At 44.5% G+C, this 120,547-nt stretch overlaps 1 protein-coding gene across 5 annotated transcripts; it reads left to right on the forward strand.

Annotated features, from left to right (window-relative positions):
- The first annotated feature begins 27,812 nt into the window (after positions 1–27,812).
- On the forward strand, positions 27,813–73,667 carry UACA (uveal autoantigen with coiled-coil domains and ankyrin repeats). 5 transcript variants are annotated; one of them, XM_081964911.1, is made up of 19 exons: positions 27,813–27,967; positions 40,678–40,811; positions 42,899–42,987; positions 43,419–43,483; positions 44,612–44,669; positions 44,998–45,068; positions 46,457–46,563; positions 47,851–48,032; positions 49,474–49,514; positions 49,799–49,888; positions 54,108–54,215; positions 55,195–55,227; positions 55,546–55,644; positions 56,716–56,752; positions 64,658–64,707; positions 65,821–68,511; positions 69,475–69,621; positions 71,187–71,252; positions 71,452–73,667. In XM_081964911.1, the coding sequence occupies exons 1-19, from the start codon at positions 27,902–27,904 to the stop codon at positions 71,521–71,523; spliced, it is 4,206 nt and encodes a 1,401-aa protein (XP_081821037.1). In that variant the 5' UTR covers positions 27,813–27,901; the 3' UTR covers positions 71,524–73,667. The 5 variants fall into 5 exon arrangements, with proteins under 5 accessions (XP_081821037.1, XP_081821039.1, XP_081821041.1 ...); XM_081964913.1 differs by having other exon boundaries at positions 69,475–69,594; XM_081964915.1 differs by having other exon boundaries at positions 65,854–68,511.
- Positions 73,668–120,547: the final 46,880 nt, after the last annotated feature.

The following is a 120,547-nucleotide window of genomic DNA, read 5'->3' on the forward strand; positions in this document are numbered from 1 at the left end:
CAATGACTCTATAAAAACTGCAATGTAAGGACATTCCTTACGCCCACTAATGTAATACCTAGTATCACCAACAATAAATGCTTCATACAGGCACTCAGAATCTTTCCTTATCGGTAGTACACCTATTCCAGCAACGCGGGTTTCCCAGTGAGTTCATGAAAAGGCTAACTGTGGTTGTATCACAACCCTTCTATATTCATATTTGTGATATTTTAATCACATACAGCATAAAATATACTGGAGTAACCAAGGATTTAAGTAACCCCTCTCTTCTCCAACTACAGTCTAGAACTAGCCACACAAATTGGAGTGGAATCATAGGAATACAAGGGCCTCCAACTCCTGATCCTTCTACTTCATCCAGCAGGATACCATACGGTAGTTGATGGTATCAAAACTGCCACTAGATCTAAGAGAGATCAGGAGGGCCGTCTTGTATCCTGCAAAAAACATCAATCATTTTTGTCCTTTGGCCATGAACCCTGACAGAAAGAACTCTGGGTCTTCTGTGTCTTCTGGGGTTTTCTGTAGCTTAAGTCCCTACCAACAGTTCAACATCCTTCCCTAAATGGTATCAAGGAGGAGGAAACGGCAAGAGACGTTAATGAGAGTAGAAAATTTGGAATAAGCTATAAGGGCAAATGGCTGATTTATTTTAGGATCAAGAAGAAAGTCCGGATGATTTCTGAGAGTATCTGAAAATACTGGAGGTTTTTGGGGGAAGGAGGGGGAATGTTATTGTGACGTTTGCCTCCTACTTGAGTTAAAGGGTGTGTGTGTTTGGATCTTCAGTCTGGTGGGCATTCAGAGTTTTCCTCTGGCAACTCTGAGCAGTTTGAAGGCTAAGAGGCTTTAGGTCTGCCACTTGCACATGACATAATGGGGTAGAGGATGGCAGGATGGAAAAGTTGAAGGATGGGGGTTTAAGTCTCCCCTTCCCTGCTTAGAGGAAGATGAGCAGGCTGGAAATGTAACCCAGATGTCTGTGGCCTGGGTTATATTAGCTGGAGACAGGCTTCCTCTGCCCTCAAGTATTTGGAAAAGTGATCCGGCAGCTGCTGCCTGAATGGCCAGGAGCTCTGGAAGCTCAAAGCAGGCTCTGGTTTCAGTCCTCCTGACTTTCTCTGGATGAGGAATTGTCAGGAACACGAGAGGTTCCACTGGTCTGACACTGGTCTAAGTCGGATACAAAAAAGATGCTTTTTATTCTGGAGTGTTTTATTCCCAGTTCAAATCTTTCTGTATTGCCACACTACCTGACTGCATGTCATTGAAACAAAAATAATGCTTCTTGTCCATGTGTTCAGTTGTGCCTGAAATAGCCTCCGCTTGTGACCCAGAGCCGCCTGTCTGGCGGGCTAAGTGATGTACGTGCTGCCCAGTAGCAAGGTTTTCTGGATAATCTGCAATAAAAATGTAAACCACAGTTGAAATCTAAAAACTGCAAAAAGAAATGTTTAACACTAAATATTAGTGGATGATCCTTGACACAGGACTAAGAGGAAGGTCTTCCGGTGATGGCTGCAAAGGAGCACATGGCTGGGCACGCCTCTGTAGTCCTTCACTGGAGGTTCTTACGGAGAGAATCATTGGACAGTCATTTGTCCTGAAGGGAATGGGGCAGTGTGGGCAAAGCTTTTCGGCACCGAGTGCAGAAATGGGAGTGTGCGAGCATATGCCGGAAACCAGAAGAGCAGCCCCCCCCCCCCGGCATGCATATGCGCGCTGGGAAGACTATCTTCTGGTTTCTGGCATGCATATGTGCATCGGCCACCTGGTCTTCTGGTTTCAGGCACGCATGCATTGGTGAAGACTAGCTGGCCAGTGTGCATGCACGCTCTGGAGACTGGAAGATCATCTTCCTGGTGTGCACATGCGCACCGTGTGGCTGCTCTTCCAGTTTCCGGTGTTCCTGCACGCATGAAGACCAGCTGGTCAGCACACTGGAATCTGGAAGAGCAATGGGAGATGACTTGCGTGTCACTTCTGGCATGTGTGCCATAGGTTCGCCATCACAGGTCTAGGAGGTCTCCTGCTGGGGCAGGGGGTGGAACTAGAACAGTGGTGGCTTACCTTTTTCTAAAGGTGCGCCAAAAATGTGGAACCTCCCATTCTGCGGGGACTTGGTGGGCTAAAGAAGCCTCCAGGTAGGACACTGTCAAGATATTCTGGAGATGTTGTGTCTAATATGCTGCCTTTGCTGGAAAAATTGGGACACATTCCTCTGCTTTGAAAATAATTCCATGTGATTCAGATTCATTTTGGAAAATATTATTGATTATCAAATGTATATCCTTCAGTTAAACCCTCTCCCCAGCTATCCCCTCCTGGCTGCTGCCCCCAGTTCAAGGCTATTTGAGTCATTGCCCAGCATCCTGTGACTTTTTGGAAGTGTGGTGGTAAAGGGTACCCTCCCCCAGACACACACACACACACACACACACACACCTGCCCTGCTTAAAATCCTGTAAGAAAACATTCACAACAAGCTGGTTTGACTCTGAATGGCAGCCAGGAGAGCAGGCTCTTTGCTCTCAGCTAAGGGTGCTGTGGTTGAGCTGAGCTTTGCTGGAGCCCAGTAGGTGTATCCTGTTTATTGATTGCATGTACCTTGGGATTTGGCTGCTTTAAGTGAGCCAAGTTTTGGTCACACCAGAAGATTTCCGTTAGAATCCCTGAGACCACCACTTTCAGAGGTGCAGAATTTTGAAAGTCCATGTTGATTTGAATAGTCCTCTAAATTCAAATTTGCTAGTTCTGTTCTGAACTAAGGAATAAATTGGATTTAGATTGTTTAAGAAGATGAATACTGAAATCTGATGGTAAAATTTGTTTGCCTTCTGTTTTACTGTTACAGGTAGTCCTCATTTAGGGTTTCAGGTGCCTCCCTTTTCTAAAAAAATCTCTAAATTCAATTTATTCCTTAGTTCAGAACAGAACTAGCAAATTTGAATTGAGACTGCCCATGTTAAACATGTTAAAAATGATTATAGGAAGCTGGAGGGTAAAACATATGAATAATGGTTACAGGAATTGGGTTAGTTTAGTCTGGTGAAAAGGGCACAAAAAGAAATACAAATCATTTTAGGAAATTTGGATTATGTCACATAGTACTTTATGGTAATTTTTATGCCATAAAATGTTTTATAAAATTTTCTATCCTTCCCACTCCCCCCTTGGGAGTGAAAGCAAACTAAGAAACTTAAGAAATTGTTAAAATATTCAGAGGAAGAAAGGGCACAAAAAGAAATACAAATCAGCTTAGGAAATTGATAAATTTAGTAATTAATTTTTTTTTAACTGGCTTCATGATTCAGTAAATTAAACTGGACATGCTATCACCAAATGCTGCGCCAAGGCTTGTACTCATTGAACCAAATACACTAACAGGTTTTTCTATTGCTTGCTTTTATTGAAAAATCCAGAACCCATCCCTCCAGCCAGACTGCAAGAATTATAAGCTAGGTAGCCAAAGGTAAATTATATAGCAGGAACCAAGTACGAACTTACTTAATATCTGTAATATTAGTAATACATTAGTAAATACTTTCCCCTGCTAAGATAAAATCCATATTATGCTGGCATCTATGGAGAGTGATGAAATGGAGTAAGGAAATGGATTCCCAGAGGGAGAGTGGAGTCCAGAGGAGGAAGAATAAGATGTGCAAGAGAAAGAGAGTGAAGAGAAGACAGCCCTCATGAATGCTCCTCAGAATACAGCAGTGGTGGGATTCACTTTTTTTTACTACCGGTTCTCAGCTGGGACTCGGGAGGCAGAGAATAGATGGGGACAGGGCCAGTCAGAGGTGGTATTTACCGGTTGTCCAAACTACTCAAAATTTCCGCTCCTGGTTCTCCAGAACTGGTCAGAACCTGCTGAACCTGCCTCTAGTACAGGGTGCTGTACGGTAGAGTCCTCCATCCGGCAAGATTTTGTCTATGGATTTGAAACTTTAAATAAAGCTTGGAATAATCACATGTTCTTGGTTTGGGGCTCAACAGGAGTAACCTGATTGTATGTCTGCCTATTTGAAAGGTGTTAACTCAAGAATTACACCTGAGTCTCCAAACAAATAAATTACTTCTTTTTACAACTCTTGTCAATGTCTTGCCTTGTGTTGTTATGAGTGATCCCTACTGGGCAAGAAAAGGGACTTGGTTCTTTCTTTGATCGTCCTCCATTGCTGAGGGTGTGATGTGAAAGCTCTCGGGCATTCCCTTCAACATTTGATGAATAATGCCATAAATTGAGGCAGCCCAAGCCAATTTCATTGCAACTTATGGGTTATAATTGGGACCTCTGGTCTGAAATCACCATTTTCTTAGCTTCTGTGAAAGCTGCTTCATCCTGATTTTCTGCAGCCATTGTGTCGCCCTTGCAGGCTATACAAACATACCACTGTAATAGAGCCTGTCCATTATGTTCATGAGTTGTGATCATTGTTAAGCAAGGCATTCACATGATTGCCTCACTTAATGACTTCCATCTGTGCTGCCCCCAGTGCAGTTGTTAAGTAGCCACATGGGTTGTTAAGCAGAGCATGAGGTACCTTGGGCATGGAAGCCTAACACAGGCCAAGGCCTGCCAGCTCTGGACCCCAGGACCTCTGGTTGCCACAGGCCTTGCACCTACTTTCCTGGGTCCCAACAAACCGTCGGCCTGCTCCCCACCTTGCTGGACCCCACAAGCTCCTCCTCAACTGGCCACTTAGCTTACTGTGCATCTTCTGGAAGCAGCCACTGACCTGTGCAGCTTCCCCTCCCAGTGGAGGCTTGTTTTATCATTTGCAAGTTGCCTAGAGTCACCTTGTAGGGGAAATGGACAGAATAAAAATTTAATAAATAAAAAATAGAGTAGTTTGTTGGAACATAGCTGGGACATCCTGAATATGCATTCTGGTAATAATGATATAATTATCGGCCAAAAAGAGGCACATGTTAGCTATGGAGATACTTACCGTGGTATCATGTTACCATATGGTTGCTCTGAATATAGATGGTTTCCCCAAAGTGAAATATTTGTGGAGGAGAAATCAGGAGAGACCGGTGCGCAAATCAGCTTCAGCATCCTGGCGATGATATTGTCAGTGAATTAAAATCCATTGTTATAGGAAGTTGTTATAGAGAATGTCAACATCCATGGCAATATGAAATTGCTGATGGATTGCAATTTCTTCAGAAGAAATCATGTATAATACCTGGACTATTGGTTACATTAAGTGTGTCAATGAGCCCATATAAACCACCAGGCAACCCAATTATGATGATATGGATTTCAGGAACAAAAGACCATCTAGGGCCATCTGGTCTCTCTATCTCTCTTTTGAGTGGTAAAGATTGATGATGAAGAGGATCCCAAGCTCTCTATAGCTGGGTGTGGAGGTTTCCCTCTTGGCTTCCTGTATGTTGTCCAACTTGTTCAGAATGACAATAATTCCTCTTTTGTGTGCTGCTTTAATTATGGTATCAGTGTCATTTTTCAGACTCTGGATGGAGTTACATTTACTATGGGTGTGGCTGGGGGAGGGGAAATCAGACACTGCTGCTTATCTGCACCTGGGTGTGGCAACAGCAGCAAGGTGCAGCTGGTAGGTAGACCTGCTGTGGGAGAGCGTCCTTTGACATTGCAAGGAGCACTTGTCTCTGGGTGTCAGAGTGGTTTTCCAAAGGAGGTGTGCACACCTGGCACTCTGATAATGTGCCAGGTGTGCACAACTCCTTTGGAAAACCACTTTAATTGCTCTAAAGGCTGAACTCCTTTAGAGCAATTAAAGCCTCCCTTACATAAAGATGCCTGAGGTCAGCAAAGCCCTTGGACTAGATCTAGGCTAAGGCCTTGCTTTTGCTTCCTGTCAAATGGGTGTTTTAAGTAGGACCACAGCAGCTGCTTCCATTCTGATTCAAGGACTCCCATCCTCCCAAGAATAGAGTCAATCATGGGAGAAATTCATAAAAAATAAATGCTTATGATAGCAGGCTTTAAGATGAGCTGGGCTAAATTAAAAGCAAAATACTTAATTGTGTGTTAGTATTTTCTCTCCCACCCCATTTTATCTGTTGATCATGAATATACACTATATTCTGGGACTCTTTCTGACCTGTGGACTCCACAAGCTGTGTTCCAAATTCTGTTATTCTTTTGGGAACTGGGCCCTGTTCTGTGGGCCCAGTTAGGTTAAGCACTATTAAGTGATAAAAATATGTTTTGAAAAACAAAGGAGGGTTATTTCAGGAAATCCTAAATGAATTTTGTTTATATGAGCAAGTTTCAAATAAATATGTTTTTATCTCTGATAACCCTTAATGGTGTTTTGTCTGAAGGACTAAACTGATGAGGCTGCATGGATTTGTTTCAGTATACTGTAGGTAAGAGATGATTATATGGGAAGGTGGCATCATTACTTTATTTTAAGAAAAGATGATAAGTTACTAAAATATTTATTACAGAATTGGAGAATGACAGAGTTGGAAACAACCTTGGAGGTCTTCTACTCCAACCTATTTCTACCGATATAATTCCAGATAAAAAGGCTATCCAGTCTCTCTTCTTAAAAACCTTCAATGTTAAAGCACTCACGACCTCTGGAGGGAAGCTGTTCCACTGATTCATTGTTCTAACTATCAGGAAATGTCTCCTTATTTCTAGGTTGGATCCAACCCTTCATATTTATTATTTATTTTATTTATATTTGATGCTTCTAGACCGCCCCCTCTCCCAAAAGGGACTCGGGGCGGTGTACAGTCCATACAGAATATTAAGGTGACCAACCGTCCTCCTTTAGGGGGGACAGTCCTTCTTTTGTAAGTTCTGTCCTCCCTCGAAAAGTGTCCTCCTACATGTCCTCCTTTTCGATATTTGAAGACTAATCTGTTGCGCGTTATGTGACGTATTTGTATTTGACATGACAATTTGTCAAGACTCGGTATAGTGCGGTATAAGACGTGATTATGAGATGCATGCACTCCGCACGGGAGACCTTGAGAGAGAGCGCCGCATGCAAGTGGCTTTGTTTTCTTCTTACCGAAACACAACATGGCACATACGCACGCAGTAGACTCATGGCACGTCGGCAATTGAATGACTCACGGTAATTATTTCTTTCTCAGTGAATATTCAATTATACAGAGGTAAGTACAATTCACATTTTATTAAACAGTTTTTAATGGTGTTTTTTTTACTTCATCGCAAGTATATTGAACAGATATTGAATCTTGTGTTGAATTTTTATCTAAAGAAATGCTAGACATTAAAATAGACGACAATTGTCTCTTTGAAGAAATTAGAAGACTGAATGTATATTTAAATTCTGAAAAATTAATACAATGGGAAAATCAACATGTTGAAATTGATAAAAGATGGGTGGATATTTTCAGCCATTTCAAAAATGAACATATTCCATGTGAACATTTATTTATACTTGTTCAATTTACGTTGTGCTGCCCTGGAACTAATGCAGCAGTTGAAAGAGTTTTTTTCAATTGCCAATGATTTTTCGACAAGTGAGAAATCGAGATTGAATGTTGATACTCTAGCTGCAGCACTTGCTGTAAAATTCAATATGAAGGATATTTCTTGTTCAGATATTTCCAATATATTGTTAGAAGATGATACATTGAGAAAAAATATTAATTCAATGGAAAAGTACTCATTTAAATAATAATTAACAGGCATGTAAGCATAATTACAATATAAAATGTTGCAAATGTTTTTATTATGCATATATCATATTTTAGTTTATTATTGTTGCAATGAATAAAATATTTCTTTTATTTACGATATCTTTTTTCCAATTTATTTGTCCTCCTTTTCATTGTAAAAAAGTTGGTCACCTTAAGAATATAACAAAATACAATAAAAAAGTTAAATAGTTAAATATGTACAGTTGGCATGGAGGAGGTTAAAATGCAATTAAAAGAACTGTACAAAGCTAATATAAATATAAGTTTTTGAACCCCTAAAATAGACACAATAAATTAAAAAAACCCTAAAATAACCAGTTGATAATACATTTGTCAGGAGGGACAGTTATAATTATGCCAGGCCTGCTAATCGGAACAGGTGGGTCTTCAATTTTTGCCGGAAGGAGCGGAGGTCAGAAGTGGTTCTAATGTCGGGGGGGAGGTCATTCCAGAGGGTTGGGCCCATCACAGAGAAGGCCCTACTCCTTGGTGTCGCCCGTTGGCATTGCCTAGTGGACGGCACCAGGAGAAGCCCCTCCCTGTGTGAGCGAATTGGCCGCAGGAATGTATGTGGGAGGATGCGATCCCGCAAGTAACTAGGTCCCGTGCCATGGAGCACTTTAAAGATGGTAATCAGCACCTTGAAACGCACCCGAAAAACCACAGGCAGCCAGTGCAGCTCGCGCAGGAGAGGTGTTACGTGGGAGTACCTCGTACTCCCCATCACAGCCCGCGCGGCTGCGTTCTGAACTAACTGCAGTCTCCGGGCGTGTCCCAAGGGCAGGCCCATGTAGAGAGCGTTGCAGTAATCCAGGCGGGACGTCACCAGCGCATGAGTGACCGTGCGTAGGGCATCCCGGTCCAGTAGGGGGCGCAATTGGCGCACCAGGCGAACCTGGTGGAACACCCCCCTCGCCACGGCTGCCACATGGTCATCCATTGACAGCCGGGCATCAAGGAGGACGCCCAAATTGCGCGCCCGTTCCACAGGGGGCAATTGTTCGCCCCCTATGGCCAGCGATGGAATCAGCTGGCTGAACCGAGGTGCCGGTAGCCACAGCCACTCAGTCTTGGAGGGGGTGAGTTTAAGTCTGTTGTCCCCCATCCAGACCCCGACGGCTTCCAAACACCGGGACATCACTTCGACAGCCTCACTGGGGTGGTTTGGGGTTGAAATATACAGCTGAGTATCATCTGTATATCATCTGTATATCAGGTGATACTCAACGCCAAAACCACGGATGATCTCACCCAGCGGCTTCACATATGTGTTGAACAGGAGAGGCGAGAGGACCGACCCCTGTGGCACTCCACAAGTGAGTGGCCTCGGGGTCGACCTCTGTCCCCCTGTCAACACACATTGCTTCCGGTCGGAGAGGTAGGAGCTGAACCACCGCAAAACGGTGCCTCCGACTCCCATCCCCTCCAACCGGCGCAATAGGATACCATGGTCGATGGTATCAAAAGCCGCCGAGAGGTCTAATAGGATCAGGATAGAGGAACAACCTCTTATCTTATCTTATATCACTCCCTGGTTCCGTGATGGAGAACCTAGGACACGCGTGCCACAGGTGGCATGTGGAGCCATGTTTGCTGAAGTTCATTCCTGAACTTCTGGTTGGCCCGTTGGGGGCGTTTTTCACCCTCCCCAGGTTTCAGGAAAGCCTCCAGAGCCTGGGGGATGGCACATGCATGCGCAGGTGGGCGGGGAGGATTGAATTGGTGGGAGCACATGTGCGCGCGCAATAGCACACAATTTTGGCACTCCATAAGAAAAAGGTTCACCATCACTGCCCTAGTTGTTCTTTTCGTTAGACCAGACCCATCAGGGCTGGAGCACGGAGAGGGCCGTCTGCCTGCCAACAGCCTTGGTGTGAGGAGCCAGTCTCGGCTTCCAAGCTGCTGAGGCTAATTCTTCTGGGAGATGGGAAGAGACCAGCGAGTGCACAGAGCTGCCTCTTTTCCCAGCCCAAGCTGTAGGGGCAGAGGAGGAGGAGGAGGAGGAGGAGGAGGAGGAGGGTCTCCTCTTCCAACCCTTCCTGACTTTTCCCCTTAGGCAGAGGCCGGCTGGGTGGCCCTCCAGTTGAAAGAAAGCCTGGAGAAGTAGTGCAGAAGCTTTGACCCCAAAGAAGGATGCCTGGGATGGTTGTGGCTGTGTGTCACCGGCAGGTTAGGTTGCAGCATTTCACAGACTGCCTTATTTGTATTCTCCCCATCCTGGATCAGCATATCAGGAGAGGAGAAACAAACAACCCGAGAGACTGCAGGAGGCTGTCTGGTATGCCCCATTCTGGCTACCCCACTACAAATAGCCCACAAGGCATATCAGCTACCAGCATAGGATGCTACTTTTAAAACGATAAATATCACGTCTGTAACCTGCTATAATTTTAGGCCATTCACAAGCATAGCCGGAATGCCTCGCCTGAAGACATCACTGCAGGTATAAAATTAGAGGCATTTTTTTCCAAGTCCTTTGGGGCTGTAGAATATGGTTTTGCTCTTAATGGATACTGCTCAACTGGCAAAATTCTTAAGAATCTATTTGCAACCAAGACATTTTCTGAGAGAGAGAAGGAGGGAGGGAGGGAGGGAGGGAGGGAGGGAGAGTAGTACACAGTAGTTTGCAGGAAGGGGGATGGAAATCTGGGCCTCCCAGGCCAAAGCCTTCTTTCCGCAAGCGAACACTGCAAATCATAGAGATATAAGGACGTTAAGAGGTTACACCAGTCTAGCCTCTTGCTCATTCTGGAAGATGACTGTGGCTTGGGGACAGAGCAGGCAGAGGCATGATGATGATGGTGGTGGTGATATCAGTGGTGGGATTCAAAAATATTTTACTACCAGTTCTGTGGGCATGGTTTGGTGGGCATGGCCATATGGCCATGTGACTGGGTGGACGTAGCCAGGTTGTCATGTGACTGCGTGGGTGTGGCCAATTTAGCAGTCCATTTTACCAGGGAGTAGCGGGTGGACTAGATGACCTCAGAGGTCCCTTCCGGCCCTGGATTGCTGTGCTGTTTCAAAGCATCCTCTGAAGTTGCATCTAGTGCCAGCCAGGTTTGTGGTCCTTTCTTCCTCTCCCACCCTCCCTCCCTCTCTCTTTCTTTCTCCCTTCCCTCTGTGGGAAGCAACCCCCCCAAATAAAATATTACTCATAAGAAAATCAAGGAAAATCAAGCTGCTAACAAAGAAACCTTCCTTAGGCTCATTCCACGTTCCTGCCAGATAGAGATAATGAGCCTATAGAAAGTGGAAGCCTGATGTTTGGCTCCATTCACACAAGCAGGCAAACATCCGTAGAAAACCCATTCAAGACAGGATATTTTGAAATTTCCCCATGGCAAGATTTGGCAGCTAACAAAATAGAGTAGTAGAATCAGAATAAGCAGCCCCACAATCAAGACCCAATATAGGACGAAAGCCATTTAGCCACAATGGGAATCACCCAACCCCTTTTAGAAACACAAAGCCCATATTGCATAACCGCCAAACTTAAAAAACAGAACCATATAAGAATTGTTCAGTTCACCCACAAACTAACTGCTGAATGTCACTTCTGCAATTAAAAACCTCCTTTAGAAGGCTTTTCAATTTAAAGCAGGAGTCTCCAAAGTTTGCAACATTAAGACTTGTGGACTTCAACTCCCAGAATTCCCCAGCCAGCTATGCTGCTAAGTTTGGAGACTCCTGATTTAAAGTGAGGGCATTTCTTCTTCTTTGCCAAATGATCTCCCAGCTGAAAAGTGAGCCCTGATTTTTTCCTTCTAACGCCTCCCTCTTTATTTATTTCTTTCCTTCTTTCTTTCTTTCACCCTTCCCTTCCTTCCTTCCTTCCTTCCTTCCCCCCTCCCTCCTTCCCTTTTCTCTTTCTTTCTTTCTCCCTTTAAGGCTTACTTTCTCCCTTGAAGCCTCCCTTGATACATTATCTACTACACACACAGACACACACTCTTCTAAAACTATACACATTCAACCTCACTTACTGCAAGTGGAAAACACACACCCACAGTCCACTGTCTGCCACACATTTAACTATAACTTCTGTATATTAGAACATTACACATGCCTTCAAATGTTCTTCCCTAGCTTGCACATGACTGTTAGAGCCAGGAGATGTCATGGATTGAGTAAAATGTGGTGAAACTCACTTAACAACGCTCTTGCTTAGCAACCAAAATTATGGGCTCAATTGTGGTCATACGTCAAGGACTACCTCTGCCTTCCTCTGCATGGCAGCCTTGTCCTATTAAATTCCTTCTCCTTTCTGGCAATTTTCTTCTGTGTTAGAGGCACCAAAATAATTCAGACGATATAAGGTTTCCTGCTGGAGCAGGGAGTGGGACTAGATGACCTCCAAGGTCCTTTCTAACCCTGCTATCCTATGATTCTGTAAGGATCTCGGGGCAAGGAGCATTGATCCTCTTTTCCCGCCTCACCATCTCCCCTCTCCCCAACAACCACCATGCGTGCATGTCAGTCACTCATCCCCCTAATGGATTCCCACACTTGCTCTTCCCTTCTATCATGCGCACTCTCCCACTGCCCCACGCAACCGTCTTCCAGGCAAGCTCCGGCCAACGTCAACTCAGGTGGCAACTCTATCGACGTGGCAACTCTGGGAGGACAGTGCGAGGCTTCTTCTTTGGTAGTGAAATCTCCATCATTGCACACTGTCTCACTTTGTACCCTCACGAGATGCGGAAATGATAGATGCCTGTCCACCCGGGGTCACACATGTCTGGAATTGTTTTTGGTTTTTTTACATTTGGCACATTGCTTCCCTGTCGGTTTGTTTTCTCCCATTTATGAAGATGAATTTTCTAAATCTCCCCCCCCTCCCCATCCCATGCAGCATAGCAAAATTTACTTTAGCAACCGGGAGTTGCCACTTTGAGGCCTCCTGTTAAGTCCTAGTCCAGAAAACGCTGCGGGTGGCAAAGAGAAACAGCGAAATTTAGCTTTGGGTTTGACTTCACTCCCATCGAAAAAGTGCTGCGAGTGGCAGAGAAAAGCAGCTAGGTTGAATGCGCTTTCTCTCTGCCACCCAGAGCATTTTCTGGATGGGAGTGGGACTTACAGGACCCAAAGTGGCAACTCCCAGTTGCTAAGGTAAGTTTACTGTAAATTTCATTTTGCTGCACAAGACACCACAGCAAGAGCAGCAGGGAAGAGAACTGCAAACGGGTCACTGGAGAATACATGGAGCGGCTCGATGTGCTCTCTGGGTCAGCAGCTGCTTTTCTCTGCTGCAGCGCTTTACAGATGGGACAGTAAGGTAAGACCCTTCCCCAAACTGCTTCAGCCACCTGTGCTCGTGCCGCCCCCACCTGCGCTGACCCCACCTGCAACCCTTTGGCCAGGTGCGGCAGACCACGGGCCGGGTAAATTATTTTGGCTTGGTGGGGGCGGGGGGAGGGTGTAGTTTGAGGACTGCCTGGGTTCCCTAGGCAAGCGTGGGCAATGGGCCTGGCCACAGGGACCGCTGGAAAGGCAGGGAAGCATGGTGAGGCCATGGGCCAGGTGGAAAAAGGCAGGAGAAGGCAGGCGTTAATGGTGGGGGAAGGAAGCTAGCTAAGCCACAGCCAGTGCCACCACCTGAGATGGGGCTCTGCCGGTGGCTTAGCCAGCCAAGTGAGCCCGGGGACAGTGGAGGGGGGGCAGCAAGCTCTGGGGACAGTGGGGTGATAGCGCAACTCACAGACCTACCTGTAAGCAGGCAGATCAGGGCAGCTGATACAGATATCATGGTGCAAGCACCGTGTGGTAAGGCAGCTTAGAAAGGCAAACCGCAGAGCAAAGACACTGCGCATGCACAAGCGAGGACCCAGTGTGCCCCATAGGAGATGAGGAGTGACTGGGTGGGGCAAGCAGGTGAGGAGAGCAAGTGGTGAGCAGGTGGGTAGAGAGAGGGGGTGACCGGTGACTGGGCTGGCAGGGGCCAGGTCAGATTTCTGCTTCTGGTTCGCCTGAACTGGTCCAAACCGGCTGAATACTACCTCCACCTAAAACAAGATGGATCGAGGACACCAACAAGTATTGCGGGCCCAATTGCAAAAGAAAGCTCGGGACTGTATTGGTTGGAAACAGTGGAAGAGGCCTTCATCCTGCAATGGATAGACAATGGCTAAGATGATGATGATGAAAGGCATTCATGAAACTGTTCCATAATCAGTTGGGATTACTGCTGCACTCTCTCTGCGGCACACTGGCCTCCCTGCCTGTGGGGCTCTTTGACATGGAGTTTCCCTGGCTTATCATTCCGGCACACTTCAACCTGTGGCTCCAGAGCAGAGGTGGTTTGGGAGCTCATGATCACCATGGACCTGCTTGGCAATGCTGCTCCCCACCCCCCACCCCCATGGGGCGCATGTTTGGCAGGCTCTAGATGTAGCTTTTGTTTTGGTCACCAGAGCTATTTCCTTAAGGTCAATTATTTTCTAATTTTCTAAATAAATAAATGGACTAAAACCTATATTCACTCAAGGAAGTTTTCTATCAAGTGTGTATTGTCCCTCTCTATTTGAATTCAATTCTTCCTCCTGTTAACATTGCATCCTGTTTTTGTGTCAAATTCTCTTAAAGATGTAAAGATGGTCTGGAATCTCACCTGGCCTAAAAGAAAGCAATTGGTGACTAACGGGAGCTTGTTTGTCTAGTCCAGTGATGGCGAACCTTTTTCGCCTCGGGTGCCAAAAGCACATACGTGCACGCTATCACACGAACTCGAGTGCCGACCCACATAACGTAATGTCCCCGCTCACCTGTGTGGACCGTGCATTTTTGCACAAGGCTTCCTCGCCACTCCCTGCTCTGGCTGCTTCCCCTTGGCTAACACCCAGTGAGGGGAGAAGTTGCTCTGCCACTAACGGGCAGACATTGGGGTGGGGGTGGGGGGATGCTCAAGTGTGCTCCTGTGTCAAAAAACCTTCCCTTATCATTCTCCTGTGTAAAGATTGGGCCCTTTTTACAATGGCAGGTGTGAGTCCAGTTGCTAAATTCTCCCCTTCTATTAAAGAGGATCCTGGGCACTACAGTCAATAGACAAATGAGGAAGGGAGCTGCTGGCACAGGGAAAAGAAAAGCAGCAAGAAAAGAAGAAAAAGCAGCTTTTCCCCCTCAAGGTGGCTGCTCTGTTCCCCCCCTCCCCCGTGCTAGCACAGAGGATCCTGCCTGGTCCCTGCAATCCAAAGGGAAATGAGGAAGAGACCAATCTGCATGAGGGAAAGACAAGTAGCAAGGAAATAAGGAAAAGCAGCTTTTCCCCCCTCAAGGTGGCTCCTCTGTTGCCCTTTTCTCCATTTCAGCACCACTCCATGGAGCCTGCCCCACCCCCCATCGCCCAGGTCCTCGCTTCTCCCAAGCATTTCTTTGCCTATTTAATTTCCCCTCCGTAGCATTTTTCCATCGTGTTTCTTGCCGTTTTGGACAGGAAAACAAAGTTTGTGGGACTAAAAAAAACTCCTTTCAATCAATCAATTCCAACTTTGCGAGATCTCTTCCCTCTCCCCAAGTTGTAATTGATTGAAGTTTTTTTTAGTCCCACAAACTTTGTTTCTCTGCACACGATGGCAAGAAACGCGATGGAGCTGGAAATCAGGTAGGCAAAGAAATGTTTGGGAGAAGCGAGGACCTGGGCGATGGTGGGTGGGGCAACCTCGATGCCCTAGCACTGAAATGGAGAAAAGGGCAACAGCAGCCACGTTGAATGAAAGAAGCCTCTTTTCTTCTTTCCTTACTAGCAGGGGGGGAGGGGGGAACACAGCAGGCAGCACGGGGGAAAGAAGCCTCTTTCCTTGCCGCTTGTCTCCCCCGTGCTGGCAGCTCTCTCAGCGATCGGACAGGATCCTTTTTAGTAGCAGGGGGGAGGGGGAAACAGAACAGCCAGCAGGAGTGAAAGAAGCCTCTTTCCTTGCCGCTTGTCTTTCCCCGTTCCGGCAGCTCTCTTTGCATTGGGCTGTTTTTCGCCCTTTGGAGGCTTCAGGGAATCCTCCGGAGATTAAAAAAAACTATCGAAAATCAGCTGGCCAGCGGGTGCATGCGCACTGGAGCTGACAGGGCAATGCCTTGCGTGCCCTCAGAAATGGCTCCGCGTGCCGCCTGTGGCACGCGTGCCATAGGTTCGCCATCACGGGCTCTAGTCTGTTGCCCAGCTTTAAAGACATTAATAGTTGGATGCAAAAAGATTTATACCTGAGCAGATCCTTAGATCATATTGGAGTCTATCTAGAAGTCCAGACTGAGATTAAGAGATGGTCCTTTTCCCAGAGCCCTTGCTTCTCTCAGTACCTGTCGTCCCGTCCTTTAGAACAGCCGGCCTCAACATGAAAGCATCAGGCTTGTCAGACTGCAACACCCATCATTTCAGTCAATATAGCCTTAGAGACACCAGCTGGAGGACAGCTGTCTTATGAGACCATTTCTCAACCTCTGCAAAAGTCTTTGCTTTAAAAGCACCTGGCTCAGATATCACACAGGTGAAGACAGACGGGCTCCATAAATGAGCCAAGTTAATGACTCCAAGTGCATTTTAACAGCTCCTAGCCAATTAATTATTTGTCAGCTGCTGCAACTTCTGGAATATTTGAGAAAGAAGAAGGGCAGGTAGATAAAACACTCTCGACCAAGCAAGTTCTTCTTTCTGCTAGAGGCTCCACCCTTTTCCTGCTGGTTGTTCTGCAGCTTGGAGAAGGTTAACTTGCTTTCCTCAGGAAATTGTCTTAATGTGAAAGAAAAAAGATTCTGCACTGTGAATATTTGCTTGATCTGGGATAGGTCCCTGGTTGCCCCACTCCCCAGCTGAAGAAAGTGCTCCTATCTAGAGAAAGTTACTAGCATGCCTCTCTCAGGGAGATAAAGGCTATATTCATACAACACCATAAATCAGATAATCATATTTTAACCCATGGTGTTGTACAAATCCAGTGCATGTGTTTAAGTGTATGGTTAAATCAGGCATCAATTTAATTATGCATGGAGGATTAGTTCAATGTATACAACACAGAGAGTATGTGGAGATAAATTTTGCAAAAATCCTATTGGGCTCATATACCACACCAAGAAACAATATGTTCTGTCTTTGGCTCTTTTCTCTCACCTACCACTATCCAGAATGGGACCTCTGCCTGATGAAGGCCACATTTCTTTGAATTATAGGATTGGAGGAGACCTTGGAGGTCTTCAGGTCCAAGCCCCTGCTCACAGCAGGAATTCTTCTACCATTCTGGGCTAATGGTATTCTGTTTTTTTTTCTTGGAAAGCTCCTGTGATTAGAGATAAGCTGCTCCATTGCTTCATAACTCTCTCTCTCAGCAATTTTCTGCTTATTTCAAGTTTAAATCACTCTCTTTAAAGTTGCTAATCATTTGTTCTTAGACAATCCACATCCTCTTATACTTAATCTATGGCCATTGGGGACAAGATCTATCTAACAATCTATCCAATGATGCAGTCCAATAGTGAGTAAAGTCAGGTTCTGCACTTAGGCAGAAAAAACCAAATGCACAGATACAGAATGGGAGGCATCTGGCTCAATAGCAGTAACTGTGAGTGGGACATAGTATCCATAGTGGACAATCATTTAAATATGAGCCAGAATTGTGCTGCAGCTGCCAAAAAAAACCCAATGCAACCTTAGGCTGCATCAACAGAGGGACAGCATCAAGTTCACAAGAAGTGATAGTACCATTTAATACAGCTCTAGTGAGACCACCCTTGGAATGACCATTGGTTTACCTGAAGGGTCCCTTTCTGTATGCTGTGAGGAGAGTTCAAGCATGGGTTAAATTCTGCCTGACTGCCCTGGACTGAATTGAAAGATCTTTAGCCACGCCTCCTCTTCCGGCTCCTCAGATTTTTTCAATGGAGGCATGGACCTGTAACACTGTTCGAAGGTAGTTCCATTGAGTCTGTCATTAGTTCAAGTCAAATAGATTGCATAAGTCAAATTCAGAAACGAAAATCACAAATCCACATCAAGACCTGTCGGGGTCTGGATGGGGGACAACAGACTCAAACTCAACCCCCCAAGACTGAGTGGCTGTGGCTACCGGCACCTCGGTTCAGCCAGCTGATTCCATCGCTGGCCATAGGGGGCGAACAATTGCCCCCTGTGGAACGGGCGCGCAATTTGGGCGTCCTCCTTGATGCCCGGCTGTCAATGGATGACCATGTGGCAGCCGTGGCAAGGGGGGCGTTCCACCAGGTTCGCCTGGTGCGCCAATTGCGCCCCCTACTGGACCGGGATGCCCTACGCACGGTCACTCATGCACTGGTGACGTCCCGCCTGGACTACTGCAACGCTCTCTACATGGGGCTGCCCTTGGGACGCGCCCGGAGACTGCAGTTAGTTCAGAACGCAGCCGCGCGGGCTGTGATGGGGAGTACAAGGTACTCCCACGTAACACCTCTCCTGCGCGAGCTGCACTGGCTACCTGTGGTTTTTCGGGTGCATTTCAAGGTGCTGATTACCATCTTTAAAGCGTTCCATGGCACAGGACCTAGTTACTTGCGGGATCGCATCCTCCCACACACATTCCTGCGGCCAATTCGCTCACACAGGGAGGGGCTTCTTCTGGTGCCGTCCACTAGGCAATGCCAGCGGGCGACACCAAGGAGTAGGGCCTTCTCTGTGATGGGCCCAACCCTCTGGAATGACCTCCCCCCCGACATCAGAACCACTAATGACCTCCGCTCCTTCCGGCAAAAATTGAAGACTCACCTGTTCCGATTAGCGGGCCTGGCATAATTACAACTGTTATCTCCTGGTAGACGTACTATTAACTGGTTATTTTAGGGGTATTGTTTTTAATTTAATTTGTGTGTTTCTTAGGGGTTTTAAAATTATATTTATATATATTGGCTAACTGTACAGTTCCTTTTAACTCTATTTTAACCTCCTCCATATTTAACTGTACATATTTAATTTTTCTATTTATTGTATTATGATGTGTTCTTTGCATGGACTGTACACTGCCCCGAGTCCCTTTTGGGAGAGGGGGCGGTCTAGAAGCACAAATAATAAATAAATAAATAATAATAAGTAAGTCCAAATCAGATACAAATGAAAGTTGTGAGAGAGAGACCCTAGGGTGGGGTTGGACTCTCCTCGCAGCGTACAGAAAAGGACCCTTCAGATAAGCCAATGGTCATTTTCCTGTATGCTGCTTGGAGAGTCCAAGCATGGGACATACCCAAACTAAATGTCACTAGGGCGGGAAGAACATGATTCGGTGGTCTCTCCAGAGGCATGGATACCTTGAAGGACCCATCTCAAACGCTGCTTCCGCTGATGCAAACCTGTCCAATTTGTAAGCTTCAACAAATTGGGATGGTGAAGCCCACGTAGCCGCTCTGCAGATCTCTTCTATGGGCGCTTCAGTGGTCCAGGCTGCTGTGGACACGGTGCTTCTTGTAGAGTAGGCCGTGATGCGGTGTGGTACTTGTTTAGACTGGAGTGGATAGGCAAGGGCGATGCAAGCACGCAACCATCGGGCGATGGTAGCGGAGGTGACTTTGCGCCCCATGGTAGCAGGTTGAAAGGAAATGAAAAGCGATTCCGATCGTTTGAATGCCGCAGTGCGCTTGATGTATTTGCGAATGGTTCAACGCACATCCAGTTTGTGCCATCTGTGTTCCGTAGGATGTCTTGGGTGAGGATGAATGTCCGGAAGGATGACTTCCTGGCTCCGATGAAACCAAGAGTTGACCTTCGGGAGGAATGAAGAATCTAATCGGAGAACAACCCTGTCTAGATGTATGACACACAAGTCCTCCCTAACTGACAAGGCTGCTATCTCCGAAATTCTACGTGCAGAGGTGATCGTGGTCAGGAATACTGTCTTGAAGGTTAGGTGCTTCAGGGCACAAGTTTGAATGGGCTCAAACAGAGCCTTGACTAGAGCCCGGAGTACCACATTCAACTCCCAGGTCGGGTATTGATGAACAACCGGGGGCCGCACGTTGGAGGCTCCCTTCAGGAAGCTGCGAACCTTGGAATGACGTGCTAGGGATAGGTGGTCGCTGGGAGTGAGGACGGTGGACAGCGCTGCTATTTGGCGATGGAGCGTGTTTGCTGCCAAGCCCTGGTCCATTCCATCTTGTCAAAAGTCCAAAATTTGCAGTATAGTAGTCGATGGTCGACATGCTGCCTGGATGGTTTGGATGACCTTGGAGGAGAGCCTGTCCCCCTCTAGGAGGTCCCTATCAAGTGCCAGATGGCCAACTGCAACCATTGGGGCTCCGGATGTGATAGAGCCCCCTGGCTGAGAGAGACCTCCCCTGGAGGAATCCTCCACGGCTTGTTGATGGAGAGGCTCACGAGGTCGGCAAACCAGGCCCGTCTGGGCCAGAATGGTGCTATGAGAATTACCTCCGCTTGTTCTGTGAGAATCTTGCGGATGACGCTGGGAAGGAGAGGCAATGGTGGGAACGCGTAGAGCAGAGACCTGTACCTGGAGAAGAAGTGAGGGAGGTGAGTGTTCTCTGGGGAGGGAAAAGGGAAAAGGGGGGAATGGGACTGCGCGAGCCACGATCCCCTTCATGTTGACTCAGGAAGGCGGGGAATGGGACCACGTGTGCAAGACAGAGGGAGGTGCAGGAGGCTTCTCTAGCCTCAGCCTCCCTCCTGCACACGTGGTCCCATTCCCCGCCTTCCTGAGTCAATATGAAGGGGACCGTGAGCCGTGGTCCCATTCATGTTGATTCAGGAAGGCGGGGAATGGGACCACGTGTGCAGGACAGAGGGAGGTGCAGGAGGCTCCTCTAGCCTCAACTTCCCTCCTGCACACGTGGTCCCATTCCCCACCTTCTCTCGGGTTCTGACGCCGGAGCTCATGTTCCAGGGCGAATGCGCATGCGCGAGCGGCTCCCTTCCTCGCACTGAGCAACGGCAGGTTTACGGAAAGTTGCTCGCGAAAGCAGAAAGTGTGACGGACTTTTCGGACCGTCGGCTACCATTTCCCTGCCAGCTCGCTCGCAAAAGGACCCTGGAAACCGAGTCGTGACCAGCGCCTTGTTAAGAATTCCCCCTTCCTGATGACGTCACCAGCCTCACCAGCCATAAACCTCACCTCACGTCACTGCATCTTTATATTCTATTCTATATAGAATTATTTATCTTTTATTAAAAAGGTTTTTCTTTTTTTTCCCATTTGTTAATTATTATTTTTTATAATAATTTTTTATTGTTTTTGTCTTTTCATCACATATTACAATCTTTATATCAACAGTTTGTACAATGTTACATCGTCGTATCTGTATATGTTTTCCTCTCTTTACCATTTATTACATCGTTATGTCATCTTATCTATACATTTTTATGATCTTTTACATATACATAAACATAGAACTGTATATAAAAGTAGGTAACTACTTTTATATACAGTTCTATGTTTATTTATGTATATTGTTTTCGGCTTAATTATTTTTCTTATTTTCCAACCATTCATACCATTTATTCCAAATTTCGTAGTATTCTGATTCTTCTTTGTCCTTTAATTTTAGGGTTAGTTTGTCCATCTCTGCACAATCCAAGGTTTTTTTTATCACTAATTCGTCCAGCGGTATATTATTTTGCTTCCAGCATTGGGCAAAAGCTATTCTAGCTGTGGTTAATATATGTGTTAGTAGATATTTAAATTTTTTTTGTGTAGTTCCCTTTAATTATTCCTAGTAAGAAGGTTTCGGGTTTATACTTTATTTGTTCCCCCGTAATTTCTTGTGCCCACTTCCAGATTCTTTTCCAGTATTTTTGCGATTCCAGGCAGGTCCACGACATGTGGTAGTAGGTCCCTTGTTCTTTTTTACATTTCCAACAGGTCGGTTTCAGTGTTGGGTACATTTTTGCCAATCTTGTTGGTGGTAGGTGCCAATGATAAAAGATTTTGTATATATTTTCTTTCAGTGTTGCTGATCTCGTTAATTTATAATTTATATTCCAAATTTTTTCCCAATCCGCTAGATCTATATTATAACCAAAATTTTTGGCCCATACTATCATACAGCCTTTAACTATTTCTTCTTCTAAGTTTATTTCTAGCAAATATTTATACATTTTCGTTATAAATTTGTTTTCTGGGCCAATTAAGATTTTGTCTATTTGTTGCAGTTCTGTATATATTCCATATTCTTTTATATCTTTTTTGTATCTTGATTGTAATTGGAGGTATGGCCACCAATCTATATTGATATTGTTCTCTTTTAGTTCTTGGTTCGTTTTCAGATTCCCCTGGTTATCTAAAATATCACTATACCTGACCATTTTTGATAGATCTAGCGTATTGGGGTGTGTCATGGCTTCCATGGTGGAAAGCCATGCCGGTATTTTCATATAGTGTTTTGCTTTAATTTTGTTCCAGGCCTGAATCAATGCTTCTCTAATATAATGTGTATGGAAATATTTTTGCTTCTTTTTACTCTCTTCCCATAAGAAAAAGTGCCATCCTGTTTGCAGGTCATGGCCTTCTATTGCTAATATTCTTTTGTTTTTTAAATTTATCCAATCTTTAATCCAAATTAGTGCTGCTGCACTATAGTAGAGTTCCCAGTCAGGTAGCCCCATGCCACCTCTGCTTCTATCGTCCTGTAATGCTTTCAGATCGATGAACTCGCATTGGATCGTAGTGGTCCTCAGGGACTGGAGGAACTGGCTGACCGATTCCGCCTCCTTCTGGACGCATTGTCGGAATGCGTAGCGTTGGGCGATTCGTGAGGGTTTTTGGCGCATAGTGATTTTTAAGTTTGGATATCAGGGTGTCCCAGTCTAGCGCGTGGACCGGCAAGGATGCAGCAAGAGCCCTGGCGGAATTGAACATGGGCGGACCACAGCAGCTCAGGAAGAAACTGCACTTTTGGTCAGCAGGCAGGTTGTGGTTCCCGTTGGCAATCAAAAAACACCCTAACCGCTCCAGGAACCCGGCCCACGATTCACCGGTGGTTCCGAAGGGAGCGAAGGGAGGCATGGACGCCATGGCAGCGTTGTGTGAGGGAAAGAAAAAAAAAGTTTTTTTCTGTTTTTGAGGAAATTGTCCTCATCGTTGTCTTGCTCCTAGGTGATTTTCCACGGCCTCAGAATCCCATCTTCGTCGCCAGTTTAGTGTATTGGTCAAAGGAATGAGGCGTGGCACCGCTGAGGCGATTCAAACGAGGTTTATTAACGACAGCTGTCAGAACTATTTACAGCAACTTCAGCACCTTCCCTGCTTGACAGCTATTTATACAGAGCTGTCAAGCAGGGCAGCCAATAAGAATGACCCGAACAGCCCGCGCTCAGCCAAGCCGCGTCTTAGCCAATCAGGCGCGTCTTGGCTGTTGCCGGCTGTCAGGTCGTATGTCGAGGACATAACAACCACAATACAAAAAAGACCCTACAAGGTGCAGAGAAGAGCAACAAAGATGGTAAAGGGTCTGGGGTTAAATCGTAGGATGAGTGGTTGAGGGAACTAGTATGACCAGTGTACCAAAGAGGAGGATTAGGACTGATGTGATAGTCGTCTTCCAGTTCTTGAGGGGCTTAGAGAAGAAGGGTTGACTGCACCAGAGGGCAGGAGAAGAAGCAATGGGTGGAATGATCCAACCTAGAAGTAAAGAGAAAATGAGCACAATTAATCAGTGGAATAGTTTACTTCCTAGAATTGTGAGTGCTCCTTCACCATAGGTTTTCAAAAATAGACTGGACAACCATTTGATTAAGATTACGTGAGGCTCCTGCTATGAACAGGGAGTTGGACTAGAACAACATCATGGGCCCTTCCAGCCCTATGATAGTGTCTTCTGTGACACCCCTTCCTTTTCACAAGGACTTTGTGAGATTGGTGTAATCAAATGGTGTATCCCTCGTGTTGATTTCACTCCTAAGCTACAAAGCATATTGCAATGCTGCAAAGGGACTGTTGTGACTTAATTTCATGGGTATTCATTCTACCAAAGGGAAAAAAAGGCTTCCAAAGAGGTCAGTTGTAAACTGTCCAATTGGCAAATCCAGGAAAAGGAACTCATGGAACATTATTTTACCAAGAGTATAAAACTTTACTGAATAAACCACCTTGGCACAGAAGAAATGAAACCACCTCTGGGTTTCCCACGCAAAAGCAAGGATAGTTAATTCCCTCTTTTCCCGATGGGCCACCCACAGTCCAAAACATCCACTCTGTTCATTTTTTTTAATAGGATTTTTTAAATAGGAAACAGTCAGCCATGCCAGGACATCTGCTCAGTGCGAGAAAAAGAAGAATGTAGGTGAAAGTGCGGATCAGTCTTGGCATGCCAACTCCCCCCCCCCCCCCCCCGGAAGAAGGGTAGACATGAAACAATAATAAACATATATATATATATATATATATATATATATACACACATTATTACTTACAACACCTAATTCCTATTGGGGCCGATGAGGGTACATACGTAGTATGAAACTTCATAACTAACCTTGCTACTCTAACATCTGGAACAGCCACCCACCTGCTAAATGATAGCCCCTCCACCATACTAGATATCGTAACTTTCCCTTGGGATACCTGGAATCAAGAATCTTTTTGACCTCATAGTGCTCCTCTCCCTTGACTAGGATGGGTGGAGGAAGTAGTTCTCGGACTGATCTCAACCTAGGCTCCTGAAAAGGTTTGAATGAAATACTGGATGATCCCGACTGAGGCTTGTTGGCAACTTCAGCTCCACTGTCACTGGATTTACAATCCAGATGCTTAGGAAGGGCCCTATGTATTTGGGACCTAACTTATTGCAGGGTTGCCTCAGGTTTAAATATTTTGTGGACAAATACACCTTATCCCCCACTCTAAAAACTCTCCCTGGGGAGGGCTCTGCTACGTTTGCTCTTTTGATTCTCCCTAGCCTTATTCAGCACCTCACACCGGGTACCCAATGTGGCTTTCAAAGTATCCATCCACTCAGCTAACAACACCGAGGATGGGGCTTCCTGTGGGAGCTCTGGCATGGGTATGAGCTCAGTCTCCGTGGCCACCTGTGCTGCTGTGCACCAAGTTGTTAGATATCATCTCTGTGAAAGGCAGGAGCTTGGCCCAATTAGTTTGCTGATAATTTACGTAACAGCACAGGTGTTGCTCTACCAATGAATTATCTCGTTCAGCAGCTCTATTGGTACAAGGATGATAGGAGTTAAGCAAAGGCCCTGGGAAGAGCCTATCTTCTTCTAAAATCCCTGCCAAAACTTTGCTGTGAACTGCACCCCTGTCCGAGTTAATGTGCTTTGGAACCCCATGTAGTCTGTAGATGTGCTGCAGAAACATCTTGGTTTGGACATGGGCTGAGGGAATTTTTGGACATGCCACAAAGTATGCTTGCTCCAAGAACAGGTCAATCACAGTCCAGATTACTGTATTCCCAGCACTCTCAGGCAACTCCACAATAAAGTCCATGGATATCTTCTCTCATGGGTTAGCAGAGTTGGCTACTGACTGTAGCAAACCTGTTAACTTCCCAGGAAGGTACTTCATGGAGGCACACACGTGGCAACTGGCCACATAGGCTTCTATGTCCTTTTTCATTTTTGGCCACCAAAGCTGTCTCTTTACCAAAAGGTCTTCACAGAGGCAAAATGCCCTGCAATTTTCGTGCCATGGCTCCCCTGCAGGACTATGGTTGGCTGGGGTGTACAACTTACTCCCCTTCCATGCCAAGCCATTCTTTACCATCAAGTCACACTTATGTCTTTGGAACCACTTGTTCCCTCTCCCTCAAGGCATCTTTTAGCAGCTGCATCGAGTCTCTACCTGACTGCATTCTCTGCTGTCTCATAAGCACTGGTGCTGTGAGCTGCCCGAATGGGATGACGACTTTTACTACTTCCTCTTGGGTATTTCTGTACTGGGGCATACAACAGAGGGCATCTGCTAAGAAATACCCCCCCCCCGGGGGGAAATTGAAGCTGTTAAAATACTGAGCCCATCAGACCTGCTTAGCGGATAGCTTCCTTGGGGTGTTTAACGTCTCTAGGTTCTGGTGATCTGTCCACACCTCAAATGGGAACTGTTCTGATCCAGCCTTAGCAGAAGCAACAAACAGACTCCTTGTCACGAAAAAACCCTTTATTTACCTCTTGTGAATTAATTGCATTCACCCACCAAAAAATCCAGGCAATAGTCCTTCAAGGAATTAATTGCAGTAACATACCTTATCAGTTACTTGGGATAATTGCTGTGAGCTCCCAGCCGAAAGGCTGTAAATTAAGTTCTGGCAAGGAGTCACTATGGCACAAAACACAATGAGCAAAATCTTCAGAAATACAAACTGTTGCCTTCTACGATAACCATTCCCCTTTCCTTCTAGGAGCCATTCAGCATCCACATGTGCTTTGCTTCCCGAGTTGACTCCTTATCCTCTGTTCACCTCCTAAGTGCTCTGCGCATACATACATCTGGAACATGCCCCAGTTGTTCTCCCTCATATAAGCCTCCAAAGGCAGCCCCCTCCCCGGTGGCTGGGAAATGTCAGACGGCCCTGGCACTATCTCTGTGTCTGACACAGAGCATCCATCAGAGCCTTCCCCAGGCTCCAGAACTCACCCCTGTTCCTCCCCAACCTCCTCATTGTCTGAGTCTGCTGCAAGCTCTGCTGGCAGCTGGTGGGCCACAACAGAAACTTACTAACTTTTAAAAACTGTCCCCCATCTGTTATTGTCAAGCTACAAGTGAAGAAAAATGTAGGTAAAAGTGAGAATCAGTCTTGGCACAGATCTGGTGATTTTTAGATTAGATTATCTGAACTCACTATAAAACAACTTATCTCTATGGATCAAAAATGACTCCAGCAGATGTTAGTAAGTTTTAATCAAAGGCATCATAAAACCAGAACTCTGGTACGTTGTCCAGCACAGCCACAGGTAAAAATGGAATGGGTTCCCATGGCACCTCATGGGCAATGAAGGTTTTTATGCAGGCTTCAGTTGAAACACGCAGAGATGCCATCCACTGATCCAAATGATGTTCACGCAGAGGCGGATGTCCCCATTGGTTAAGTAGGTGGTGATTTACTCCTTCTGCAAGAAGACACGATTGGACCCACCACATTAGAGAATGTCTGTCCTGTCTCCAGTTTTTCCTTTTTGGGAAGGATGTTGAAAAGGTGGTTGCCATTTAGAGAACCCTGGAGGAAGCAGATTATTCAGAACCCTTTGGTCGGGGGTCAGGTCTGCATATGGGCCTCAAGCAGCATTGATCTCACATGTATTGACTGGCAGGAGTTGGGTCTGGCCTCTCTATCCTGGCCCTCCTTGATCTGGCAATGACCCTTATATCCTTAACCATGACATCTTCCTGGGCCAGTTTGGGAGTTAAGAATGGAGACTGGTGCTGTGCTGTTCTCTTCTTTCCTTTGGAGTCAGTTCCAAGTTGTGCTGTTCGCAGAGAAGACTTTAGGTTTTAGGATTCCCTGGATCCAATGACTTTCCACCCATAGTTTGGATTGGCGTTATCGCTAACAGAACCAGTCCCCCTGAACTCCTGTTCCATTAACACATGGGAGCTGCGGCCAAGAGGACTTCTGCAGACGCACCTGGTGTGCCCATTGCGCCTTTCGATAGGAAGCGTTCATGGGCAAGCACGCCTTGGCCAGCTTCACCGAGGATGACCGCAAGGCTGGTAGACGGGCTGCCCTGAAGCTGCAATTGGACGAGGGGACCAAGGCGTTGCGCACGTGAGGCTGCTCTGTGAGCTCCAATAAGTTCCCCGTGGAATTTAGGATCTCGGTTGCCACAAGCCCTTCCGCGCGTGCAGCTGCAAGGCCACCACTCGCAGGCTGATTCTCCCCGTCTCACCAGGCGTGAGAGGAGCGAGGAGCTCCGGGTCTCCCCTATTAGTGTCAGCAGGTGGGACTCGGCAAGCAGGCTCTTCCGGTCGCGCTCCGGACTCCCCGGTGACCCCCGCTTGGTCGGTCCTCATCCTGCCGGCTTCCGGTTTAGGAGCTGGGAGAGTCCCTGGGCTCTTTGCCGCTGCACGAGGCCTAGGAGGCGCTTCCCAGCCCCGCTTTCCCCAAGGGCCGCCCGCGAGGAGGGGAGGAGAGGGAGGGAGGAGGGAGGGAGCGGCCCTTCGAAGGCTCCGCCCAGAGGCCAGGCAAGGAAGTCCCGCCCCCCTCGCGGCCCGATTGGCCAGGGCTGTCTGACACGGCGCCTGCGCTCCTCCCGCGCGGCTGAGGGAAGTGGTGGCGCTCCGTCCCGCCGGGCGGCGGCGGCTCCGGTACCGGCACCATGAAGAGCCTCAAATCGCGTCTGAGGAAGCCGGAGACCTCGCCCGCCAGGAGCGGCCTCGGAGGGGTGAGCGGGAAAGCGCGGGCGGGGTCATTCTCGGCGGCGTTCCCGGTGCGGCTCGGCCGCCGGAGCTTCCTGGACAGGCGGCGGGGGGTCTCCGTGGCTGCCCAGAAGCGGCTCGCTCGCTTAGCCCTCTGCGCCGGAGGCCAGGCCTCCCCTCCCCCCGAAAGTCCGGGCGGGCTGGCGCCAAGGGGTCCGGGCGGCTCCTGCGGGTCGGGCAAAGCCTCCGGGATCGCGGCGGGGGCCGAGGGGAGGCGAGAAAACCCGGCTCTCCTGGCAGCGGCGAAACCTCTTCAGCCCGCCCCAGCGGAGGTTCCCGGAGGCCGCGGCCGAAGAGAGCTGGGCGGCGGGAAGGCCGGGTCGGGAGAGGCGCCTTCTTTCCCCGGACTTTCCCACCTCCTGGAGCCCACTCGGTCTGCAGCCCGCAGCAGGTCCCGCCTTTCACGGAAGGGAGGCCGAGAAAGCGCCCTGCGGGGCGGCAGGGAAGCCGCTTCTTCGTCCGGAGAAACGGTTCCTGTGAGAGTGATGCAGGCGCCTCTTCTTCTCGGCGGGGAGGTTTTGCTGCCGCCTGAAGTGGCGATTCTGTAGTTTCTGAACTTTGGACCGACCGCTCAGCAGCTTTTATTTCTTCACTCTTGTCCGGTCAAGGCTGGGTTTTAAAGTATGGATTCTGCCTGCTGAAAAATGGAGTTTGTGGCTGTTTCTGTACCTTTTTCCTTAGAGAGGGTCTCTCTTGGTGCTTCTGCTGTTACTGATCAAAGTAGCTCTGGGGGTGTTGCCTTTGCCCTGATATTATCCGTTATCCTGCATGCCAACTGAAAGGAATCCAAAATCAAACTTGCAGCTTTTACAACGGGCTTCTTTGGAATGCCTGTTTGTCATCCTACATTCCCTGTGCTTTACTAGATTAGGGCTACATCTCAAGATGCCCCCTTGACAGATGTGGACTAGAATGTTGCATGTGGATGTGGAGTCTTCTCTAAGCAATACCAAACAACTGTTGTAAGCTGCCCATGGGATACAGCAGAATATGAACTCTGATCACATCTGTTTCTTCCATGTAGAACTCTGGCCCATGAAGTCGAATTAGGCTGCAAGGTCCTCAGCACAATGAAGGCAGTACTTTTTGTTTTGTGTTCAGTAACCACCTGAATATTGCTGATGCTTGACATACTGAATGAACAGAACAGGTACACCTTGGGTGCATACTCAAAAGCGGATGTAAGAGGGCAAAGACAAGATTAACTGTCCTGCAAAATACTTGGCCAAGTATTGCAACTTGTCCTGTTCTACATTTGGTTAGCAGATGGCTGTACTTCCAGTGTGTGGTTTTAATATTCTCGGAAGGTAGGAGTGCTGAGGTGTGTTTGTTGATGAGTTTTAGCTCTTGTGCAGTAGATTCATCACTATACTCAGTAATCTTTGTCACAACTGATAGTGGGGTTTTTTCCCCCATGACATTTAGGTTAGTAATGTTGGAGTGGAAGAGAGGTTTGTAAAATTTGTTAAATAACACTAATGTAGGGAAATTGGCTAATGCCTTAAAGGACAAAATCACAATTCAAATTACTTTATAAATGTTTGAACATTATGGCCAGTCCACTTTCACCTGTGTAAAGTGTGGGGGCTTGCATCTGAATAGGAAAAACCAAATACATAGAGACCTGGGAAAAGTGGTTTGGTAACACATGTGAGGCGGATCAAAGAGTCCTTGCAAACTAGTGGATGAACTTTTTTTCCAATTGATACATTCCATGCCTTCTGTAAAAAGAGTACACCAGCAAAGACATTGAACTTTTTGTTTTCGATGTTGATATAAAATTGCTTATTTGATTGGAATAACTATCTGAAAGATGTCATCTTGCAAGGAGATTCTACTATACTTGTAGAGTAATATTTGCACCCGGGTTTATTCTTTTAGTCTCTACTGTGCACGTGTAATAGATTGTCTTGTATTGTTTGATATGGTGCATGAAGTCATATTTTAAGTTATGCTGCTTTTTGTGCATAAAACATGCTTCTTGTATGCTTTTAAACTATCTGGAATCTAGTTACTGGCCTGTAAATTACTGTAGATTTTCTGGAATTAAAAAATGCCAACAAAAACAATATAGGAAAAATGAACTATAGGTGGCCCTGTTTTTAATGACCAACAGTTATTCAGCAATTGAAGGAAAGGTAATTGTGACTCCTTATATCCTTATGGAGTATCCTTCACATGTGATCTCAATTTGCCATAAATGGAGTGGGGAAGCCATCAGGAGGTTGCAACTGGTGATCACATAATGCCCCAATTGCCATTATTGTGTGAGGATTACATGTAATTATGATTAATGATTACATTACATTTCCTTTGAAATGTTTCTGTTCAGTTTGGGGACATAGTACTTCTGTATTATGTGTTTATATGCTACTCTTTTTGATCAGTTATGCCACAATTTGAGTCTGGTTCTGAGTGTGTCCAAACTGACTCTAATTCCAAATTCTGTAATATTCTGGTATATTTGGGGGGGCAATGAATTTAGCAATTCATGAGAAAGATTAGAATTTTAGTTTGCTTGTAAGATGAACCAAAGGTGTGTCCATTTAATCAGCACAACAATATCTTGGTTGAGGATTATTTGTTGGGGAGTGCAATTGAATGCATAACAAGCTCATTTTTTCAAGGGATTTTTGGCTATAGGTGTTACAGCTTTGAAATAGCTTCAAAGACTCTTCTTTGAATAATTAGTTTGTTTTTAGGAGGCAGTCTTACTGGGTTGTTTACTTTTTTTTAAATACAAAGAGTACATGTTTATCCACTAATTAATCCACTAATAATACTTCATAGTAGGTGTTCAGCTTTCCAACACAGAGTTGCATAATTAGTGGATAAATGAGTTAAGACTTGTCTGTATTAATTACAGGGTGTAAAGGAAGCTCATTCTAAAACCTGCTGTTCTAGAGTTTTGTTCAAGAATTCAAAATGTTGTCCCTCCCCAGAAGAAGCGCTGTACCCCATGAGGAGAAACCCTTTGCATCAGAAAGGCTTAACCCTTAAAAGGCTGTATGTAATGGGCGGCCCATTATTTCAGTCTGGGGTTTAGCAAGGGAGTGAAGCCATTTGTTGGGGGTGGGGGGAGGCTTTAAGCCTATACCTCTCAACAGTCTCAGGGAAGCAAGATGGGGACAGTTGTTTTCTTGATTCCAAAAGGCAGGAAAAGAAACAATGGCTTATTCGTCATGATTCTTTTAGCCATTGTCTATCCATTGCAGGATGAAGGCCTCTTCCATTGTTTCAACCAATACAGTCCTGAGCTTTCTTTTGCAATTGGGCCAGCAATACTTGTTGGTGTCCTGGATCCATCTTGTTTTAGGTCTCTCTTGTGGATGCTTTTTTTTTATCAAATGGGATCCATTCTGTGGCTGCCTTGGTCCACCTGCCCTCAGACCTTCTTGCTATGTGACCAGGCCATTTCCATTACAGTTCTTTGACTCTCTTGATGGCCTCGTATGCTTTGCATTTGTTCTCTTTCTGTCTTACCTTGTAAGAAAGGAGATTTCACTTGGACTTCAGGAAAGATGTTTTACCACTAAGTGCTATTCAGTAATGGACAAGGAGGTAGTACACTGTCCTTTGCAAAGAGGTTTAAAGAGAGGTCGTCTTGACTGGCTATTGTAGTCAATTCCTATCCTGCGCAGGGGCTCAGGACAATTCTCTGTGGCCAGCTTGTCACCACCAACTCACCTCTGCCAAGTCACCGCAGGTGGAGAGAGAGAGAGGTGGGTGAGCAAGCAGGTGGACAGAGCACAGGGCGGGGTGGACGATGGGGAGGTGCCCGGGGGCTTCCCATTTTTACACCCATCACCACTGCTGTCACACTAGGCTGCAAGGGGAAGAGGCCAGGATGGTGGCGATGGCAGTCGTGGTGGGCAGCAGGGAGGCAGTGGAGACTGGGGGCTTCCCATTTGCACACCCACTGTCACTGCTGCGGAGCCGCTGCTTCACTAAACTCACAGAGGGCATTGGTGGCAGCTTTGAGCCTGGCACGGTGCCTGGTGCGGCATTACCAGCAGCTCTGAGCCTGGCACGGCTGTAGTATCAGCAGTGGTTCTGAGCCTTCAGCTGCCCATGGTGAGTTGTCCCTGCGGCAAGTTGGCTGCATGGAGTTGTCCTGTGGTAACCTAGCGGTAGTGACTTGGTGGCAATGGTGGTGTCTGCGGTGAGTTATCCCATTCTGTTGGGTAATGGGTTGGACTACCATAGCTGATACCCAAAATCTCTTCTAACCTTCAGAATCAATAGAGAATAATCAGGAATTAAGATAATTAGAAGAGGGTATAAAGCTCCCCCCCACCCCATTTTTAATGAAAGTTATACGGGAAAAATTAGGTTACAAGGAAACCTTTGATTTTGATTGCTTGCATAGAAGGTTCAGTTCTATCAAGTGAGACCGGGAAGCAGGATTAATTGCCTTTGACTAGCAGAAAACTTCCTCACTTGGGCAAAACACACACTTCCAAGTCCATCTGCCAATAATCATCTTCTTAAAGGAGTGTCTCCATTCGTATTTTGACTTATAACGAAAAGGGAAGTTTTCCTATAATCACAAGTGATGGTGCATAGCTATCAACTGGATGTAGTTTTTCTTGTTCCTCAGAGTCAATGGGTGTGTTATCTGGTATGTGTTTGGAGGGAGTGTTGTTGCTTTTGGAAATAGATTGTAACTTTTCCGGTATACAGAATTGCCTAACTTCTAACTCCCTTTTCCTGAAAAAGTACGTAAAGCTATTTAGGCTCATGGGAATGCATTCCACTCTCAAGCCATCTCTAATTGGCTTCAATTTTTTTTTTTGTATAAAATAACTATACTTTCCTTGTTCATAAACTTTTTTCTAAGTGGCAAAGTTATGAAATTGGCAAAGCACATGCTTAAAAGAGTCAAATAATAAATGGAAAAAGCTATCAACAGGCTAGTAGGTATTGATTGCTCTTGATCCCTTCTTTTCCTTACATGAGAGAGAATGACATTTATGTGTTAGTGATGCTTCTAGCATTGGAAAGTAGGTTCACTGAAAAAATGACACAATGCCAGGCATGACAAGTCAAAGCGTTCACTTAAGTGGAGCAAACTTTGCCACCCTTCCATCCTTCCAGAATATTCTCTCCCATCTCTACTCAATTTTGATTTTTTTTCTGGATATCCCGTTACATCCCTAAATCTGATTATCTAGATATATTTCAATCGGGTTCATCTGGAAAATGATCCTGAGACTGTTTTGTTCACTTGGTGGATGATCTACATTGGAAAGTCGATGATGGGAGTGAGTGCATTTCAAGGCCCAGCCCAAGAATGCCAGCAACACAATCAAGCTTCCGTTTTTATTTGCTCACACCCAATAGAAGACTAAATCTTTCCTACTCTCAGCCTAATGGATAAGCTCTTTCAGATTCTTAGGGAGTGGCTATCCTAACACACTTCCTCTCCAGCTCCAGACTGTGTTGTGTCTTGTCTGTGCCCTGCCTTGGAATGTGCTCCGTCTTTCCTAGGAAATGGCTGCTTCACTGCACTCCATCACAGGGCAGCTCTGTCAGTTCTGGACCTATTCACTGCTTTTCCTCTCATCAGCTGTGGCCGTGATGGCAAACCTATGGCACATGTGCCACAAGTGGCACACGGAGCCATTTGTCAGGGCACGCGAGGCGCTGCCCTGTCAGCTGGCCAGCGCGCATGCATGCGCTGGCCACCTGAGTTCACCTTTTTAAAAGCTATTTTTCACCTTCCCCAGGCTCCAGAGGCTTTATAGGAGCCTGGGGAGGGCGAAAAGAGCCTCCCCCCCCCCGGAGGCTTCAGGGACCGTCCGGAGGCTTCCCTGAAGCCTTTGGAACGCTTAAAACCACACTCCGAGCAAACCGGAAACTTCAGGGAAGCCTCTGGAGGGCCTCGGGGGGGTCGGGGGAGGCTCTTTTCGCCCTCCCCAGGCTCCTATAAAGCCCCTGGAGCCTGGGGAGGGCAAAAAAAGCATGTAAAAATGGGGGGGGTCGTGCATTGTGCGCGCATGCGCACTGGGGGGGTCGCGCGTTGCATTATGGGTGCAGCACGCCCGCACACGACCCCCCCCCCGCGCTCCCCCCACTTGTGGCACCTCTGTCGGGTCCCCGGGCTGACATCTGTCCAAAACAATCCCAACAACTGCAATAGGGCTTCCTTTGTAAAGTGGCCAAAATTGCATTTGGTGCAAAAGGCAGTGACCAGATTGGTGCAAGAAGCAGGGATCATATAGCACCTACGCTGAGAGATTGGCAGAGGTTGCTGGCTGCTAAGCAGGCATGATTTAAGATGCTGTGTGGCCCCATGGCTTCCCATGAAGCTCTCCCTTTACTTGGATCAGCAGGAGAGATCCTTCTGCCTCTTGACGACCCCATTGCCAGAAGCTCTTCTCTGGCCAATGAGGAGAAGATCCCCTCCTGTGTGGCTCCCAGACTGTGGAATCATTCCCCAAAGAAGTATGTTTGGAAGCTCTCTTTGAATATTCAGGATGGAGACTGCAAAATCAAGTCTTAACTGATAACTGAACAATATAATGAGACTGATTTTAATGGCATTTTTGGATTCTTGTAAGGCCCCTTTGAGAACTAGCATGGTGCAATTGTTAAGACATCAGGCTAGAAGCTGGGAGACTGGGAGGTCTAGTCCCACTAGAGACACAAAACCAGCTGGTGATTCTGCACCAGTCCTGTTTTCTACAATCTCTTCTATCCTCTCTGTCTTTTCGTTATCTGCAAATGGTGATTGGGTTCTCCCATTGTGTAAGGCTGTTGTGTGCTTAATTCAGCCATTGACTCTGGCTCAGTCGTTTCTTCAGTTCATCATTCTTAAAGTGTATTTTACTTTAACTGGAGATTCTATACATGGAATTTTTTGACTCACAGTTACTGAAAAGAAAGGTAAAAAGGTGAGAGGAAGTAGGATAGGATGCTCTTAAACTTCTGAAGAAAAGCAAACAGCACAGAACCGTTCCAAATACAGAAAGCGAGAAGCAGAAATAGGATAAAGTCTGGAGTTTTCTCATTCTCAAGCTCTTCATTGAGTCCATTTTTTCATTCTGCAGATCTCAGAATCTATGCATTAAATTTTGACCACAAATAGCTATTTTCATTCCAAGAAAAGTAATAGTACACCCTATTTCTGTGATGGCGAACCTACGGCAGGCGTGCCGAAAGTGGCACGTGAAGCCATGTTGCCCGGCACATGCAGCCTTGCCTGTTTGTCTTTCGCGTTTCTCTGCCACATGCACCTGTGATCAGCTGTCCTTCGCGTGACGGACAGTGCCGAAAATCAATGTGCACATGCGCACTGGCCAGCTGATTGTTGGGTGCACATGCATGCCAGAACCCAGAAGTTCAGCTTTTCCGGAACGCGATCCCTTCACGCACGTGGCAGTGCCAAAAACCAGTATGCGCATGCGTGCTGGCTAGGTGATTGTCGGGCGCCCATGCACGCTAGAACCCAGAAGCTCGGCTTTTCCAGAGCGCGGACCCGATGGGTGCATGCAACATTTCTATGCGACCTTTTCGGCAGTCAATGCTGAAAAGGTTCGCCATCAATGCCCTATTTTGTAAGATGAAGCCCTCTTCAGCTATCAATACAGCTGCCACTGCTCAGAGGACAATCAGATATCATCTATCTGCAGATCCCTGAAAAATCATAGAGAACAAGTGACAGCTGATCTGACAAGACAGAAAAGAGGAGAGACCAATCAGTCTGACATAAGCACCCAGGAAACCGAGAACAGATAATAAAGCAATTTGATCCTATAAATAATGCACTCATTCCAATAGTCAGTAAACATTTACCAGTAACAAATCTCAGATTAACCTTATTCATTGTTTGACTGCTAATTTCCTAAGTAAATTGTAGGGATTCTGTGGACATGATATGCTTCAATTTCAGCAAAGCACTTCTTGAAGGATTCCATGCTAATTGAGTTACAAGTCATTTAATATAGTTTACATGGCAGGTCTATTAGGTGGGTGTTCACCATTATGAGAGAGAGGAGAGAGAGAAGGCATATTTTTCATTGAGTATTTTCACAAGCCTTTTCAACAAGCCTGTAGAAAACAGCAACAAAGTTTTAGCTGAACCTTTCTTTCTGAATGGAAAATTCTTTTTATTTTTTAAAAGGCAAAAGCATTTTCTAAGTTAACTTCTGAGAAGTTTTTTCCAAAATAGATTTGTGGATTTCTTCTGTTAGATCAGAGGTGTCAAACGCAAGGCCCGCGGGGCCGATCTGGGAACAGCGAAGGACCAGCCCGCGGTGCTTCTGCCAGTGAAAAGATCGCTCTGGAGGGTTGCGGGCAGCCCTCCCAAGCTCCGTTTTCACTGGCAGAAGGTTGCAGGAGGCAGTTGCAGCCAAACATGAAGCTTGGGAGCCTGTTTTCGCAGGCAAAACACTCGGGCTGCCACAGGTGCCCCCAACATGAGTGATGTCAAGCTGGCTACACCCACCTGCTCACGCCCGGCCCGCCAAAGTCAGACATAACTCTGATGCAGCCCTCAATGAAATTGAATTGGACATCCCTCGGTTAGAGAGCCACCATTCCCTTTTTTCAGTGCTATTGCAATTTGAATGGTCACTAAACGAACGGTTGTAAGGGCTGCTTGTGCCTGAAGGCCGCGCTGTTGAGAGCCAGTGGCTTCCCTTGGAGCTGCTCCTGTTCAAAGCCGCTCAAAGGACTGACACAGCATCCCCTGTTTTGGGAGAATGTCGCCCACTTGTGGTGGTAGCAACATATGCATTCTTGCCTTACTAGTTGACACATTACTCACTGGTTGAGCATGCACTGAATGTATTATTAGCCCTTTTTTCCCTATCGCCCTGCTATCAAGTACCAAGAGAATCAGAAAATAGCTCTGGACCCATGTGAGACTGTCTGCATATTGTTTACAGGATATTTTGGACCTAGGTAATACTTACTATGTCAGAATTGCTGCAGTAATACTTGGTGCCACTGCCCAAAGGCTGCAAAACACAGCCAGAGCCTCCGCGTAGGTTCCTTCCCAGGGCAGGCAGAACATGCTGGGGAGACTGTTGGGCTTGGCAGGGTTCTGGAGCCCTTTCAGTCATGAGGTCTGAAGAAGGAGCCGGGGATGAAGAGAGCTAAAGGAAGCAGGGCCAGGATGCTCACAGCAGGGCAGCAGAGTCCCAGTCGCCTCGGGGGACTCAGGCGGGCTCTTTGGCTTCCGTAGCGGCTGCATCGTTTGCGCTTGGATTCAAGGATTTGGAATTCTAGGATGAGTTGCTGGTTTTCATGTGCTCTTAAAAACGTAGTAGGTACCACGTATTTGATAATAAACCAAGCAATTTTTGGCAGTGCAATCTTAAATTTGTTCCAATAAATATCATCCCTTTTTTAATTTTGGTTGACTTACACCGTTGTAAAGATTTGTTTATAATTTTCTTCAATTATTGCTTAATTTACAACTACTTTTGCATCAAAGATTCTGGATAAATTTTCATAAGCTATTTAGTGTAGAAAAAAATTGATTTTATAGATAGACATGTGCTTCCAAATATTTGTAGAATGTGTAATTTTTAAATGTGTTCTAACTATAAACAGCTGCTGTTACTGTGACAAGCCCACCAGAATATTTTTTTAATGTTACTTTTGACATAATTGCAATTTACAAAAAAACTTGGAACACTTATGAACTGTTGCAAAGTTAACTAAAGGAAGCTATTTATTGCCCTAGGATTGAAACTCCAAGACACGTTTTTGGAAGAAGCGAATATATGTGTTTCAGTCTGGAATATGTAGATAATACGAAGAGGAAAGTGGCTGAAATAACATCGTCCTAAGATTCAAAATGTCTGGGAATCCCCTATCTTGGAGGGATTGTGTTAGCGACTTCCCAGTCCAATTTAGCTGTGTATTTGCTGCAAGTGTTTAGTTCATGCTCAAAGCTAATGAGGCATTTTGGAATGAGCAGTGATTGGAGAGCATAATTCTTCCCGTAGATGCGTGTTTTATTTGAATGTTTGATTTCAGAATCTGGCGGCAGTTTGAAAGGAATGGAAGAGAACCTGCTGGACATTTTGGGAAGGCTCCTTAGTGCTGTGTCTCCCATCATTTTGTGGTGCTTTGAGGAATTGCACAAGACTTCCAGGCTCATGTTTGTGATGCTCTTCCAGTATCTGATTTGGTTTTGAAAGGGTTATTTCAGATAACAGATTAACAGAGTTGGAAGGGATCTTGTAGGTCATCTAGTCCAACCCCTCGCCAAAGGAGGACCATTTGATTTGATTTGATTTGGCTTGGAAAGGATACAAATGGATCTGAATGGTGTTATGAGGTCTGTTTGGCAAGCGGGAGACCCTTTGAAAAGTGCTAGAAGGAGAAGGCTTAGAGGGCAAGAGGGCCGGGAGATGGGGTGACCCCCAGGCCACCCATGTCCAATAAAGGCCACTAATAGTTGTGGGATCATGAACTAAAATGCCTGGATCAGTTTTGCTCATTGATTTTGAGCAAGGGAAATTGAGCGGGCTCTTGCCTGAGTCGAAAGGGACTTGGCACATAGACAGATGGTGGCCTCCTTCTATTTTGTTTAAGCCATTTAGACAACAAATGCAGGTGTTTGTTTTTAAAGTGGGTTGTGGAGATGGGAAAGAAACCAGAAGAATAGTTTGTAAATGGTGGTTGCAGTACAAATTGGACAGTACTTCTTCCTTGATGCATGGATGTGAATGCACTTGCTTCAAAAACCGTCACTTACTCTATTCCTCCTCTGGCAGCTCCTGTCCTCTTCAGCTTTTCTTTTTATGAGGTGCTTTCCACAGTATTGGCTGAAGAAAACAGACACATTGAATGGAGACTATGGTGCTTATGCCTTTTGTTTCTATCTCATCTACTAGATGAGACAGATTCTCTACTATTCAATGGTCATTTTTTCCTTGAGGTTTAATCTCTAAGGAGTCTGGAGAACAGGAGGAATCTCATGAACAATATTAGTTTGAATTGCAGTTCAGAGGCTGTTACTGTCATGTGAGAAGCTGTGGTTTCACACACAGATATTACTCTTTCAGCCTGTGGTAGTGATCAGAGCTGGGGAGGATGAGAATATTTTGAGGGGAAAAAAGACTAATTAAAAACCAAATAATACACTGTGTGCACAATTATTAGGCAAGTTGTATTTTGAAGGATTAATTTCATTATTGAACAACTGCAGTGCTCTTGCTCAATCCAAAATCTTAATAAACCACAAACCTGAATATTGAAGAAAGTAAAAGTGGGGTTTTGGCTTTCTTAGGAGAATATCTTATGTGTGTACAATTGGAAGGCAACTATTAGTGTGCAGAATTATTATGCAACTAAATGTATGAAAATTTGCCCATCTCACTTGTTTATTTGCAGCTGTTAAAGTGAATAATAAACAAACAACTCAAAATGTACAAATAAACATTTCTGACATTTCAAAATGTTGATCTGTTGACAATCAACTTTTTGTGCAGCAGCAACCACAGCCTCCCAGACACCATTCAGAGAGAGCTACTGTTTTCCTCCACCATAAATCTCCCATTTAAGAAGAGCCCTCACGTTCTCAGTAGGTTTCAGGTCAGGTGAGGAAGGGGGACATGTCATTATTCTGCCAACTTTAAGGCCTTTACTGGCTAGCCACACAGTGGAGTACGTTGATGCACGCAATGGAGCATTGTCCTGCATAAAAATCATGGTCTTCTTGAAAGATGCAGACTTTTCCTGTCTTCTAAAAACTGTCAGTAGGTTTGGAAGTTGATTTTGAGTCCATCTTCAACCCAAAAAGGTCCAGCTAGCTCACCTTCAATAATACCAGCCCATACCAGTACCCCACCTCCACCTTGCTAGCGCCTTGAGTAGAAGTGGAGCTCTGTGCCCATCACTGATCCAGCCACAGGCCCTTCCATCTGGTCCGTCAAGAGTCACTCTCATCTCATCAGTCCCTAAAACCTTTGGAACATATTCAGCTATGTCTTGGCCCAGTCTTGCCGTTTCAACCTATGTGTCTTGGTCAGTGGTGGTTGGGTTTCAGCCTTCCTTACCTTGGCCATGTCTCTGAGAGCACTGAACACCTTGTACTTCTGGGCACTCCAGGTGGGTTGCAGTTCTGGAAGATGACAGCACTGGAGGATAAAGGGTTCCTGGCAGTTTCACATTTGATTCTTCTCAAATCTTTGGCTGTTAATTTGCGTCTTTTTCTCAACCCATTTCTTGCGGCAACAAAACGTTTGATGGTTCTGTGATCCCACCCCAATATCTTAACAAGGGTGCTGCATCCCTCTGAAAGACCTTTTACAACTTTTGACTTATCAGAGTCAGTTAAATCTCTTTTTTCACACATTTTGCCCGAGGAAAAGAAGCTATAAATAATACTAAATAGTAGTAAAAGAAATAATACTAATAAACTAAAATAATAATCAGTTTAAGGTGGCTGCTAAAAATGTAATTGAGTACATTTATTTATTGTATTCTTAGACCGGAGTAACACCTCCTCCAGGGAGTTTGCCTGCAAAAGACCTTACAACCTGACTTTTCAAGTGGTTTCGCCTTTTAGAAATGTGCCGGATGAGCAACAATTCTTTTAGCTCATCCATTTTTATTGGAGACACTCACTACTTGCTTAGAACAAATATTTTCTAGAATTCTTGCTAGATTTTCCAATACTGATATTTATTATATTTTTTCTGCCTTTTTCAAACAGTTGTCTGCAGATTGGAACAAATATGATGATCGTTTGATGAAAGCAGCTGAAAGGGGTGATTTGGAGAAGATCTTGTCTGTCCTTGCTAAAAAAGGAGTGAACCCTACAAAACTGGATCTGGAAGGGAGATCTGCGTAAGTAGAAGGATAGGTTTGATAGCAACTATCCCCCCCAACCCTGTGCAATTTGGGGGGAAACTTGCATGGGCAGCTCTTCATCTAAACTAGATTTTCCAGAGGGATATTGTTCTTAATAGTCCTTAATATACCGTATTTTTCAGACTATAAGATGCTCCATGATTTTGAAGAGGTAATTTTTTTTAAAAAAAGTTTTTTCACTCTGCAGGTCTCCCAAACCCTCTTCACGCCTCGTTTTTTGCAAAAACAAAACAAAAGGGGCATGCAGAGCTTTGGGAGGCCTGTAGAGTGCTCCTGGGGGCTGGGAGGGGGGGCAAAAGCGAGCCAAAAACGGCCCGTTTTTTGCAAAAAAGCGCATGCAGAGCTTTGGGAGACTTGGAGAAATGCTCCTGGAGGTTGTAGGGGGGGCAAAATTGAGCAAAAATGGCCTGTTTTTTGCTCATTTTTGCCCTCTCTAGCCCCCAGGAGCACTTTGCGAGCCTCCCAAACCCTCTGCACGGCCATTTTCGCAAAGAGGGGGGGGGGGGGTTCGGTAGGCCAAAAATGCTATATTCAGTGTATAAGACGCATCCAGATTTTCACCCTCTTTTTTGAGGGGGAAAAAGATGTGTCATATATACATTTTTTGATGCAGTAGATTTGATTTAGTGTTTATTTCTTAGGAAAGCTCCTTAACCCTTACAAAAAGTGCAGTAAATTTTTTTTAAAAATAGACAGTTATTGGGGCTTTTATTCTGGGAAAAGAATCCCATATTTATAACTTGTGTTTTGGAATAACCAGCCTTATTTGAAATTCTGAAATTTAGAAATATTTAGACAAGCAATGGAGGAACCACTTTTGCAAACATTCTATTACATGCTGACAAAATTGATTAGCCTTAAACCTTTCTCTTTAAGCAGCATCTGGAAATTCAAATATTCTTTTATTTAAGCTAAACTCCTATTTCACAATATGAAAAGTTCTCTGAAAAAAACTCAGATGTATAGTTATGCAGTGAAGGATACCTGACATGATATTGTGCATGAAAAGAATTTCATGTTGTAATGAAGCAGAAAATGAGTGAAATGTAGTCCTCAGTTTGTGTTCATTTGTTCAACCATGGCAGACCTGAAAACAGGAATGTATGACCGGCTGTGAGATTCCAGCTGTTGCAGCACCCCCACAGATGCATGATCCTGATCTGGGTGCCCAGATCATGATTACAACGTCATAGGAGCCACAGTAACCTTTGCAACCTTCCCTGCTGACTCTCCACAGCCGAAGACAATGGGGAAGTCAGCAAGAAGTTTGCAAGTCCCTCCATATTTTTCTTCCTCCCCCGCCCTCCCCCAGGATTTCCAGCCCTGCAGGCCCTCCCCTGAGACACTCACTAAAAAGGAAAGATGTTGGTAATTTCCAAAGAATATCAGCTGTAAATGACTCCACAGAATGACTTTCTCTCTGAAGTTGAAAAGGGTGAGAATGATGATTGCTTGGAATATTCTGTATAAGGTTCCTCAAATCCTTTGTGGCAAGTGAGCCTAGGAAGCAGGATTGGTGGAATGGACTTTAGGGTAGCATCTCTTGGCAATATCAAGCCTTAGGTGGCTCAAGGGCCGTGGCAGCTATTCAAAACTAAACAAGGAAGGGAAGGAAGTAAAATGTGGCCACACTGCTCTGGGGAGACTCTCGGTCTGTGTGAGGAGTCTGGTGCACCTTTTGCCCCCTGGCAGCATCTCACAGGGCCACTTCCTGGTTGGGATTGCGCACTTCAGTGAGATTTCCCTCCTTAATCTGTTGGGGTCGATCATTCAATCCTATCAACACCATACGCTTTACAGGCAGGTTGTAAAAGTGCAGGATTTCATTCTACTTTAGCTGGAGCTCAGGAAGGTCATGTTCTAAAGTCTAGCAGCTACAGGAAGGTTATTTATTTGGATATTTTTCTTATATAATGTTTATTTCTTCCAACTCACATGTTGGAATAATTTCAGCTGCAGAACTGGGAGCAAATTATCTTGGACTCGGTGGGATTTACTTGTACAGAATGAAATTGTGCAGGTGATCAAGACATTAATTCCCCCCCCCCTTTTGTTTCAATCAGATTCCATGTTGTAGCTTCAAAGGGTAACCTCGATTGTCTGAATGCTCTTCTTGTTCATGGAGTTGACATTGTTGCCACTGATATAGCAGGTATGATTTCCTTGTTTAAAAAGAACAATTGCATGTTGTTACTTCAACAGCTTTGAAAGGCCAACTAATGTATTGTGTGTCTGGCCCTGTAAGCCTGTGGGTTCTATGGTGCTTGTTTTGTTGCTTTCCAATATAGTATCTTATTGACTCCCCCTCCCCCCAAAAAAGAGAGGCGTGGAAGTATTTATTCTGCACTACAAATCAATTTAAATTAATTTTAAAACCCCCAGTTTTCTTTCTTTTCCTTGAGGTATATAATGTAGTTAAAATACAGCAACCAATTTAACCTGCAATTGGAGCCACACAGGGTTATCTATATATGTATAAATCTCTGGGTGTTTGGGGAGGGGGAATAGGCATTTCTTTGCTTATGTATGTAACCTATATATTCTGGTTATGTTCAGAATTTACTTGTTAATTCTTCTCTTCAGGAAGGACTGCTCTACATTTAGCAGCAAAATATGGACATGCGCTTTGTCTGCAAAAACTGTTGCAGGTATTAAATAGTTGACAAATTGTTAAATGTTATGTCGAAAAGAAAGCATGATAGGGAATTTTGTTTCTTTGCATGGGGAAAATTTAGGACCTTGATTAGCTATATATAGTAGTTATCAAATGTCCAGTGGGATTTCAAAAAAATGTAAAAAAATTAAGCAGAAGCTGAATAACTTTGCCTGATAGAGGTGATTTCTCTCCATATGCAAGGTTCTTTTTCTTTGAGGAGGTCAGTGGAGGTCAATGTAGGTTTTGTGTGTAGCAAATCTCTCCATGGGGCAGGTGGGAAAACACCTGGAAAAGAAGCCTTGCAGATCCATGTGGAGCTCGTGGACTGATTTTGTAGAAAGCTGCATTATTAGAGTAAGTAGGACAGTGATGGCGAACCTATGGCACGCGTGCCACAGGTGGCACGTGGAGCCATTTGTCAGGGCACGCAAGGTGCTGCCCTGTCAGCTGGCCAGCGCGCATGTACGCACTGGCCAGCTGAGTTCACCCTTTTTTAAAGCCATTTTTCGCCCTCCCCAGGCTCCAGAGACCACCCAGAGACCCTCCGGAGGCTTCATGAGCTTCCCTGAAGCCTCCGGAGCGCAAAAACCAGCCCTACAGGTAAACCAGAAATTTGGGAACGTACTTCCGGTTTGTTCAGAGGTTCATTTTGACTGCTCCGGAGGCTTCATGGAAGCCTCCTCAAGCTTCCGGAGGGCTTCCGGGGGGGGGGGGCTGTTTCGCCCTCCCCAGGCTCCTTATAAAGCCTCTGGAGCCTGAGGAGGACGAAAAAAGCATGCAAAAAATGGGGGTTGCGCCTGTAGTGTGCGCATGCACACTGGGGGGGTCGCACATTGCATTATGGGTGTGGCACGCACACACATGACCCCCCTGCGCTCCCCCCACTTATGGCACGCGAGCCAAAAAAGTTTCGCCATCGCTGAGATAGGATGTTACATAATAACATCTTAAATGAGTGTTCTTGATCCATGCATGTAACATTTTTGAATGAAAATGTGTTTGAAATGCCGCTTGAAAAGTCGCCTGGGTTAGATTTTGTTATTATTAAACTGTAATGGTAAATATTGAAGGTATTGAATCTCAACACAATGGTACTAAGATACGCTTGGCTCTTCTACAGTACAACTGCTCAACAGAAAATGTGGACCTGCAAGGACGGACTGCTCTTCATGATGCGGGTAAGGGAGAGTCTGTATGTGCAACCAGGATTCCTAATTTAATGAGAAAACTAGCAGAGCTACTAACAACATGGAAAAGCCAATGATGAATGCAGATGCTGCTTGTGTTTCACCAAAAGATGGATGATAATTGTTAAGGAACTTTTTTAATTACCTCAGTACTTTGAAACAGATGCATTCTGATTGAGAAATTGACTATTATGTATTAGTAGGTATTATTAAAACAGTCAAGAGACTTTTTCCATGGATCCTGCAGCCAATAAATAACCTACCAGTAGTTAAATCTTGAATTTTCCACCAGTAATATATGTTGTTTTGCTTCCCAAAGCAATGTCGGATTGTACATCCAGTGTGCAGTTGCTATGTGACCATGGAGCCTTGGTGAATGCCAAAGATGCTGTAAGTTCTTTCAGAATCTTCTTTCAGGAATGGCCAAGTTCCTGTTGCTTTTTCTTTCTTATTAAATAAAATTTTATTAAACAGTACAATTGCAGTGGTACCTGATATCCATCATTATATGGTTCTTGGAAGGGCAATGAGTACCAAACATTTTTTTCCTATAAGGAATAATTTAGTGAGTCACAAGGCAGCCGACACTAACAAGTTTGTGCATTGAGTACCAAACGAACATTGAGTACTGGGACAAAATTTTCATGTCAACATGCATCAAGTACCAAATTTGATGAGTTTCATAGCAGTTGAGTACCAAGGTACCACTGTACATCAATAAAAACAAATACAAGCCAAAAGAAAAAGAAAAAAAAAGGAAAATATTAGGACATGTGGAAAAGAAAAAAAATAGAACACCAAGAAATAAGAATATAATAAAGGAATGAAGTAAATGAAAAAGAGACTCCTGCATTATCTTCAAATTTAGTAGCTTAAATACAACAAATGATCTTTTCTTCCTGTATTCCATCTTTTGTCTAAACAAATCCATAAAGCCTCATTTCAGTCCTGATGTCAGCAAGAGTCCATTAAGGATTACTGGAGATAACAACTTGCCTATTTAACTTTGATCAAATAAACCAAATTATATTTCTTCCATTTACTTCTAACAGTCTTAAGCTTTAGTGCCTTCAAATAATGTTGCTAAACTTGATTTCTTTTCATTTTTTCTTTGTCCCTGCTCACAAAATTCTTCAAAATGTTAACAAGCTTATTTTGTAAATCCAATATAAGAAAATTTAAATCACTTCCTTGATTTATTACTTGTATATCTCATTTTTAAAGAAATTCAAAACAAAAGCATTTTCCCATGGGAAGGATTCTTTTATAATGAATTTCAAAATCTTATTTCAAATTTATCTGGACCCTAAATCCATTTGCAACTTTCTAAAATTGAAGCTTGCTTTTGCTTTTTTTCCCCAAAAGTCTTTAAAAAAAAGTTCTCAAACTTGCGGGTAAAACTTTTTTCATTAAAGATTGAAGGAAAATCATCCTGCATAAACATGTCGATGCAAAGACTCCCAATAGCTGAAAAACAGTTAATAAACAATTTCTGAAGGAAGTGTTGTATGTGTACTTAGTGACGTTTCAAAGGCACCGATTGTGCTTCGAGCAAGATGGCTTTCGCTTTTCTCTTAGAGATGGCTGTCCTGCATTCTCTTTGTGAGCTTTCTGGAGTACTTGTGGGCGATCTCAAGTCCACCACTTGTCTGCAGAGGAATTCTCGAAGAACAGGTCTACTTACCAGTACTTCATTCTGCACAGGCATTAGCTCTCCTTTTCATGATGCTGCCTGCCATTTCTTCCCCAGAAGTTCAACTTTCTTGTTCTTTTGCCAGGATGGAAGAACACCACTGGTGCTGGCCACTCAGATGTGCCGTCCAACTATATGCCAGTTTCTACTGGATAGAGGTGCTGAACTTAATGCAAGAGATAAGCAAAATAGGTAAGATATCTTCCTGCAAGTCATCTGCAGATAATCTACCTATATGCTTCTGGAAGACGTTAGAGTTAGTTTCTCTGTAGTAAAACCCTACTGAGATCAAGAAATTGTGAGTTTTGGGCCCCATGGATTCTGTAACTGGAAATATTTCATACTTGACTCAGAAAGATCTTGACTTGTCTTCCTTGAATTTGGTGTCCAGTTTGGAGGTTCTCCTGGATTCACAGCTCCTACTAGAAGAGCAAGCTAGCAGCTTTGGCCAGAGCGGTCTTTGTGTACTCCATAATATGTGCCGCTTCTTTCTGCCTGTTTCTGGGATGTTCTTAGCCATTAATGTCTCATTCACTTCCTTGTGGGCTATTCAACACTATTTGTGGACTGCCCTTGAAGACTGTCTGGAAGCTACAATTGGTTCAAAATGCAATGAGGTGGATAGTTTTGGGTATCTTTTGTAATAGCCATGTGGCATCTGTATTCTATGACCTGCACTGGCTGTCAGTGGGCTTCTGAGAACAGTCCAAGGTGCTAGTTACACCACGAAAGCCCTGTATGTCATATGAGTAGGGCATTTGTGGGACCACATGCCCAGAAGCATATCTGAATGTCCCACACAATCCTTCCATGAATCAGGACCACCTTACAGGGCCAAGGAGGAGTGTCTTCTTGCTGGAAGCTTCTGCCTTGACCTATTAGCAGGCAGTCAAGATCTGGCTTGTTCCTTGGCCCCTGTGGGGCAGGAGAAACAGAATTTCTGTGTTTCTGTAAGCCCCTTCTGTAAGTCGCCTCGAGCAGCCACATTTTCTTAATAAATAAATCAACGATGCGCGCGCAGGGAGCCTTTGGATTTGGGTTGACCAGGCTGAGCTCCCAACTCCCACAGTTGCCGCCGGCTTCCCCTTTTTCCTTTCAGGCTCCTCCGGCTCCTGAAGTAGGGAAGGACCCCAGGTGGGGACTTGAGGACCCCAGGTGCCGGGCGCTCCTCCACCTCCCACCCCGCATACAGGGAACTGAGCCCAAAGGGTATCAGAGGGGCATCTGCCTCTGGAGCACTTCCCCCCTCCCCCCTATTACAATATTGAAATTTTCTTTCATAGTTTTTTCATAATTCTGTTTCTTCCAGTTCTGTTTGTTTAGCAACCACTCAAAGCTACAAGGGCACTGAAAAAAGTGACTTACGAGTGATCCTCACTCTTAGGACTATCATAGCAACCTCATGGTCACATGTTCAAAATTCAGGGACATGACAACCGGCTTGAACTGTATTCGCATGCTTTCTCCTTTCTCCTGCAGGACCGCTCTGATGTTGGGCTGTGAATACGGCTGTAAGGATGCCGTAGAGGTTTTGCTCAAAAATGGAGCCGATGTTTCTCTGGTTGATGCGCTAGGGCACGATGGTTTTTATTACGCACGGATTGGGGACAGTGCTGAGATCCTGTCTCTGATTAAGGCTGCCTTTGAAGAATCCAGCAAAGGTACATCAGCTTTCTTTATATCGTCAGGGGAAATTTCTTCTTCACTCACGATACTGCCATCTCCTCCTTGTTTCTGCCCATCTGATAAGATCTGGTGGAAGTGGTTACCATCTGGTCCTTTTCTTCATTCAGAGGCTTTTTTTTAGTTGTTCTCCTTCTTTGGAAATGCCTTTGCCCTAAGATCCCGAAAGCCACCAAAACTGGGTTTTTTTCCAGAAGTCTAGGTGACAAAAACTTGGTGACTCTTGTAATTTGGGGGTTAATTGATATGGAGCTTGTCAAGATTGAAAAACACTTAAGCTTCCTGTGACTAATATTGCTTTTCATTTTGCCAAAGAACTGGGGGGAGGGAAGGGTGAGATAGAATGCGGAGGCTGTGAGAGACAAGGTCACTTCTTCAGGTGTTGGCCAAGATGAGGAACAAAAGGCTGATTCCTAACTGGACAATGTGACCTGTTCCGTGGGAGGAGGGGATGAAACTCATTTTTAACTATGCAGGGTTGTGCAGGAAAATTTAGAGTTGGTTTTGCTTTCTTCAGTGCTGAAATGATGTACTCAATAAAGTTTTGCTTTGGGATTTTAAAGTTCCTGAAAATACCTGCTTTCATTGGGTTTGTTAATTGGACAGTTGACGGAGCTATTTTCTTTCTTTCTGCCATGAAACTTTGTAATTGTTTGCTTAATGATTTTGCGTTTTATGGTTCTATCATTTTATTGTTGTTCTGAGCCGCCGAGACTCTAAGATGGGCAGCTACACAAATATAATCAAGCAAGCAAGCAAGCAAGCAAGCAAGCAAGCTGGTGATTTATTTATGAAAACAGGGTTTGTAAGCTGCTCACAGGGCACCTTCAAGGAAGCAGGAATGAAATGATATGCTTTTAATGCAAGATTTAGAGCTTAGGGACGGAATCTTGAAAAATGTAATTGGAGATTCCAGTTGTCTTTGATTAGTGAGTTCTTCTTCTTAGACTCTTTGTAAGCCAGATTCTTCTGATACTTTTGAGATGAACTACTAATTAACTTCTTTTTCATTTGTACATTGTTTATGTCTAGTATTACTCCTGTTCCTCCTGAGCCTCAGAGGCATTGTTGATGTGAGAGGCACATAAGCTCTTTAAATAAACCAGCGATGTTCTTTTCTTGTTTGCCAGGTGTTGTTAGAGTTTTTATCAATTTCCCTTCAGGCTTTACCCTCAACAGATCGAGCTCATGTGATTAATGGGTGTGTAATCCATTGAATCCAAAAGGGTTTCACCTATTCTAAATCATCTTTGGAATTGATGTTCTGTATTGTTGGATATAAAACATTAATGGAGATGCATTAACATTAATGAACATTAATGGAGATGCAGACTAGTAGCTTCTAAAGAATAAGTTTGTTTTTCTTCACATTCTCCCTGAGCTTGGACGGAATATCTAAACAGGATCTTTGTTTTTAAGCAGGTTACGAAGTAATGAAGAAAGGGCAGCAACTATTGAAGGTAAGGTGAGGTCCAATGTACACCTCTAATTTCTGCCCCTTGGAGGTGGTTTGGAGGAAGGTCTGCCCTCTGGGGAAGATATTAGATTTTTGGCATCACCAGTGATTGTGGCCTTTCTCAGTGTGATCAGCTCTCTTTATCAGCATCTGTGGTCAAACCTGCCATCTCTGTCCAATCTGCAGTTGCCTAATGTGACTGTAAGGAGTGGGGGACTTGTGCAGATGAAGTAATTAGTATTTCTGAAATATTTCCTTACTGAAGATGAACTTCAACATTCTTTTCAGGTGCCCAGCATGCTACCCAAATGGACTCAACCTAATATCTTAGACGAAGTGAGCAATAAACCATTTCTGAAGGAGCACCAGAATGTACAGGTGAAGGAAGTGCCTTTGAGAAGAATATGACACTTAATCTATCACCTCTTGAAAACTCTCGCTTTGTTCTTAAACTACTACTCAGAATCCTGCAGTGTCTGGTGCAAACGTTAGTTGCTCACCTTGGCAGGATATTTGCGCAGCTCGGCAAAAGAAATGCATACAAACGAACCACCAAAAGAGAAAGATAATAATGGTCTTTGCCAACATGTCTAACTTGCACAAATGTCTCATTGATGGACATAAAAGAACAGGATAACATCCTTTGAATTCTTGGAGTGGCATGGTGCTTTCTGGGCCATGGCAGGCCAATTACATACAAGCAGGAACTCATTAGGTAGCCTGACATTTTTCCACATGGGGTGTGATGGTGGTGATATCAGAACACCATTTTAGGAATATCATTGGTACAATTTTTTTAAGGTGCCATCGTTGGTCCTTAGTCCAGCTGAAGGTCCTTGAGCAAACGAAGCTCTTTAGAGCAGGTTCACAATTACTTAAATGTATCACAAATGCTTCTTTTTCATTGATGGTTGGTCTTCAGAGAGTGAGAACAAGAGTTTGGTTAGCAATTGGCAACTGATGAGTGAAAATACATAATTTCCACTAGGTCAGGTCTTACATGTATTTTTATTAACTATTATTACAGTTAGTCTAGGTCAGGGTTTCGTGAAGTGTTTCATCCTAGGACTCCTCTAAGATCCTCTCAAGGGACCTTCAAATCAAAATTAAATATCTAATCAATATTAAAGTTTGATCAAACGATCATGAGAAAAAGTAATGGCAGCAAATGCATCAATTTTAATTTGGAGGGTTCCATTTTTTTGATTAGTTTATTAACATATAAAATACAAAGCCATATAAAAATAAATGGGAAACTGAGGGAAGGGAGAAGTGTGGGAAAAAGGGGGAAAAGAATTAAGCATCAAAATACAATTTGAAATAGTTAGACTCAACCCCTTCTCTCCTTAGCATCATACAAAGGTTTATATCTAATGCTTGGTGTTTTCCCTTGCTATGTGGAAATAGACTGCTGCCATTGTTTAAACAGATAGTTGCAAGTATTGATAACGTCTGAAACGAAAAAAGAATCTTCTGCATCTTTTCTTGGGATTTCTTCTTCTTCTCTAGGTTGATAGTATTGTATAAAATAACCCCTCATAACTGCTTTGCTGGCATCCCACACAGTTATTAAATTTGTCCCTTTGCCCAAATTATTATCAAACTATTCATTCAGCTTTTTACAGTCCTTTACAATCTCCTTTTAAAAAATTAAATGAGTATTTTTAAATATTCCATTTAGAGTTCAAATTCTTTTTTCTAAGTACCAGAAGAACTGGATTATGATCAGAAAAAGTTTTAGGTAAAATGTCAACTTTTAGGATTTTATTTGCAAGAATTTTAGAAACCTGCACCATATCAATCCTTGATAAATACTTGTATCATTCTGAAAAAAAAATACATGCTCCAGCAGAGCCATTTCTTTGCTTCTATTAATGCTAAATTAACCATCATCTCAAAAAATGTCTTTGGTAGTTTACCCTGGGAGGATGTAAACCTTTATAGATGTTCTATCCAAAACTGGGGAAATCATCCCATTCCGATCTCCCAGAATAAGTCAATTTTCACACATAAAAGGTAGTAGTTGATCCATAAGATATTCAGAAAAATAACTTTTATCACCATTTGATAAAATCCAACTTCTATTGCTTTTATTCCATTAAACTCAATTTCCATTTCTGCAAATTTACCATGTTCATCTGATAAAAGTAACAGTTTTAAATTGGGGTTTTATATCTAAAGCAATTCCATTAATCTTTTTTACACCAGCAGATATAAATTCCTCCCCATGTCTTTTATTTATTAAATACTTTTTGTTTTGTTTCTTAATATGTGCTTGAAGACAAATTATATCAACATTAAGTTTCCTTCAATAATGAAATATTTTTTAATGCTTAGATGGGGCATTTTCCCCATTAATATTCCCTGTTGTAAACCTAATCTCCATGCTTGGATAAAGTACCGTATATACTTGAGTATAAGCCGAATTTTTCAGCCCACTTTTTGGGCTGAAAAATCCACTTCGGCTTATACTCCAGTGACCCCCCCCCCCCCCAAAAAAATGTGGCTCTTTAAACATTTTAATGCAGCTCTTCTGTGTGCCGGGCGCCTGCTTCCCTCCCTCCTCTCGGGCTTCGGAGGGAAGCTTCTGCATAACCCCGGCGAGTGACAAGTCTCCCAGGCTGTAATTTGCCGAGCTGTACACGCGCGCCTGTTTTCCACGGCGTGGAGCAGCGGCGAGATTCTGGGCGGCGAGCGATGATTCCGGGGGCCATCAGTGGGGGGGGGCAGGGTCCCCCCTCGCGTTCCTCATCTTCCCGGATGGCCCCTGGAATCATCGCTCGCTGCGCAGAATCTTGCCACTGCTCCACGCCGTGGAAAACAGGCGCGTGCGCACAGCTCGGCAAATTAAAGCCTGGGAGACTTGTTGTCACTCGCCTTTGCAGAAGCTTCCCTCCGAAGCGTTCCGAGGGAGGGCTGTAAACTTTCCTCCAAAGTCTTGGGATGTTCTGAGGAGCCCCCCAAGGCAAAACGCCGCTGCCAGGTAGTTAAAAGTACGTCTCTGATTCGTCTCTGTCAGTCTCTCTCTGATTCCCTCCCTCACTCCCTCTCTCTGTTCCTCTGTCTGTCTGTCTCACTCAAACACACACACACACTTTTAGCAATTTTATTGTTATCTACCTGTATTTTTATTTTTGAAATTTACCGTGAGCTGCTGCATTTCCCAGCCTCGGCTTATACTCGAGTCAATAACTTTTTCCAGTTTTTTGGGGTAAAATTAGGGGTCTTGGCTTATACTCGAGTCGGCTTATACTCAAGTATATACGGTAGTAAGTTCCTGTATGGACATATCAGCCATATCTTCTTCGGTGTTGACTTTTTGAGGTCGATCTACTTCTAGTTGCTTGTCTGTATCCATTTCTCCAGCTGGGTCCAAAATTAGTTTATGATCAAGAAGTCTTTGGCTTTTTCTGTAGAATTCAATCTGAATCTTTGCTCTTGATAAGTAAATATCACTCCAAGTTTATCCCAGCAGAAGGGAATTTTTCTCTTCAGGATATTAATAAAGAAGGAATAAGCTTTCTTTTTTCTCAAGATTCTGACAGGAATTTCCTTCAAAAAATTATATCCAAATTTTCCATTCTTAATTTAGATTTGAAGTGGCAATCCAAAATATGATCCATTTTAGTTCTTAAAAAAGCCTCTTGATAATTTTCTTGTAGTAGCAAATCTGGAATTTACTCTATAAATTTTATCTATTTCAAAGTCGGGGTTCTTTTCTTCCCAATGTATTAACTGGGCCAAGGCTTTAATCATACTTACTCTAATATCCTTTCCAGACCGTTCAGGATCCACTCAAAATCTTAATTGGAGTTGTTTGCTGCTTCTGTCTATGGAAACTTTACTTTTCCTGCTCCATAGGCCAATTGAGGATGTATTGAAGTAACCAGAGCCAGCTCCCCAATGGGTTACGTGTTCCCGAGGAAAGCCCACCAACCCTATTTCCCCTTCTATTTCTCAAAGAGCATTCATTAAAGAAAAATGAGTGCAATGGGCTTCCTTTTGCAGTCATTCAGGATTGATTCCAAAACATCCCCTGTAAGAACCGCACCTCCTCTTCTGGATTGGGAATTGAAGGCAATGCCAGCCTTGTTTATTCCACTGGCCTCCTGTAGAGAGGCTCTGGGTTCATCACAGTCTTCTTGCTGCATTAGCCAAACCAACCAGAATAATTCTGTGTGTCTCTGCTGCTGTCTCAGAATAAAAAAATACATTACTTACAGTGCTACAAAGTTTTCTGCAATAGCATGTAGGTTTTTTTTTACTATAATTATTAAGAATTTTAATTGCAATAGTAAAAAATTAATACAAATGAAAGTTAAAGAAATGGAAAGAAAGAATAAAAAGTGCAGGAAAAATATATAAACATAAAGAAATGACTTCCAATATTTTTGGGGGGATGGGGATGAACCAGCCAGCAGACCGAAATCCCTGGCCGCTTTCTGTGTCCTGTTTCCCCTGCTCAGATGTAGCCTCCTCCCTGGAGAGTGGCCAATGGGGAAACAGGAAAGAGAAGGTCTCACTTGGGGAGGGAGCTAAGGCTGGCTGCAATGTCTGATGACATCCTCACTTTGAATAAGATTTTTTTTGCTCCCAGGAATTAGAAAGAGAAAATGAAGACTTGAAAGGAAGAATGAGGGAAATTCAACAGGAACAGCGAATCTTACTAGACAGAATAAGTGGATTGCAGTTGCAGCTAAATGAGGTAACAAGCCCCAGTTTGTCCCGCAAACATTTAATTGAGATTGCTGGTATAAAATGCCAAGCCTCAATCCCCAGATTTTCCTTTCTTTTTTTCTTTTTATCTACCATCCCTTTCGGAACAATGGTTAGGATGAAGGTGATGCCATTTTTTCTACTCGGAGGCATGTTTCTCTGACAGAAGAGTTCCCAATCTGCCTTTTGAAGTGGAGTGCCCCCCCCCCCCCAATTGCTGGAAACTGGCACCACTTTCAGCAGCAGGGCCAATAAAGCTGCAGCAGTGGCCAGTGTGCCCAAGGGGAAGAGGCCTTCTGGAGAGGGATGATGATTTAGCAGTTGAGGCCGGGAGACATTGCTGTGGTCTCACCCCGGCAGCCCCCTGCAGCAGGCTTCTCAGGATGATTAGATTGGGGGATGTGTTCATTTCCCCTGGTTTTTCACTTTAAACAGAGTGATCTAAAAGTTTAAATGCTAATCTGCATTTGGGGATCAAGCCATATTGTTGCTACCAAAAACTTGTCCTTCTGGCTTTGATTGATTGTTCTACCTCTTGTGTTAGAACAGTATTTTTAAAAAGAAGCTGTACTGGCATGGCTTCCAAGCTTTTCTTTATTATGTGGAAGGAAAGAAGGTAATTTCAAGAGAGGCTGATCTCTTTCTTGCTTTCTCTCTTCCCTTCTGCAACTTTGGTCTCAGAATTGTGGCTTCTTTAAACTGTCAGAAAATTTGCTAGGAGTTGGCATTGTAAAGGACAGGATTTGTCCTTTGTCCAAAATTCTAGTTCTTGTGGTTATTTTTGTGGGGGTATGAATGCAAGGCAGAATAAGTCTGTGTAGAGAATATTTTTTGCCAAATCTGAGACAATACATGAAATGCAGAAGAAAATTATCCTTTGCCAGGTGAATTATAGCACTAACCATTCATGAATGATAGAAGAAACAATAATTTCAAATATCTGAATATGTGTACTGTTTTGTTTTTAGGAGCAAATGGTTGCTGATGATCTTGAAACTGAGGTAAAAAAGGAAATTCTTTCTTTTGTTCATTCTCATTAACTTGACAGGAAAACATTTTTCCATCTCCTTGGATGGAGATGGAATTACCCAATAGATCTAAAATAATAAAATAATAGGAAGGGGTGCTTTAAAAACATTTTGGGTTAATTGTGCTAACACACCAGGATTTATGTAATGGCAGCATATGTTAAGTCTCAAATAACTTTAGCTATACACTGGGGGATATTTGTGTATATCAAATCTATAAAGGTATATTATCCCAGAAAGAGAATCAGATATTTCTGGCTCCTCATAGCAGTGACTGTTGCTGTCTTCTAGAAAGATGAGCTGAGGAGGCTTCTGGCCACCAAGGAAAAGCAACAAGAAGAGAGTCTGCGGATGCTTGAAGCTCTGAAGTCAAAACTCAGGTTCCATGAGGTAATGTCCCTTAGTTTGGAAAACAGTCTTCAGTTCTAGCTTTGCAGAACCACATGAACAGTGTCATCTGTTGATGAACAGGGACGTGGTGGCTCAGACTCTGAGCTTGTTGATCAGAAGGTCAGCAGTTCAAATCCCTAGTGTTGTGTAACAGAGTGAGCCCCCGGTACTTGTCCCAGCCTCTGCCAACCTAGCAGTTCAAAAGCACCAAAAAACCAATAAAACTTTGTTTTTGTTTTTTTTAAAAAAAGCATGTAAAAAATGCAAGTAGAAAAATAGGGACCCCTGGTGGGAAGGGAACAGTGTTCCTTGCGCCTTCGGCGTTGAGCCACATGACCACGGAGATGTCTTTGGAGAGTGCTGGCTCTTCAGCTTTGAAAGGGAAATGAGCACCGCCCCCTAGAGCCTGGAACGAGTAGCCCGCATGTGCAGGGAAACCTTTACCTTTACAACAGATGACTTTGGTTTCAGCACTTGCAGTGAAGACGAGTCCTCCCCACCTCCCGCCCCAACAAAGCATTCTGTTTCATGGCTGAATGGCTCTTGCCGTTACAGATTTTTCCCCTGATAAATCTACTTCTTGTATTTTAAACCATTGTTTCTTGCCTGTTTTCTGGATCAATTCTACCCACTTGCTTGTATGACAGCCCTTCAGAAAGAAGTTGGCCTTTTCTTTCTACAGTCTCCTGTGTCTAGGCTGAAAGCAGCCAATGCTTTCCACTGTTCCTCACCCTGAGCCTCTTGGCTGGTATCCTCTAGGTGTGTGCCAGTTTGTAAATATCCATCCCCAAATGCAGAGCCCGGAACTGGGCATACTAATCTGGCTTTAGTCTGATCAATGCAGAATAGGGTGAAATTGTAACTTCTCGAACGCTAGTTAAAGAGCTCGGTTGTGTGCTACTATCTTGTGCATCCATTTTGTTGATATGAATGAAACTTCTGTACATTTTACCTTGAATTTTATCATTGGTAATTCTGAAGGAATTTAAGGAAGGAAAGAAGACTCATTTAAAGTTCCTGTTTGGCAACCAATTAGCTATGTGAAACCATGTCTGTTTTTTGTGATTTCAGGGTGACCATGCAGGATCTGGAAGCAACCTTAATAACAGTAGGTAGCTTTTGAAATCTTCTTCAGCATGCCAGGCAGCCTTTCTGTACAGTTTTGTCGTTGCTTATTTCTGCAGCCTGTAATTGTGTTTGTCTTCCAGGAAGCAGATGAATTCCTAGCAGACTTCTTCCAAAACAATGTGTGGGTTTTTTTCAGTGGGCAGGCAGTGGGAGGCAAGTTGAGGAAATGTGTGTTTGGTAGGCTTCTCAGTAGAATTGAGTCCATGTGCTGAAGGAATAGGGATGTGCCCATTGCAGACAGATGCTGGTGAAGCCTCTCAAGGGATGGACAACAGGAGGATGCTAGATAGCCCAGGGTGGGACATTTTGTACCTTTCAGAGTTGAGAGAAGGCTGGTTCTTCTAACACCACATGACATTCTGCCCTCCTTGCCTCTCCTTTATCTTTTGCTCTCTGCCTCTTTTCTGGAGGAACGTTTCATCCTCAATGTTGATGTTCGTGAGTCTTCTGACATAGTTTTTAGATTTGTATATGTGGAGGTAAACAAGGCTTCCATTTCAGACAAGTGACTGTCCGGTCTCTTCTTAAAAACCTCCAGTGATGAAGCACCCAAAACGTCTGGTGGCAAGTTGTTAATTGTTCTAACTGTCAGGAAATGTTTCCTTAATTCCAGGTTGCCTCTCTTCTTGATTAGTTTCCATCCATTGTTTCTTGTCTTGCCTTCTGGTACTGTGGAAAATAACATGACCCCGTCTTCTTTGTGGCAGCCTCTCAAATACTGGAATACTGCTATCATGTCCCCTCTAGTCCTTCTTTTCTCTCGATTGGCCATAAACAAATCCTGCAACCGTTCTGTCAAGCCTGCCTCCATTCAAAACTCTAGAAAGAAAACCCCCAACTCCATTGATTTAGAGAAGAGGTACTTTTACTAAGTTTGAAAAGTTAGCAGCAAAAGCGAGGCAAGATCTAATTCAAAACACTCAAAGGTTACAGATTAAAAATCACCCAAATCCCTCCTCCCAGGGTCCAGCACTGGGAGTCCAATCAACATCCACTATATGATGTTGTGAAAAGGCCTGTCTTCAGGTGTTTCTCCCATCTGGAGTCTTAGGACAGTTGGCCTTGATGGAGTGTAAAGAATTCCACTCAGCAGTGCCGTAATGCATGAGTGCAAACCTTCCTTTCAGTTCTCACGGGACTACACCAGATCCATCACAAATACCTGAGGCCCCCGTCCCCATTATTATGGCAGCTGATAGCAAGCGCACTGAAGAAACCCATGCTGGAGATCCAGTTGACACATTCATCGTATATTTTAGTCTCCAGGGCCTTAATCAACTTAGTTGTTGTTCTTTGCACTTTTTCCAAGTCTCAACATCTTTTTCATAATGTGGTGACCAAAACTGGACGTAAGCCGTGGTCTTACTAAGGAGACAAAAACCTGGACGTCCTTGGCAGCTTTATGATAGGGATTCTGAGTAATGAAAAGATACAGATTCCAGCACAGGGAGAATGAATGGACACGCCTTTGTTATCATAGCAATATTCAGAATTTGAAAATCACATTTCATAGAACATAGTGTAACAAGGTTGGAAGCGACTTGGAAGTCTTCTTATCCAACCTCCTGCTCAAGACAGGGGACCTAATACCATACTAGACAAATGGCCAACCAGTCTCCTCTTGGAAAACCTCCAGTGAGGGAGCATCCACAATTTCTGGAGGCAAGCCATTTCACTTACTGTTCTCACTGTCAGAAAATTTCTCCTTAATTCTGGTTGGATCTTTCTTTAATGATGTTCCACCTGATCTCAAGTACTTTGGAGAATATGTTGACTCTCCTCTTCTCTGTGTTAGCTCCTCAGATATTGGAAGACTGCTATCATGTGGATAATCTTTCTCTTTGTTGGACTCGGTTTAACCTGCAGACCTCTTCTTGTCTTTATTACACTTTGTACTCTTTCTAGGGTCTCAACATCTTTTTTTATATCATGGGGACCAAACCTTTATGTAGAATGCCAAGTGTGATCTTATCAGTGCAGTATAAAGTGGCACTATCACTTCTCGTGATCTCGATACTGTTCCTCTGTTGATGTATCCTAGGATTGCATTGGCTTTCTTGGCAGTTGCAGCACATTGCTGGCTCATACTTAATAGATTGTTCCCCAGGATTTCTAGATCCCTCTCACAAATAGTGCTGTTAAGCCATGTACTACCTATTTGATACCTATGCATTTGATTTTTCTTGCCTAAGTGTAAAACCTTACATTTCTCACCACTTAATTGAATTTTGCTGTATAGGGCCCAGTCTTCAAGTCTGTCAAGATTCTTCTGGATCTCAAATCTACTTTTTTTTTTAATAAATAATTTTTATTAAATGTTTTGATCTTTAAAAACAATAGGGAAGACACAGCAAAGAAAAAAAACACAATAAGACAAAACAAAACACAGAACATACATAACAATATACAATAATTTTACAGCTTCCTCTATCGGCTTTCCTTCTTAGCTTTTATAATTGTCCTATGATTTAACAAACATAGTATTAACACTTATAATAGTATTCATTATTTATATCCATATATTTGTATTCTCTATTTTCTGTCTTGGCTTCTGTTTTCTAGCCACTTGTACATTTTATTCCATACTTTATAGAAGTCCGATTCTTCTCTTTCTTTTAGTTCTATTGTCATTTTATCCATTTCTGCGCATTCAAGTATTTTCCTGATTGTAGCTTCATCTGAGGGTGTGTTGATTTTTTTCCAGTTTTGTACGAAGGCAATCCTGGCTGCAGTGAGTATGTGTATGATTATGTATTGAGATTTTTTATCCATTTTTTGATCCAGCAGTCCTAATAAGAATGTTTCTGGTTTGAGTTCTATTTTTCGCTCAGTAATTTCTTCTAACCACTTCTGAATTTTGCACCAGTACTTCCTTGTGATGGGGCACGTCCACCACATGTGATAGAATGTGGTGGACGCACAAAACACCTGATGTATTGTTCCACCACCGCATTGGCTCCCTCTGCTGCGCCGTTCATGCTGGGATGAACCTCTGAGCTCAGTTCTTGTGTGGACCCAATAGATCTCAGGACCTCTCTCCAGAACTTGGCTGTGAACTGGACTCCGCGGTCTGAAATGATCCTCTTGGGTACTCCATGCAGGCGATAAATGTGTTTCACAAACATTTTCGCTAATTCGTTTGCGGATGGCAATCCTGAGCAAGCAATGAAGTGTGCCTGCTTAGAAAACAAATCAATAACAGTCCAAATTACATTATGCCCACTGCTGTCTGGGAGTTCCACGATGAAGTCCATTGCGACCTCTTCCCATGGCCGTTTAGGGCTCTCTGCTGCAGGTGCTGTAGGTTCTGGGCTCTTGGATCCAATCATCCACGGCTGGCCTTGTTCCTCCTCCGAGGCCTCCCCCTTGGTAGAACTCTTCGTCACCTGAAGTTGGGGGTCCTCTTCCAGAGGTCGGTTGGGCATTTCCCCCTCCGAGGCCTCCCCCTTAGTTGGACTCTTTGTCACCTTAAGTTGGGGATCCTCCTCCGGAGATTGTTTGCCCTTTTCCCCTTCCGAGGCCTCCCCCTTGGTAGGACACTTTGTCACTTTAAGTTGGAGATCCTCTTCCAGAGGCTGTTGGCCCAGATGACTTTTCTGTGCGGGTATCTGGGGCCCTCTCTTAACCACCGTGGCAATTGGTACACACGTTTGTTCTTCGGCAATTCCCTCCTCCGAGGCCTCCCCCTTGGTAGGACTCTTCGTCACCATAAGTTGGGGATCCTCTTCCAGAGGTCGTTTAGGCTTTTCCCCCTCCGAGGCCTCCCCCTTAGTTGGACTCTTTGTCACCTTAAGTTGGGGATCCTCCTCCGGAGAATGTCTGCCCTTTTCCTCTTCCGAGGCCTCCCCCTTGGTAGGACACTTCCTCACCTTAAGTTGGGGATCCTCTTCCAGAGGTTGTTGGCCCAGATGACTCTTCTGTGGTGGCATCTGGGACCCTCTCTTTACCGCCGTGGTGGTTGGTGCGCACGTTTGTGGCATTGGGGCTGGAGCCAAGCACTCTGACGCTCTGTGGCCAAGTTGACAACAATGGTGGCATTTAATTGGGCCCCACGAGGAATGGAACCTAGTTACATCTCTAAACTCAGGAACCGTTTCATCACACTGCCTTGCTCTCCAACTTGCAGCTGCCCCCTTGGTAAACCCTTCTTCCATGGTGGAGATTGCTTCTCTGTAGGAAGGGGGAGTAAGAACCTTTTGGGGCATTGCAGATGCACCTTGTTCCGCTTCCCATCTTGCAGGCCTGGCTTTGGTAATCCCTTCTTCCATGTTGGTGATTGCTACTCTGTAGGAAGGTGGGGTAAGAACCACTTGGGGCCTTGCAGGCGCACATTTTCCCGCCATCCACAATGCAGGCCTCTGTTTGGTAATCCCTTCTTCCATGGAGATTTCTTCTCTGTAGGAAGGTCTGGTAAGAACCTTTTTGGGCCTTGCAGAGGAGACTGGAACCGGTGGGGAGGTCAATCCCTCGGTTGGCCACTGCCCAGCTTTCTGCCATGGTGCCATCTGCTGAGGGAGGGCAGGTGCCCACTGGCATCCCTCCCATCCATGACCTGGGGTTAAGACCCATCCCGGGGTTGCCTGCTTCACAGGTTGCAGCTCAACCAATGATGGTTGGCTAGGGGGTTTTACGTGCCAAGGACCCTCCTGCTGGCTTGGAGGAGTTATGGGCCAAGTAGGTGCCCTCTGCTGGCTTGGAGCATTTCCCCATGCTGATGGCAAAGGAGTTGGTAAGTAGCATCTCTTCCATCCAAGTCCTGGGAGGAAAGCCCAATTTACTGCCCAATTTGCTTCATTTACTGGTTGCAGCCCCATTTGTGGTGGCTTGCAAGTGACAGATGCTGGAAAAATTCCTTCTTCCTGCCTCCTTTGAAATTCCCATTTTGAAAGGGAATCTTTCTCCCAGCTAATTGCAGGGTGACAAGCCATTTCAATTATTGCCGTCTGGAAGGAGCCCAAACCTCTGTTCTAGGTTTTTTTTTTTTTTCAAGCCTTGTTTCCAAGCTGGGGGGAAGGAGGGGGAGCATGCACTCACAATTTGCTGAAGAAATATTTCTGCGACCTTCATTCGTCTTGTCGTGTCTCCTCCTGCATTCCTCCTGATGCAATTAAACTGGAAGCAGCATTCCATTGCCTTTGAAGTTCCGCACTCAGCTTCTTATCACCAAAAGCTTCTCATTTATTCTTCGCTGATATTTACGCTGTCCCGGTCAGCGTTGGGAATGCCGAGACCCACATCACCAGCTCTTCCATCACCAGCCCTTCCCCCTTGATAGGGGGAGGGAGCTAGTGAATTATTTTAAAGTAGAGAGTTGAAATAATGTTAGGGTTCTAAATACCATGCAGAAATAAATCATTGTCCAAGGCAAAACATCCTTAATGGTGCAATTTATTCCGCAGGCATGTTAGCACGGCTATGGAAAATTTCAACTCTGAATTACATCCTGTAAGTTCATCCAGTTGAAAGTTCATGATCTCTCCCCACACCCACAAATCCATCACATGTTCCAATCATATTCTTCCATGCTGGCATGTACACCCATCTTCTTCCGGCCAGGTGTCGAGATGCGAAGACAAAAGATGACCTTGGCTTCTACAAAAGAATGTCAACAATCCATTCTACAATCCTACTCCTTTCTATTCCCCCCTCCCAACTACTACACTAATGAAACAGCATAGAAAATTATAAGAAAGTGTGGCAGGCCAAAGATCCTAAAAAGAATATAATTACAGGCCTGACACTCAGGGTGAAATTTTCCCTGACATTGGTCTAGTCCTTTTTCCTCCGTCAGTTGCTCCTTTCTGCTGTCTGATTCTCCCTCTATGTAGTGTTCATAGAATTCCCGGGCTTTCTCTACAGTGTCAATCCTTATTTTCTTATCTTGCCAAGATATTAACATGCCTTCTGATATCAACCAGCGAAACATTATTTTATATTTTATCAGTTGTGTAGAGAGGAATTGGTAGTTCCTTCTTTGCTCTCTGATTCTCTTTGGTATTTGTTTAAGGATTATGCCTTCTTTTCCTTTAGAAGATGTTCGTTCCTTATTCTTTTGTAAATTTCATCTCTGACAGCTTTTTTTGCAAATCTTATGTGTATTTCACGGGGAAACTTATATCTTCGTGCATAATTAGTATGCACTCTATAGATTTCATCAGTATTGTTCCTCAGTTGACTTTTGTCCATTTGCAGTTGGTCAGCTAGAAGATCACTCATGAGTTTTGGTAGATCCTCATCTTTTGTCTCTACTATGTTCTGAAATCTTAAATAGAAAGAGGATCGTTCTAATTCTAAATGGACTATTGCCTCCTGGAGCTCTCTGTTAACTGCTGTCAGTCTTTCTTCTGTTTCTTCCAATTTCTTCCAATTTCTTTTCAGTTTGTTCTGTCCTAGCTTCTATCATTTTTGTCTTCTGCTCATTTTTAGCTATTGTTTCCTGTATCTTTCCCATTCTGTCATCCAACTTCTTTATATCATCTTTCACTTCCCCTAGATCACCTTTCACTTCCACTAAATTGCCTTTCACTTCCCCTAGATTGCCTTTCATGTCATCATGTTTATTAGTTATTGATTCTTGTGTTTTTATCATAAATTCCTGAATCGTGTTTAATGAGGCTTGTAGGCTTTGTAAGGTTGGTACAGATCCTGGTTTTTCACTGCTCGACAAGTCTGTTGTTAATTTCTGCCCTGCTGGAGAGGCTACCATTGGCAGTGTTTTCTTTACAGCTTTGGTAGCTGTGGATGTATTTGCCATCTTTAGCTTTTGGAAAAAATTATTCCACAAATCTACTTTTAAAATGTTAGCTGTTCCTCCCCAGCTTGGTGTCATCTGCAAATTTGATGAGATCCCTTTCTATCCCCTTATTTACAGAATTTATGACGATGTTAAAGAGCGCTGGGCCCAAGACCTTGGGGTACCCCACTGCATGCTTCCCTCCATGTAGATGTAGTTCCATTTTGGACTGAGAGTGGTTGATCAGTCAACTTGAATCCATCTGGTTGTGATTCTGTCTAACAAATATTGCTCCCAAGAAATAGACTACGTTCTACTTTGTCAAATGCCTTGCTGAAGTAAACTATGTCCACGGCATTTCCTTGATCCACAAATTTAGTCACTTTGTTGAAGAAGGCAATAAGGTTTCTCTGGCATGATTTGTTTTTTAAAACCCATGTTGGCTTTTAGTAATTGCCTTGATAGTTTCTAGGATTTCACCCAGGTATCAGTGTCAAGTTGATTGGTCAGTAATTTCCTGGATACACACCTTTTCCCTTTTTGAAGATTGAAACCACATCAACACTTTTCCAGTCCTCTAATAGTTCCCCAATGCTCCAGTAGCATTGTTGGCCTATCGTTCCTCGGCCTTTGGGTTAAGATCAAGTGTAGTATCCAATGCTCCAGGAGCTCTGAAAGATATGGTTCAGTTGTTCTGAGAGCACAGCTCTTTCAAAACCCTGGGATGTAATCCATCTTGTTTCAGCTGCTAACTTTAAAGTAGCCATTAATACTTGGAGTCTCAGAGGAGATTCCACTCTGGAACTGCTAAACTATCTTGATTTTCAGATCACCTGTAGCTGAAATAAAATAATATTTCACATCTCACAATAGTCAGAGCTTACTATTGCCAGGATGTTTGTGGTAACAACTCTTCTGTATAAAGCCAGTGCTAGATTATTAATAGTGCTTTAATAAGCTTAATATAATTAGTACTGTGTTTTTCACCTCCCAAATGTATATGGAAATACTTTGTGCATCTGAAGAAATGGAATACATTTCAAAATTGTTGGTGCAACCAGTGTGTGCATTTGATTTTCTTTTCTTTTTGAAAATATAATATGTGGACATTTGTTTCAAATTAAAGAAGGAATGTGTTTTGTTTTTCCTAAGGAAAAGAAAATGTACTATTGATGGACCCAGGCTATTCTGCAGGATCCCAGGTACCTACCTGAACGTTCTTGGTTCCAAGGCAACTCCAGTTTCCTTTCCAAATGCGATCCATGTATTATTTGGCATCTAAGTCTGTTATTGGGCCAACCCCTGGAGATGCCGCATTCCTCAGCAGAGCTTGCTGTGAGGAGCCTGGGGCTTTGAGAAGTGAGAACATGCCCCCAAAATTGTCCTATCGCCCCTGCCTTTTTTTTGCTGTCAGTCCCCCCACCCCCCGCAACTGTGGCTGTCGGCAGTTGCCTTTTCTGCCCTTTTGAGGTGAGAAATTCATAAAAACTATAAATTAACCCCAAAAATAGCGCTGAAATGTTGGTTTAATGCTATTTAAAAACAAGGCCTTTTCAAAAAAAGGGGGGGGGAACATAATCTAGGCCAGGGGTGTCAAACGATTTCATTGACTACCACATCAGGACTGTGTTTGACCTCAGGGGGCTGGGGGGGAGGGGTGTGTGGCCAGGGGGCATGTCTAGGGTGGGCGTGGCCAGCTCGACATCAGTCATTGAGGCTCCGTTTTTGGCCGCAATGACTTTCTGCAGCCCTCTCTCAGCAAAAGGTTTTTACTGGTAGAGGCACCTTGGGGCCAGCCAGAGGTGGCATTTGCCGGTTTTCCAAACTACTCAAAATTTCTGCTACCGGTTCTCCAGAACCTGCTGGATTTCACCCCTGCTCCAAATCCTTCTCAAATGCTTTGCATGGCCATTGGCTACAAACATTGGCCTACTTGTGCTCTCTCTGAGCTGGGGAGTTGTTGAACTTCACACTCTTCCAGTGCTGACAATGTAAATCTGGAAATGAGAATGCTATTTTAATCTCCAAGTTAAGTAAAATTTAGAGGCAATACATTTGTTAGTGGAGGGATGTCCTTACACCTATTTACTACTTTTTATCCTAAGTTTGATTGGTGATCCAACAAGGCATCGTATTTTCCATCCTTTTAAGCAACATTAGCCTGCCTTTTAATCTGAAAAATGATGGAATGATCTTGGGAGTGTAGCATTCAAAACACCATATTTGAACTAGATGGAGGCTTTTCCTTTTACATAAAAAATGTTTTATAGAAACAATTGTATGAAACTTAACAAATGCCTTTGTTTTGTTTAAAGCAAACTCTTGCTTTGTCACCTGCTAATCTCCAGAGCCGGTCAATGGTGAGGCCTTTGGAGCTCTTGAGCCCAACGCAGTGTGGCACCTCAGAGACTGAGTCTCTCAAGCGAGAGCTCAGCAGCGTCAAGAGCTGTTATGAAGCGGCAAGAGGGGACCTGAGCAGGCTTCAGGCAGAGCTGTCCCACAAGGCTGCAGAATGCAAAGCCCTGGTCTCCGAGTGTGAAAGAATTAAGCAAGAGTCAGATCAGCAGATAAAACAACTGGAAGATGCTTTAAAAGATGTGCAGAAGAGAATGTTTGAGTCGGAAGGGAAAGTGAAGCAGATGCAGACCCACTTTCTTGCCTTGAAGGACCACCTGACAAATGAAGCTGCTGCAGGTGGCACTAAGGTGGCTGAGGAGCTGAAGGACATGAAGGCGAAGTATGAGGGAGCTTCAGCTGAAGTGGGCAAGTTGAGGAACCAGTTGAAGCAGAATGAGCTATTAGTGGAAGAATTCAGAAGAGACGAAGCAAGGCTGGTGGAGGAAAACAAAAAGTTGCAGAAAGGACTTGGTATGTTGAAGGTGGAACGTGAAAAAAGGGAGCGGACTTTTTCCGAAGCAGAGGAGCAGCTGAAGGAAACGGCAGGGAAATTGGCTAGCAAATTTGACAAGATGAAGAGTTCTCTGTCCAGTGAAATTGATGAGAAGGACTGGAAGCTAGCAGAGTTGGAGAAAGAGCGTGAAAAACTGTGCAAAGAAGTTCAGCATCTTAGGACGGAGCTTGAGAAGCAGAAAGCTCAGTTTGCTCACTATGTGAAGCCAGAGGAACATAAGCATGTCAGAAGCAGATACGAGCAAAGGGCACGGGAGCTTGAGAAGGGGCTCTTGGAACTGAAACAGAAAAACCAAGCCTTGCAGAAGGCGGCAGATAGGGCTCAGATGGACCATAGTCTCCTAAAGCAGCAGATGGAGACCCTCAGGGGTGAGGTGAAGACCCAGTATGTCCCTTTGAAGATCAATGAAGACACAAGGAAAGCGGTGGGAGAGCTGAACAAGAAGGTGACGGAAACCACTGAAAAATATCACCGGTATAAAGGAGAAACAGAGAAACTACTAGCGGAGAAGCTGTGCCTGCAGGAGAAGGTCAGTAAGCTTCAGACAGGTTACGTTCCTCCTGAAAAGCACGAGAAGGAAATAGGAATCTTAAAATCTACCTTGGCAGACTTGCAAAAGCAGCTTAGTGAACTTAGCAAAAGATATGAAAAAGAGCAGGCCAAAGTTTCTGAATTGGTAACTAAAAATGCAGCTCTCCAAGATGTTATGAAGGAGCAGTATGTCTCTGCAGAAACTCACGAAGAGACAAAAACTGCCTTGAACATCATGCTAGAAAGAACAGATGAAGAATTGTCAGACCTGAAAGGGAAGATGGAAGAGGTGAAGCAGGAATATTTGAAAGTAAATGAAGAGAACGGTGAACTGAAGCAGAGGTTGAGGGGGCTGCAAAGTCAAATGCAGGCTGAATATCTCAGTACAAAAGACCATGACAGTAAAGTCGCTGCTCTGAATAAAAATATTCAGGACCTTCAGAGGAGCAACTCTGCAGTGCTGGCAAAGTACCAAGAAAAGCAGGAAGAAGTGGCCCAATTGCACGCAGAAATTGAAGCCCAGAAGAAGGAGATTGACTTGATTCAAGAATGCATCAAGTCGAAATACGCTCCCATTGCCAGTCTGGATGAAAAGAAGCGGGACTTTGAGGCAACTGTGATGGAGCTGAAAAACCAGCTCCTGGAACAGGGGGAAGAGCTCAGGATAAAAGAGGAAGAAATCCAGAAACATGTTGAGGAAATCAGAACGTTAACAGCTGGGATCCTGACTGTCCAAACTGATCTGCAGCAAAACTATATCCTTGCAGAGAAGTATCATGAAATGGAGGGAACGTTGGCAAGCAAGGTGGATGAGCTGAACAAGGAGTTAAGGGAGCTGCAGCAAACGTTTGCTGAGATCACGGGAGAGAAGGAGAGGCTCCAGGAGGAGAGTGCCAGGCAGCATTCAGAGGTGCTCCTCCTGCAGAGCCGCTTGCAGAGTCAGTATGTTCCTCTGGAGCAGGTCGAGGCCCTGGAGAGGAAGCTCAGCTCCACCATTGAGGACCTGAAAGCAGAACTCCACAGCCAGGCAACCAGAAACCAGCAAGAGCTGCAGCAGGAACTGGTCCATCTCCAGGCCACCTCGGTGCCCCTGGCAGAACACTCCAAAATCAAAGAAAGGCTAGAGAAGGAAGTGGCAATTCTCCAGTCCGGGTGGAGAGAGAAAGAGGAAGAAAACCAAACCAGAAAAGAAGAGGTCTCCCAGCTGCAGTCTGAACTTCAGAGTACAAAGCAAGCACTAAGCAAGCTGGAGAAGAGAGAGGTGGTAGAGGTGTCTGAGCACAAGAGGATGAGAAGCAGGCTAGAAGGCCAGGTGAGCAGCATGGCTGAGAAACTGGCTGAGCTGACTAACAAGATGGAGAAGCTGCAGCGTGATTCTCTGAAGGCAAATGCAGAGGAGCCGTCCTTGAAGGATGAGAAGGAGCTGCCTCAGCCAAGAAATGTCAACATTGAGCAGGAAATCAAAGACCAGAAAGAGCGCTGTGACAAGTCTCTGAGCACCATTGTGGAGTTGCAGAAAAGGATCCAGGAGTCTGCCAAGCAGGTGGAGGCCAAAGATAACAAGGTGAGCCAGTTGAAACGGGGAAGTTGAGATGCCTGAGGAGGCGCAGAGGAGAGCCAGGCTGACTCCTTTCAGTAGCTCTGGAATGGAGTCGCATTAGAGAAGCATGGCTTCTTGCATCTAGCACACATGATTACACAAAGCTGCATTTATAAATCCCACACAATTACTTTATGGAAACCCCCAAGGACATTACATTGCCCGTAGCTGCCCTGAACTCTTGGGGACCTTTACAGGGATTTCCAGGTGAGCAAAAGCTGCACCATCAGGTTTTGGTGCCAGCATTACATTTTCCTCTGAGACATTTGGGGTCAGGTGTGGGGAATTTGAAAAAACTGCTATAATTTATGGAAGCCCTTCCTGGAGTTTTTCCGCAATGAAAACATCTAGCTTGTGAAAAGCTGAATAGGACCCTATTCTAGGTTAAAAGGATTGTCTAAACCTGCCATTGTTTTTTCACGTATTTTTAAATTACAGTAGTCATACGCCCACCGTCTCCATTTAGGCTCCTGGACGCTTCCATGTAGTCACTGGCATAGCTGCTGGCAAGCTCTGAGAGGACATTGCATTATCACAGCATTGCTATTTAATAAAAAATAACATTGGTCAGTCATCATCTTAAAACTCCCAGGAATTTGATTTTCTGACCTGAGGTCTCCCTGGAGTTGGGTGGTTTCTTCCTTCTGCAGTTGGGATTGGTGGGGTAGCTGTCAAGAGCTGCTCAGTGTGGAGATGTCTGCAGTTGTTTCCTACTTCCTGCCTTTTGATTTTATGCAAGGATTCCATGTAAAAACAGGGTCAGCCCTCTTTTGTGGGCAAAGCTGAATTTCTGTCCTCTTCTAGATGAACATGCCCAAATCCCAGGGATTTGGTTGTATTTTTTCTCCTTTTTGTGGGCCGGGGGTGATGGGAGGGCAGGGCTTTCTTGTTCTTTTCATTGGAATTTTATCAATATCTCTCTTGAAGATAACAGAGCTTCTCAATGATGTGGAACGGCTCAAACAGGCTCTTAATGGCCTCTCACAGCTTACCCACAACATTCCTGCAAAGAGACAAAATCCACAGATGGAAGTGCTCCAGAACCAGGTGAAGACTCTGCAGCAGCAGCTGGCTGTAAGTAGGGATCTGGGACATGAGGACCCATTGCAGCGTGTTAGGAGCGTCAGGCTTAGATATGGTGGGGAAATAATCTCTCAGTCCTTGCGTGACTTGCAACTGCACATCTGCAGAAGAAACCTGAATGCTGTTTGTGAGTGCATGGCCCCTCCTTTCCATTAACACTTGTTTCCTATAAAAGACAATATATATTGCTGTGCTGCCTCTCTCACTCACACACACAAGTGTGGTTGTAGAGAGTTTATTAATGTTCCCCAGCAATTCCCTTCACCCAGCCTCAGAATTGTCCCAAATAAATTGAGCCACAAGCAGGCCAAGTCACAAAGCAATGGCCAATAATCCCTAAAACAGTGGAAAGTTACTCCAATGAATAAGTCCACCAAACAAGCCTAACTCTACCAGGCCAACAGAATCTCCAAGGCACAAAGTCAAGCAGGAAGCACAAGGAACTCACAGCCATAAATGAAATACATTGTTTGCAGCAACACTTCCCTCTGCTTTTATCCCTCTGTGATAATCCCTCTTGATGGGTTCCGGTGCAACCCATCAAGACAGGCAAGAGTCTGAGTAATGTGGCAGATCTCCATTGCTCTTGTCTTTTCTCTGTCTTGTGTGCTCTTGGTTCTGCTATGAATGGTAGCTCTTCCTCACTGACTTGCAAGCTGTCCCCAGCCGAAGCCTCCTGTAAATTTCTTTTGGCTGGCTGTTCAGAGTCATTAATTAACCCAGTTCCTGACATGGCAGGAATAACCTCACCCTCCCTTGAGCTGGCCTGTGAAGAAGAATCGGAGTCGTCATTCAAGGGAGACATCACAATAGCTTTGGTGGAGCTTTGGGTCCTCTCTGACCTTGGTTGTTCCTTGCAGATGTTTCATGACCTGACTAGATCCCATCAGTGCACTGCTAGTTTGCAAGCAAACAGCCAAGCTCAGAGAGCCCCCAGGGATCCTTCACTGGCTGTCTTCTTTGTCTGTCTATCAAATTTATTTGCCACCGATCTTATAGTCAACAACTTTGGCTTACAGCATAAAAAAATTAAAAGCATTAAAATCAACAATCATAGAACACAGTGGATAAAATCATTAACAAATAAAATCATTAAGGTCCTATGGGAAAAAGCAGGGCTGGACACATGGGGTGGGGAGGTGGGATTAAGTTCCAATTCATCAACCACCTCCAGTATGAAGCTCCTCCATTGGATCCCCAGGCATAGCCAGATTTGAAGGCGCTTAGAAAATGTCAGGAGGGAAGGGGGAAGATGTTCCAGAGGGCAGAAGGTTATTCTCCTGGAGCCCGTCAGCTTTTAAAATATTTTCCTTTTAAATATGTTTTTTTTTCCTGGTGTACGCCAATATTTTACTCTGCAAGAAAACAAGCGAGCTCAGAGAGCACCAAGAAGTGCTCCTCACTGACAAGCAGTGGATCAAAACCTCAGAAGGAATTTCTAGGTGTCTCAGAAGCATCAATCCCTTGTGTAACTTCTCACCTCTCCTCCACGAGAGTGAAGCCAATCAGTTGGATCATTGCAGGTAGAAAATTAATGGAAGATTCCTTTACTTTAGGATGCTGACAGGCAGCACCAAGAAGTCATCTCAATATACCGGACTCACCTTCTTAGTGCTGTTCAGGTGCGTGACCTTGCAGGGATTTTGGGGAGGGGGTCGCTTGGCCTGGGTGACTTCTTCCAGGACAATGGCTCTCATGCTTGAGCATGACTCCTGCCTCCTTTAAGGAGACTTAGCCAAGCAAGCCAACTTTAGAACAAGAGTGGAGTGTCTTAAATGTTTAGTAGTTTACTTTTTTAAAGGCCTCCTTTTACTTTTACAGGGTCATATGGATGAAGATGTGCAGGCAGCTTTGCTCCAGATCATCCGCATGCGACAGGGACTGATTTGCTAGGGGAACAGAAGCTCTGGCTGGCTCCTCAGGCTGCAGGCAACTTGGCCAACTTCTTAACCTCCCTTAATGCTTAGGAATTGGTAAACCCTGCCCCCCAGCTGCCTGTAACAGAAATATGAATTTTTTTTACACAAAGCCATTGTTAAACAAAAATGAAAAGATCACTCGTGATTTGAAAAATTAGAAGTTTTTATTTATAGGTAGTCAAAATGATGACCAAAGCGAAGTTCTCCTGAATGTCGGATTGACAGCCCTAAAAGAATGCTGATCCTGCCCTGCCCAGACATCTCCCCTCCCCCTCCTGTCAGGGGGCTCAGAGAGGTGGGCCTGCATCTTCTGGGGTGGGGTGGGGGCTGGACCAGACTGAAGGTGTCGTCCTGGGACTGGCCCTGGGTTCCACAGCGGCTTGGCTGGCCAAGCTGCCTCTTTGAAGACCAGCTAAAAGTAGTCATGCCTTTTTATTGCTGTTTTCATGAGAGAAAAATACATCAGATAATATTTTGCTTTTTACAATAGTTTTTCACAGAGTGTTGATTACTGATTTATTTGTAGTTTTCAAGACAGCAGGACTGGGATAGATAAAAATGAAAAGCTGTTATGAAACTTTGAAGTACAGTAGCCTAAAATTTGTGTTCGATCATTCAGTACTTTTTTAAAAAGGAAGAAATAAACTGTTTACAGATAAGCTAATTAACAACTAAAGTAGTTGGGAAAATTTAAAGAAGGTTTTTTTTAAAAAATGCAGAAACAAAAGAATACCTGTGCCTCTTGTAGTGGGCTTGGCTGTACTGCTGGACCCCCCTTTGCACCCAGGAGTTGGAGGCGGGTCAAGGGCCGAAGACCAGTTTGTCCCTTCCAGATCTGTGGCTTGCTGAGTTGGGGGGGGGGGCATCTCTCTCCCTAGAGCGGCAAGTCTTTTCAGTTACCCAGGGAACTTAATTGTGTCCTTACATATATTTGATGAACTGGTGGCTCAGCTGTCAGCTGTGGCTCCATCCAACTTGGATTGGGGAACTCTGCTGAAAGGGGCACCCAGAAAGACCCCTTCCTCTGGGGAAACATTGCTCCTGCTGTGAGGTCTGTGCCTTAGCTTGTGCTAGTTGGATTCAAACAATGGACCCCAATTGCTCAAATTCTTTGATTTTATGCTAAGGTGATTAATAGCATCTTACAATACAGTATTTTGTATATTATGTATGATAATCCACTATAAAGGATATTATTTATGCAGGAAAAGCCTTTTGGTGAGAAAATTAACTTGGCATAGATGTTATGTGTTTTAGGAATAAATATAAATGACTGGAAAGTTCGGTGTTGCTTTTTAAGTAACTTTGGAATAATTCCAAAAGCAGATATATGGTGTTCTGGGTTTCTGGAAAAAAAACCACCTTTTTACATGGAAATATTAAAAGCAGATTGCTTCAAAAATTCCAGTTACTTATGTTAAGCATCTGAAGTTGAGCATGATCTTGAAAAATTGCAAAGCCACATTGTGCCTGTTGGAGGTATTTGTGTGCTAAGACAAATTGCCCTGATGGACTTCTGAAGATGGCTCCTTGATTGGCAAGAGTCACTCTTGCCACGAGCATCTCAGTTGGAGATTGGCTGTGGTGCTGCTTCAACAAACTGACAGCTGATTCTGCCATACACAATGCTGATCAAACACAAAGGCCTGGGTTTCCAGAGTTGCAAATAACTGGGCATTCCTGCCCTTTGCCTGCTTGCAAAGAGGACATTCCAAGCTCAGGGTATTAGAGTGGGTTGGACTGCAAGGGACTGCGGGATCTATTGCCATTTTTCTGAGGTGGCAGGAATTGTCACCTCAGAAAATTTGATTGTAAACAGAGGAAAGGAAATGGGGAAGGTTAACCTGTGCATAGATTGGGTGGGCTTAAAATGTCTTTGGGGAAGGTTGACTCTGAGAACTTCAGAGAATGCCTCTTCTTTTGCTCTTCTGGAAGACTTTGATTAACCAATTCACCAAGTGCTCTTGTTCTCAGCAACTTGAATAACTGACAATAATTGTCTGGTTTTGATGTACGAATACTTAAAAGTATTATCATTCTCTTTTTTCTGGGAGGCATTTATGTATTTGTAATCTCCCTTTTACACTACATATCAATAAACATTTATTTTCTGTGTCACTTCTCCTGTGCTGTATTGAAATGACATGCTGCCGTTTTGGGTGGGTGAGCTGGGATATAGCAAAAAATCCTGGAGCACCGAGGAACTACCAGAGGACTGAAAAAGAGCTGATGTGGTTCCCATCTTCAAAAAAGGAAAGGAAAAAAAACCAGACTCAGGAAACTACAGACCAATTACCCTCCCATCAATACCTGGGAAGATACTGGAAAAGATAATAAAAAAAACACAGATTTGTGAACATCTAGAAATGAGTAAAGTAACAACTAGAAGTCAGCATGGATTTGTTAAAAACATCATGCCAAACCAATCTTATTTCATTCTTTGACATAGTGACTAACTTAGTAGACCAGCAAAATGCTGTGCACATAACATACTTAGACTTTAGCAAGGCATTCAACAAAGTAGACTACAACCTCCTACTTGGTAAGCTAGAAAAAAGTGGAACAGATAGCATCACCACAGATGGATTTGTAACTGGCTGTCCAACTAGTAGTCCTTAATGGAACTACGTCTACATAGAGGGAAGTAAGCAGTGGGATACCACAAGGTTCTGTCCTAGGCCCAGGACTCTTCAATATCTTCATAAACGACTTAGATGGGGGAATAGAAGGGAAACTCACCAAATTTGTGGATGATATTAAGCTGGCAGGAATAGTCAACACCCTAGACTCCAGATCCAGATGGATCTGGGCTGACTTGAACACGGGGTTCTTCTATCTAACAACATGAAATTCAATGTAGATAAAAGTAAATTCTTACACTTAGGCAAGAAAAACCAAAAGGACACATATAGACTGGGTGAAACTAGGTTTAATAGCGGTAACTATGAGAGGGTATCACGGAGTCTTAGTGGATAACCAATTAAATATGAGCCAACTGCAGTGGCAGCCAAAAAAGCCAATGCAATCCTAAATTGCATTAACAGAGGAATACAATCAAGATCAAGTGAGGTACTAATCACACACTATAAAGCCTTAGTAAGACCACACCTAGAATATTGCATTCAGTTTTGGTCACCACACTATAAAAAAAAAGATGTTGAGACTAGAAAGAATGCAGAGAAGAGGAACACATATGATCAGGGGACTGGAGGCTAAAACATCCGATGAACGGTTGCAGGAACTGGGCATGGCTAGTCCAGTGAAGAGAAGGACCAGGGGAGACATGAGAACAGTCTTCCAATATTTGAGGGGCTGCCACAGAGAGGGGTGGGGAGTGTCAAGCTATTCTCCAAAGCACCTGAAGGCTGGGCAAGTAATAATGAATGGAAAACTATCAAGGAGAGATTCAACTTAAAATAAGGAAAATGTTCTGATCGTGAGAACAACCTATAGAACAAAAGTTGCCTTCAGAAGTTGTGGGAGCTTCATCACTAGAAGCTTTCAAGAAGAGACTGGACTGCCATCTGTCAGAAATAATGTAGGGTTTCCTGTGTAGATGGGGTGGGGGTGGGGGTTGGACTAGATGACCTTCCAATTCTGTTATTCTGTTAAAATGGTGACTGCTTTATATTTTTGGCTTATAAATAATAACTTCAAATACCACAATACAGTAACCAGAACGCAAAGTAAGCAGAAAAGCACTTATGTCTATAAAATCCGTTATATTCTGAGTTATTCTTTGAGACTGAGTTTGGTTGCACTGTGCCTGCAAGGCAAACCTCAGGAGTCTTCTGGCTTTCCCTACAAGGAAATTAACTTGGCAATTGATTTTGAGCTTGTTGAAATGGCCAGAAGTGCCTGGAAGAGAGAGGAGCCCACCCAGGTTTTCCTCCCATTCCTGGATCTAGGAGGCTGGGTTACTCAGTCGAAGGATGTTGATGAAAACTAGGCCCATGGGCAGCACAACTGCATTTATTCATTCAACGGAGTGGCAGGCGTGTGGTCCTACCAATGTTTGTCCTCCTGAGTTTCAGGTGCATCCATGGCCATGACTCCAAGACCTGGCAGAGGGGTGAAGATGTAAGAGCTGAAGGTGGTGGGTGTGGCTATTGGTTCTTTGCTTAGTCCATATGCAGATTATTGCCTTCTGTGACACTGCAAGAATAGGAATCTAATTAGGATGTACCAGGAATTCTTGACTTATGATCAGTTGCTTAACAAAGTTGAAAGTTACGACAAACTTCCCCAGTGCTATTTGTGATCTACTGTCAGGACCTGCCTCTCCTCCTTTCCCAAGAAAGTACAGACTCTTGGAAACGTGGCATTTCAAAAGGAATCTTTTATTGAGAAGAAGTGATAGCAGGATAGGCGAAACAGACTCTAAATTCCTTCCCAAACTATACAGTTAGAAATAGGGCTTTAGAATCCTTCTCTCCAGTCCGAATGAGGGTTCAGCCAATCCACAGGTAGAAAGGTGTTTTTGTAACGGCCGTCTTGAGAAACAGATAAGGATCCTGTTCCCAGGATCTTCTTCCGCTTTCAGCAAACGGAAACAATCCACATGGTCCTCCCTCCTTATTACGTTTCAAAGAAAGTGAGAATACTGTAGGGCGCTTAGCCGCCAGAAAAAGGTTATAAAAACACCCCATGCTGCCCTCTCCCTCCATTTGAATGGCAGTATCATGTTACAGATCTGACATGCCACCCTCTTTAGAAAAAAGGTAGATCCACCTGTAAGAGATAAAGAAAGAACCATTATAGTATTTTAGCAAGGTTTGTGTGGGCATTGGGTGTGGAATTTCTTTAAGAGTGTGGGAGCGATGATGTGTTTTTTGTCCACCCACTCATTTTGGGAAGGGGGTAGGTGTTTCCACGCTACTAATTATTGGAGTTTCCCTCAATGGATTCTATAATCAAGGATGTCTTTGATTTCAAAATGTTGCTCACCCTCAACCATTATGGGTGTGGGTGGTGCAGGGGTTTGAGGTCTAAGTGAGGATGTGACTTCTCTTTTTAGAATTTAGAATTTAAGCTAATGTGAAAGACTGGGTATACTTGTCTTGTTTGTGTTTTGGGTAGAGCTAATTCTACTGTCACTAGTGATTGGAAATGATCCCACAAATTTTGGCCCTAATTTCTTTGAAGGTTGTAGTGTTTGCAAGAATTTTGTGGATAAGTACACTCTATCATCCATTTGGAAAGGTTTTGGTTGTGTTCTCTTCTTGTCTGCTTGGTGTTTAAATGTTTCTATAGCATCATTTAGTGCTAATTTGACTACAGGCCAAGTGTTTTGTAGGGTTTCCATCCATACCTTCAGGGAGGGGGTGGTGGGCATTTCCGTTGGTAGTTCTGGCATAGGGGTAAAATCTTGGCCTGTGGCTACTTTAAAAGGGGTGTAGCCTATGCTAGAGTATACAGAGTTGTTGAACGCCACCTCTGCAAAAGGTAGTAGTTCAGTCCAGTTATCTCGTTGATAATTAATAAAACACCTTAAATATTGCTCTAACACTCCATTCATTTTTTACAGCCTCCATTGGTCATTGGATGATGGGAGGAGCTTTAGCCTTGGGTGGTGACAAGTAGTGTTAGGAGTGCCCTCCAAAATTTTGATGTGAATTGGACCCCGCTATCAGAAATGATTCTCTGTGGAGATCCATGTAAACAATAAATATGTATCAGGAATAATTTTGCTAAGGCTTTGGCTGTTGGGAACTTTTGACAAAGAATAAAATGAGCTTGTTTAGAAAATAGGTCCGTTATGACCCAAATAACAGTCTTCCCTGCACTCTCTGGCAATTCTACTATAAAATCCATAGAGGTCTCTCTCCAGGGTCACTGGGGAAGCACGGCGCATCCCTGAGCGAACCGGCGGTAGTCTCTGCCAGAACCCACCGCTGGGCTGAAGGCTAAGACCTTAGGAATGCTTGCAGGAAGGGGGTACGGCTAGCCTAGAGAAAAGGATTGGGGGAGGCTTTTATCACTGGAGGCTTTTAAGACGACACTGGACAGCCATTTGTCTGGAATGGTAGAGGGTCTCACATGGCTGTTGCAGCATCCCCAAGGCCCCCTGGTCAAGATCCAGACACTTGGCAACTGAACTCATATTTATGACAGTTTGCAGTGTTCCGTGGACCTGTTATCCCCTTTTGCGACCTTTTGACAAGTAAAGTCAATGGGGAAAGCCAACTTCATTTAATAGTCATGTTACTACCTTAGCAACAGCGATTCACTTAATAAATGTGGAGAAAAAAAGTCATAAAATGGGGCAAAACTCACTTAAAAATGATATGTTGTTTAACAACATAGATTTTGGGCTCAATTGTCGTAAGTATTCTGTATCTGTATTCTGACAAAAAATGTCCATTGGGAAAAATGGATTTACTTAATGACTGTGGCCTTTGATTAATGAACATCATTAAAAATGGTCATAACTGAATCCGGTCATGTGATGCCTCATCTTACAACCACAACAACTTCAAAATACAATTCAGAGTTCAATTAAGGGTCTGAGTTGAGGTCTACCTGTAGTGTGGTTTCAGAAAGCAATTGGGCTTTTGACCTTGCAGGAAGCTTCCTCTCTGCATGGCTGGTCCAAGTTCTGGAATTAAAAAACTAATTACATCAGCAGAGTATATTTTATGGGATTGTCTGCTGCCCTGCTCATAAATTTCTGGGCAGCTTACATGAAACATAAAAACCGTGACATACGCCAATAATGGCATAAAAGCAATTATTAAAATAACAAAAATTAATAAACTTATCTAGGAACACAGCAATAGTAACCTACTTCTAAATGATTTAAAAGTCAGCAAAATAATTGTTCTCATCTTGTTAATCTGGAGTCAGCCAAATTTAGAGGCAGGGCCAGATGGAGAAGATGCATGGAAGTTCTACGTTGCCAGATGCACGGTTGCTGTCCTGGGAGGGAACTTAACACTGACCTTCAAGAGGCCAGCATCACTTCCCATCCTTGAGGCACTCCCACCCAATTGTACCCACTCAGTTGTGTCCACCCAGCTATCCACCCTGATCTGGGTTGTGAGTCTTCCCATTCCACTTAACTCTTGCTCCTGGAAGCTGGAATTAGCAAAGGAGAAGTTCCAGACCACAAATGGTGGCACTCGTGTCTCCATTTCTACCACACTGGGTATCTGGCAACACCTTCCCAGTGGATATGAAGGACTATGTTTGAAATGTTTTGCAAAGTAGCCCTTAGGAGTGTCCCCTGCCACCTTTAACAAGGTCCCTGGATGGTGTTCCCATGAAGCAGTAGCTTTATAACTCGGGGCTTTGTGGATTTAAAGCCACCATTGATCAGCAGGTGCGGCTGATGGTGCAGGAGCCTCTGTCTGGCTTTAGCCAGTTGAGGTTCTTTCCAAAATGATTTCGAGTAAAACTGTGAGACAGAAATGCTGGAAGGAGATTGTGGGAAAATGATAAGTGATAGGCATCTGGATCAGATCAGCATCTGGAATTTAAGGTGGTGAAAGTGCTAAGCAAAAGTTGTCAGAATTGGGATAGACTACACATAACGCCCATCTCAGTGGCTAGCCAAGAACTTTACAGACGACATAGGCAGTAGAAGCTCTACATAGGCAAAACATTTAGGTATTTACTGAACAATGAAAAAACAAAAAGGAATACGTTATTGAGATTCACATGAATAAGCAAGGGGTGTACATGGAGGTTTTAGTTTTCCAATGTCTTCATTAACGTATTATATTGTTTTGAAAGCCTAAAAATCATAATTGAACTCTGGCTGAAGCTGGTAGTCCTTAGCTTACATCCATTTGTTCAGAATTATGGTGACAGTGAAGAAATGGACTTACAACTGGTCCTCAAAGCATTCCCCAGGCCCCATGCTTGCCATCCAGATGCTCAGCTGCTTGGCTCATGACTACAATGTTGCAGTGAAACAATCACGTAACTGCCATTTACTGCCTTTCCTGCTGGCTTCCCCAATGTCAACCTTGACCCTGCAAGGGAAGTTGCAACTTGCCCCCAGTGAGTCCCTCTCACTGCTTTTTCTCCCAAGGAGCCAGCTACTGAGCAGATTCATGGGCTCTGTACTTTCTAGTGTTCCCTGATCACCTGCATTACCTCCCGCAGCCCCTACCACCCCTGACCCTGCACTCCCCCATGGGCCTTACCTGAAAACATTTTCCAAAAGAACTGCAATCAATTCTTTATTTTCCACATAAGAAAAATTCAAAACAACATTTTACCTTCAAATTTTACCTTGCATCTAATCCCAATCTTTTTGGCAAGGCAACAGTCCTTTGCTTTTTATTTTGTCTTGTTATTCTAGAATTTTAATCTGGAATTCTTATAGAACTGAACCTCTAGATCACAAGGGTAATATATCACTATTACTTTGTTTCCCATATTCCAGTCATGTTATTCCCAATACAATAGTCAGGTGCAAATGAAGCAATAACAGACACAAAGATGAACAATTCTGCAGTCTGAATATATTGCGGTATAGCTGATATTTGTAATATAAGCTTGTGCTGGCAGCTTTTTAGATTTTATTTTTCAGTAGATTTACTTTTGCAACATGATCAGAGAGACGTTGCTAATTGCTTGTTACCTTCCCAGCAATCTGAAATGTGTTATGTCTCTTACTGAAATATCAGATAAATATCTAGAATTCTCAATATTCCATTGATTTGAGGTGGTTTCTGCAAAGGCATCATCATCATCATCCTACATAGTTTGTCACTCAAAGTCAACACTCCATCTCTAAAAGAAAAACCAAAACCTGGTTGGGGAGGCTACCAAGAGAAGCCAGATGTTCTGGAGAAGAGGGAGATTTTATCCTTCAATTTACAAGGCGTTTGACCTCCCCCCAAAGTCCATGTGTCCCCAAGCCGGCAGGGAAGTTTCCAAGTCTGGTCTTTGAACAATTTTCCACTTGTTAATTTGGAGGGCACTTTGTAAAGTGTAAAAGCAGTTCAAGAGTGGAATTCACGGCTGAGTCAATGGCTCTGCAAGGAAACTTAAAGATGTTTTTTAAAATAAAGGGAAGGGAAGCTTTGCCGTACTCTGGTTAGGAAAGCAGAGGGGAGTTTGTCTGGTTTAGGGTCCAATGAGAGACGGAAGCATTGAGTGAGTTGCTTGGGCTGAAAGTAGTTGATTAACCAGTCTATCAGTGGCAAAATTGTATAAATTGCAGAGCAGAGCAGCCCAGCAGCCCAGGCAAAATGATTGCCCAGGCTGCAAAATGACAACTCTTGAAATGGGAGCTGAGATGCCCCTGGAGCATTGCTGAAGGCCGTCCACATTGAGGGGTTTGAGACAGCACAGATCAGAAAACCCTGGTGAAAAATCCAGAGGTGCAGGAGGCATCTGCAGTGGATGGGGAGGGGGGGTCACTCTTTCCTGCACTTGGGGCCACTGAGGGAGGGCCCAAGAGTCTCACTGCCAGGAAATTTATTCTTAATTATAGGTTGGAATTCTCTCTGTTAAGCTTCCACTCATTACTTCTTGTCCTGCCCTCAGGTGCTTTGGAGACTAAGTTCACCACCTCTTCTTTGTGACAGCTTGCTTACTACTTCAAGCATATCTGTACACATATGTGTGTCCTTCCATGCAGGTCTGAGGTCTGTTAAACACTTCACTATAAGGAGACATGCACTGAGTTGAGGAGCAGATGCCATAAAGATAGATGTCAGGGCAGCCTCCATCAGTAACCAAGAAAGAAACCACTCAATTCCATTTTTCAGAATTAAGAGTACTTTTACTGGTTATGAGTAGAAATCAGCTAGCAAAGCAAGATCTGAGGCAAAAGCGCGCATAATCATAGATATCAATATGTGACCCAACTCCCTCCCCTTAGTAACCCCAACCCCCAATCCAATCTGCACACCCTACAGGTGTCATGTGGGCTGCAGCTTCAAAACCCATCATCAGGTTGGTATGCCGGATGGTTGGCCTTGGCGGCAATTCCACTATCTGCAGCATGCGCAGTAGACGGCAAGAAAACCACTCCCTTCTTTCACTCCTGTGCTTAAGCTTCCTCTCCCAAATACCATACTATCTCCCCCCCTCCCCGTTTCAATGGCAGCCAAAAGCAAGCAGCAAAGCAGGGGCTGACAATAGAGTTCAGTATGTAGCCCCACCACCCATTTTAAATGGGCTAGAAAACTATCTATTACTTCAATTGGCAGCAGATTTTCATTCAAAAAAACAACCTCCTTTAGCTGGAAAAGCCCAGCCTGCTCCACTTGGAGTCTCTACAGGAAAGACAGTTCATCAGTGTCTAGTAGTAGGTGGCTTATATGTTTTGGGAACCCCTTGGATGTTTGGCACCATTAAATGCAGTTTCTCTGTCAACTCACAAAGCTTTCCTGACCTGCTCCTGAGTTGCCATAGGCAGGGGGATGAGAAATAGTGCCTCGCAGCTGCACGGAAGAATTCACACCTCAGTCAAAACAAAACACATCATAACGGCCGAAGTCAAGGCCATCTCCATGGAGACCCGCAATGGGCAGAGGGAGTGACTTCTATGACCTGTGAAATTGCTTCGTTGGGGAATATGATTGGGGAATGTGACACACCTTGGGGGGAGGGGGCAATAGTCAGGAGCCAGCAGCCCAATCAGAACCCAAGTGCAGCTTTGACCAATTTGTTGTGATCCACACAAACTAAGGCTTTATAATTAAAAAAATTATATTTATTTAGCTTTGTACAGTTCTTTTAATTGCATTTTAACCTCCTCCAAACTGTACATATTTAATTTTTTATTGTATTTTTGTGATATTCTCTATGGACTGTACACCGCCCCGAGTCCCTTCTGGGAGAGGGGGCGGTCTAGAAGCACAAATAAATTGAAATTGAATTGAATTGAAGCAGAAGTAGATGTTTTTGTGGAGCTCCATGGAGCTTTCTCCATGATCCAGCGTATGTTGGAAATTTACTCTCTAGTTCCTCTGCCTCTTCAAAATCCTCCCTGTACTTCTGGTAGTTCTTGATCTACATACTGCTGGAGCCTAACTTGTAGGATTTTAAGCATAACTTTACTAGCATGTGAAATGAGTGCAACGGTGCGATAGGTTGAACATTCTTTGGCATTGCCCTTCTTTTGATTTGGAACGTAAACTGACCTTTTCCAATCCTGTGGCCACTGTTGAGTTTTCCAAATTTGCTGGCAAAATGAGTGTAGCACTTTTACTGCATCGTCTTTTAAGATTTTGAATAGCTCAGTTGGAATACTGTTGCCTTCACTAGCTGTGTTGTTGCTCAGATTTTCACATCCTAGGATGTCTGGCTCAAGGTCAGTGACCACCTTATCGTGGTTATCAGGGACGTTAAGCTCATTCTTGCGTAGTTCTTCTATGAGACAAAACTTAGGAAGAGCTCATTGCTGCTGAGGTGAACTGGGGGGATTCCAATCCTTCATAGGGTTTAACTCCATTTCATTTGAACTTTCCTGTGGCTGGTGATTGGAGCTGCTGGCTGGAAGGGGGGAAGCAGAGAGACAAAGAGGAGTAGGTAGAATCATATGTCCATACACTAAAATAGTAATAATACATTCTGGATTAGTGCGTTTGAAATCGTGATTTTATTTATCTCAAAATGACCAGTTTAGTTCAATGTAATAGCTGTCTTGCACCTGTCTTTCGCAGTACTCTTTTCAAATTTGGATATTGTCCCCTTTGTAAACAAATTACTAGTCTACATAGACAGATTACCTATCTAGAATCTCTAATCTGTGCTCCCCAAGCAGAAATTAGGTGTCCAAATCGACCATTCCACTCTATGGAGATGCCACGCTATCAGCCCCCCCTACCGCAAAGATCCTGCAGGAGAAGAGCAGTCTGAACAACCGTGGGATCTGGCAGGGTGAGAGCTGTGAACCATAAACACAAAGCTTTTGCTGTGACCCAGCATAACAGATATAGCGCCCTTGCTGACCTTAATGGGGACGCTAAAGAGACAGGTCAAGGTAGTTGTGATAATGATGACTCAAATAAGCAGTGGATCATGGTCCAAAATGAAGAACTTACTTCAGAAAGGCTAAATGGGGAACCAGGTATCACACATCAGTCGCACAAGAAGAGCAAGGTATGCAAAAAGAGAAGTCACCTTCTGGTTGGCGATTCAATCATAAGGGATGTAAATTTAGGAAAGGATATGGAGGTTTTAAAAGAGGTCAGGTGTCTGCCAGGTGCTACTGCCAGCAGAGGCAAGAGGCGTATTCTTAAGATAGTCAAGAATGCAAGTAAGGACTGTGATGTTGATGCTATTATACATCTTGGCACAAATGATCTGTCCCAAAAAGATGTACTTTCTGTGAAGAATGATTTCCAGAGCTGTGGATATGAACTTAGTAGTATAGGTTGTAGGCTTATCTTTTCAGAGGTTTTACCAGTACATAAGGAACAAAAAAGGAAGGGCCAGTGTTTAGCAGAGTTTAATGTGTGGCTAAAGGAGTGGTGTAAAAGGGAAGGCTTTGGTTTTATTAGTCATGATGTCTGCAGCTGGTCCAATGAAAAACTATACAAAAGAGATGGTTTGCACCCATCCAAGAAAGGGACTGAGTTACTTGGCATTAAATTCACAGACTTTCTGGATAAACATTTAAACTGAACAGCGGGACAGAGAATTAATTGATATAGAACATTTTTGTCCCCAGCAATCTAAAATTCATAGGGTTATCAGTGCATGTAACATAGATGTGTGTGTGGGTAAGATTATCACTCCTGCTGTCAAGCAAAACCAAGCATTTAATAGTGATTGCCATACCATGTGCATGAATCACACAAGTGGCAAGAAAATAGGGGCAGTCAGGCATAACACAGGTTATGTAGACAGTAAACACAAGGTCAATCAAAATGGACTCAAATGTCTATACACCAATGCACAGAGTATGAGGAATAAACAGGGCGAATTAGAAATTCAAGTAAAAGAGGGCAGATACGACATTATTGCCATTACAGAAACTTGGTGGGATGAAACTGACAAATGGAACATACAGCTAGAAGGATTTAAATTATTTAAAAGAAATAGACCAAATAAAAGAGGAGGAGGAGTTGCACTATATATAAGAAATAATTACCTCTCTACAGAAATAGAGCACAACAATGATGAGAACTATCTTGAATGCATTTGGGTCAATATTAAAGGTTGAGGGGGGAATGACATTGCCATAGGTCTATACCAGTGGTTCCCAAACTTTTTCAGTCCACCGCCCCCTTGGTGCTACAAACTGATCCTCAGTGCCCCCCACCCAGTGGTGGAATTCAAATTATTTTACGACCGGTTCTGTGGGCGTGGCTTGATGGGCGTGGCTGGGGGAGTCATGTGACTGGGTGATTTGCATGAAGGAATAAAGATAGTAACAGTAAAATTCAAAACTGTAACAATTAATTGCACATTTATTCAAAATCCAATTTAAAAACCTTTGTAGTTAGTTAATTCAACAAAATTGTTGAACATGATCCAGTGATACCAGGTTTTCAAAGTCTGATAGTCATTTATCAAGAACCGTAGTAATTAGTAACTTAGTAAACTTAGTAAAATTTAGTAACTACTTCACTGTTCAGTAAATTCTTAATGTGATGGATGGGCTTGATGAAGTGATACCAGTTTCCCAATGTCTGGTTCTAAGTCACTTAGCAGGAGTCTTAAATCACCACATTCAGTAATCTGGAGTCATTTTCTTTGCTTGGAGACCACACTGAAGCCATGTTCCACCAAATATGATGTTGGAAATGCAACAAGGAGCTTCTACTGTCCATAGTGCAGGATAGCGATCAGAAATTTCTTTCTGTAACTAAAACTCTTGGTACAATTTCTTGAACTTTGGCTTCAGCTCAATGTCACCAACATTTGCTTGAATTATTTGATGAGATTATTGCCTGGTACCTAGGGATTCCCAATATGGAAAGTGAGAATGGGAACATTTTAACAGATCTATATGTTCTTGGGTTATAATTTTCACTAAAGAACCATGGGGATGAAAAGGGAAATATAGGCAATGGAGTCCAATCTCCCTCCTCAACAGTTTGGAAGAATAACTCTAGCAAAATGCAGCCTTTTACCTCTTTGGGGAATCATTTATTATTATTATTATTATTATTATTATTATTATTATTATTATTATTATTATTATTATTATTATTTTACTTATTTTCCCAATACAACTCATGCAAAGGGTCATCCACAACTACATTACATTTTCCACAGTCATATTTGTGATTCCTTATAACTTCTTTAAACTAAACATTTTTAGTACAAATCAACGCATTGACATATATATCACTAATGCAGTTTCCTATCTCTTCCATTGGCATAATTAACACCTTATGTATTGAATACAAGTATATCAAGTATAGGTTAAACATGAATTGAAAAACATCTAATTCAAATGTATAAGCTGTGAATTTATTATATAATCACAGCAAACATTGCACTTATGCCTAAGTCCTCTACCCACGCACATTATAAGACAGATAAAACTATCTTAGCTGGCTATTGTAAATATTACTCTGCTAATTCAACAAGAAATGCTACTGCATGAATTCTTAATGCAGAACACAACTAAAAGTGATTTTAGCAATTTTCTTTCCAAGTTAATTAAAAAATGTATATCCAAATGTTCCTCTTATTTTTCCCCAAGCACTAGGGAGGATTATATTCAAAACCAGACACTTTTGCTGTGTGTGTGTGTGTGTGTGTGTGTGTGTGTGTTTGCTTGCTTGCTTCTGGTCTCCAGAGTCAGAAGGGCCGGTTGGTACCCCCAGAGGTCATCTAGTCCCACCCCAGACAGCGCCTCCCTACCCCACATTCCCCAGCCCCACCTCCTCTGGGAAGGCTCCGGTGGGGGGGGAATGCAGAGCCCCTGCAGAGAGCCCCTGCTGCTCTCCCTCACCCTTCACTCTTACTCCTTCCCTCTCTTTGCAGGCTGAGCGGCTGCAGCGTTACTGGGACGGTGATCATGGATGTGCTGTCGCCCCGGGGAGGGAAGGTCTGGCCGCCAGCAAAGGGCTTCTGCCGAGGCACCCCATGCAGGCAAAATAGCGAGCGAGCGAGCGAGCGAAGGAGGATCAGGCAGGGCACCGAGGCCCCTTCGACTCCCACTTTGTCTTGATGAGGTCACTGCAACTTCCGGGCGCGGACGGACGAAGGTAGTCAATGCGCCCGGGTGGGCGAGCAGGCGAGCAATGGAGGATCAGGCAGCTCTCTCGCTCACTCGCTCGCTCGCTCGCCCACCCCCCGGGCTTCCCCACCACTCTGGCTACCTCAGTCTGCCCACGCCCGCAGCTGCAGAGACCTCAAGACAAAGTTGGAGCGAAGGGAGGTGAAATGGCCTCCCTTTGATCACTCGCTTTCCCCTCCTGTCCGCACTATGATAGCCCTGCTCTCACTGATTGGCTGGCTCACCAATCGTCCCACCCACCTCTAAGAGCCCTATCTATAGAAAGCCAAGCAGAAAAAAAGTTAACTGGGTTTAGATAAGGCTCTTAGAGGCGGGCGGGGCGATTGGTGAGCCAGCCAATCAGTGAGTGGGCAGGGCTAGCATAGTGCAGATGGGCAGGGGAAGCGAGCAATCGAGCAGCTTCTGGATGGGCAGGGGTGAGTGAGCAAACTTGTTCTGAATAGCTCGCTAGAGGAGGCCACCTCCAGCACTCCTTTGCTGTCCCCCTGGCCTCTTACCGCCCCCCTGCCGCCCCCCTGGCCTCTTACCACCCCCCCTGCCGCCCCCAGGGCCTCTTACCGCCCCCCTAAGCCATCTCACCGCCCCCTAGGGGGCGGTAGCGCCCACTTTGGGAACCACTGGTCTATACTACAGGCCACCCAACCAAGCAGAGGAAGTAGATGAACTTTTTTCTAGTCAGCTAACTAAGGTATGTAGGAAGCACACCACAATAGTAGTGGGGGATTGTAACTACCCTGACATCAACTGGGAAACAAACTCTGCACCAAGTGGAAGATCCAACAGGTTCCTAACAAACCTAGCAGACAACTTTGTTCCCAAAAAGTAGAGAAGAGAACAAGGGTGTCAGCCATATTGGACTTAATTCTCACTAACCGAGAGGAAGTGATAGAAGGTGTTGAAGCCCCAAGAACCCTGGGGGCAAGTGACCATGCAATATTGGAATTCAACATTATGCAAACACAAGTAGTAGAACAAAGTCAAAATTAAAAAGTAAGTAAATAAGTAATTTTTTACAAAAGTAAAAATTAACAAAAAAAGCTTCTTCCAACATGTTAAAAACAAGAAAAAAAGTTAAAGAAACAATTGGTCCATTGCTAGGAGAAAGTGGCAAGAAGGTGACAAGCAAAAGGGAGAAAGCAGAACTATTTAACTCATGTTTTGCATCTGTCTTTACACAAAGGGATAAAACAGTCCAACCTATCAAAAGCAGCACCACAAAAATCAGATGAGGAACACAAATTGAAATAGGGAAGAAAATGGTAAGTGAGCACCTGTCTACCCTAGACGAGTTCAAATCACCAGGACCGGATGGATTACACCCCAGGGTTCTGAAGGAACTAGCAGATGAGATCTCAGAACCACTGAATTATATCTTTCAGAGATCCTGGAACACTGGGGAACTACCAGAGGACTGGAAAAGAGCTGATGTGGTTCCCATCTTCAAAAAAGGGAAAAAAATAGATCCAGGAAACTACAGACCTATCAGCCTGACCTCAATACCAGGAAAGATTCTGGAAAAAATAATCAAGCAACGAATTTGTGAACACCTAGAAGCAAACAAGTAATAGCCAAAAGCCAACATGGATTTGTTGCATTCTTTGATAATGTGACAAAATTAGTGGACCAGAGGAATGCCGTCGATATAGTTTACTTGGACTTCAGTAAGGCATTTGATAAGGTAGACCATAACCTACTACTAGATAAAGTAGAAGAATGTGGGTTAGACAGCTTCACCACCAGATGGATTCGTAAATGGGTGACCAACCGCACTCAACGTGTAGTTCTCAATGGAACTGCATCTATATGGAGGGAGGTATGCAGTGGAGTACCCCAAGGCTCTGTTTTGGGCCCAGTACTCTTCAACGTCTTCATCAATGATTTGAATGAGGGAATAAATGGGGAACTCATCAAATTTGCAGATGACACCTAGCTGGCAGGAATAGCCAACACTCCAGAAGATAGGCTTAAGATACAGAAGGATCTTGACAAACTTGAACATTGGGCACTATCTAATAAAATGAAATTCAGTGGTGAAAAGAGTAAGGTTCTACATTTAGGCAACAAAAACGAAATGCACAGGTACAATATAGGTGGTACCTTGCTCAACAGTAGTAACTGTGAAAGGGATCTTGGAGTCCTAGTGGACAACCATTTAAATATGAGCCAGCAGTGTGCAGCAGCTGCCAAAAAAGCCAACACAGTTCTAGGCTGCATCAACAGAGGGATAGAATCAAGATCACGTGAAGTGTTAATACCACTTTATAATTTATTTATTTATTTATTTATTTATATTTGGTGCTTCTAAACTGCCCCCTCTCCCAAAAGGGACTCGGGGCGGTGTACAGTCCATAGAAAATATCACAAAATGCAATAAAAATGTTAAATATGTACAGTTTGGAGGAGGTTAAAATGCAATTAAAAGAACTGTACAAAGCTATATAAATACAAGTTTTAAATCCCTAAAACAGACACAACAAATTAAAAAACCCCTAAGATAACCAGATAATAATACATTTGCCAGGAGGGGCAGTTGTAATTATGCCAGGCCTGCTAATCGGAACAGGTGAGTCTTCAATTTTTGCCGGAAGGAGCGGAGGTCAGAAGTGGTTCTAATGTCGGGGGGGAGGTCATTCCAGAGGGTTGGGCCCATCACAGAGAAGGCCCTACTCCTTGGTGTCGCCCGTTGGCACTGCCTAGTGGACGGCACCAGGAGAAGTCCCTCCCTGTGTGAGCGAATTGGCCGCAGGGATGTATGTGGGAGGATGCGATCCCGCAAGTAACTAGGTCCCGTGCCATGGAGCGCTTTAAAGATGGTAATCAGCACCTTGAAACGCACCCGAAAAACCACAGGTAGCCAGTGCAGCTCGCGCAGGAGAGGTGTTACGTGGGAGTACCTCGTACTCCCCATCACAGCCCGCGCGGCTGCGTTCTGAACTAACTGCAGTCTCCGGGCGCGTCCCAAGGGCAGCCCCATGTAGAGAGCGTTGCAATAATGCCTTGGTAAGGCCACACTTGGAATACTGCATTCAGTTTTGGTTGCCACAATGTGGAAAAATGTGGAGACTCTAGAAAGAGTGCAGAAAAGAGCAACAAAGATGATTAGGGGACTGGAGACTAAAACATATGAAGAACGGTTGCAGGATCTGGGTATGTTTAGCTTAAGAGAAAGAAGGACTATGGGAGACATAATAGCAGTGTTCCAATATCTCAGGGGTTGCCACAAAGAAGAGGGAGTCAAACTATTTTCCACGGCACCTGAGGGTAGAACAAGAAGCAACTGGTGGAAACTAATCAAGGAGAGAAGCAACTTAGAACTGAGGAGAAACTTCCTGACAGTTAGAACAATTAATCAGTGGTACAGAAGTTGTCTCCAGAAGTTGTGAATGCCCCAACACTGGAAGTCTTTAAGAAGATGTTGGATAGCCATCTGTCTGAAACGGTATTGGGTTTCCTTCCTGGGCAGGGGGTTGGACTAGAAGACCTCCAAAGTCCCTTCCAACTCCGCTATTGTATTGTATTGTAAGGTCCCACGAATGCCCACTCCAGATTTTCCAGGAACAGCATCTTTCCCAGCTGTGCTGATAAAGGAAAAAGGGAAAAGTTTCAATAGAATGCTATTAAAGTGGAAGGAGGGCAGAGAAATGGCAGAAACCCTGACTTGAGCAACGTGTGAACTATTTGCCCATCCAAAATTGAGGAGACCAAGGAAAGACCATCACATTCCTTTCTATTGGAGACTGAAGGCAATTTTTCAACAAGGGTTGGATCTGCCTTACAAAGAGTGCTGGTATCTTTAAGGAAGAGAAAGATAGAGGAGGAGGGACCGTAGAATATGCTGAAAACAGAAAAACGAAAGCCTTGAAGAAAGTCTCCCCTCCCCCCCACCCTTTGATCTGAAATACAAAACCAGCAACTTACACTTGACTTCTGGAAATAAAAGCAGAAAATACAAGCGCAATCTAATTACAGGCCTGGCTCTGGAGGCACTAATTATAATCCCACATCCAAAGAGAGGCTATACAACAGAAACTGCAAACTCCTTAAGGGTTGGGCTACCTCGTGCTAAGCATCCCCACAGCCCAAGTTACCTTTTTGGAGCCCTTCATCCGAGTCCCTTTTGGGAGAGGGGGCGGTCTAGAAATTTGAAATAAAGTAAAGTAAGACTCAAGGAGGCCAAGGATGGGGGCCGCCTGCCTCTCCAAAGCCACTTCGACAACTGTAAGCACCTGAAATATATTTCCTAGCACATATTAGTTTTGCTGATAAAATATGATCATATAAATATAAAATAATATGCCCTTTAATTTAATAGTAAGCACCCATCAAAGCAGCTATGTCATTTTTTTCAATGGCTGGCTTAACAATCATTGTAAGCCAATTCATTTAACCAGGGAATATTTAATATACCATATCTTACATATTGAATCATATATCAATGGTACAAAAATTGTGAAAGTCTAAGCAAAACATTTTGGACCCTTTTTTGCTTTTTTTGAGAATTTGGGGGAGGCATTTCACCCTCAAAAATCCAGGAAGACTCACCAAATAACATTTTCTCCTCGTCTAAATAGTCCAATCTTCCTAAAGGTTTAGCCTCTCTGCCATAAACCATGATTTTAAGGCCACAGTATCCAAATCATGGAGCAAGTGAAAATTCCAGTCTTTTGCTATGACGTCAGCCCCTTGCACAAACAATGGAGGTCAGGGCTGGATGGAGCATCAGGGCCTTGGGGAGTCCAAGCAAACTGGCTCTGGTGTTAGCAGCCCTGGGTGGAGACAACACCCAGTTGAAGCAAGGAAGAGAGCCTGCCCTAAATGACCCCAGTCATAAAATGGGGGGACGCTTTTCTTTCTTTCTTTCTTTCTTTCTTTCTTTCTTCCTTCCTTCCTTCCTTCCTTCCTTCCTTCCTTCCTTCCTTCCTTCCATCGATCCATCTATCTATCTGTTTCTGATAGTCAGTAAAAACATTGGCAGATTATAAACTGATACTATTTACTGATGTTGTGGCTTTGTAAAGATGTACAAAAGAGCAATGTGCAATGTGAATCCACAAAAATTAAATTGCACTGACCCTGAGAGGCACAGCATGGTCATCCTATTGCATCACTTCAGATGTGGATAGCCAGATAGCCAATCAATACCTGACAATTTCAACACTGGGTGAGAAAGGGAGGAATCCACCCTGCCCCAAAGTCCTGCAAAAGCTCTCCATCTCTCTTCTTGAGAGCTCAAGGGGGCAAAAACTAAGATCTTTAGCCTTTTATTTCTCAAGATTTTGCACATTTCAATCATGCAGGAATACTTCCAAATTCTCTTTTCCAGATTTCTGATAGCATGGATTTCACGGCACTGTAATCCACTAATCTGTTCACCAATTTGCAAAAAAAAAGTTAACTGATGAAGCTTGACCAACAACTCTGAGGGCAGGTCCTCCCCCACTGCCCAAGGGCTGAATTCGCAAGAATCTGTTCAACCTCTAGGGCGGGGGTGTCAAACTCACGTCATCAGAGTGGTGTCATGTGATGTATTGGGACTTTTCCCCTTCGCTAAACTGGGCATGGGCAGTGGGTGACACATCTGGCCCATGGGCTGGGAGTTTGACAGCCCTGGTCTATGGCAAAAAGAAAATAATGGCTGTGATAAGGATACTCAGGGAAAATCACTTGAAATGAATGGAAACAAACATGGCTGTGATGATGGATTCCTATTAAAATGCTGGCGAGAAGGCCAAAGGAAGATACGTTTCAAACAATGCATCTTCTGCCTGTAATCATGAACATCTGCCTCCCACAAAGCAGAGTCTCTGGTTGGGATCCCTTCTCCCATCAATACCAACTGAAACTGGCTCTGGAGGAGAATCAATACAGTGCCCCCACCCCCATCACCAGAAGCTGGTCCAGAAGGATACCAAGATTGATGGTTTCAGAAGCCGCTGAGAAGTCAAGAAGATCAAGGTCGAGATGCATCACTCCCACTCCATTTCCACCAGAGGTCACCAAGAAGTGCAATCAATGCTGACTTGGTCCCATACCAAGGGCTCAATCTTGACTGAAAGGAGTCCAAATAATCTGCTTCAACCCAACCATAATACCTTACATCCTCCAAAGTGAAGGTTCAAAATTGGTCAGAAGTTGTCAAGAATAGTTGAGTTCAGCATTTTAGTTGAACATATTTGACATCACTGCAATTTTCTGCAGACACCCCTGACTAAATTAGTAGAACAGTGAAATGTTGTGAACATAGTATACTTAGTTTTCAGGAAGGCATTTGACAAAGTAGACCACAACCTACTTCTTGGTAAAATGAAGTAGAAAAATCACCACCAGATGGATTTGTAGCTGGTTGACAAACCATACTCATGAGTTGTCCTTAATGGTACTACATCCATAAGTAAGTAAGAAATAAGAAGTAAGTAAGAAGTAAGCAGTGTGGTACCACAAGGCTCTGCCTTAGGCCCAGTACTAATAGTACAATAGTAAGTCTAAATGATTTAGATGAGGGAATACATCAAGGGGAACTTATCAAATTTGCAGATAACACTAAACTGACAGGAATAGCCAACACCCCAGAAGATAAGCTCAGCATCCAAGAAGATCTTGACCAACTTGATCAATGGATCCTATCCACGAAAATTAATTTTAATGTGAAGAAAAGAAAAGCTTTACATTTAGGCAGGAAAAATCAAAGATATAAGTACAGATTAGGTGAGATGTAGCTCAAAAACAGTAACTAGTGAGGAGATCACTTCCGGTTTCCGAAAGCGACGGATGTTGGTCCGCTGTTCGCTTCTCTGGTGGGCTCCTTTTAGGAGCACAGGGGGTCTTGGAGGGACCACCTGCCGTAGAGCGGCTTGCTGGAACCCCCCGGATAGGTGGCAGCCATGAGGGGGGTCTCCAGTTTCGCCTTAGGAGCCGGGCAGCGTAGGGGGTGCATAACAGCACCTTCGCTGAATGGATTCTGGAAGGAAAGAGTTAACTACATGCAGCGGCTGAAGTGCTGGAGGTGAGAAATTCGCTCCAATCTCCTTAATTGCTTTTAACTGACGGGTAGCGGCTTTTTTACAAGTTGTGGATTCAATCTGTTTGAAGTAGGAAGATTGGAGGGGGGGTTGTTTTTTTTCTTCTACCACTCTCAGACAAAGCGGCATTTGGACTGTCTCTCAATCTCGGAATGGAGATAGAGAGCAAAAAATTGAATTAGCCCCTTTGTGGGAATGAGGTCGCCATGGTATATGTGCAGATCAGTTTTCCTGATTGGAACACATATATGGAATTTGGGACTGAAATAAATTGAGTATTGAATGCAGGTTGAGCTGGATGCCCACTGGGAGGACCCCATTTAGAAAGCTGTGTCTGCATAGTAACAGCTTGCAGAACAATGCATAACGGGGACTTTCCAGGCTGAGGGAAGTTATCTGCAGCCTAGGGAACACATAGTTCGAGCTGATTAAGATACCCACACCATAAGCACCGCTTGAGCTAGAGGAAGTTAATATCACCATATTAGGCAATGTATTGTATGTAACCAATGATAATTCAGAATGCTTTTGTTTCCGCATATGCTCTTAATAAAAGGGGGGTTCAGAATACATTCTGGGCCCACTCGCTCTGAGGAAAAACGGTGCATTTGTCTTCATTCCCCCCTGAGTGGACCCGCCTTGATGCGGCCAACCCCAGAGGAGACCCGGGAATTACCGCATTCTGGTGACCCCGACATGATACCAGCAGCTTGATCGTTGCGCACGGGACCCTCTGGTATACGTTTTTGGACCGTCCTTACCCACCCGCTCGAAGGGAGCTGCGCATCGTCCCGTCTGAAATCTTCTCAAACGGAGGGAAATCTCCACACCAGGTCGCCTCAGCACCTGAAGGCTGAGAGAAACCCTCCTTCGTTTGGAAAAGACCTACATGGCTGGATAACGTAAGTAATGGGTGGAAGGTTATCTCAACAACAGGTCGAGCACCTAAAGGAACTGAGAGAACTGACCGATTCTTCTTCAAAAATCTCTTCAAACGGAGGGAAACCCCTCCTTCGTTTTAAAAATAAAGAACTAATTGGACTTTTAACCTATGTTTGGCAGAAATGTCCACAATACCCCGAGAAAGGGTCATTAAAAATCTCTACGTGGACAAAATTGGGGGAATACTTCCATACGGCCCCTAGGGCCCCAATTCAAATTCTGACAACATGGCGCATAATTATGGAATGCCTCATGATTCACCACAAATTTAACAACCACTTGCAGGCAGAAGTCATACCTCCCCCGTATGACACTGTAGTTTCACCACCTGCAAAAATGTATCCTATCCTGGCAAACACTTCGTGTCCCTGCCCGGACAAGGAAACAACACCCCCCATCCCTCCGGCCGCCCCCATGGCCCCGGAGATTAAAAAAGAAAACACTCTGAAAGGGGGCCATATCATCCAAGCCATGCAAGCCGCCCGTCAAACGGGCGAAATGGCAACAGAAGATTTATCCTCCTGTGCCACTTTTCCTGTAACTTGGGCTGTGCCCCCAGGCGCGGCAGCAGGAGCCCAACCTCAGCCTACTTATACACCAATACATTTTTCACATGTTAAAGAAATTAAAAGGGCAGTAAAAGATTATGGCTTGCAATCGCGCTATTATTGTATGCCGCCCCGAGTCCTTTTTGGAGAGGGAGCGGCTAATAAATTAAAAATTATTATTATTATTATTATTATTATTATTATTATTATTATTATTATTATTAATTAGGCTTGCTTACCTCACTGACTACTGCTACAGTAGATATGCTGCTTGCGGAATGGCAATCTCTTTTTGGCATGATCTTGACCCCAGCCCAATATGTGATTTGGAAATCTGAATATGATAAGGAAGCTGCTCGCACTATCCAAAACGGCCTCCCTGTAAATGTGGTGGATGATGATATTAAAGGCACTGGAACTCGCTCTACCACTGCCCAACAACAAAACTCGGATAGGGCTGTTTTTCCACTAATTAAAGAATGTGCTCTAGCGGCCTTTCGCCGTGTAGATGACAATCAGGGTGTGCCATTACAAACCTTCTCAAAAACTATACAGATGGCTACTGAAGATTACTCCTCTTTTATTAGCCGTCTGCAAATTGCCCTGGAACAACAAATTGATAATGTGGCAGCTAGGAACGAATTAATGATGAAATTGGCTTATGAAAATGCAAATCCTGACTGCCAAAAGGTTCTCCAACCCATTGCTAACAAACCCGGCGTTACCTTGACTGAATTTCTTAAAGCATGCCGGATAGTTGGTACTAACACTCATAATATGGCCACTTTAGCCTTCGCCATAACCTCCTCTTTGCTTCCGCCTTCAGACGCATTTCCGGTGACACGCCCCGCTGGCAATTGCTTCAATTGCAAGAAGCCGGGCCATTTTAAATCACAATGCAGAGCACTGGGAGGGGGCGCCCACCGATCAAGTTCTAATTCCTCCTCCAAACCAAAAACTGTTTGCCCAAAATGCCGTCAAGGTTTTCACTGGGCCAATCAGTGCCCCTCAGCCTCTCAACCTCGCCCCACCAACCAGCGATTCAATGCCCAAAATTCGGGAAACTAATTGCGGGGCATTCAACCAGCCCCTCCACAAAGGTTGAACCACCCAATGATGAAGTACTTTCCAGGTCATTTGAAATGGTTGCTGATGAGACCGTTACTTACTCTTTGCCTGCTCATGTGTATCCTCTCTTTATTTCCCCGCGCATGCCTCTTACGCTTCCTCCCTCTTTACCTGTCCTTGTTCTTCCCACTCTTGATCTCACTGCTCAAGGAGTCATTGCAGCCCCTTTCTTGCGCAGCACAGACTCCTTCTCTGACCTGGCGCTAGCTATCATGATCAACTCCCCTGTAACAGTAAATAAAGGAACAGTTGTGGCCACAATGATTTTATTAGAAGATCCTATGGACGTTTTTGCTCTAGAGCACTCTGCAAAAAAACACCCGGCCAACGGCAGAGTTCAAACTCAATGGATGTTCTTTTTCCGGTCTTCTAGATACCGGCGCTGACATCTCTGTCATCTGCTCTGCCGACTGGCCCGCCAATTGGCCCACTGATCCTGCCCCGTCCGTCAGAGGGGTAGGAGGGATTCAAACTGCTCAAATCAGCAGTAATTGGATTGCTGTTACGTCATCTACAAGTTCTGTTACCGCCTTTATTAAACCTGTTGTCCTACCTTTGCATACTAACTTGTGGGGACGGGATTTAATGTCTCAACTTTAAGCTAAACTTGTGTTGCAATAATGACTGCTTCCTTTGTCTTACGATTAGAACTGCAGTCTCAAACTCCTGTCTGGATAGATCAATGGCCTCTCACCATGGAAAAACTCACTATATTAAAGCAATTGGTAAATGAACAATTGGAAAAAGGGCATTTAGAACCCTCGTTAAGCCCTTATAATACCCCAGTTTTTGTTATCAAAAAGAAAAATGGTAAATGGAGATTTCTACACGATCTGAGGGGCGTGAATGCTGTTTTGAAGCCAATGGGGGCATTACAATGTGGCCTCCCAAATCCAAATTTAATTCCTCAAAATTATGACATGATGGTCATTGATCTAAAAGACTGTTTCTTTTCAATACCTTTGCATCCCAAAGACAGGCATATTTTTGCCTTTACCATTCCTGAGCCCAACAACGCCCAGCCCACTGCTCGCTATCAGTGGAAAGTTTTACCTCAAGGCATGCTCAATAGCCCCACCATGTGCCAATATTATGTATCTCGGTTATTACAACCATACAGGGACAGTCATCCAACTTTCCTGGTTTATAATTACATGGATGACATTCTGGTGGCACCGCCTTCAAAACATTGTCTCATCTTAGACACTTATTACAACAGGGGGGACTTTATGTTGCTCCAGACAAGGTACAGGTTTTCCCCCCCCTTTCAATACCTTGGACATCGCTGGGACACCCAAAACAGTTAAAAACTGACAATGGGCCTGCTTACACTAGCAGCGCCTTTGCCGATTTTTGCGTAAAATGGGGAATAGAACATAAGTTTGGCATTCCATACAACAGTCAAGGCCAAGCAGTAGTGGAAAGAGCAAATCAGACCCTGAAAAATGCTCTCGACAGACACATTGAACAAAAGGGGAAAGGACCCCCTAGCCTCCCAGCTGTGCAAGACACTCTCAATCTTTGTATCTATACTCTTAACTTCTTGAACCTGACGGGTCAACCACCCAGCTGTGCTGCTGCTCGCCATTTTGCCACCTCACCTGTTCCTGTGGACCAACGCCCTCTTGTCTACTACCGCTGTCTGCCAGATCCCACCTGGAGAGGACCCGCTCATCTCATCACCTGGGGGCGTGGCTACGCTGCTCTAGCACTCCCCGATTCCACCCTGTGGGTTCCTGGTCGACACGTTCGTCCTTACCTGGCAAAGCAACCCTCCTGTAAGGACCATGACAAGCCTGCTCCTACTTCTCCTCTTCCTGACACTTCTTAACTGTTCGTCCATTTTGCAACGGACCCAGCTTACGGGACCAGGCCTTTATTGTGCACCTCCCTTCTCCTTCGCAAGTCTGGACAACAAGCTACTATGACAAAGGTAAAACCTTTTGCCCATTTTATTTCACACACAAAGGGAAGCCCGTACGACACCATGAACATTACATCATTGACTATCAGCACCACCCATGTCGGATGTCATTAACTGTTACCGTGACCAACCTTACCACTGGGTATTACTCTTGCACCGGTTTTTCTTCCAATGGACATTACTCAAATAACTTTGAGGTAGCTAGTATTGCCTCCATCACCAAACCCCCCATCTCTGATCGCTTTGTAGCCCTTTGGTGCCGTCACCCACCACGGGTCTGCTGTTCCCCTATGGACCCACCAGCCATTCCTGCAAACTTGGCAGATCAAAGATGCCTATGGGACAGTAAATATTTTCACCATCACTCTCCTTGTGGAGCAACCAGCTCTGGTGGTGGGACCCAACCAGAACATTTCCCAAACCGACTACTTTCGGCCTAAACCAACAGGGCCAAACCCCATTTTGCAACTTATTAACTCTAGCTTTGCCTTACTTAATTTCTCCCACCCAAATTACACAGCAGATTGTTGGCTTTGCTTGGGGGCCTCTCCCCCCTATTACGATGCTGTTGGCAGCCTTCAGAACTTTACTGCTCACCACAATGACTCTCAATGCCGATGGAGGGATGGTACACAGACCATCGGCTCCATCGTTGGTACCGGATATTGCATAGGGAATGTTCCCACAAATTATTCTTCTTTGTATTGTAACCATACCTATCTGTGGCTGAATAATGCATATTGCACCATGTGGAATGTAGGGGGCAGTTTTTCCACCCTATTCAAGGGATATTATTTCGTCCCAGGTAACTACTCTTGGTGGGCATGCTCCACTGGCCTCACGGCCTGCGTTCACGGTCCCACTTTGGCAGCTACAAGAGGGTTTTGTGTTCAGGTCAGAATATTCCCGAAAATTACCTACCACCTGTCCACCCAGTTTGTCAACTCTCTGGACTCCTGGTCGCCGCGAAGAAAAAGGGAATTGGTCACAACACTGACTCTATCAGTGTTGCTAGGGTTAGGGGCTGCAGGAGCTGCCACTGGGGTCACCGCTTTGGCAGTAGGCCACAAGCAATACCATTCCTTAGGGCTGACATAGATAGAGACCTTGAGCTGCTAGAGAATTCCATCTCTCACTTACAACAGTCACTAACATCTCTTTCTGAAGTTGCACTTCAGAATCGCAGAGCCCTTGACCTTCTGTTTTTAAAGGAAGGGGGATTATGTGTAGCATTAAAGGAGGAATGCTGTTTCTATGCCGACCATTCGGGCATAGTGGCAGATTCCATGACTAAATTGAGGGAAGGTTTCGAAAAACATCGTAGGGAACGAGAAGAAAGACAATCATGGTACATGTTTAATTTCTCCCCATGGCTCACAACCCTCATTAGTGCCCTTGCTGGGCCTGTAGTTATTTTGCTGCTTATATGTATTATTGGCCCATGTGTATTTACTTGCTTGTTGACATTTTTGAAAACCCGTTTATCTACCATCGAAACAATGATCCTTACTCAATCTACTGAAAAGAAACCCCTACTGGCTAACCTCCAAGAAAGCGACTCTGATGAAGAGCAACCTCTGTACGTAAGCTGGGATAGCCAGAAAATGGTGGATCCCCGGGAGACTGAAGCAGAAAATATACCACTGCACGAGGGTATCAAGCGCCCTTACACGATAGGCAATGACACCGAGCCAGACTGGGAAGAATGATCCTTAAAAAACAAAAACGGAGGAGATGTGGGAATGAGGTCGCCATGGTATATGTGCAGATCAGTTTTCCTGATTAGAACACATATACGGAATTTGGGACTGAAATAAATTGAGTATTGAATGCGGGTTGAGCTGGATGCCCACTGGGAGGACCCCATTTAGAAAGCTGTGTCTGCATAGTAACAGCTTGCAGAACAATGCATAACGGGGACTTTCCAGGCTGAGGGAAGTTATCTGCAGCCTAGGGAACACATAGTTCGAGCTGATTAAGATACCCACACCATAAGCACCGCTTGAGCTAGAGGAAGTTAATATCACCATTTTAGGCAATGTATTGTATGTAACCAATGATAATTCAGAATGCTTTTGTTTCCGCATATGCTCTTAATAAAAGGGGGGTTCAGAATACATTCTGGGCCCACTCGCTCCGAGGAAAAACCGTGCGTTTGTCTTCATTCCCCCCTGAGTGGACCCGCCTTGATGCGGCCAACCCCGGAGGAGACCCGGGAATTACCGCACCCCTTGAACTAACTATGTGAAAAGATTTATATCATAACTGCAAGAGCTGATTGCTGAGTTGTTTTGAAAGTTTTATGGAAGTTTGTAATGTTCTGCTCCTGATCCTAAGGAGGAGCCAAGATGGCTTTCTTCCTTCTTCTTCTTCGCACTTATAAATGAAGTCTGCCTTTTGAAACTACCTTTGAAGAAAGTCTGGCTTTATATTATCCCCCCTGAAGGACTCTTGGAGCCTCTCCTATTACGTGGTCTTACTGGATTTGGACTATTTGATTTCCGTTGGTTGTTTTTTTTTTGAGTGACTTCTTGGCTTGGAACTGTGACAGAGGGTTAATTTTCACTTTTGGATTTGCCTCTCTTCTTGGACTCGCTTGGCTGCGCACTTCACAGACACCATTTCTTTTGCAAAAGATTTTTACTCTTTCTGAACTTAGACAATGGGGCCCAGAAAACCACCTACAGGCAAAGCAACCTCGGTACCAACTTCTACTGCATCCAGTCCAACGATTCAACAGAGAAATTTCATCATTTTTACAAGAAAAGACTGGAGAGAGTTCAAAAGATTTATCTGTTACTCAAATGTTTCAAGCTATTATGCAGGGACAAAATGAGTTGAAAAAGGAGGTAGCAGATTTTAGAGATGAGCTTAAAAGCGTGCAGCAACAAATAACAGAAAATAAACAGAGAATTGGTGTGCTAGAGGAGGGCGTGGCTGGGCTGGGGGAGGAGGTTAAGGCAGTCCAGAAGGGGAATATAGAATTGCAAAATTTTATGGCAAAGATAGAACTTGAAAGAATGTCCTTCTTTCTCAGATTCCAGAACCTACCGGAGACAGAAGATGAAGATCTTAAGGATATTATGAGTACAATTTTAGCAGAATATATTAAAAGAGATAAAAAACAGTTGTGGTGGGATATGGATTTGGTTCATAGGATTAATTCAGCATATGCCAGAACACATAATGTTCCAAGGGAAGTACATGTTAAATTTCTTAGGAAGACCACGGGGATGATATTCTAGGAGCTCAGAGGGGGGGAACCACTAAAATATAAAGATAAAGAAATTGCCGTTCTTAAGCAAATTCCGAAAAAAATAAGAGATAAGAGGAGGAAGTATTCCTCCTTATCAAAGAAATTATATAATAAGGGAATTTGGTTTAGATGGTTATTGCCAGAAGGAATGCTGATCTTCTGGGAGGGAAACAGAATTAGAATTAACACAGTCGTGGAGGCAGAAGCCTTCATTAAAAAACATAGTGCCCTCCTAGAGCACGGAAATATAAGAAGTAGTGAAAAAGGCGACAAAACACAAGACATGAAGGAGGGAGTGGCTGCGGCTCTGCCTGGGGACAGTAGGGAGGGAACAATAATGGAAAGACTCCGGTCACAAAAATTAATATATCTGGAATATCATTTTAATTGTTGATATATTAGAAAGTGGCAAAAGAGATGATTGAACACATGGTTGATACAATGTATAATAAGATGCTGTTTCTGCTTATCTTTTATCTTTTTTTTTTCCTGTAAAAAGTTGTGAGAATTGGAGAGATTCCTACCTCCAGCACGATAGAGCTGCCAAAATTTTTTTGTGGGGGGCATATCCACCTACCCTTTTCCCCCAAAATTTTTAAAAACCAATAAAATTCTTTAAGAAAAAAAAACAGTAACTAGTGAGATCGACCTTGGAGTCCTAGTGGACATTCACTTAAACAAGAACCAGCTGTATGCAGCAACCGCCAAAAAAGTTAATACACTCCTGAGTTGTATAAACAGAGACATAAAATCAAGATCATGTGAAGTTAGTACCACTTGATAAAGCCTAGTAGGACCACACCTGGAATACAGCAACCAATTTTGGTCACTACACTACAAAAAAGATGTTGAGACTTTGGAAAAAGTTCAGAGAAGAGCAACTAAGACGATCAAAGGCCTGGAGACTAAAGCATATGAGGAACAGCTGCAGGACATGGGTATGGCTAGTCTAGAGAAAATAAAAATTAGAGGCGACATGATAACAGTATTCGACTACTTGAGAGGCTGCCACAAAGAAGAGGGGGTGAAATTATTCTCCAAAGCACCAGAGGGCAGGACAAGAAACAATAATTGGAACTTTCATTTATTAATACATTAGATTGTTGCTACTTAGTAATATTTTGTCAGCATAAACTTTTATCTTCAAACAATTTTTATCATTTTATATCAAACAGATTTTCTAGTTCATTTTTGTGATCTGAGTTTTCTCAATGTTGCCTCTTCTCCCCCCTCCAGCAGAGCTCCGGCAACTCCCATGTCCTGTATGTCCCGTATAGTATCATCAGGTTTATCTAGGAGGACTTTATTTTTTCCCATGAAGGCCTCAGCCTCCATAGTTGTGTTGATTCTAACTCTGGTGTCCTCCTAGAATATTAGCATACCTTCTGGCGTAAGCCATCTAAACCACACCCCTTTCTGGTATAATTTCTTCGCTAGAAGCAAATAGTTTTTTCTTTTATCTCTAACTTTCTTTGGGATTTGTTTCAGAATGGCTATTTCTCTATCCTTGTATTTTAGTGCTTGCCCCCTTTGTGCACTCAGCATCTCATCTCTTGTGGTCTTTCTGAGAAATTTAATGTGTACCTCCCTTGGAACATTGTGTGTTCTGGCATATGCTGAATTTACTCTATAGACCAGGTCCATGTCCCACCCCATCTGTTGTCTGTCTTTTTTAATATATTCAGCCAATAAATTTGTCATAATATCCCTCAGATCTTCATCATCAGCCTCAATTACATTTTGAAATCTAAGAAAAAAAGACATCCTTTCAAATTCCACTTTTATCTGGTGGTTCTCAAGTTCTTGGTTTCCTTTCTGCAACCCCTTCACCTCCCTCCTCATCTCAGCCGTTCCCTCCTCCAAAAGTTCCAGTCTCTGTGAATTTTGGATCGCCCGGTCTTGGTTCTCTCTGAGCTGCTCATTCATTTCTTTCAATTGATTTTTTAAGTCCTTCTGCCCCTTTAAGAGTTGTTGAAACATCTGTTGGAAGTCCACCTCAGGGGGCTTAGGCTGGAACAAAGAAGTTAGTGTCTGTTGTCCGCTGGGGCTGGACGTTGAAGATGCTGGGGCGGAGCCAGCAAAACCCGGTTTCCCCGGTGGTGGTCTTTTAGGTGGCATTGTAGTAAGCAAAGCTCAGAGATGACAATGTCAATACATAGAGGAAACAATTGGGAAGGTGGATAGCCAAGAGAGATCATGAGGCAGGAAGTCCAGACAGATAAGGACCTTTTCTCAATTCTAGTTCCAGGCAATAAAGCAATAAAATCCTTTGTTCCAAGTCCAGGGTAAAATGTAACAAGAGATTTCTCTGAGTGTCACGGAGACAAAGACAAATGCCAGCAGTTTCTGTGGGTGGAGTCAAATTTCAAAGTACATGAAGACAACGGAAGTGTGCCATCTTGCCCTGCCAGCTCCGGGATCAGAGAGCAACAAACCAAAAGTTTTCAAAGTTTTCAGAAAGAAACAGAACATCACCTCATTTTCACAACTACAGTAAAGAAAAATCTGCATTTGCTATGAGCGTGATTTCATTCCAGGCTCCCCCCCCTCCTCCTCTGGGGGCAGAGAGCAGAACAGTTTAAAGCCGCTTGTCCAACGGGGGGGGGGGGAAATCCCTCTCCCTCCAGTCACACTTCCCAGGAACAGGTTGAAAGTTTTTTCAAAAGGCTGACAGTCTTTTTATTTTCCTTCACTCATGAAAGGGAACGGGGGGAATCTCCATCTCACCACATTGCAACTGCATCCTTTGAATCTTCAGTTTGTCCAACTGCCTCAATGCTGCCTCAAAGCTGCCGCAGCGCCTCCCCTCTTGCCTCCCGATGCCTAGGGCGATGCAGGGAGCCCCCCCCCCAGCCGCCGCCAACACAGGGGGTCCCCCGCTATGCCACCCCCTCGGCAGGACCCCCTCCAAGGCGTCCTGTGCCCCCTGATCAAAGGGGAGCCCACCAGGAGTGCGCAGGGCAAGCAAAGCTTGCCCATTGCGTATCGCAGCCGGAACCAGAAACTGATCAAAGAGAGAGCAACCTGGAATTAAGGAGAAGCCTCCTAACAGTGAGGACAATTAACCAGTGGAACAGAAGTTGCCTTCAGAAGTTGTGGGTGCTTCATCACTGGAGGTTTTTAAGAAGAGACTGGACAGTCACTTGTCTGAAATTGTATAGGGTCTCCTGCTTGAGCAGGGGGCTGGACTAGAAGACTTCCAAAATCCCTTCCAGCTGTATTCTATTCTAATCCTGCAGGATATTAAAATCTCCATGAAGTCCATATTGATTAGAGTCAGTATATGTGCCCTAGTTTTAAGAAGAATGAAATTATGGAATAAAACACAGGAGCCAGGAGGCATGATGGGAAATCCCGCCAGTGAAAAAAGGATTACCCCACAAAATCTGGTGGTGGTGTAGATTTCAGAGGCAAAAACAAGGAAGGGATTTGAAATGACAGTTTTTTCACTGTGGAATATTCCATGCATATTCCATACGCAAGACACGCATCCCATTGCTCTGCTCCCTTTGCAACCAGAGGGTCCCCCACAGTCACTACTCTGGGCATGGGTGCCTTCAGAACTGCTCAAGCGAATGATTGCAGCTGGCTGCTTACTGGATGGGGAGGGGCATTCACGGCTGAGGGTTGGTGGCGCTAACAGCTGGTAGACATTCACTGGCATTGCTCCCCACCTTTTTGAAGTGACAACCCAGCCAGGCCCACAAGTTTGCTGCTGCCACTGCGGTGGGAAAAGCCAGCCAGCCGTCACCTTTGCTGCTTTCCCATGCCGTGGATTTCAGCATGAGGAAGCTGGCCTCTGTTGGAAGAAATGTCCATCTGAGTTCAGTTCCAAGTGGGGAGGAAGACAATGGAAACATGGAAGCTGCTTGGAAAGATGGTTTAATGGTGGACAGGACCATATGGTTTGAGATCTTGGGCAAAAGAAAAAGCACATGGGTGGGAGGGAGAGTTATATTTATATCCTTTCTTGGGCCCCGTCTTGGAGTTCCTGTTCCTGTGTAAGAAATGTTTTCTGATTGGTTATCAGACTCCCATGGGTCCATGCAGGTATAACTTTGTAGTGCCTCAAGCCTCAAGATTGGTTGAATCTTGCTAGGTGATGTAATCTTCCCAGGTGCCATGTGGTGAGTTCTGTTCCTAAATGGGTAGAGGGCTAATCCTACCTTTGTTGGATCTTGGGTGAAAGCATTTGGTTATGAATAGGCCTAGCTATCTTTTTATCTCTTAAGTGCTGACATCTGCAGTGGGCTATTGAGGAGAGTGAGGGCTATTAAGAGTTAGTCTGCTCCCTGCCTAAAAACATGTTTCTCCTTTTCTCATCCAAGGAAATATAATATTCTGCCTTTTTAATATTTCCTAGAATATTTCATTCTTCTAGGAGAGGGGTGGGTGCTAACTTCCTACATCTCAGACATGGGTGTCTTCTTCATCTGGACAACCAATGAGCATCCATCAGCCTTGAGTGCCACCAACCCCCAGCTCCCAACTTCCTCTCGTTGCAAAGGGAGTAAAGCAGTGGGATGTGTGTTCCCTGCCAAAGAGGGATTTCTGGGAGCCTCCCTGCAAAGATGTTTTGGGTTGTTTTCAACACGAAGTTCAGTATGTGCCCAGAGAACTAGTTGTTCCATCCACACGCACACTTCTCCAAGGGAACAGAGGAAACGTGGGTGTTCTTGCAAAGTAATGTGTGAATCAACATTGCTGGCATTCTGTAATTACATACAGAGAACTTCTTAATATAGAGGGAGGTGTACTACAGTTAAAGCCTCTGAATGTACTAAGAGAGGAAGGGGTAACTCAAACCTGGTTCCAGTATGGACAGTTACAAGCTAGATGGAAAAAAGACCAGAGTCAAATGCACATAAAAAGGTTGTATAATATACTGATAGAAAAAGATTCTGAAACAGAGTTAGCCAAAGACTGTATGATAAAATGGGCACAAAATTTCGAAGAGCCAATAATGATGGAAACATGGGAAAAGATTTGGGTAACAAATGTAAAATTTAAGGAAGCTCAGAATTTGAGAGAGAATTTTTATAAGATGATGTATATAGATGGCATTTTGATCTCAAAAAATTATCTTGTATGTATCCGAATTTACAACCTAAATGTTGGAGATGTGATTGTGCTGATGCTACGTATTACCATATATGGTGGACTTGCAAAAAAGTCAAAGCATTTTGGATAAAAATATGGTGGGTTATTCAAAATATACTTTAAAAAAGGATAAAGTTCACCCCCCAGTTGTTTTTGTTAGGTATAATTACAGACTGTACAGTTATAGAGACTAATTTGATTTTGAACTTAACGACGGAAGCAAGATTGTTGGTGGCGCAGTACTGGAAGAGGGAAGAATTGCCTACTATTCAAGAATGGATGCTAAAAGTAGTAAATCTAGCAGAGATGGCTAAAATTACAGCATATTTGAAGGACCACTCAGCTGAGAAATACAAGCTGGAATGGAGAAGATGGATTGACTATATTCAAAATAAATATCGGACTAAAAAATTTCAATTAGCTTATGAGTGAAGGAATAAGGAATGTTACAACTTACCTAAAGTTAGCTTAACATAACAGTATGAACAATCCTTCTCCAATTCCGACCATCCTCAAGCTCTACGAGATAAGAGCGAGGCGCAGTGATGCCTATCACTGTGGCAGAAATCCACAGAGTTCCCCCGGCGTAGTTGTGGGCGTAAACTGAATCCCCTATGCTAAAATTCCAAATTTTGCTTGTGGAGTCTGGGGGCGATGCAGCAGAATAGTTTGGGTGTAGCTGGTCTAAGTGGGACCTTAGCTGGCGACCCATGAGAAGCTCGGAGGGGCTTCTCCCTGTAGTGGCACTGGGTATGATATGTTGAATTAGCGGATAATGGTCAACCCGTGTTTGCCAATCTCCCGGGCCTATCCTAGATAGGGCCTCTTTTGCAGATCTCACCATTCTCTCCGCCTGATCATTGGAGGCCGGATGGAATGGCGCGAACAGGGCATGTCTGATTCCCTGTGCTGCTAAGAAGGTCTCGAATTGCATGGCCATGAATTGGGGCCTGTTGTCAGAAACCAGGATGTCGAGCAGGCCATGTGTGGAGAAAAGTCTCTGTAGTACCTTGATGACTGTTTCTGCCGTAGTGGAGGTCATCAGGACTACCTTCTGCCATTTCGAGTAGGCGTCCACAACTACGAGGAATGTCTGGCCATGAACTGGGCCAGCAAAATCAATGTGCACCCTAGACCACAATGCTTGAGGTTGCTCCCATTCCTTAGTGGGCGTCTCTGGGGGAGCTGGTCTGGACTCCTGTCACGGTATGCAGGTAGCCACCCATTCTTCGATCTCCGTGTCCATGTTAGGCCACCACACGTAACTCCTGGCCAAAGACTTCATCCTGACAATTCCAGTATGGGTAAAGCCTCTAATACTGCAATGCGCAGGTGGAACAACCCGGTCCCCCCACAGCAAACAGCCATTAACAACAGACAATTCATCTCTCTTACAATAGTACATTTTGAAATCAGACCCAACAGGCCCCTTGGGTCACCTCCTCCACATCCAGTCCAGCTGGCTGTAGTTCCGCTCGGCAGCGGACAAGGTCCTAGAGTAAAAGGCTATGGGAACCTCGGTTCCATTTGGCATGTGGTGGCTGAGGACAGCTCTGACGCCAAACGGGGAAGCATCGCAAGTCAACACCAGTGGCAGGGTCTGGCTGTAGTGCACCAGAAATGTGTCTGCTGACAGAAGTCTATTTAACACGGCAAATGTGGCTGCTTTGGCTCTGCCCCAGGACCACTTCGCATTCTTTGCCAGGAGATGATGTAAGGGCTCAGCAACAGTGACTTTCTGTTTAAGTAAGACGCTGTAGAAATTAAGGAGCCCAAGGAACGCCTGCAGCTTGGTTTGATTGCGAGGTGTAGGGGCGTCCTGGATTGCTTTAATTTTTTTCGTGGTTGGGTGAATCCCAGAGCTGTCGATTAGATACCCTAAGAATTCAACCCTTGGCACATTAATTTGGCATTTCTTTTTTTTGAGATGGAAGCTTTTGTCTCTGATTCTGGCCAAAACAGTTCGTAAACGTTTGAAAAGTTGCACCTCATTTGCAGCTGATACCAAGATGTTGTCAAAATAGGGGACGACTCCTGGAACCCCCTGCAAAAGCCATTCCATGATGCTTTGGAACAGTCCAGGGGCAATACTAAATCCAAATTGCAGGCGGTGACATTTGAATGCACCCCTGTGGGTGGTTTGGGCTCCACCGTAGCTCCACCAACAGGCAATTATTGGTATGCCTGCACCATGTCCAATTTAGCGAATACTTTGCCAGGGCCTAAAGAATGTAATAAATGCTGTACAATAGGTACAAGGTAAGCACTTTGTTGTAACGCTTTATTGATTGTGCATTTGTAGTCCGTGCAGATGCAGAAAGACCCATCAGATTTGACAGGTGTCACTGTAGGGGTCTCCCAGCGTGTGTGATCTACCGGCTCTAGGATTCCCTGGCCTATGAGCTTGTCAATTTCCAGATCAATTTTGGGGAAGAGAGCAAAAGGTATTCTCCTGGGCTTTAGGCTTATGGGGGCTATGTTGGGGTCCAAATTAAAAGAGATTGGAGTCCCCACATACTTACCCAGACCGGTGCCGAAGACGTCCTCGAACTCTTTAAATATTGCTTCAGCGCTCTCATCTTTCAAGGTGTTGATACTGGTCACTTCTATGCTCAGGGCTTCGAACCAGTCAAGCCCCAAGAGGCTCTGCAGGTCCCCGCTGACCACCGTCACTGGGAGCTGGCCGCTGTAGTCTTTGAATTGCACCCGGAAGGTGCCCTGGCCCACGATGGGGACTCGGTTCCCCTGGTAATCACAAAGGCGGATGTCAGGGGTGCAAAGATGCTGCTTCTTCAGGCTAGGGATAGCCCACTTGAGTGTAGACCATGGCATGATGGTCAGTGATAACCTGTGTTGATCTCCATCTCGCATGAAGAGCCCTCGATGAGGACTGTGACTGTTAGGGATGTAACCCTAGGCTTGGCTTGACAATGTATATAAGCTATGATTGTTACAAATGTTACTGTTACTTTAAATGTTAGAGAAATGTAATTGGCTTGTTACCTCAAGCAGACATAAGAGGGAGCCAGAATGGTTGTTAGATCTCTCTCTGTTTTGTTAGAAGCTGGCCGGTGTATTTTTGAGGTATTGTGGTTTGCTACTGTTTAGCTATACTTTGTGTGTTAGACTGACTATTTTGATAACTGAATTACTGAACCGTGTATGACTTGGACTGTTAACCGGACTCTGAATACTTCTATATTTCTAAATAGTAAACTACTATATTTTTATACTATTCAGTGTCTCTGCATGCTGGTTTGTGAGTGTTATTCCATATCACTCTCATTACGCTTCTCTGCATACTCACTCTTCTAACGGGGAGCTTAATTACTTAACAGTGACCTTCCGCTTTTTTTGCCGCCTAGTGCGGACTTGGCCGATTGAGGTGTGGTAGGTGACTGGTGTCACCCTCTGAGCTCCGTGGTGACTTCTGCCATGCCCCTTGGTTGGGCCTCTGCTGGCGGTTGGCTTGGCTTCTTGGCTGCCAGGTCGTTGTGGGGTGCTCGCTTCTGCAAACCTTAGCGATGCGTCCCTTTCGCTCGCAATGCTGGCAGATAGTGTCGCGGAAATGGAAAGCCGATCGGGCATGGTCTCCTCCGCAGTAGCACAAGGCGGGAATCGTGATTCAAATTTGTGCACCGGCTTGGCGCGGCTACTGCGCATGCGGCAGCTGTCATCTTCTTTGCCTTCTGAGCTCTCGGCCTCTGCAGCCTCGCAATGTTTTGCGAAGTGCTTTGGCGCTGCAGGGTCTCTGTAGACTTGATGGGCGATTCTGATGCCCTGGCTTCGTCCAAGGCAATTTGTAAAGTGAGGTTAGATTTGGCAAGTAACCTCCTCTGAAAATTAATGTCTTGCACACCGCATATGATGCGGTCAAGAATAAGTTTGTCTAGGTCTCTGAACTTGCAGTACACTGCGGCCTTTCGTAGCGCCGCAACATACTCATTGATCGATTCGCCTTCCTTCTGGTTGCGAATATTACATTTGTGCTGGTGGACGTGCTTAGATGGCTTGGGAGCGTAGTGAGTCCTCAGCATCTGTTGGAGCAGGGACCAAGTGACCGATTGTAGTGGCGTTGGCTCAGAGAGGTCTTTGGCAGTTTCTAACACTTCCCATCCACAGTAACCTTGGAACATGTTCTTCTTGCGGCCTTCAGAAAGGCCCATGAGGTCGTTGGCTTCGAGGAAGCAGTCGAACCTCAGCATATCTGAGTCCCAGTGCTCGGTGACTGGGTCATACGGAGTCGGTGGGGCGTGCATGGCCATTTTGTGTTCTGAGGGCATTTTGAGTTTGCCGCTCAAAAATGGCTGCTTGAAGCTGTGCTGAGCTCCGGGCTGGATTTATTTGCTGGATTGCTATGCTTTTTTTGGTTTGCCTTGTTGCCTTCCAATCCCACCTTTGTCGCCAGTGTTAGATCGGGTAATGGAAAGGCACACACAGGCTAATGGTAACAACAGCTCTTTATTATAACAGAACAAGTATGAACAATCCAGCGAAGGCTGAGTCTGACAGCAGCCCTTTTATAGGGAGCTGTCAGACCCTTTGACCAATTAGATTAAACCTCTGTTCACGCCGGAAGAGAGGACCTTGGTGGAAACCATTATAACTGTAGCTAGTATCTAACAAAACAACTTTTCTTTGATCCACTAATTCAGTCACTTTGTCAAAAATGGCAAGGTTTGTCTGGTACGATCTTTTTTTTTTTTAAACAAAGTTTTATTGTTTTTTTTAAAATTTTACAAGGAAAAAGGTAGTGGATAGGTACAAATTTTGACGGTTGCAATGTGTGGTAGGTGTCCCCTCCCTCCATACTCAAAGTATACATTTACAAAAAATTTCATTACTAAGTAGTTACATATAGTCAGCATATAAGTTCAATTAATAAGTTCGGTCAATTTGTGTCAAGCAAGTTTTCTTATTCATTTTTGTGATCTGAGTTTTCTCAGTGTCGCCCCATCTCCCCCCGCTGGCAGAGCTCCGGCCCCTCCCATGTCCTGTGTATCTGGTGTAGGGTCATCTGGTTTTTCTAAGAGAGCTTTGTTTTTTTCCATAAAGGCCTGTGCCTCTATGGGTGTATTAATTCTAACTCTTGTGTCCTCCCAGAATACTAGCATACCTTCAGGCATCAGCCATCTGAACCACACCCCCTTCTGGTATAGTTTCTTCGCTAACTGCGAGTAACTTTTTCTTTTTTCCCTCACTTTCTTGGGGATCTGTTTCAGAATGGTTATATGCCTGTCCTGGTATTTCAATTCTTGCCCCCTTTGTGCACTCAGAATTTCATCTCTTGTACTTTTTCTGAGAAATTTAATGTGTACCTCCCTGGGTACGTTATGTGTTCTAGCATACGCTGAGTTCACTCTATAAACCAAGTCTATTTCCCACCCCATCTGTTGTTTCTCTCTGTGAATGTATTCAGCCAAAATACTTGTCATAATGTCCCTTATATCTTCATCATCTGCTTCCACCACATTTTGAAATCTAAGATAAAAGGACATTCTCTCAAATTCTATTTTCATCTGCTGGGTATCAAGTTCTTTGTTCCCCTTCTGCATCCCTTCCATCCCCTCCCTCATCTCAGCCGTCCCACCCTCCAAAAGATCCAGTCTCTGTGAGTTTTTATTAATTTGGGCCTGGTTCTCTTTGATTTCTTCTTTCATCTCTTTTAGTTGTTTTTTTATTTCCTCTTGTCCCTGTAGAAGTTGTTGAAACATTTGTTGAAACTCAGTCTCTGTAGTTTTAGGTTGCATCAAAGCTGTTATCGTTGATTGTGTACTAGGACTGGACGTTGCAGATGTCGGGGCAGAGGCAGCAAAGCCAGGTTTTCCAGGAGGTGGTTTTTTAGGAGACATTGTTTGTAGAATGAGAAGATCAGTCAGTACAGGGAGTGATCAGTCAGAAAGGTGAAACAGCCAGGAGAGTCCAGGAGACAGAAGGTCCAGGCAGAAGAGGATTTTTCAAATCACCCTGGCAGTAGAGTAAAGTTTTTCACTCCAGGGAGTTCAAAAGTAGCAATCAACAAGAGATTTGTCTGAGTAGCACGGAGACAAAGACCGGAAGCCTGAAGTTTTAAAGGTGGAGTCAGGTTTCAGAGCTCATAAAGACAGCGGAAGTGTGCCATCTTGCCCTGCCAGCTTCGGGTTTGGAGGCATAGCAAAGTTTTCAAAGTTCCCAAAAACTTTCCAGATCAACCTTCCATTGTAGTTTTAAATTCAAAAATTCGCCATTAATAGGAGCGTGGCATCCTTAGTTGGCTCTCCCCCCTCCTCCTTCCCTTGGGGCTGAGAGCAAAATTGTTTCAAGCCACCTGTCCGAGGACTTCCGGTTCCGGCGGCTGACGGCGATGGGCAAGCTTTGCTCGCCCCGCGCTTTCCCGGTGGGCTCCCCACTCCTTGGGGGGCACAGGACGCCCCGTAGAGGCTCCTGCTGGAGGAGCGGCACCGCGGGGGATCCCCTGGATCGGCGGCGGCCGGGGGGGACCCCCGCCTCGCTCTAGGCACCGGGGAGCATGATGGGGGACGCTCCGGCGTCTTCGCTGCGAGGCTGACGGAAGAAAAAGACGAGCTGAAGGACGCGGCTGCGGTGCGGTGAGGTGACAACTCCCTCTCATCCCCTTCATCAATTTAGAAAAATTGCCAGCAGTTTAAACTTGACTTTCGGCTTGGTACGATCTTTTTTGACCAACCCATGTCTTCACCTTTTGTGACCTTCTGACAAGCTAATTCAATGAGGAAGGCAGATTCACTTAATCATGTTATAACTTAACAACTGCAGCGATTCACTTAATGGATAAGGAAGGTTGTAAAATGGGGCAAAACTCAATAGTCTTGCTTAACAACTGAAATATTGGTCTCAACTGTGGATCACAAAAGGTGAACACATGACCCTGGAACAGTGCAGCAGTCATAAATATGAGTGAGTGGTCAAGCATCTGAATTTTGATCACATCACGGGTATGCTGCAATGGTCATACTCGTGAAAAATGGTTAAGTCACTTTTTTCAATACTATTGCAACTTCAAACATCACTAAACTGTTGTAATGCTGTTGTAAGTTGAGGACTTCCTGTATACAACCATTTCTATAACTAGCTTGGGCTTCTTATATTATCTTATTTCTGTTTACTTTCATAACCCTGAATTTTTATTAATATTTCCTATTTTATGTATGTATGTATGTATGTATGTATGTATGTATGTATGTATGTATGTATGTATATCTATCTTTTATACCTTAGATTCAGGGGTGAAATCCAGCAGATTCTGACAGGTTCTGGAGAATGGGTAGCGGAAATTTTGAGTAGTTAGGAGAACTGGCAAATGCCACCTCTGGCTGGCCTGAGAGTGGGGTGGGAATGGAGATTTTGCATTTTTAATTTTGTATCCTTCCCCTGCCACGCCCCCAAACTATGCCCATAGAACCAGTAGCAAAAAACATTGAATTTCTCCACTGCTTAGATTATAATTCTTTGAAAAACCACACAATCATTTCTCAAAGGAAAATTAAATTCTGGCACAGGTGCAAATACACCATCTTCTTACTGCTTTTTGTTGTAACTCCTTCTTTGTAAATATTGGGGTAGGGAAGAGAAAGGTGATGCTTTTTATGTGAACAGAAAGCCATTGGAAATAAAATTAAACACTGTGCCCCTCCACCAACTTTTAAAGCACCGTGGAAATTTAAAGTGTCAGCTGCAGTTAACTCATATAACCATCTGATGTAGCCCAGGGATTACAGTAAATAATATTAAAGTTGCATGCCACAAAATGGGTGGCCATAGAAATATTTTAAATAAATAACAATAATAAATTGTATTACTTGCTAGAACTAATATCATTGAGAAAAATAAAACGTGAACTGCAGTTCTTTCAAGTAAAATTATTGGTAATAAATTGCTTTTGGACAGCAAAATAATTTATATTCATATCTCAAAAATAAATATTAGTCCCTTTTATGGATTAATACAATACATATACCGGTAGATCTAATAAAATGACTTTTGACTGATTCTGAGATTTCCAAATCCAAACTGTGCACTTGTTCTACTCCCTACCCACAAAAGGTACACACAGCTATGTTGCTTTGGAATTGGCAAATCAGCTTCAGAGTTTTGCAGAGTGTTTTGGTCCAAGCCAGAAAGGATGGAGCTGCCCATCTCACCAACAGGAAGCCAGGAATTCTAGACCACTGATCCCGGCTTCACACCAAAGCAATGTACAACCTTAGTTGATATTACACCCAGGAATTCCATGTTGTAAATTGCAAAAGAACAATATCTGAATACAATTATTCACAAGTCAAGACTGTTGCCTAACCCAATGTTAAAGTTGGCAAAGACTGAGCATAATATTTCAAAATGATACTCAGCACCAACGTACCATGCAAACATCAATTAATTCATCCTTTAAATTACACGCTTTGAAGCAGGTGTGCAAATACCAGCTTCTTTCATCCATACTGGAAACTGAAAGGAAGCTTAGCTGCTTTGCTCCCAGATGCCCTGATTGCACAGAAGAGGCAAGATCTCTCATCAAGATTAATTGTATTTTCTTGGCTGGCTGGTAGGAACTGCCATCTGCATTAGAAGCGTAAACAGGCCAAACAGAAGGCTGCAAGGGAAAACTGTTTGCAATGCAGTGGACTTGAGTCATATGAGCCTTCCACCTGGAGGCTTCTTGATCTAGAGTTGAACTAGATGACCTCCAACGTCCCTTCCAACTCTGTTATTCTATGCCAGAGATCAGTCCAAGAGGTCTGGCCACCTGAAAAGAATTCACAGATGCTGCCTCTGCCCCAACTCCTCATCCTTGATCCACTTAGTTGCTGTCGCCCAGCAGTCAAATGGGAGGCAAACCTGTTTCTGAACATCACCAAATGCTTTTAATGAATTTGGGCTAGTCATATATGAGGCAGAGGGTATTAGAAGGTAGCCTATAAGATACTGATATATGAAATACACAAGGCCATAATCAAACTCCCTGTCCTGCATTAGTCCTTCCTCAAAGCAACCTGCATTCCAACAACTGAACAATCTTTAGCACTGCATAAAGCCTACATCCTCCAAGGATGTTAACCTTGGCAACGTTAAGGCCCCGTTAAGGCCCAGGAACTGGCTGGCTGGGGAATCCTGGAAGTCCATCATCTTAAAAGTTGCCAAGGTTGAGAACCCCTGCTCAAAGGTCTCCGAGCTAGCAGCTAGACCTTCCAGAGCTTAAGGGGTTGCTCTCTGTCTCGTGATTTTTTTTCTAAAAAGAGAAAACTGGGAAGACAAGGTTAAGGGCAACCCTAGGAATCTCAGAGAAAATCCCACATGGCCCCCCTCCCCCCTCCCCGAAGTATTTCTCTTCTCAAAGAGCAGAGTCTTCATCTCAGCCCAAGCTGAAGTCCTCCAGCACAACTGAGAAAACATTTCCAGACAGATCCTAATCTGGCTCTCCTCAAATCCAGCTGCATGGAGTATCTGGGACTGCTTTATCTCATAGTTATACAATTCATGCAATCTTTGCATATTTTAATTTATTTCAGTTTCTGCAACCGTAAAATCATTCAGTGGGAAGATGCTTAAAAATCTTGATAAATTTACAAAACCAGAATCTTCAGTTTTCATCATCCTCTAATTTTTGTGTTCATGTGATGATTACTAATAGTATATAAAGCATCACTTCAGGTCTGGTAACCTGTCCCACCAAACCCAGTACTTCCCTATTAGGTGGCAGATAAATTGCTCACGCTTCTGTGCCCGAGAATCCCGAGCTGGAATAAGGTTACACTTCCAACCCCATTTCTCAATCTCGCTTTCTTCCTGGCTGTAGCTGTAGCTGTAACCAGAAACAAACTTATTGTGACCCTAAACTATTTTAACAAGCCCTAGGTGAATGTATGTAGTTGGTTTTTACAAAAGGGAGAAATCCTTTTTGTCCAAAGGAGATTCCGCTGGGGTGGTTGTAGGCTGGGCCTCTTTGCCCCCTTTGTGGGAGTGTGCAAGCCAAGCTCCTCTTGGGGATCTGTTTGCTCTGCTTTGAACACTTGGTGGCAGCCAATTATCTCTACAATCTGCATCCTGCACCACCTGTTTGGAATCTGGAAAGAGATTTGTACAATGAAAGATGGAGGAGACACACGAAATTCTCTTCATAAAAGTGTTTGGAATTATTACAGAAGCCTGCAACATGATTTAATGGAGCAGCCCAGGTAGACACATTCTTCCCAAGACAGCCAAACCCAACCCAATAAATGATCTGTTTAGTGGAATATGATCTTTTAAGTACAATTATAATCTTTATTGTCACTGTACTTAAATACAACAAAATTGGTTTTAACCTCACTGGTGCAAAATTATAGCAGAAACAAAAAAAGAAAAAAAGAGAGAAAAAATAGCGAAAGATTTGGTGGAAGACAGGACCTGAGGTGTTGTAGGACCAGTCTCTCAAAGCACTTCATCACTATAGACGTCAGTGCAATGGGTCTATAGTCATTCAGGCTATTTATGGCTGCTTTCTTCGGAACTGGGATAATTGTGGCTGCTTTCAAGCATGATGGGACTCTGGAGAGAGATGTTAAAAGTCCTTGTCAGGACCTGTTAATTGGTCAGCACAACACCCCGTTTGGACCTGCAGCTTCCTTGGGATTTAGTCTTCAGCTCAGCTCTCAATTGATGATCCAATCTTTAGTAACTCCCTGCAGGTGTAGACTAGTTTTTGCCTAATTCCACTGTGACACCAGGAGCTCAAAGCCGCAGCGTCTAAGTGCGCCACCATCTTGTTTACTTTTCATGTTTTCTTCTGAAGGGAGATAATGAAGTGGTAAGACCTGATTATCATCTTTAAAGTGCTCCATGGCACAGGACCTAGGTATTTGCGGGATCGTATCCTGCCCCATACATCCCTTCGGCCAATCCGCTCACACAGAGAGGGACTCTTCAGGGTGTGCCTGCGGGCGACGCCCAGGGGAAGGGCCTTCTCTGTGATGGGCCCAACCCTCTGGAATGACCTTCCCCCTGATATTAGAATAACCACGGACCTCCGCTCCTTCTGTAAGAAGCTTAAAACTCACCTGTTCAATTTAGCCGGCCTGGCCTAATTCAAGCTCTCCCACCTGTTTGTATTTTTAAATTTTACGGGTGGATTTTAGGCCGAGTTTTAATTTTTATAAATTTGTACAGGGGTTAAGGTTTAATTTGATTTTAATGGTATTTATTCTTATGTGTAAGGTTTTTTAATTTGGTGCCTGTACACCGCCCCGAGTCCCTTTGGGGAGAGGGGGCGGTCTAGAAATCAAATAAATTGAATTGAATTGAAGTGTTTTTTTTTTACTCTCTTGTATACTGTACAGCGGGATTCAAAAATGGTGTTTTCAAGAGAGACTAAGGTCTCTTTCCTGCCCCCGTTTCTGAACTCTTCTAGATGTAGGCAGATTGGCACAAAGGCTGCTCTGCTGCATTCGTGTTTATCTTCCTTCAGGATCATTCTTATATACATATACATATACATATACATATACATATACATATACATATATATATATATATATATATATATATAAATTGTTTTTACATTTAAAACAATGCAATACCGCGGTGATCATATATTCACATTATGTACAGCTAGTTTCAACCATTAACAGTTAATCTACTTAATACATTGTCTGTCCTTCTGTTCAATCACAATAAATACATTTGTCTTCAGGATCATTCTTGATGCCAGAGGATAATCCATATGGAAATGTTTGCATTTCACTGAAAACTAGGATTTGTTTCAAGCTGTGAAACTAATGTGTCAATCTGTCCCTGATGTTTTTCCTGGAGAGAAGTGGCTTCTTTGCTGCCCTTCTTGACAACAGGCCATCTTCCAAAAGTTTTCGCCTCACTGTGCAGGCAAATGCACTCACACCTGCCTGCTGCCATTTCTGAGGAAGCTCTGCACTGGTGGTGGCCCACACTGAGTCACCTTTAGGGGATGGTCCTGGCGTTTGCTGACTTTCTTGGGCGCCCTGAAGCCGTCTTCACAACAATTGGACCTCTTTCTCCTTGATGATCTGATAAATGGTTGATGTAGGTGCAATCCTAGTAGCAGCAATATCCTTGCCTGTGAATCCCTTTTTGTGCAAAGCAACGACTGCAGGTGTTTCCTTGCAGATAAACAGAGTGAACAGAGGAAGAACAATGACTTCAAGTACCACCCTCCTTGTAAAGCTTCCCGTCTGTTAGTCTAACCCCATCAGCATGACAAGAATGGTCTCCAACCTTGTCCTGGTCAACACTGGTGCCTGTATTAAGGATGGCATCACTGATAGGATGTCAGCTGGTCCTGTTGATGCAGGGCTGAAATGCAGTGAAGATGTTTTGGGGTCATTACATTCATTTTCATGGCACAGAGGGACTTTGCAATAATCATTCTTCCTAACATCCTGGAGTATATGCACATTGTCATCTTCCACACTGGATCAGCAGACTTTGTGAGAATTAATCTTTGTGCCATTCTCACAACTTTTGGCCAGGACTGTATATTTCCCCACTCAAATCCGCTTTCCTTTCAGCCAGCTAAAAAGTGATAATGAATGAACTATTTGGAGGACTCCCATTCCTTTTCAATGCCAGCAGCGCCATATCGCAATGAAGATTCCCGACAAGATCGGTTCCTTGAACGATCGTTTCTTAGATCTGCGTGAGGGAATTGCGGGCATCACGACCCTTCCTCCGCACTTCCCGCAAGAAGCAGCGTTCCCCGAGTCTCACTTGGCGGAGCTCACAGTCGCCACTGCTGCAGCGAACCTTGGCTTGGCCCGGCGGGCGGCCAAACCCGCTTCCCGTCGCTCATCCCGGCCTTCTTCAAACAGAGCGCGAGGTTGGAAAGGCCTCTCCGTGCCGCGCGCACACGGGCCCTTGGCGGCCTTAGCCCGGTGCCTGACGGCGGGAGCGCTCCGGGCCCCCGACAGCCGAAGCGGCCTCCGTGTCAGCCCGGGCTGGCCCGGCGCCCGCAGTCCTCAGCCGCGCTTCCTCTCCCGGCTTTGCAACGGCGGCTTTTGCGGCACTGGGGCAGGAGGGGAGGGCGAGGCTGCCGAGTGGCGGCCGCCCTTGTGCGGGGCTCCTCCGTCACTCGGAAGCGGCCGACGGCTCCGGCTGAAGGGAGAAGCCGCCCCGAGCCAATTAAGCACCTTCCCGAGCAAGAGCCGCGCGCGGCCCCGCAGGAAAGCCGCCCAATCGGCAGCGCTTGACTCCGCGGCCCGCGTGGGTTCGACGGATAGCCGACTCGGAGTGGCAGCCGACGGTCAAGAGGGCCAATAGGCGGCCGGGGAAGCGCTTGCCAGGACGCCGATTGGCCATCCTTCCGTAGCGCGGCCGTGATCCACGTGGGGTGGGGCGCCATCCTCCCTAATGACGTCACGCCAGAAGCCATTTTGGCTGAGCGGGCGGGGCGGACGCCTCTCGCGTGAGGGAAGCCCCGACTCCCGGGGGGGGGGGGAGCTTGGCGCGCGCCCAGGAGCCCCGTTGCCTCAGGCGGTCGAGCCACGGGCGACCCTCCGGCACAGCTACCGCCCTCGCCTGGGAGGCAGCGCTCGGCGCCTTCTCCGACCGGCCCTTCCCGGCTACGGGAGGGGAAGCTCCGCGGCGCTCTTCGCTGTGGAAATGTCCCGCGGGCGAAGCGCGGCTGCTTCCTCCAACCGGCGCCTCGAAAACACCCCGTACCCAGCGCTTCGCGAAGGCCGCGGCCGCCACCCCGGCCCTCCGTCAGTAGCCCGCCGGCACTCCGACCATGCCCGCCCGGGATTGGGCGCCGAGAAGCCGAAGCCGAGGGAAGCGGATCTCTGGCTTGGCGCGTCCCGTGAGCCGCCCGGCGCTTAGCTTAACTGGGGCGGCTACGGCGAACGGGAGGCGGTGCAGCAGCCGCGGTTAAGGAAGCGGCCTCGGTTCTTCCCCGCGG

The sequence above is a fragment of the Natrix helvetica genome (assembly GCF_964273705.1).
Source record: "Natrix helvetica genome assembly, chromosome: 12".
NCBI lineage: Eukaryota > Metazoa > Chordata > Lepidosauria > Squamata > Natricidae > Natrix > Natrix helvetica.

Excerpts from the sequence above, each read along its gene's own strand:
- UACA (XM_081964911.1), top strand. The coding sequence starts at position 27,902 with ATGAAGAGCCTCAAATCGCGTCTGAGGAAGCCGGAGACCTCGCCCGCC. Across the intron at positions 55,228-55,545 it reads CTGATGATCTTGAAACTGAG|AAAGATGAGCTGAGGAGGCT; the intron begins GTAAAAAAGGAA and ends GCTGTCTTCTAG. Across the intron at positions 71,253-71,451 it reads ACCTTCTTAGTGCTGTTCAG|GGTCATATGGATGAAGATGT; the intron begins GTGCGTGACCTT and ends TTACTTTTACAG.